The sequence below is a fragment of the Schistocerca nitens genome, chromosome 2, assembly GCF_023898315.1.
Source record: "Schistocerca nitens isolate TAMUIC-IGC-003100 chromosome 2, iqSchNite1.1, whole genome shotgun sequence".
Lineage (NCBI taxonomy): Eukaryota > Metazoa > Arthropoda > Insecta > Orthoptera > Acrididae > Schistocerca > Schistocerca nitens.
The window spans coordinates 782,196,676-782,340,854 of record NC_064615.1 but is presented as its reverse complement, the minus strand read 5'-3'; the positions used below and the strand labels follow the sequence as shown (position 1 = coordinate 782,340,854).

Below are 144,179 nucleotides of genomic sequence, written 5' to 3'. Positions count from 1 at the left end.
ATTACTCAAATTAAAACAACATATGCGACAAAGCTGTTGTTTGTATGGCTGAGGAATTATGGTAATTCGAAAAAGTAACTGATAACGAAGAGTATCCTCAAAGAAATTGCCCTGTGGAATGATTTGTGTTACACAGGGTGTGCCATAATTAATGGCGTAAACGCTTACAGTTAAAAGTATACCATACTAGAAGCAAAAAAGTCTCGGTAAACATAGGATCAAAAATGCATACCTTAAGAGCTTCGAGCAATTTTTCATCTTCGATACTGTGAAGCAAATCTCTTCTACTGCAAGATCTTTGCTTTCCACATTTTGGGAAGTAGTAGTAAGGACCAAAACAAGAAAGAACGTCCAGTAAACATTTGCTCTAAAGTACATACCTGAAACATACCTGAAACGTTATGAGCAATTGTTCATTAGAAGCGTTGTGTTTCCAAGTAGCGAAGATGATCACGTGGTCATAGCTCTTAAGGTATGCATTTTAGAGCACATTACTGGAAATTTTTACTTGTTTTGGTCCACATTACCATTTCCCAAAATATGGGAAGCAAAGAACTGGCAGTAGAAGAGATTTGCTTCACAGTATCTAAGATGAAAAGTTGCTCGTAGGTATGCATTTTCGACCCTATGTTTACTGAGACTTTTTTGCTTCTAATGTTGTGTATGCCTTTACGCCATTAATTATGATTCACCCCGTATATGAAGAATGTGACTAATCGTAATTCTCGTTAATGCTCTTTTGTTTGGCAAGATATTTTGCTTACTGCAAAATATGTTATACTGTGACTTTTATGTCTTCGCCGTGTCCACTTATCAAAAAATGTTTGGCTTTAGTAAATAAACACGTAGCAGAAAACTGAGTGTGGGAGAGTAAATCCACAGCTGCTTCGTCTGTGTGTTATGGGCGACTGTATTTAACGATCACTTTTACTGTTAATATGACTCTTTGGTGCTTATTATAATCGTTTATAGCACCAGCGTTTCAAAATACATGCCGATTGACCCATTAGTCAGTTAACGTATGAAAACTTAATACTTAACGCAATAATGAAGATAGAGAGCTAAAAATTGACATACGCTCTTGAGATGAGAGAGGATTCTATTGAAACCAAAAACAGTGCACAAAATGATCGAAAGGTGCCGCTCCATATGATACAGAAGCAATAATTAGCATAACAGTTGATTTTTAGCACAGTTGATGTTCTTTTTATCGAATGATTAATAACAAATGTTGGCCGTTATTCATTAACAATACTTGTAGTCAAAGGACAATGTTGTGAACAACACTCTTCAGCGTATCAATAAGGTATGGTCAGAAACGGGTGTTGTCTTTTAGCATGTCTAATGAGGTCGGACGAAAACGGTAAACTTACGACTTCGGGTAACCCCACAGTCAATAATCACACAGACTGAGATATGGGGACGTGAGGGAGGGGGAGGGGGGGAGCAAGCAAGGGGTCTTTCACACGTGTAGTAATATGAGGAGGAGCGCCATCCTGCATAAAAGTCGCTCCTTCCAGCAAGTGTTCATCTGCCAGGCTAGGGGTTGTATGAATCTGTAACGTATCTGCCTACCTCGCACCCGTCAATATGACAGTTTGGAAAGCAGCACCCTTCTTAGAGAGATAGGATCGTAAAGCTGCCGTAGCGGATTCTCCACTTTGGTAGCAAAGCTTCACAAACAGTGCCTTTTCGGGTAAAGTCAACATGCCGTGAATGCTGGCGCATCTGACTCCTGCTCTAACAACAGTTTATTTTATACACGATTCTCATGTGCGTCAGTGACATATTGCAGTCCAACGCCATCTGTTGTACCCCGTAAGGAGCCTCCCGGCCAATGACGCCAAACGCTCATTTCCATTTTGTTGACACGGTTTTGCGCTCCTTTTTGGTTTCAATAAGACCACATGTAATTTCATACGTGTGTGTCAAGTTTTACCTCTCTACCTACACAATTCCGCGAATTAGAGGATTTTCAACTGTTAACAGACGCTTGTGTTACGCGCTGTGTATAACGATCACGGTCTGGTAAGAACGCCTGTGGACTTTTCTAAATTGTACATCCAATAAATTTCATTCTCGACCTTCGGTCTATTTACATGACTGCCGGCGAGGCCTCGTGGTTAGCATCATCCAGCCAGTGACGCGGTCATCTCGGGTTCGATTCCCTGTGACTGTTTGGGGTGTTTTTCATTACTGCGGTAACAGCTGTAGTAAAATTCACTCAGCCTCGTTATGCTAAATCAGAAGCTGACTGAATAAACAATAAGCTGGAGTGGCATCATTTCTAAGATTTGCCCCAGATTAGGAGGCTCAAAAAAATGGTTCAAATGGCTCTGAGCACTATGGGACTTAACATCTGAGGTCATCAGTCCCCTAGAACTACTTAAATCTAACTAACCTAAGAACATCACACACGTCCATGCTCGAGGCAGGATTCGAACCTGCGACCGTAGCAGTCGCGCGGTTCCGGACTGAAGCGCCTAGAACCGTTCGGTCACACAGGCCGGCTATTAGGATGCACACATTTTTTCCTTATGTATTACAATAAATACATAATAAAGGAGGGTCCTTTTGTAGCAACACAAAATACTATAGCAGCACTTAAATGGAAGTTGATTACGCCTTTTGTTTTCATTATTACGTTAGTTCTTAGTCCTACTGCTACAGAAACCTTACGGGCTTCTACACCTAGATTACTGTGTACCGTGTTTAACAAACAAATCATAAACTAGGAAATATAACAGTTGCTTGCCCCATCCTCGGTTAATTGCTGAAGCCACAAGCAATAAATTTCGTGTGATAGTAAATTCTTATCACCTTTACCATTCCAGTTCATATGGTCTCTGTTGTAGATATTACTAGGTATGTGAAGTCATTCTCAGATTCAACGGATGTAGCCTCCACTAGGCCATGCAGAACTTGCTACAACTCAGAATTTCATATTGTGTTATTAAATGACATGCTGATAATAGTTTCTGTCGCAGTTCCCCTCCGTAGCTAAGTGGTCACCTTATCTGACTACTATACGGAGGACACAGGTTCAAATGGTTCAAATGGCTCTGAGCACTATGGGACTTAACTTCTGAGGTCATCACTCCCCTAGAACTTAGAACTACTTAAACCTAACTAACCTAAGAACATCACACACATCCTTGCCCGAGGCAGGATTCGAGCCTGCGACCGTAGCGGTCGTGCGGATCCAGACCGTAGCGCCTAGAACCGCTCGGTCACGCAGGGCGGCACACAGGTTCAATTCTGGTCACTGTCAAGGATTTTTCCTTGGTTGGAGGACTGGAACGGGGTGTACTCATCCTCATGATGCTAACTGAGGTGCTACTTGAATGAGAAGTAGCGGCTCCAAGGTCTGGGAAGCTGACAACATTCGGGAGAACGGTGTGCTGACCCCCTCTCCCCCCGTAACGCATCCTTACGACGCTAGGATGATGCGGTGATTGGTCAGTACTGAATGGTGCATCAGAGCCAATACGCGAAGCTGATTTACACCAGTATGGGAAGTTGACCAGGTTATGGCGGACTATTTGCTTTAATCTGGCGACGAAAAGCAGAATCTGCTGAGGACTACGAACGATGAGCCGCTGTAATAAGCTACCTCCAGGAGGCTGGAAAAAAAAAATAGTAGGCTGACAGCTTCATCAAAGCTCCTTGTCCTCCTAGAGGTACAGTTCACTTTTCAGGTCACACAAGGATGACTGCATGTTAGATACGCCGTCTGAGTATTGTGTGCGACATGTCGTACGCACTGGCGAAGTTAATAGAAGGGACAGTAAGATTAGGAATTCAAAGCCCCGTTGACGATGAGGTCATTAGAAATGGAGTACATGCTTGGATTGCTCAAGAATGGGTAAGGAAATTAGCTGTGTACTTTTCAAAGGAATGATTGCAGCATTGACCAAAAATCGCTTAAGAAAACCACGGAATACCTAAATGTGGATAGCCGGCGGAGACTTGAAGCACTGCCCTCCTTCATAGGATTTCAGTGGCTAAGCAACGTGCCGTCGCGTCGGCAAGTGAGTAAAAATGAGACTTTTGGTGCATATTTTGCTAACTGCTGTGATAGCTAAATGAAGCGATTTATCATTTGCGAAAGAGGGATGAGCATTTCTAAAATAACGGAGTTTGTGAACAGTTCGCCTGCCCGTGTCATATAAATATGCCGCGTGTGTACTAATGACATTGCGAATAATGGTGTGGAAACAGCAAAGGAAGACTACCAGGGTGCGTGAAGACCAACAGGTTGCTACGGTGATAAGGTTAACAGTCCAAATACATAACGGGGGGACCACAATCGTTTCCGCCACGAAAGACAGCTAGTTTTACAGTGCGTAGGGCTCTTACGGAGGTGGACAGTGCTTGCATCAGTGCTAACGACGATTGGAACTATATCTCTCTGTAGTATCAAAATTGAAATCTTGCTGACAGACGATGGACAACATTCTCCGACGAGAGACGTTGTGTGCTTCATAGAGCAGATAGGCATCAGCGTTTCCAAAAGGAGATGTGCTTTATGGGCAGACTTGCAGCACGAGAGAATTTCTGTGGCTTTCTTTGGCACCACCGGTTCCCGTGAGATCACCGAAGTTAAGCGCTGTCGGGCGTGGCCGGCATTTGGATGGGTGACCATCCAGGCCTCCATGCGCCGTTGCCATTTTTCGGGGTGCACTCAGCCTCGTGATGCCAATTGCGGAGCTACTCGACCGAATAGTAGCGGCTTCGGTCAAGAATACCATCATAACGACCGGGAGAGCGGTGTGCTGACCCCACGCCCCTCCTATCCGCATCCTCCACTGAGGATGACACGGCCGTCGGATGGTCCCGGTAGGCCACTCGTGGCCTGAAGACGGAGAGCAAAGACGGAGTTTCTTTGGCACCACGAATACACTTTGAAAGCATTCGTGACTGCAATATTCCAGAAGTCTACATGTGATTTAACAGACCCTCTACCGTACGTTTCGAGTGCTGCTCTCTGCCTGACTAGAATTTTTCCTTCTTTTCCATTCAGTGGCGATGTGCAACAAGGTCTGAGATGTAACTCGACCTACTGTACATGGCACAGCGTTGATCCGTGGATGTCAAAATACAGGACCATAAGAAAAACGAATATGAAAGAGAAAGTATGGGTTTGATAGCAAATACCCCAAGGAAGTGTGATAGGACCGTTACTGTTTACAGTGTATATAAATGATCTAGTACTAGTAGAATGCGAGGAAGGTCGTTACGGCTCTTCGCAGATGATGCGGTTGTCCTTAAGAACGTCGAGCTCCAGAAGATAGTAACAATTTGCAGTAGGCTCTATAGAGGATTGATGAATGATGCAGGCTCTGGCAGTTGGCCCTGAACGTAAATAAATGTAACATATTGCGCATACATAGGAAAAGAAGTCCACTACTGTACAACTACACTGTTGATGACAAATTTCTGGATATAGTGACTACCGTAAAATATCTAGAAATATCTATCCTGAGCGATCTGAAGTGGAATGACCGAAGAAAACAAATATTAGGAAAATCAGACGCCAGACTGAGATTCATAGGAAGAATTGCAAGGAAATGTAATACATCCATGAAAGAAGTGGCTTACAGAGCGCTTTTTCAACCGATTCTGGAGCACTGTTGATCACTCTGGGGTCCTTACCAGATAGGACCGATAGAAAGAGATGGAGCAGATCCAAAAAAGCGGCGCGTTTCGTCACGAGATCGTTTTGTCGGCGCGAGAGCATTACAGAGATGCTCAACAAACGCCTGTGGAAGACGATACAAGACAGGTGTTGTGCATCACTGTGAGGTTTTGAAATTGCGAGAGAATACTTTCCGTACAACGTCAGGTTCGTATTACTTCCTCCCTTAAATGTCTCGCGAAATGACCGCAACGAGAAAAGTTGAGAAATCAGAGGTAATAGAGAGGTTTACTGTCAGTCTTCTTCCCACGCGCCATTCGCGAATGGAACAGGGAAGGGAAGTTCAGTTAGTGGTACCAGAAGTACCCTTCGCCGCACACCGTGAGGTGGCTTGTGGAGTATTGATGGAGGTGTAGCAGTCACCAATAAATTTAAATAAAATACTTATTAGGTTGGTGTGGAAAATCTTAAGCTGCTGAGGTACGAGAATAACTGAATTTACGTTTAGATTGTTTTTGCAAGAAAGTTACGTAAACATCTCCTCAGGAACAAAGCCAGTTTTTCTTCAAATCCAATCGAAACGAAAGTAGTCAGTGAACCGTTTATGACAAAAATCGGACTCCAAAGCGAATTTACGTTGAGTTATTCTCTTGCATCCTGTTTGCTATTCTGATTTGCCTCGTTTCGCAGTGTTGTATAATAGCATCAGCATGTTCATTTTCTCATTAGAACATGACTGTAAACTAATACCCATGATAAGATACGATATTGCGGCGCCTGTGTTGTTAAGAAGAACGATACAGTGTTCCTTCGGACAGGCGTGCATCGTTCTTCTTAACAGTATCGTATTTATACCGGCCAACGAATTTCAATTTAAATGCCTTTCTCTGTACGGGAATTACGTAATGTGTGTACGAGCGAAAGTAGTGACGCAGGAACGACGATACGTTGAAGTTCGGGCCTGCCCGTGAGTCGTGCACGGATAGTCGAAGCGGGTAAGGCGACCGCTCGCGTGAAGCGGGAAAGCCGGGTTCGAGTTCCCGTCTGGCACAAATTTTCACTGTCGTCGTACCCTTATGTAGGTGATGGTTGTCCGCAATCGCAACTGCGAATACATTTTGTATATAAACTCCATGAGTTGAGCCATTTCTTCACAAGGAGAGACTACGCGTACTGATCAAGAAACTTTCTTCCAGTGTGCGCTCATACTGTATTAGCTTTTTCTGCACTGCGCAGCCCTACCCTGCGTCTCCGGCGTCACAATGTGTGCCTAGCTAGCTCTAGGGCAAAAACCGCCCTTCGTCGCGTTACGGGTGGAAGTCGACTTCTTGGCCCTCCCTTGGCTCAAGGAAGTGCCTCACAAAACCCGTGGAAGCGCTCCACAGGTGTTGAGGCGGAAAGCAACCAAGCGAGCGAATTCTTCGTCAATGCGAGTCACTTGCTAAGAAAGAAGAATTCTCCTCCGAACACTGATAGACATGTTCCCAAACTGCTGAACGAGCGCCATAAAGACTTCACTGAACCGCCTTCAAGCTGTTTTTCTACGTTCCACTCTCGAACAGCGCGCGGAAAAAAACGAATACTTAAATCTTCTTGTTGCATCTTCTGGGTGTTCTGCGAATAAATCAAAGCCTTTGGTTTGCCTTCCCCTCAACATTACCTATGTGATCGATCCTATTTAAGATATTCGTATTTGTAATCCCTAATTATTTAGTTGAGTTCACAACCCTAGATTTGTTTGATTTATCGTATAACCGAAATTAAGCTGATTCTTTTTAGTGTTCATGTGGACGGCTTCACACTTTTCATTATTTGCAGTCAATTGTCACTTTTCACACCAAACATATCTTGTCCAAATCATTTTGCAGTTGGCTTTTATCATCGGATGACTTACCTAACAAGACGGAAAATGCAGCATCGGAGAGCACCGCCCAGCTTGTCTCCTAAATCGTTTCTGTAGATCAGGAACAGCAAAGGACCTATAACACTTCCTTGGGGAACGCCAGATATTACTTCTCTTTTACTCAGTGACTTTCTATCAGTTACTACGAACTGTGACCTTTCTGACAAGAGCTCATGAATCCAGTCTCACAACGGAGGCAATATTCCATAAGCACGTGATTTGATTAGATGCCGTTCGTGGGGAACAGTGTCAAAAGCTTTTTGGAAAGCTAAAAATACGGAATCCGTTTGACATCCCTGTCGATAGCGCTCATTACTTCGTAGTATAAAGAGCTAAAAATTTCGTGATCTCGACCGGTTCGCCAGCGAACCTGGAACAGCAGTGTGGACGGTATCAGAATACGCACGGAGATCTGTCAGTGCTAGTCTGTCACATCCAGCTACTTTAGATGAAGCTAAGTAATTTTCATGAATCGAGAGTTTGGATGCCAGCGGAAGTGTTCCTGGAGCCACTCTTTAGCAAACCTCAACGTGTGATGTGTCGCGTTATCCTGCTGGACTTGTTCAAGACCGTCGGAATTCACAGTGGACATGAATGGATGCAGGTGATCAGACAGGATGCTTACGAACGCATCACCTACCAGAGTCGTATCTAGACGTATCTCGGGTCCCATATCACTCAAACTGTACACGCCCCACACCATTACAGAGCCTCCACCAGCTTCAACAGCCCCCTACTGACATGCAGGGTCCATGGATTCACGAGGTGGTCTCCGTACCTGTACGCTTCCATCCACTCGATACAATCTGAAACGAGACTCGTCCGACCAGACAACATGTTTCCAGTCATCAACAGTCCATTGTCGGCGTTGACGGGCGCAGAGGAGGCGTAACGTCTTGTGTCGTGCAGTCATCAAGGGTACAGGAGTCGAACTTCGGCTGCGAAAGCCCATATTGATGATGTTTCGTTGAGTGGTTCGCACGCTGACACTTGTTGATGGCGCAGCACTGAAATCTGCAGCAGTTTGCGGAATGGTTCCACTTCTGCCACGTTGTACGATTCTATTCAGTCGTCGTTGGTCCCGTTCTTGCAGGATCTTTTTACGACCGCAGTGATGTCGGAGATTTGATGTTTTACCGGATTCCTGATATTCACGGTACACTCGTGAAATGGTCGTACGGGAAAATCCCCACATTGCTACCTCGGAGATGCTGTTTCCCATCGCTCATGCGCCGACAGTAACACCACTTTCAGACGCCGGCCGGTGTGGCCGAGCGGTTCTGGGCGCTACAGTCTGGAACCGCGCGACCGCTACGGTCGCAGGTTCGAATCCTGCCTCGGGCATGGATGTGTGTGAGGTCCTTAGGTTAGTTAGGTTTAAGTATTTCTAAGTTCTAGGGGACTGATAACCTCAGATGTTAAGTCCCATAGTGCTCAGAGCCATTTGAACCACTTTCAGACGCCCTTAAATCTTGATAACATGCCATTGTAGTAGCAGTAACCGATCTAACAACTGCGCCAGACACTTGCCTTGTATAGGCTTTACCGACCGCAGCCTCGTATTCTGCCTGTTTGCATACCTGTATATTTGAATACGCCTGCCTATACCAGTTTCTTTGGCGGTTCAGTGTATAACATGGCCCTAATAATGAGGCAGGTCAAAGTATTCCTGCCTGCTGATCAGCATGTTTTAACGTGCGAAGAACGAGCCCACGATCGGTTGCACTGTTAAAATGACTGCGCGCGCCGCCGAGCGAGTACGTCAGCTGCCGCCGAAGACGACGGCGGCGGCGGCAGTGCACGGGTGGTAATGTAACGCCAAGGACGTCAGCAGTCTGTGCAAGAGAGCAGCCGCCGCGGTGGAGTAAGGCGCCGGCTTCCTCGTCGCGAAGTGTCGTACTTTACCGTCACGTGACGGCGTTATCGCCTGATTGACCGGCCTAGCTATTGACGGCGAGACACTGCGCTGGCGGGCAGACCTTGAGGAGCGACCGCCTTCTCGTCTGGGCGGCCGTGCTTCCGCCCGTCCCCTGCCACCGCCGGTTTCTCAATCTTCGAAGTCGCTAACGCACGTTAGCGCGGTTGGCGCTCTGTTCGGTTCCGGTTCGGGCGGCGGAAGAAATTTTCTTCACCTGTTTTTCATTAGAAGAGGGCCTTTAAAGAGTTCAACGTCCCATCGACGACAAGGTCATTAGAAACGGCCAGAAGAGGAAGCGGACTTGTTTGTTGTCTTCACTTTGATCAACAGGCTATACGCCATTCTCACGTGTTAAATTCCAAACCTTTCTGCAGGGCCTCGCGTCGTTACGTCCTGCCCGAAAGAACTGACGCACTGACCAGTAGCGATTATAAATCAAAACACAGAGGGATTAATGACATTAGCTGTTAGTGTGCATTGATTTTAAGCTGGACCGGGATTCGAACCCAGGTCTCCTCCTTACTACGCAGATGCGCTGACCACTATGCCACCCGGTCACAGTAATCATCGCAACTGCTCCGACTTTCCTAGCATACCTCCCGTCAGATCCAAATTCTCAACTTATCTACACACTACCGATGTAGTGGCCCTTACCCATTATCCTCATTATTAGCTGCGTTACACAGTTTCCCATAAGAGTTCAGACATGTCCGAAAGAGCAGACACCACAGAAATACACTCCTGGAAATTGAAATAAGAACACGGTGAATTCATTGTCCCAGGAAGGGGAAACTTTATTGACACATTCCTGGGGTCAGATACATCACATGATCACACTGACAGAACCACAGGCACATAGACACAGGCAACAGAGCATGCACAATGTCGGCACTAGTACAGTGTATATCCACCTTTCGCAGCAATGCATGCTGCTATTCTCCCATGGAGACGATCGTAGAGATGCTGGATGTAGTCCTGTGGAACGGCTTGCCATGCCATTTCCACCTGGCGCCTCAGTTGGACCAGCGTTCGTGCTGGACGTGCAGACCGCGTGAGACGACGCTTCATCCAGTCCCAAACATGCTCAATGGGGAACAGATCCGGAGATCTTGCTGGCCAGGGTAGTTGACTTGCACCTTCTAGAGCACGTTGGGTGGCACGGGATACATGCGGACGTGCATTGTCCTGTTGAAACAGCAAGTTCACTTGCCGGTCTAGGAATGGTAGAACGATGGGTTCGATGACGGTTTGGATGTACCGTGCACTATTCAGTGTCCCCTCGACAATCACCAGTGGTGTACGGCCAGTGTAGGAGATCGCTCCCCACTCCATGATGCCGGGTGTTGGCCCTGTGTGCCTCGGTCGTATGCAGTCCTGATTGTGGCGCTCACCTGCACGGCGCCAAACACGCATACGACCATCATTGGCACCAAGGCAGAAGCGACTCTCATCGCTGAAGACCACACGTCTCCATTCGTCCCTCCATTCACGCCTGTCGCGACACCACTGGAGGCGGGCTGCACGATGTTGGGGCGTGAGCGGAAGACGGCCTAACGGTGTGCGGGACCGTAGCCCAGCTTCATGGAGACGGTTGCGAATGGTCCTCGCCGATACCCCAGGAGCAACAGTGTCCCTAATTTGCTGGGAAGTGGCGGTGCGGTCCCCTACGGCACTGCGTAGGATCCTACGGTCTTGGCGTGCATCCGTGCGTCGCTGCGGTCCGGTCCCAGGTCGACGGGCACGTGCACCTTCCGCCGACCACTGGCGACAACATCGATGCACTGTGGAGACATCACGCCCCACGTGTTGAGCAATTCGGCGGTACGTCCACCCGGCCTCCCGCATGCCCACTATACGCCCTCGCTCAAAGTCCGTCAACTGCACATACGGTTCACGTCCACGCTGTCGCGGCATGCTACCAGTGTTAAAGACTGCGATGGAGCTCCGTATGCCACGGCAAACTGGCTGACACTGACGGCGGCGGTGCACAAATGCTGCGCAGCTAGCGCCATTCGACGGCCAACACCGCTGTTCCTGGTGTGTCCGCTGTGCCGTGCGTGTGATCATTGCTTGTACAGCCCTCTCGCAGTGTCCGGAGCAAGTATGGTGGGTCTGACACACCGGTGTCAATGTGTTCTTTTTTCCATTTCCAGGAGTGTATATAATTAAGATAACTAAATAACAGACATCACGTATAATTAAGATGAAGACAACCAATTAATTACTTCAGTGCAGATACACAACGCGCTCGAACTCTTAACGGCTAAGGCGCTGCAGTCATGGACTGTGTGGCTGGTCCCGGCGGAGATTCGAGTCCTCCCTTGGGCATGGGTGTGTGTGTGTTTGTCCTTAGGATAATTTAGTTGGGTTGGGTTGTTTTGGGGAAGACCAGACAGCGAGGTCATCGGTCTAGGGAAGGACGGGGAAGGAAGTCGGCCGTGCCCTTTGAAAGGAACCATCCCGGCATTTGCCTGGAGCGATTTAGGGAAATCACGGAAAACCTAAATCAGGATCGCCGGACGCGGGATTGAACCGTCGTCCTCCCGAATGCGAGTCCAGTGTGAGGATAATTTAGGTTAAGTAGTGTGTAAGCTTAGGGACTGATGACCTTAGCAGTTAAGTCCCATAAGATTTCACACACATTTGAACATTTGAACTCTTACGGGATTGGGCGAAATGCCACAATTAACGAGGATAATGAGCAAGGGGCACTAAATCAGTAATGTATGGATAAGTTGAGTATTTGCGTCTGACGGGAGGCGTGCTATGGCAGTCCGCGCAATTTCGATGACCACTGTGTCCGGATGGCGCAGTGGTCAGCGCACCTGCGTAGTGAGCAGGAGCCCGCGTTCGAATTCCGGCCCGGCACAATTTTTCAACTTTCCCCACTGATTTAAATCAATGCCCATTAGCAGCTAATGTCATTAATTCCTTTGTCTTGAGACAGCAAATTGCCATGACATGTTCTACATGCTTGGATGTGCAAATGATTAGCGTTTCAACGCAACTAAGCGAGTTAAGTGGGGGTAAAGTCTTCTGTATATAACGAAAGATTACGAAGCCGGCCCCTCATTCAGAAACCGCATATGATGAATTTTGCTGCAATGAGATGTTGTCATGTTTCGTGCAAGTGGGATAAACGTCCACCAGAGAGTGCTGTTTATCGTTCCACGGTATTACTGATTGCGTTTATGGGGACCCCACGACTGTCAAACAAATTGGGACTAGCGCCCGAGAGGACAGTCTTATTGCCGGCCGGAATGGCCGTGCGGTTCTAGGCGCTACTATCTGGAACCGAGCGACCGCTACGGTCACAGGTTCGAATCCTGCCTCGGGCATGGATGTCTGTAGTGTCCTTAGGTTAGTTAGGTTTAATTAGTTCTAAGTTCTAGGCGACTGATGACCTCCGAAGTTAAGTCGCATAGTGCTCAGAGCCATTTGAACCATTTTTTGACAGTCTTATTTTTCGCTCGGCCAGGCCGGATCGTACAGCCATGTCACACACCTTTCGTCAGGAAAAGGCTTACCACGACTTTGGAAGACACTGGCGGAATTAAAGCTGTGAGGGTGGGTAGTGAATCGTGTTCGGATAGCTCGCTCGGTAGAGCACTCGCCCGTGAAAGACAAAGGTCCCGGGTTCGAGTCTCGGACAGCATGCTGTTTCAGTCTGCCGGAGAGAGTCAGCAAATGAACTTGTTTACAGGAAGATAAGAATTCACACGGACAGTGCGATGACTATGGAGCACCAAGGACTGTCAGTACGCCGTCCATAACTTCGACTGCTCTTTGGCGCAGCAGTAGACAGAGGCGAGACGAGTGTTACGCCTAACAACAGTGGACACACGGGCAGCACCTTGTCGTCTTCTCAGCAAGTTCTTGTTCTATGTACGGCATCACGTTGGACGTATTCGCTTGTGGAGGCTGCAAGGAGAAGGAACGTTGCCAGGTATCACCAGTATTGTCACATGGGGTCATCACCCGGCGTCGAGGTACGACATGCCATTGCGTCGACGGGAATTTCCACAGCAGGAGTTAAATTTCTGGCATGTTAAGACGTGTTGTTGTGCCCTATCTACGAGACAAGATAACGTAAAACAGAATGTTGCCCGTGCTGTCCGGCTGTTGACCTGGAAAGCGTGTTCTCCACCTCTGTCACTCACTGAAAACATCTGGTCATTGTTTCCTGAGAGAATGACGTGGCACCACTAGTCAGTCACTACGATTGATGAATTCTGGTTCAAATGGCTCTAGGCACTATGGGAATTAATTTCTGAGGTCATCAATCCCCTAGACTTAGAACTACCAAACCTAACTAACCTAAGGACATCACACACATCCATGCCCGAGGCTGGATTCGAACCTGCGACCGTAGCAGCAGCGCGGTTCCGGACTGAGGCCCCTAGAACCGCTCGGCCACGCGGCCGGCTGATGAATTCTGGCTCAAAGCTGAAAAAGCCTGGAATGATGTACCCGTATCTGTCATCTAAGTTCAGTTTCGTGTTTTCCCTACTGTACTGTACACGGTCAATAAGTAAAATCTTGTTTTTATCCTATTTGGAATTGCAGTTTCAATGGATACCAGTGCATTTAATTTCGTTATATCATTATGGCTCACAGCACGGGAAATTATTTCTGTTGGACGACACTTCGCAAATTGGTGTGATTGGTATGTCGGATATGTGCCGATATAGTGTAAAGTGAGTAGTGCTTGTGTTATTTAATGTTACGTTTTTGTAAGTGTGGATAACCTGAAATAATGTGAAAGGGAGAAATTTGGTGCGAGCATACAGCCTACTCCCCTCGAATTGTACCAAGGAGGCATCCAGAGATTAGTATCTTCATACGGCGGTACCATCAACAGTGTCACATACTCTTATGCAATTTAAACTATATAGGTGGCGCAGGGTCTGATGATACACTCCTCCCATTACAGTCAAATTTCTTCCATTACCAGGGTTCGAACTAGCTACTTCGGACTGAACGTAACTAGCGTGCGTTAGCGACCTCGGCGAGTCTCATGAAGTGTAGACATGCAACAGTGATTATTATGATCTTGTCGCTGTCATTAGCACTATTCTAGAGTAGAAAGCTGCGATCCATGTCGTGCTTCCCTTGCTTCCCATTGTCATCAACATTTGAAACCCACGATTCTACCGTCAACATGAATTCATCTCACTCATCTACACTGAACACATGAACTTAAACAACAAAAATGACACTTCACGAAAGAAACGCGTGAAGATAAATACAGAAGGTAATTCCTTCCTAAGGTTGGTTGAATTTATTGCACAAGGTCACACAGTCAACAATCCATACGACTTAATCTCATTGTGGTTTCTATGTCCTCCTAGTTTTATTCAACCGCAAAGCAATTATGACGCTATCGTTGAAAAGACAAAAGACATTTCGTTTTAACCAGACGTAGCTATAGGGAGAACATATACAGATGCGCAAATTCTCCCAGAATGCTCATAACAAACCCATATCCTCGGGTACTGTACTAGCCTTTGGAATTTCAAATCAAACTGAAGCGAGGCAAGATATGGAACGCCCTGTTATGATTTCGGTTCGTCTGAGTTATTACAGCATGCTAGGGTCAACGTCCGGTCTGCTTAAAAGAGTTGTGGTTGACTGCGTCAGAAACGGACCATTAGGCCGTTTATGCTCAGTAAATGGAGAGAAAGTCGGCGCAACATTACTGGAAGAACCATCAAGACAATAATATTAATTGATCTAAGACGAATACTTGTCTGCCGCTGTCGCTGCTTATAGATACTCGATTGAAGGTTAAATAAAACAAACTACCTCACGTCTTATTCGTGTTCAACTGGTACTGGTTCATTAGAGATATTTTTTTATGACGCAAGATTCTTATGTGATGTTTGGTACCATTTCTTTCTTAACCGATAAAGGTTGCATACTTTTCTGTGTGGATTGAAGGAAGCCCTCGGTCGTTTGAAATCCCTCCTACCTCTCATAATACCAGTGAGTTGACACTTGCTGATCATTATTTCCTTCCTCATTATTTCATGTGAGGTTTGAACAGCTACTGTAGTGACTGTTGCATTAAACTCATTACAGATAAGAAACGATATGTGAGCCAAAGTACGGAGAATTTTCTGCTTTATTTTCTTTAAGACTCACCTGAAGGGCATTATGTGACTCTTTTCTTTTTTGCCTGACGGAATAAACTGTCATCCTCTTTTGCCAGCAAATATTCTGCCGACTGGTGGAAAAGCTAAAGCAACCGAACACGTTGTGGCAGAGTTATTGCTTTAATTCGGCAGTAACATTTCGACGCGACACCGACATGTAGTCAGTAATGTAACGTTGCTGCACATACAGAGTAATGTCCGGCAAGTAGTGGCTAAGTAATCGTTCCTGAATCGCGGCGGTAGAGCAGTCAGCTAACAACTGTTGTTGCCTCTGGTGAGCGCAGTTCTGTACGAGGCATATCGCTCCACATCATTCAGTCAGTGCGCCAGAGGTTTTCTTTTTTCCCCAACCTGTCGCAAGACAGCAACTTATCTCAAGCCATAGTAAGTTGTGTTACCGCTGCGTCAGTCAGTATGTGGCGTTAAGATCTCTTAACAGTACTGAAAGTAACGTTTGCTGAAAAGAGGCCGAAACTGTTACATGCGTTTAATAGCAAACCTTCTCTTTGCAAAAAGCCTTCTGTGATTTGTATTCCATTTTCCCGACACAAAGTAATTAGATTTCAGGTACTGTATGGTGTCTTGGAAAGAGGTTTAATTAAATCAGACGAAGCTGAGAGAATTAGATTAGGAAATTAGACTCTGAAAGCAGTGTTCGAGTCTTGCTACTTGGACAGAAAAATAACAGCTGATGGCCGAAGTGGAAAGGATGACAACAGAAAAAATCTGAAAATGAGAAATTTGCTAACATTGAATTTAAATTATAGTGTTAGGAAAGCTTAAATTTATCTACTCGGACTTTCCTTTTCTGGGAATTACGATGTGTGCTACGATTAATCTTCTGTTTATTTGGCGTCTGTTCCCGCCCGATGTCAGGGTCTTTTGAGTGTATGCGTTGACTCCATTTTCTTTGGTCATAGGCCGTGACAGAATGGAGATTTAGAGCCTCCGTGTCATTGTGCAGTGTGTATCGGCCCATCGTTGCCGCGGTCGCCCCTTGCGGCTCCTTCCGGTGACTTCCATTGTATGGGCTGCCTTCGGCGTTGTATGACCCCTGCGCGCAGCACTTGCCCAGACCATCGAAGACTGTTTTCACTCTCTCTCTCTCTGTCTCTTGGATCAGCATAACTCCGAAACGTTCCCCACTCTCACCATTCCAGGTAGATAAGGTCTTGCCGACTGTCCACTTACTAATCTTCGCCTCCTCGACGTCCAGCTGTCGTTCTGCATCTCTTGCGGCTGGCCAAAACTCGGTGACGTACGCGCGTAGAATGTGGTACGACGTGGTCGGTGCTAAGCGATGCTCGATGTGGTTTAAAGAGCGACGTCATTGCATGGTGGACGACTGAAAACGAGTGATTTGGAGTGATGAATCACGCTGCGGCCTGTGACAGTATGATGTGGGTTTGGATGTGGTGAACGCTTGACATCTTATTTACTGCCAACGGTGAACTACGGAGCAGGTAGTGTTAGGGGGTATTTTTCGTGGGTAGACTATGGTCCCCTTAAATCTGCGCTTAAGAAACCGCTAAATGAGGGTGGGTATAAGCATTTTTTTACAGCATTGTTTACTGTATACAGCAAAGGAACAGTTCGGGGGCAATGACTGTTTGAATCAGCATGAAGTGCATTGTATCGTACAGTAGCATCTATGAGACAATTGTTTTTGGACAGTAACATTCCTGAAATGGAGTAGCCTGCCCAGAGTCCCGACATGAACCCAATGGAACACCTTTGAGATGGGTTAGAAGTCGACTTTGCGCCAGGCCCCAGCGTCCACCATCACTACATTCTCTGGTTTTGTCTCTTTTGGAAGAACTGGCTGTTATTTCTCCATAGTCAATCAGACACCTCATTGAAAGTGTCCTTAGCGGGGTTGAAGCCGTCATAAAGGCGAAGGATGGACACACCCCATGTTAATGTCCATTAATAGACAGATAGCCTACATAACACTCTGTGGGTAACAGTGCGGTAGATGTTTCAGGTTACATTTCATCCACTCTGTACAAGTTTCATTTCCCTTACACTCGCCATTCAATGGATTGTCGACAGCGATAACGGTCATTGGAGGTAGTATAAATAACGGCGCATAATTGGCAAACTGTTTACAGTACTGTCTCGATCACTTGATACAAGTATCACAGACGAAGACATTGTAGACAGTCGTGGTTACGCTTAAGAAGTACCAAATTGTGGCATCACTAGTGTTCATAAGAACCAGACAAAAAATTAGCTTCTCCCCTCTCCCAGGAGACATCACGCGAATACCGTTTAACACAGACTCTATTCGGCGAAGAAGAGTGTCCTCAAGTTTCTTCAAGTATAACATAACGTATGGAAGCCATTCTTCGATGATTGGACCCTGTAGAACTACCAACTTTCGGGGATTTTGATCGCTAAGTTTCACCTGCTGTCCCAAGTAGTCCCAGACATTTTCTGTTGGCTTAAGATTGTGTGATACAGTGCGCCAGTCGAGATGTGGGGTGGGATACCCAAGTATTTGTCAACCCTGGAATGAATGCGTGCAACCCTGTGAACACGGTTGTTGTCGTCTTGGAAGACGGTTGTGTTCACAGAATACACATCATGAACATGTGAAGAAAGGAAAACATGTGGTCACCGAGACTACTGAAATAAACTCCCTGTTTCATGTTCACCGTATCGGAGATGATTGGTCCCAAGTTGTGGTACGAAACACATCCCCAAAACATCTTAGAACCAAACCGTCCGCACACTCCGGGCTACACGCCTCATTAGGTCAATGGTGCACTCGACGCTTGCATAATTTGAGAAGTGGCAACATAGCGGCTCGCCCGAGCACACAACACCCTTCCAGTCAGCTACTGTACCGTTATCGTAGTGTTTGGCCCCTGAAGAAGTGTAGCTTCTTGTGGCACCGTGAACGACGGCCTTTTGCTGGATACCCGACTCCGAATGTCCACCACGCAGTGTCCACTCAGAAATTGCTTGAGACGGACGTGCATTCACCGACAACAGCGATTTCTGTCGGGTTTTAACAGACAAGTCGTCTCCGGACCCTGTCGGTTAGGATCGTTTCACGATCACAGTTCTTAGCCGTATAGCATGAGTGCGAATGGTACACCATTCCTTATAGGCACATTGGACAATCAGTATTGACAAACCAGCAAATCGATGTTGTTGAGGTCATCACAAACTCGATAGCTTCTTTCTGTCACTTGTCCACGCCGACCTGTGTTACCGCACTGGTCCACACAATCGACTGGCACATACATATCACTTCACTGCCATGGTGGGTGCATGATCCCTCCCATAACCCCCGCCCTACATCAGTTATACGACGTCTACAGCGTTCCAAAGCTGGCAGTGTGCTCTTTTAAACGGGTGACTAATATTTTGTTTGTTGACCTTACTATTGACTTGGCTTACCCTGGACCCAAATATAATGGTCTGAGAAAGATTAAGGTTGTCTCTTCATGGAGGAAAAACGCAGTTCACAAAGCACCTCGCAAATTAATTTTGCGAAAATATCCGGTTTTCTTGCTACAGAATGTATGGTTCAAATGGCACTGAGCGCTATGGGACTTAACATCTGAAGTCATCAGTCGCCTAGACTTAAAACTACTTAAACCTAACTAACCTAAGGACATCACACACATCCACGCCCGAGGTAGGATTCGAACCTGCGACTGTAGCAGCAGCGCGGTGCCGTACTGAAGCACCTAGAACCGCTCGGCCACAACGGCCGGCACAGAATGTATGGCTTGCCTGATGGAGTAAACAAACACGATGTGAAAGGGTATTTTTGTGGCATTGGAACAGAGTGCTGTGATTTAACTACGTTAGCATTCCCTGTCTAAAAATAAATACACCTTCAATTACTTTACGTTTGACCGTGCTATTCCGTTAGGGAAACACCTCTGTTAAGAAATAAAGCTGCTAATCACTGCTGCATATATATGTGGCGCATCCTTGGGAAATTTTTCGGAACGGAAAGTTCGAGTGGTCATTGAGTTTTAAGACTGTCTCGGCAAAAGCTGTCCGGTTTCAAATCCCAGGCCTGAAGATGGATTCAAATGTGAAACTTTAGTCAGGAATCGGCCCAGATCTGGTGTTAAAAGTATCGCGAGGTAGGAGACGCAAACACTGTCAGAGGATGAGAAAAAACAAATCGGTACATCGAAGTTGTGAGTTTCATCGCGAGGTGTACTTTAATAGCCCGCAATCAGGTGTAAAGTATCAGCAGCGAACATCAGATGTACCTCTCACAAAGTACCATACGACCATTCGATATTAATCGGCCCCGGGTTTCACAGTGAAGTTTGTTTCTCCGAGGTTTGGGATGCCTCACTTTGTCGCTAACCGTAAACTCCACAAGAGACCTGCGTTTGACCAACGACAGACTAGAAACAGTTACCCAACACGTGATGTTTAAAAAATAAAGTATATTCTTGGGACTACCATTCACTTGAATATGCTTGGGAGATCTAGTTTCATAAGTTATACAAGCTGTCTCGTGTTACGTGAATTTCTCAGTATTTCATAAACGGTTCAGAATAACGAAACAGATTTTACGAAAAGTGACGATATGTAAGGACAAGTATTCTGCTATACTGATAATACTGATAATTATTGTTTTATACACTCATTTATAGACGATATCATGTTTCTGTTAATGTGTCGATTATTAAACAAGTATCGAACATTAAACATTCAGCAAAGTACTCGCATTTCTGCCGACTGTTATTTTCGATAATGTTCTTTTGAATTGTTTATAAAATACCAGACGGGCGTCATGTATATCGCTTTGCCATTTATTGTTCGTAAATTGTAGCAGGCGTGACCTGTCTCATCAGTTCATTTGATGTCACATCTGTTCAAAAAAATATGTAATTCCGCGTCAGTCATCAAATGAGTGGCCAAGAGGTCAGGCTACGACTTGTGCTGGTAATAATTAATTGAATGCGGCAAGAAATCGACAATAGTTGCCACTAAGAACAGCTCTGTAAAAGATACCTTCTCCTGATGATGGTAGTGGCGGAGGAGTCAAAACGCACAGTTGATTAAATAAAGACTTTGCGACTGGCGATGAATTGCATATTCTTTTTTTTTTTCATTTCAATTAACAGTCACAGTCACAAATATTCCGTAACGGATGAAATTGGCATATCAGTGTTTCAAAGAATATTGCGTTTCTCATTTGTTTCAATTTCTTTTGTAAAGGCATAATAGTCTGTCGACAGTAAAGCCAGTACAACGAAGGGGGGTAGAGGCGGCATATACCACTTTTCTAGGACCCGTCTGGACATTCGTCCAATCTGTTGTACAGTAACCACCTAAACACCTACAGGAGCATACGAGCTTCTCCCCTCCCAAGTGTGAGTGCAATGTGCAGCCTCGCTTCACTCTTTTCCTGAGAGATTTTGGTCCTCAGGCTAGTGTTCTATCAGATATAGTGACCAGCTTCTGCAAACACAGCCCCCCACTGGAGGGCTCCGATAAAGCGCCGGTCTATTGCTGCACACGCACAGGAACTGTTTCGTCAGGGCGACATCGCCTTGTCCCCACGGTTAAACCGTTGAGTAGTAATACACCACGTCGTACTTGCTAATCATAGCAAACGTACTTCTGTCCAAACATTAACCAGAATTGGATGAAAACGAAAAGGGGAACAAAATGGTGGACAGTCGAAGTAAATGACATGATTTCTTCGTGTCTCACAATTGTGCTATCTCTACGTAAAAGAGTATTTCCTGCGTTGAACTGGAACGTTACTCAGCGAGAAACTGACTGCATTAGACTCGTTATGTCTCAGTCGTGTTAGCACTTTCATTGTCTGTCTCTTGACCTCATCCTGGAGGGACGTTAAACTATTTTTTTTCCTTTCTTCTTTTCTGCTCTTCTATTGTTAACAGAATGAAATTCTGTTTTGTGGGATAGAATCATTGGACACCTTGAATCAGGTCAGAAAAAAGACACAAAATAATTGTCAGGCTGCAAATTCGATGTTTGGGATTCATACCTTGGGGCTATTTTAATCCGGCACTTCTCGCTTCTTTAACTTTTTTCAACGTACTACTGATCTCAAAACGGTAGCTTGCACAGTGATTCTGAGTTCGCATTCAAATGTAGGTACCCGTATACAGGCAGCTGGGTCAGTCAGCTCAGAAAGCATGGACATAAAAATGTTCAAATGTGTGTGAATTCCTAAGGGACTAAACTGCTGAGGTCATCGGTCTCTAGACTTACACACTACTTAAACTAACTTCTGCTAAGAACAACACATACAACCATGCCCGAGGTAGGACTCGGACCTCCGGCGGGAGGCATGGACATACCAAACCCAAGAAGACCATGTCTAGTACAACACTGCTGTGTTCAAACCAACCTTTGGGTTGAGAGCAACTGTAGTTTTAGCTTTTAGAGAGATGCCGATGCCTCAGTGCTACAGCACAAGATTCGAGTTGAAGTCCCTTTGTTTCTTGCTGGAGCTAGTACATTGCACCAGTCTCCACCTGACAAAAAATCTACAGTTATAAATTTCCGTTTGTGTGTAGTTATTATTATTATGGTGTTTTCATTCTCTTCAGTCGAGAAGGTATTTCTGTGGACTGTAGCCATGCATGGAAGTGAAACATGGACGATAAAAAGTTTAGACACGAAGAGAATGCTGAAATTAATTCGATGGATCACGCAACTAATCAGTAGGAACTAAAAAAGGAATTTGTGGCACAACTTGACTAAAAGAACTGATCGGTTGATAGGAGGCATTCTGAGACATCAAGGGATCACCAGTTCAATATTGGAGGGAGCATGAGGTAAAAATCGCAGAGGGAGACCAAGAAATGAATAAAGTAAGCAGATTCGGAATGATGTAAATTGTTTAGCAATTCGGAGATGAGGTTTGCACGGGATAGAGTAGCATGGACAGCTGCATCTAACCAGTCTTCGGACTGAAGACCACAACAATAGGAGCAGCAGCGGCAGCAATAACAACAATAACAACAACAACAACAACACCATACGTTTCCATATGAAAATTACAGTTTCAACATTTACACTGAAGAACCAAAGAAACTGGTACACCTGCCTAATATCGTGTAGGGCCCCGCAAGCATGCAGAAGTCCCGCAACACGACAGGGCATGGACTCGACTAATGTCTGAAGTAGTGCTGGAGGGAATTGACACCATGAATCCTGCAGGGCCGTCCATAAATCAGTACGAGTATGAGGGGGTGGAGATCTCTTCATAACAGCACGTTGCAAGGCATCCCAGGTATGCCCAATAATGTTAATGCATGGGGAGTTTGCTGGCCGGCTGAAGTGTTTAAACTTAGAAGAGTGCTTGTGGAGCCACTTTGTAGGAATTCAGGACGTGTGGGGTGTCGCATTCTCCTGCTGGAATTGCCAAAGTCCGTCGGAAAGCACAATGGTCATGAATGGATGAAGGTGATCAGACAGGATGCTTCCGTACGTGTACCCGTCAGAGTCGTATCTAGACGTATCAGGGGTCCCATATCACTCCAACTGCACACGCCCCACACTATTACAGAGTCTCCATCAGCTTGAACAGTCCCCTGCTGACATGCAGGGTCTTTGGATTCGCCAGGTTGTCTCCATACCCGTACACGTCCATCCGCTCGATACAATTTGAAACCAGACTCTTCTGACAAGGCGACATGGAAATTCCGTGTGGCTAGGTCCTCCCGGCGGGTAGACCGTTCGCCTGGTGAAACTCTTTCTAGTTGACGTCACTTCGGCGACTTGCGTGTCGATGGGGATGAAATGATGATAAGGACAACACCACACCCAGTCCCTGAGCGGAGAAAATCTCCGACCCAGCCGGGAATCGAATCCGGGCCGTTAGGTCTGAGGCAACATGTTTCCAATCACCAACAATTCCTGATATCGACGGTACACTCGTGAAATTGTCGTACAGGAAAATCCCCACGTCATTCCTACCTCGGATATGCTGTGTCCTATCGCTCATGCGCTGACAGTAACGCCACGTTCAAACTCACTTAAACCTTGATAAGCTGCCATTGTAGCCGCTCTATCAACTGCACCAGACACTTGTCTTATATAGGCGTTGCCGATCGCAGCGTCGTATTCTGCCTGTTTACATATCTCTGTATTGGAATACGCATGCCTATACCAGTTTCTTTGGCTTGGTATACCATGAACACAGTTTTTACTGTAGTTTTTTGACAATAAAGGGAAGAAAGCAGTTAAGGGATTCGTCTGTTACGGACTTTGGTATGCGCTCGCCCATGGGTGTCTCACCCCACTGCTCCGTGTCTTCCCGCCGCTACTGTCTGTCTGTGTTACGCATGCACGTGCGTGTGTGTGGCTGGGACCGGAGGAGGGACGGTGGTACTCATTTTGTAGCCGCACTTGGGTTGGGAAAAGAGTGAATGAAAGATTTCTTCAACTACATGTTTTACAATATTTATATTATCATTACTCTTGCTTGTGACATTTTGTCACTGGGAAGGAAACTTTAAAAAAATTAAATAGGTTTTGGCTAAATCATGCGTATAACACGTATTAATCACAATTAAACAGATTTTATACATACACCGATATACGCACATGCCAGTAACTGACTACAACACAGTACAGAATGGATGATAAGGATAATAAGTTACAAAGGCACATTAAACGCTTATCAGTTCTTAGAGTAGCTTAACATGGAGAATCGAATTACATGTCGCTTGGGTTTTCCATTTACGGATGTAAGAGTATTTTTATAAAGACATTACCAAACTGTCTATGCAACACGTTATTTCTAGAGATGAAGCAAAATAAATCCAACGAGTGGACTGTCACTGTAACAAATCTTAGCGAATTTTAACGTGTTTCTCGATCTCAATACGTTTTGATTACTGCAATAGTACAGCAACGCTGCAAGAACGTGGAATTTGTAAAATGTATTTCTAATGGTCGCTAGTAGAAAGAACTGAAACACATCTTTCTATGCGTGTGAAATGTGGGGAAGACCGAAACGAAACGATCAGAACCATGATGAATGTGCTGCTGTGGGAAACTGTTGAAGATCATTCCTCACTCGATCAGTCTATCTGAAGACGTCCTGCCAACGAGTCAACGGAGAAAAAAGTTTAATAAAGAACAATATGAAATCACGGAAAGATTGTTTGGGCACATATTACGAAGAACTACCTCAAATGTTCAAATGTGCGTGAATTCCTAAGGGACCAAACTGCTGAGGTCATCGGTCCCTAGACTTACACACTACTTAAACTAACTTATGCTATTAACAACCAACACATCCATGCACGAGGGAGGACTCGAACCTCTGGCGGGAGGGGCCGCGCGATTCCTGACATGGCGCCTCTAAACGCGCGGCCACTCGGCGCGGCGAACTACCTCAAACCGACCTGAGGAGTGAAACTTCCTGGTAGATTAAAACTGTATATCAGACAGTGGCTCGAACCTATGACTTTGCTTTTTGCGGTCGAGCCGGCTGCGTTGACCGAGCGGTTCTAGGCGCCCAGTCCGGAACCGCGCAACTGCTACGGTCGCAGGTTCGAATCCTGCCTCGGGGATGGATGTGTGTTATGTCCTTAGGTTAGTTAGGTGTAAGTAGTTCTAAGTTCTAGGGGACTGATGACCACACCTGTTAAGTCCCATAGTGCTCAGAGCCATTTGAACCTTTTTTTTTTGCGGTCGAGTGGTAGGACAAGAGGTACTGGCGGAAGTAAAGATGTGAGGGTGGTTCGTGAGTCGTACTTGGATATTTCAGTCGGTTGAGCAGTTTCCTGCGACAGAGAACATCACAGATTCGAGTCCTGATCCGGCACACAGTTTGAATCTGCCAGGAAGTTTCAAATCAGTCCGCTGCAGGATTCATTCTGAATCCTTTGGTGTGATGACCAAAACAACAGCATCAACAATACAACACTACTTGCGCCTTTTCGTAATCAGTAGCCGAAATCCTTGTTTTTTACTGTCATCAACCGTTCGGGAAATATTCGAAGTTAACTGATTAGATCGTCACGATTGTTACAGTTCCTCTCATCGCAAATAAGATATTTATTAACGTTCAATTTGCATTGGCTATAGTATTACGACCCTTAACAGCTTTACACGCGTCGAAGTATGCAGCGCACTGTCAGTCTTGTACGATGAGCGGATAAAAAAACTTCTTTCGAAACAGAACCGTCGGTCACGGAGACAAGCGAGGCCGCTATCTGCTGATAAGAGCTCTAGGAAGGTGAAAGCAGTGGGGCCTCGGCGGCTCCTCCAGCTGCCACGCCAGATCAGTGGGAGCAGCAGAGTCTGCGGTGACGCACTGGACTTCCTGGTTCCTGTCTGCGGGCGGCGGAGGAGGGAACGCTGCTGACGTGTCGATGGCTGCGCTCGCTATCTGGAGCCGGCCGCTCTGCCTATCTTATCCTTCGTGTGGATCTTTCCAAGTAATTAGCCGTCTCTGTGTGTGGCAACTGAAATATGTCGGCTTTTGTTACTCAGAGAGCCCTTGTCAGGACATGCCGGGCATCTTCAGGAGTTTCTGCAACTAAGGGGAAAGAAGAGCTACGAACGTATATTTGTATATCTGGCAGTAATACAGTGGCACGGGTCCTTTAGTAGCAAACAAGTTAGGATCTGCTGACTTTGAAGCTGTTTAATAATATATTACTAACGTTAACACGTCGGGCATGGCGATCTTGGTATAAAACGCATGCCTGGAAAACGAGAGGTCGTGCAATAGAATTCCCGTCGAACCACGGAATATTTTCAGCTTACCTTTAACTTAATCCTCACTCTCTCAATGATGTGAACATACAACACAAACGACACGTGATTCCGATTGTACTTTAAGCTCTTGGTCCCCTTTTCCCGATAAATTTGCTGGGGTAGCTTAGGAACACGCGTATCACCGAAATGGCGTTCAGTTTAAAGACCTGCGCCGGGCGTTGAATCAAGCGAAATTGTTATTATTGTTATTGTTATAAGATCATCATTTTTAATAGGTGTTACAGTGGTGGTGGTGGTGGTTAGTGTTTAACGTCCCGTCGACAACGAGGCCATTAGAGACGGAGCGCAAGCTCGGGTTGGGGAAGGATTGGAAAGGAAATCGGCCGTGCCCTTTCAAAGGAACCATCCCGGCATTTGCCTGAAACGATTTAGGGAAATCACGGAAAACCTAAATCAGGATGGCCGGAGACGGGATTGAACCGCCGTCCTCCCGAATGCGAGTCCAGTGGTGTTACAGTGACTTTATAAAAGATAGTTTTCGTCCAAACGAATTCGTGGTTTAAATGGTTCAAATGGCTCTAAGCACTATGGGACTTAACATCTGAGGTCATCAGTCCCCTAGAACTTAGAACTACTTAAACCTAACCAACCTAAGCACACCACACACATCCATGTCAGAGGCAGGACTCGAACCTGCTACCGTAGCAACGAATTCCTGTGGAAGTCATCTCGTACCCTCTAGATTCTCTACATCGTGTGACATGTCGTCAATTTCGGAGTTTGTTGACATGGCTTCTGGAGTGCTTCACTTGATTCTTTTGTCTCTCATTGTGGGGGAATTTAGTAAGTGAAATTTGATAGTGGGGTAGGCATTTATGAGAACTTTAGCCCCAGAAAAATGTTTCTGTTTGTTAGATTGGTGCGATTTTGTTTGTTTGTTCATCTCTCTCCCTCTCTGCGCGCGTGCACATGTTTGTCTTTGTGTCTCTCTCTCTCTCTCTCTCTCTCTCTCTCTCTCTCTCTGTGTCTGTGTGTGTGTGTGTGTGTGTGTGTGTGGTATAAAACAATCTGTTCGTACTTAAAAGTTCCATTACTATCGAACGTAGCAGCCCACTGCAGATGCTACTCAAATAATGTTACGGTAACATAACTCAGCACGTAAATTAATTTTAGGAATCTGGTAAAACTGTTACTGTGTACAATATATATAAATTATGTAGTGGATAACGTCAGGAGCTCCACGAGGCTATTTGCAGTTGTCCATAAGAAGGTAGCAACACCAGAAAATTGTAGCGAACTGCGGGAAGACCGGCAGAGGATGGAGTAGGGTGCGGAGATTGCAACTCACACTCAACGCAAATAACTGCAGCATATGGCACATCCGTAGGAGAACAAATACACTAGTGCACAATTTGACTATTAGTGATAGATCACTGGAAATAGAAACTACCATAAAATACCAAGGAGTAACCACATAAAAGAAATATTTAAAGAAAAAATGCCAGCCTGAGAATCACAAAAGAATCTAAAGAAAATTTAACTCATGCACGGAAGAAGTTGCTTACAAAGCGCTTACTCGACCGACTTTTGAGTACTGATCATCAGTCTGGGATCTTTACCAGGTTCTATTAATCAACGAGATAGACAAGATCCAGCGAATAGCGGAACGTTTCGTGACGAAGTCATTTACGCGGCGCGACGGCGTGCGGAGATGCTCAACAACCTCTGGTGGCAGACGGTACAAGAGAGGCGTATTGCGTTGCAGAGAGGTTTACTATTGAAATTTCGACAGAGTACGTTCCGGGAAGAGTCGGTAAACGAATTGCTTTCCCCCACATACGTCTCGCAAAGTGACCACAACGAAAAATCAAGGAGATTATACCTAACACTGAGTTTCACTGTAGTCATTCTTCCCACGCGGCACTTGAAAATGCAAGAGGGAAGGGGGATCAAATCCGTCGCATACACTGTAAGGTGGCTTCCGAAACACAGGCGTGGCGCAGGTGTAGATAAGAACCAGAAACTTTTGTTGCTAAAACGTGGCAAATTATTTCAAAAACTTGAACGAGGTTCAGTGAACCTTCTGTCAGCCACTTAATTGTTAGTCACATAGAAATAGAGGTAGATATTCTTAAAGGAAAAAAGGAGACGAAAGACTTGCTAAAAAAAAAAAAGATGATTGTAGGATTTAAATTTGTTGATTCAGCGGCGTTTCGTCCACGTTTCCAAAAGCATGTAAGTGGTAGGGTAGTTGAAACACCGATGTTACATTCGGGAGGGACGGTATTCAGTTAGCTGTCGGGCCATCTTGTTGTACATTTTCCGTGGTTTGCGAAAATAATGCCACGCGAATGGTGGGATCGTTTGTACCGACAAGGCCACGGCCAAGCCCTTCTTCAGTCCGTTATCTGCTCAGCCAGTGCACCGTCTCTTAACGACTTCGACGCAGACGCAAAGCTCGAAACTTTCTCCCTTCTTTCCTGCATCTGCTCTGCACTAGTAGCCACTGTTGCGTACCCAGGGCAACGAGAAAGATGAAAGATAGATGCGGAAAACGTCAGCTTTGCTTTAGGATGTGGTGGTCATTGTGGACCTGTCAATGTCCCGTGGCGCGGGTACAGACGGGTAAGGAAGTAATGTCTAATACCATCTCAGAAACACGCTGTACCTTTTTTACTTCGTATCCATCCTTATGTGTTCGTTAACTCTGTAGCTTCTTGTGCCTCTTAGCCGCGATTGTGCACTGAGTCCAGTAATTCCGGATCCGAAACTGCAGCATATCTCCGTATAAACTTCATTGCGAACCTCTGAAGGATTACGCTGGCGCTAGAAGGAAAGCTCCTGCACTGACTGGTCAGTCTGATGACTCGTCAGCGGTGTCACATGATTCCTATAAAAAAAAAGGGGCTGGTTCGAAGTAGGAAAAGACTTGTTGGTACAACAAGGAAGAAAACTTCTGATGATTCGAGGTCTTTAGATACGCAGCTCTCCCTCTGTTGGATGAAGAATCTATCCCAGAATTAAGCTGAAACAGTAACAAGATACCACAGAAATATAAATCTCAGTGTTAGGATGCAAATTTCATCTCCACGCCTTTGGATACCCTATCCAGAACTTTGTTAATCGTGTTGCTAATGCTAGTATCTGCATCTAAAAGACAGGGCATTTGACAACGATTTATCCGCTTTCAAAACACTATATTTTGTACATGAAATGAGATAACTTACACACAGGACAAGAAAGTGTTTATTTTCGAAAGAACCTTCTGATTTTACTTGGTTATCTCTTTTTACATTTAGATTTAGGATAAAAGTTTTCATTTACAGTTCACAGTGTTAAATGTGCCATCCACTGGACGCACGACAAACTTCTACAGGGTAGATGATAATCAAATTCGTCCTATACTTTTGCAAGCATTTGTGGAGTTTAGCATTCACTTCATGCAGATGTATTGCAAGGAGAGGCACCATAGACGGACCATTTCACAACTTCCAACTACAAAATATCACATGCCACGAGATCAGTTCTGCATTGCGATACCCTTACGCCCTTAACGTCCGGTCCATCGTAGAGGCAACTAATTGCTGTGATCTTAGATGCAGCTGCCAGTACGACGGCGCTTCGTCGTGTTGAGAAATGAAATTTTGACACGTTCTCACAATTGTAGACAATCCAGATGCAACAAATCCAGGTACAGGATGAGAAGCCATGTCGTCTCGGAACACGGCATCGCCATTTGGGGACAAACGTCGTACCACGGGAAGGACCTGGTCAGCCAAAAGGGTCACATAATCCTTGCAGAATAAGCATAGGGTCCATGGACTATCACGATATGACTGGCCAAATTATCAAAACCGCCATGTTTCGCTCCTGGGACGTAAAGTCGTCCAGAAGTTGGAAACTGTGTGCAACAAAACTCATTCCGACCAAATGACTTTCTCCCGATGCTCCGTAAGTCGAGTTTTATGGCACTGGCATCACGTTTCCCCGCCTTGGGAATTTGCGTCACTGGTGTGGTTTTGGAATTCCAGCTCGCCCTCCAGTTGCTTGTTTCTGGAGCTCCCTTCGTGTTGTTTTGCTGTTGCCTGGATTCGCGAGAGCGACATTCAGTTCTGTAGTGACTTTTGTAGTTGTCATCTTCTTATTTTTCGTCATATTTTTCGTCACAATCCTTTTCAATGATCGTCTGTTACAATCACTCAATACATACTTTCTTCCGTGTTGTGACCTAGCGAATAATATCTCTCCATTTCCCCTGTATTCGGTATAAATCTTGTATATGGTGCCTCTCGAAGCAGCAAACACTTCGGCTACCTCGGTTACAGAAACGTCCACCATACGACCACCAACAACTTGCTCAAATTCGAATTCACTTATCTCCGACATAATGCAGCAGCAACTACACACAACACTAAGCTGACCACGACTGATCCGTTCCACAGGTGCCGTTCGTGGTCAGATACAACAGTACGAACCTTCAGGCTTGCCTAGCATCTGCGTTTATGTTCAAGCGTGCATTTCTCGCGGCATTTCCATATTTTTGACGAACCCTTGTATGCGATTCGTGTAACCGAGCGAGCGATCTAGTTGCTTCAGTATGACCGCTATCGGCAGCCGTTGACCAGGCGACTTGCAACTTAAACTTATAGTTTTGACATATACACTACTGGCCATTAAAACTGCTACACCAAGAAGAAATGCAGATGATAAACGGGTATTCATTGGACAAATATACTAGAACTGACATGTGATTACATTTTCACGCAATTTGGGTGCATGGATCCTGAGAAATCAGTACCCAGAACAACCACCTCTGGCCTTAATAACGGCCTCGATACGCCTGGGCATTGAGTCAAACAGAGCTTGGATGGCGTGTACATGTACAGCTGCCCATGTAGCTTCAACACGATACCACAGTTCATCAAGAGTAGTGACTGGCGTATTGTGACGAGCCAGTTGCTCGGCCACCATGGACCAGACGTTTTCAATTGGTGAGAGATCTGGAGAATGTGATGGCCAGGGCAGCAGTCGAACATTTCCTGTATCCAGAAAGGCCCGTACAGGAACTGCAACATGCGGTTGTGTATTATCCTGCTGAAATATGGGGTTTCGCAGGGATCGAATGAAAGTTAGAGCCACGGGTCGTAACACATCTGAAATGTAACGTCCACTGTACAAAGTGCCGTCAATGCGAACAAGAGGTGATCGAGACGTGTAACCAATGGCACCACATACCGTCACGCCGGGTGATACGCCAGTATGGCGATGACGAATACATGCTTCCAATGTGCGTTCACCGCGATGTCGCCAAACACGGATGCGACCATCATGATGCTGTAAACAGAACCTAGATTCATCCGAAAAAATGACGTTTTGCCATTCGTGTAGCCAGGTTCGTCGTCGAGTACACCATCGCAGGCGCTCCTGTCTGTGATGCAGCGTCAAGGGTAACCGCAGCCATGGTCTCCGAGCTGATAGTCCATGCTGCAAACGTCCCCATCTGTTGACTCAGGGATCGAGACGTGGCTGCACGATCCGTTACAGGCATGCGGATAGGCTACAATCCGACCTTTATCAAAGTCGGAAACGTGATGGTACGCATTTCTCCTCGTTACACGAGGCATCACAACAACGTTTCACCAGGCAACGCCGGTCAACTGCTGTTTGTGTATGAGAAATCTGTTGGAAACTTTCCGCATGTCAGCCCGTTGTATGTGTCGCCACCTGCGCCAACCTTGTGTGAATACTCTGAAAAGCTAAACATTTGCATATCACAGCATCTTCTTCCTGTCGGTGAAATTTCGCGTCTGTAGCACGTCATCTTCGTGGTGTAGTAATTTTAATGGCCAGTAGTGTAAGTTGAACCCTACACAGTGTTTCTGTCTTCATTCATACAGTGGGCATGGCTTTCTGAAATCGAATTAATCTTTTTGAAACACCTAGTACTTTGTTACTGTTGATACTGGGGGGGGGGGGGGGGAATATTGTGTGATTCGTATGAAAGTGAATGCGTACTTCTTGCTATGGGCGATGAATGATTAAGCGTACATGTATGTGGTACTCTTCTTAGAAACAGTGAGACTGGAAGTGAAGATGTATGTGACGGATGTAGCAGAGGTGTTTTTCTCGCAGTGCTCGGTTCTCGGCTGCAGACATGTCATCAGCGGGCCCAAGCGGTCGCAGCCTCCGCTGACGTAACAGCTTCCGTCGGTGTCCGCAATTTCTCGGTGCGGGCTTATGTCGCCCGAGACTTTAGTCTGCTGCTTCTGTTTCCGCGGTAACTCGAATTGCCTGTCACGCTATCTTACCATTCCCTCGAGACTTACACCACTATGACAACATGTTTCTACTTATGAAAAGTTTCCGAAAATGGGTGGCAGTATTGTGTAATTATTTTTAGTCATTTTCCGTTAATTTTTTTTTATCTCCAAGGAACCTTGTAGAATTTTTTGTTGCCAGTACTAGTTACCCTTGGAGCATAACTGCTGAAAGTTTGTTGTCTGTGCTCTAACGAACGTAACGTGTTTGTCAAATTTGTTGATGCATATTGAGATATTCATGCTGAAGACGCACCAACATGTCAACGTGCTCTTCATTATCATCATCATCATTCTTTCAAGGATTAGGCTGTTGTCTGTGCCGAACTACCGTACGATGCAAGTTTTACAAGGCTAACACAAGGGAAGTTCTCCCTTGGCACCCCACTCCTATTTAGTGGTACGGTGGCCAGGTGGATAGTCCGTCAAAAACTGAACACAGGTCAGTCATGATAACAGGAAGTAGGTGTTCTGAACTGTGAAAAAGGAAACAAAGTGTACGGCCCAAGCTCAAGTTATGCAACATGAGGCGAATGCGAATAAACAACGAGTAGTCGTTAAGTAGTGACCGTGCTGGACTACGAAGGGGGAGGCCAGTGTTCCAATCTCTCTCGTGTCCCAATTTTTTTTTCCTAAAATTATGAACTTTCCGTCCGGTCATTGAAGTGTTTGTTCACTGTATTCAGAATTGTGATTGTGTCGTGGTGTCACGTCCGTTTGCAACAGCAAAGTATAAGAAAAAGATCTCCAAACGTAAATACCTTCTGTTTGTTCTACACAAGGACCACATGTTGCGACTCTTACGTTCCGATTTGGAAATTTTGACTCTTGATTTCTTTTGTTGTAACATAGTTCACATCTGTTTATTTGTCGTTTTCATTTCTCTGAGAGATGTATGCGGGGTTTTTTCTGCTCTCACTATTCATCAGATTTATTTGCGACGGTAAATACACGACTCATACTCTATAACCAGTGTATAGTATGACAGTTGCCAAGACTACGGAAGAAGAACAGACACGTCAGTGACCGGACGGAGAGTTCAATCGGACGGAGAGTTCACAATTTTGTGAAAAAATTGGGGCATGAGGAAGATTTGACACGAATCTCCCACTGTGCAGTCCAGCACTGTGACCACACAACCACGACGCCACGATTCGTGCAATTTGCTCGATGTTGCACTTCTTGAGCTCAGACCGTTCACTGTTACTATTTTTTTTTTTTTTTACAGTTCAAATACAACTTCTTCCTGCTTTCATGCTTGATCTGGATCCAGTTTTTGACCGGCTGTCCGTTGGGCCATTTTAGCATTGAACCTGAGGGGGGGGGGGGGGTGGATGGGGAGTTTCCCTTGTAAGCTAGCCTGGAGTGTCGAAAAGATGGCGCTGACCGGAGGACGAGGTGCTACTGAAGAACATGTCCAGCGCATTCGATGACCAGAGAAATCTATCACCCACAATAGTATTCAAATAAAATGTACAGTTTTTTGAGAAGGAGAATGTATGCAAAATGAAACTGCGCCCAAAGCAACACGTTCTTATGCCTGAACGATTTTGCAATGTGGGAAGAATTTCATTTTGGTGGGAGCGAAAAATTTCTTCTGTCATGAGGATTCGGAGCAGCTGCTTCAGAGTCGTTCGTCACCGTATCAAAGGTGCTTCAGCGATTCTGACTGAGGAGGAAGATTGTATTACCTGATTTAAGAGCGGCCTCCATCGCTCTTTATTTCGATTATTTTTATTTTGTTGTGTAGCGTTTAATCATTCTTACTGAAAGAGAACACTTTGTTACATTTATTAAAGGACTAGGAAGAGAAGTATACTTTGAAACTTCCTGGCAGATTAAAACTGTGTGCCCGACCGAGACTCAAACTCGGGACCTTTGCCTTCCGCGGGCAAGTGCTCTACCATCTGAGCTACCGAAGCACGACTCATGCCCGGCAAAGGTCCCGAGTTCGAGTCTCGGTCGGGCACACAGTTTTAATCTGCCAGGAAGTTTCATATCAGCGCACACTCCGCTGCAGAGTGAAAATCTCATTCTGGAAGTATACTTTGTTCTGCAGAAGAGTTCGGTGACATAAGATATTTTTCATACCCACTGAAACGAACTATTTCCTTACCTGGTGAAATAACACACTACAAAATCATCAGAAGCTGTGACTTCAGGTATCGTTTAATTGTGCACACCGAATCATTCTCAAAATATTGTACAAAATAAAGTTCAAATGTGTGTGAAATCTTATGGGACTTAACTGCTAAGGTCATCATTTCCTAAGCTTACACACTACTTAACCTAAATTATCCTAAGGACAAACACACACACCCATGCCCGAGGGAGGACTCGAACCTCCGCCGGGACCAGCCGCACAGTCCATGACTGCAGCGCCCCAGACCGCTCGACTAATCCCGCGCGGCAAAATATTGTACAGTTTTGTTTGCAAGCTACGGTGGGTGATAGATTCCTCTGGTCATCGAACGGGCCAACGTTCTTTTTTCGATGCTCCAGGCAACCTTGCACTGAAATTTCCTGGCAGATTAAAACTGTGTGCCGGACCGAGACTCGAACTCGGGACCTTTGCCTTTCGCGGACAAGCTGTGAGGACGGGTCGTGAGTCGTGCTTGGATAGCTCAGTAGGTAGAGCACTTGCCCGCGAGAGTCAAAGGTCCCGAGTTCGAATCTCGGTCCGGCACACAGTTTTAATCTACCAGGAAGTTTCATATCAGCGCACACTCCGCTGTAGAGTGAAAATTTCATTCTAGAAATATCCCCCAGGCTGTGGCTAAGCCATGTCTCCGCAATATTCTTTCTTCCAGGAGTGCTAGTTCTGCAAGGTTCGCAGGAGAGCTTCTGTGAAGTTTGGAAGGTAGGAGACGAGGTACTGGCGGAATTAAAGCTGTGAGGACGGGTCGTGAGTCGTGCTTGGGTAGCTCAGTTGGTACAGCACTTGTTCGCGAAAGGCAAAGCTCCCGAGTTCGAGTCTCGGTCCGGCACACAGTTTTAATCTTCCAGGAAGTTTCATATCAGCGCACACTCCGCTGTAGTGTGAAAATTTCATTCTATAAACCTTGCACCCTGTGGTCGTGGAGCTGGCAACAGCCCAATCCTTGATAAGAAGATGGTGATGAAGAGTAAAGCTTAAGCCTAGGTACTGGGTGTCCCTCCTGATGTTTCTGTCGATTTTGCAATCTCGTTTTTGCAATGTGGAGCTGGAGTCATCGCAAACAAATACGCACACCACGTCTTTCACACGACTCCCAGTGTAGATGGATAGCTTCGGTTTGTTTCCCGTTAAAAATAAAATTGTTTTTAAAGAGGAATTTTACGTTCGATAGAAAGGTCCTAGAGTTGTCAAATGAGATCTTTGTTTCATCGATATGTATAAAAGGACAGCACAACACGGAAAGTAGCCACCCAGTACTCCTGTATGGCGGCAGCAGTCAGCTCGGGCAAGGGCAATGCTGCCGCTGGTGGAGCACTGGTTATTCTTTCTGTTTTACTGTTCCTGTTAACACATATCCATAAAACAGACACCGCACTAGACTAATTTGGGACCGCTCTATCGAAAGGACACGTAAAATTCCGCTTTAAAAATTATTTTGTTTGCGACAGGAAACAGACCGATACTGTTCGTCGATACAGGACGTCGCACGAAAGACCTGATGACCAGTGTTTGTTTGGACTGGCTTCTGCTATACATTCCATGAACGAAAAGGCAAATATCTGCCGAAACACATGTCATATACCTGAATATTCGTCATTCCTCCTCGGACACCCTATACAGGGTGTTACAAAAAGGTACGGCCAAACTTTCAGGAAACATTTCTCACACACAAATAAAGAAAAGATGTTATGTGGACATGTGTCCGGAAACGCTTAATTTCCATGTTAGAGCTCATTTTAGTTTCGTCAGTATGTACTGTACTTCCTCTATTCACCGCCAGTTGGCCCAGTTGAAGGAAGGTAATGTTGACTTCGGTGCTTGTGTTGACGTGCGACTCATTGCTCTACACTACTAGCATCAAGCACATCAGTACGTAGCATCAACAGGTTAGTGTTCATCACGAACGTGGTTTTGCAGTCAGTGCAATGTTTACAAATGTGGAGTTGGCAGATGCCCATTTGATGTATGGATTAGCACGGTGCAATAGTCGTGGCGCGGTACGTTTGTATCGAGACAGATTTCCAAAAACGAAGGTGTCCCGACAGGAAGATGTTCGAAGCAATTGATCGGCGTCTTAGGGAGCACGGAACATTCCAGCCTGTGACTCGCGTCTGGGGAAGACCTAGAACGACGAGGACACCTGCAGTGGACGAGGCAATTCTTCGTGCAGTTGGCGATAACCCTAATGTCAGCGTCAGAGAAGTTGCTGCTGTACAAGGTAACGTTGACCACGTCACTGTATGGAGAGTGCTTCGGGAGAACGAGTTGTTTCCGTACCATGTACTGCGTGTGCAGGCACTATCAGCAGCTGATTGGCCTCCACGGGTTCACTTCTGCGAATGGTTCATCCAACAATGTGTCAATCCTCATTTCAGTGCAAATGTTCTCTTTACGGATGAGGCTTCAGTCCAACGTGATCAAATTGTAAATTTTCACAATCAACATGTGTGGGCTGACGAGAATCCGTACGCAATTGTGCAATCACGTCATCAACACAGATTTTCTATGAAGGTTTGGGCAGGTATTGTTGGTGATGTCTTGATTGGGCCCCATGTTCTTCCACCTACGCTCAATGGAGCACGTTATCATGATTTCATACGGGATACTCTACCTGTGCTGCTAGAACATGTGCCTTTACAAGTACGACACAACATGTAGTTCATGCACGATGGAGCTCCTGCACATTTCAGTCGACGTGTTCGTACGCTTCTCAACAACAGATTCGGTGACCGATTGATTGGTAGAGGCGGACCAATTCCATGGCCTCCACGCTCACCTGACCTCAACCCTCTTGACTTTCATTTATGGGGGCATTTGAAAGCTCTTGTCTACGCAACCCCGGTACCAAATGTAGAGACTCTTCGTGCTCGTATTGTGGACGGCTGTGATACAATACGTCATTCTCCAGGGCTGCATCAGCGCATCAGGGATTCCATGCGACGGAGGGTGGATGCATGTATTCTCGCTAACGGAGGACATTTTGAACATTTCCTGTAACAAAGTGTTTGAAGTCACGCTGGTACGTTGTGTTGCTGTGCGTTTCCATTCCATGATTAATGTGATTTGAAGAGAAGTAATAAAATGAGCTCTAACATGGAAAGTAAGCGTTTCCGGACACATTTCCACATGACATATTTTCTTTCTTTGTGTGTGAGGAATGTTTCCTGAACGTTTGGCCGTACCTCTTTGTAGCACCCAGTATATAAGTGTTCTACTGAACTCACCATGAAGTAAACCAGGCTGACTGCCTTACAATTTGGAAACACCAACGTGAGATACGAGCGTTACGTATCACTATGGCAGTTCTGAAGCCTCTTCTTCCGTTCTCGGAACTGATTCCAGAACTGCAGGTAAATGATGGAAGCCATTACACTGTCGGGCGACTGATTCTATTGCCTTAACTTAACCGAAGGGAAATTTAATATCATATGCCTGTATTCGGTTTATACTGTAACGCATATTCCTACTTCGGTTTTCTGATTCCAGAAAAGTAATATACACTGAAGCGCAAAAGAAACTGGCATAGGCATGCGTATTCAAATATACAGGTATGTAAACAGGCAGAATACGGCGCTGCGGTCGGCAACGCCTATACAGGGTGTTACAAAAAAGTACGGCCAAACTTTCGGGAAACATTCCTCACACACAAAGAAAGGAAATATGTTATGTGGACATGTGTCCGGAAACGCTTACTTTCCATGTTAGAGCTCATTTTATTACTTCTCTTCAAATCACATTAAACATGGAATGGAAACACACAGCAACAGAACGTACCAGCGTGACTTCAAACACTTTGTTACAGGAAATGTTCAAAATGTCCTCCGTTAGCGAGGATACATGCATCCACCCTCCGTCGCATGGAATCCCTGATGCGCTGATGCAGCCGTGGAGAATTGCGTATTGTATCACAGCCGTCCACAATACGAGCACGAAGAGTCTCTACATTTGGTACCGGGGTTGTGTAGACAAGAGCTTTCAAATGCCCCCATAAATGAACGTCAAGAGGGTTGAGGTCAGGAGAGCGTGGAGGCCATGGAATTGGTCCGCCTCAACCAACCATCGGTATCCGAATCTGTTGTTGAGAAGCGTACGAACACTTCGACTGAAATGTGCAGGAGTTCCATCGCGCATGAACCAGATGTTGTGTCGTACTTGTAAAGGCACATGTTCTAACAGCACAGGTAGAGTATCCCGTATGAAATCATGATAACGTGCTCCATCTAGCGTAGGTGAACGAAACTAAAATGAGCTCTAACATGGAAATTAAGCGTTTCCGGACACATGTTCCCATAACATCTTTTCTTTATTTGTGTGTGAGGAATGTTTCCTGAAAGTTTGGCCCTACCTTTTTTTAACACCCTGTATAAGACGACAAGCGTCTGGCGCAGTTGTTAGATCCGTTACTACTACTACTACTACAATGGCAGGTTATCAAAGTTTAAGTGAGTTTGAACGTGGTGCTATAGTCGGCGCACGAGCGATGGAACACAGCATCTCCGAGGTAGCGATGAAGTGGGGATTTTGTCGTACGACAATTTCACGAGTGTACCATGAACATCAGGACTCTAGTAAAACATCAAATCTCCGACATCGCTGCGACCGGAAAAACACCCTGCAAGAACGGGACCAAGGACGACTGAAGGGAATCGTTCAACGTGAAAGAGGTGCAACCCTTCTGCAAATTGCTACAGATTTCAGTGCTGGGCCATCAAAAAGTGTCAGCATGCGAACGATTCAACGAAACATCATCGATACGGGCTTTCGGAGCCGAAGGCGCACTCGTACACCCTTGATGACTGCACAGCACATAGCTTTACGACACCAAAATTGGACTGTTGATGACTGGAAACATGTTGCCTGGTCGGACGACTCTTGTTTCAGGTTGTATCGAGCAGATGGACGCGTATGGGTATGGAGACAACCTCATGAATCCATGGACCTGCACCTGCATGTCAGCAGGGGACTGTTCAAGCTGGTGGAGGCTCTGTAATGGTATGGATCGTGTGCAGTTGGGGTGATATAGCACCCCTGATACGTCTAGATACGACGCTGATAGGTGACGCGTACGTAAGCACCCTGTCTGTTCACCTGATTGTGCATTTCGACGGACTTGTGCAATTCCAGCAGGACAATACGACACACCGTACGTTCTTAATTGCTACAGAGTGGCTCCAGGAACACTGTTCTGAGTTTAAACACTTCCGCTGGCCACTGAACTCCCCAGATATGAACATTATTGAGCATATCTGGGATGCCTTGCAATGTGCTGTTCAGAAGAGATCTCGACCCCCTCGTGGTCTTATGGATTTATTGACAGCCCTGCAGGATCCACGGTGTCAGCTCGCTCCAGCACTGCTTCAGACATTAGTCGAGTACATGCCATGTCGTGCTGCAGTACTTCTGCGTGCTCGCGGGAGCCCTACATGATATTAGGCAGGTGCACAAGTTTCTTTGGCTCGTCAGTGTAAGTTTAGAAAAAGGATTTCAGTTATTCATTATGGTGAAGAGTGGCGAAAACGGAGTAGGATTGTTGATAGGGCAAAAGTTGAAATATGAGGTAATGAAGGTACAATATATTGATGGAAGACTGATGATGATGCGACTCAAGGGTAGTTCAAAAGATCTGGTGTTAATACAGGTATATATGCCAACCAGCCAGCGTAGAGATGAGGAGGTGGAAGAATATTATGAGAAAATACAAGAACTCATAAAGAAAGAAAACAGAAATGCCTGCGTTATCATCATGGCGGGCTGGAATGCAGTGGTAGATAAAGGAAGAGATGAAGATACAGTAGGAAAATTTGGATTAGGAATAAGAAATGAGAGAAGTGAACGACTAATTAGTTTCTATAAAGAAAATTCATTAGCAGTGGGTAACACATTATTTGAACACCACAAAAGGACACATTACACATGGATATCAAATTTGAATAGGGAAAGATATCAGTTAGACTACATCCTGATACAAAAAAGGCTTAGGAACTGTTTGAAGAATGCCAAAGCTTATCCAGCAGCGGATATAAATTCAGACCAGAACCTAGTAGTGGGAGAAATACGAGTGAAGTTGAAAAAAGTCTGGAGAGGTAAAGCAAAGGATAGACTAAACATAGAACGGCTCAAAGGGTTAGGAAAGGCATCAGATTTGGAGAACATATTTATGGAAAAATGGGAAAGGGGTAGTGTTGATGAAAGTGTTAATGACAAATGGATAAAAATGAGGGAAGGACTCATGGACTCTGCCAAAGAAGTACTAAGAATTAGAGTATCCCAAAATATCAGGAAAGAATGAATAACAGAAAACATGTTGAAAAAGAAGGAAGAGCGGAGAAAGTGGAAAAATGTAAAAACTGAAGAAGGCAAAAAGAGGTACAGGAAACTGAATAATGAATTAAGGAGAGCAACTGAATAAGCAAGGGAAAATGGATGAAACAGAAATGCGACGAAATAGAGAAAATGGAGGAAGAGGGAAAGTATGAAATGATGTATAGACTGGCTAGTGAGATAGTTTTTGAACGTAAAAGAAGGAAACAGAAAGAGCGGATGGTACTCCAGCAGAAGAACCACGGGAGGTTTTGAACAGATGGCAAGAATATATTGAATGTCCGTGTAAGGGGGATGAAATACAAAGCGAAATTAAGGTTGAAGAGGAGCAATATGTTCCGGGAGATGGAAAGGGATTCACCATCTTGGAAGCAGTAGAAAAGGCGCTGAAGGAGATGAAGAATAGGAAGGCATGTGGAATTGATGATTTGCCAGCAGAACTGTTGAAGAGTCTGGGAAGCAAGTCAAGAAAAGAAATAGTCTACCTCTGTAACGAGAAATATGACAAGGGGAATGGCCTGAGGACGTCCTTGCAACAGTTATGATACAAATAGAGAAAAAGAGAAACACTGAAAAATGTGAAGAGCATAGGACCATCAGTCTAATATCTCATGCAGCTAAACTTTTGCTGAGAGTGTTGAATAGAAGGCTATATGCCAAGCTGGATAGAGGGATTGCAGAGGAGCAGTTCGGATTTAGAAGAGAAAAAGGAACAAGAGGTACTATTGGCCTGTTAAGAACTATAGGGGAAAGATATATGGAAAAAGTTTGCTGTTTTTATAAATTTAGAAAAGGCTTTTGACAGAGTTAAGTGGAACAAGCTGATGGATATTTTAGAGGAAAGGAGTAGATTGGAAAGAGAGACGACTGATACAGAATCTATATTTACACCGGAAAGTAAGGATAAGGATTGGAAATGAAATGTCAGAAGGAAGCAGCATTGGACGAGGTGCTAGACAAGGTTGTTGGCTTTCCCCATAGTTGTTTAACGCATACCTTGAAGAGATTATTGCGAAAGGCTTAGATGGGAAAAGAGGAATATGTATTGGTGGAAAGAGAATAGAATGTATAAGGCTTGCTCATGACATGGTATTAGTGGCAGAAAGTGAGCGGGCAATGAATAACACACTGAAAGATCTGAATGAAGCTTGTGTGGAATATGGGATGCAAATAAACACAGCAAAAACAAAGAGTATGATCTCAGTACAAGACGCAGACTGTCCAATATTAAAATAGGACAATCTACCATTAGCCAAGTAAGTACATTTAAATATCTTGGAAGCACAATAACTGAAGACTTGAGATGTCACCAGAAGGTGAAAATTCGAATTGCCATAGCGAAGGAGGCATTCAACAGAAAGAGGAGACTCTTATGTGGCAAATTAGATAAAGGTCTAAGGAAAAGGCTTGGCAAATGTTTTGTCTGGAGTGTGGCACTATATGGGACAGAAACATGGACGCTGAGAGGAGAGGATGAAAAAAGTTTAGAAGCATTTGAGATGTGGATGTGGAGGAGACTGGAGAGAATAAGCTGGATGCAAAGGGTGAGCAACGAAAGAGTACTGGAAAGGGTTGGTGAGAGAAGATGTCTGCTGAAGGTTGTAAGAGAATGGGAAAAGAACTGGTTGGGACATTCATTGAGAAAGGGAGTGCTTGCTAGCAGATGCTTTGGAAGGATTGGTTTGTGGGAGAAGACTGAGAGGAAGAAGGAGATAGAAGATGATAGACGACATAAAGGGAAGAGGAAATTATGCAGACCTGAAGAGGATGGCAGAAGACCGTACAGCCTGGAGGACTACCATGTGAAAACCTGCCTTTTGGCAGAACACTGATGATGATGATGATTATTATTCATTATAAGTCCGTCCTTCAACTTCGAAAAGACAAAAAGACGGGACAATTACTGGCCCTCAAAGACTTTTGTTCCGCATTTACAATTATAGTTTCTTACACGGTCACGGTACCAAATGTCCTATGAGTTATTGTACTTGTAGTTGTGTTTGGCGAGCTAAAGCCTTCCGGTAGCGTAGCCTTCGCTTACTAAGAAATCGCAAACAGTCCTGCCGTCCATACAGTTGGCGGACGAAGCAAACGACGGAACCCGAAACAAAAGTGGGAGATGTGTTTTATTATCTGCCACGTGCTGCACGTCTGTTCACAGTCGTTTGACCGTAGCGTTTCGCAAGCTTGTTCACTGACTTCTTCACGTGGGTTTTGTTTGAACACAGCGGGGCTGTTGACTTCTTTACGATGCTCAGTTCCCTGATGGTTCTCACTGCCCTCACTCTGGTGTGTGTGTGTGTGTGTGTGTGAGCGCGTGAGTTTGTGAGTGTGCGCGCGCGGGTATGTGTATTCCTCGCCGCATTCGGCGTAGTTCCCGTTAAGATTAAAAGCCAGCTTTGTTTAAGGAGCTCCAGTACCATGGTGATATAGAAAGAGAGTGCAAAGGAGCGCATTTGTGTTGTACTGACTACGCGAAACCCTTTGACATAGTTGCAGAAACTCTACTACAGTTATATAATACAACGGTGGTACCATGCAAACCGCAGGGACACATGGACAGTTAAACTTAGAAATGAACACAGGATTTAAGTGCGGAGATGAGACTTTTAAGAAGAGTAGGTGGGTACAGGAAACGAAAAATTTTGCGAAAAATCTCTGGGACAGTGAGAGAGGAGATGGCTGGAGAGTAATGTACAACCACGAAATTAGCAAGTTATCCAGGAAAGATATAGTTAAATTTGGCGAATTTCAGAAAATATGCTGGTCGAAGTGCGGGGATTAAAAAGGATGTAACACAGAAACGTAATCTTTCGCCGCTACTGTTCAGTCTATATATCGAAGAAGGAATGATGAAAATAAAAGAAGGGTTGAAAAGTGGAATTAAAATTCAAGGTGAAAGGATATATCAGTCATAAGATTCGCTGATGACATTGCTATCCTCAGGACCTACTGACTGGAATGAACAATCTAATGAGTCCATAAGTTGTATTGAGAGTAAATCGAAGAAAGATGAAAGTAATGAGAAGCAGCAGAAATGAAAACAGCGTGAAATTTACTATCAGAATTGACGGGCATAAGGTAGATAAAATTAAGGAATTTTCCTAGACAGCAAAATAACCCAATGACGGACGGAGCAAGCATAAAAAGCAGACTGGCTCTGGTAAAAAGGGCGTTCCTGGCCAAGAGAGGTCTACTAGTATCAAACATAGGTCTTAATTTGAGGAAGAAGTTTCTGAGGATGTACGTTTGGAGCAGAGCATTGTATGCTAGTGAAACATGGACAGTAGGAAAACGAGAAAAGAAGATAATCGAAGCATTTGCGATGTGGTGCTACGGAAGTATGTTGAAAATTAGGTAGACTGACAAGGTGAGGAATTAGGAGGTTCTGTGCAGAATCGGAGAGGAAAGGAATATGTGGAAAACACTGATAAGGAGAAGAGACGAGTTAATAGGACATCTGTTAACACAACAGGGAATGACTTCCATGGCACTAGAAGGAGCTACAGAAGGTAAAAACTGTAGAGGAAGACAGAGTGGAATACATCCAGCAAATAATTGAGGACGTAGGTTGCAAGTGCTGCTCTGAGATGAAGAGGTTGGCACAGGAAAAGAATTCGTGGTGGGCCGCATCAAACAAGTCAGATGACTGATGAGTCAAAAAAATGCTGCTTAACAATAATGAAAGGAAGGTTGTAATAGCTTGAAGGGAGAGTCATCGAAGAGTGAGTTGGCCGGCCGGAGTGGCCGTGCGGTTCTAGGCGCTACAGTCTGGAACCTAGCGACCGCTACGGTCGCAGGTTCGAAACCTGCCTCGGGCATGGATGTGTGTGATGTCCTTAGGTTAGTTAGGTTTAATTAGTTCTAAGTTCTAGGCGACTGATGACCTCAGCAGTTAAGTCGCATGGTGCTCAGAGCCATTTTTGAAGAGTGAGTTGGATGGACAGTATGTTGAAAAAGGAGATCAAGAAGAAAAATTTCAGTATTAGAATGCATCTGACAGCTATAGGGACCATATATCGGGTTGTCTTAACTGGGATTAGAAGATAACCCTTAGAAATTTAAAAGATGTGATAGATACCATCCTATCCACGATCGAAGAAAGTCTCGCAAATGTTCACTAAATCAGAAAGAGGTTTTGAGTTTAGGATCTTGTCGACACTGAGTTCGTAAAACCCCAGCTTCCGACTGGATGCGACCTCATTCCGGTACTCGTCAGAATTAATGTAGGGAAACCATGGAAAATCTCGCCAGAATAAAGAAGTGGGAATTCGGTCCCTGCTCTTTCTAATCAAGAGTACGATTACTTATCCGCTGCGCCTCATCGCTCGGCTAGATGGTCTTTACCGGGAATATTTAAAACGTTATCTTCATTGCTCTCCTTCAGTGGCTTAACTGTTTGCAAATTTTCAGGTATGTTGAATATGCCTAATTAGTAAGTATGTGCATGGGTTGGAAATTTGTGGTAACGTCTTATGGGACCAAACTGTTGAGGTGATCGGTCCCTAAGCTAACACACTACTTAATCTAACTTAAACTAACTTACGCTAAGGATGACACAGACACCAATGCCCGAGAGAGAGAGGACTCGAACCTCCTAGCGGGCCTTTGGTTGCGAAAGCTCATATCGATGATATTTCGTTGAATCATTCGCACGCTGATACTTCTTCATGGCCCAGCATTGAAATCTGCAGCAATTTGCGGAAGGGTTGCGCTTCTGTCACGCTGAAAGATTCTCTTCAGTCGTCGTTGGGTCCATTCGTGCAGGATCTCTCTTCGGCTGCAGCGATGCCGGAGATCTGATGTTTTACGGATTCGTGATATTCACGGTACGCTCGTGAAATGGTCGTACGGGAAAATCCCCACTTCATCGCTACCTCGGAGATGCTGCGTCCCATCGTTCGTGCGCCGACTCTAATGCCACTTAAATCTTGATAAACTGCCATTGTAGCTGCAGTAACCGATCGAACAGCCAGACACTTGTTGTCTTATACGAGGTGCATTCAAGTTCTAAGGCCTCCGATTTTTTTTTCTAATTAACTACTCACCCGAAATCGATGAAACTGGCGTACTTCTCGACGTAATCGCCCTGCAGACGTACACATTTTTCACAACGCTGACGCCATGATTCCATGGCAGCGGCGAAGGCTTCTTAAGGAGTCTGTTTTGACCACTGGAAAATCGCTGAGGCAATAGCAGCACGGCTGGTGAATGTGCGGCCACGGAGAGTGTCTTTCATTGTTGGAAAAAGCCAAAAGTCACTAGGAGCCAGGTCAGGTGAGTAGGAAGCATGAGGAATCACTTCAAAGTTGTTATCACGAAGAAACTGTTGCGTAACGTTAGCTCGAGGTGCGGGTGCGTTGTCTTGGTGAAACAGCACACACACAGCCCTTCCCGGACGTTTTTGTTGCAGTGCGGGAAGGAATTTGTTCTTCAAAACATTTTCGTAGGATGCAGCTGTTACCGTAGTGCCCTTTGGAATGCAATGGGTAAGGATTACGCCCTCGCTGTCCCAGAACATGGACACCATCATTTTTGCAGCACTGGCGGTTACCCGAAATTATTTTGGTGGCGGTGAATCCGTGTGCTTCCATTGAGCTGACTGGCGCTTTGTTTCTGGATTGAAAAATGGCATCCACATCTCATCCATTGTCACAACCGACGAAAAGAAAGTCCCATTCATGCTGTCGTTGCGCATCAACATTGCTTGGCAACATGCCACACGGGCAGCCGTGTGGTCGTCCGTCAGCATTCGTGGCACCCACCTGGATGACACTTTTCGCATTTTCAGGTCGTCATGCAGGACTGTGTGCACAGAACCCACAGAAATGAAAACTCTGGAGGCGATCTGTTCAACAGTCATTCGGCGATCCCCCAAAACAATTCTCTCCACTTTCTCGATCATGTCGTTAGACCGGCTTGTGCGAGCCCGAGGTTGTTTCGGTATGTTGTCACATGATGTTCTGCCTTCATTAAACTGTCGCACCCACGAACACACTTTCGACACATCCATAACTCCATCACCACATGTCTCCTTCAACTGTCGATGAATTTCAGTTGGTTTCACACCACGCAAATTCAGAAAACGAATGATTGCACGCTGTTCAAGTAAGGAAAACGTCGCCATTTTAAGTATTTAAAACAGTTCTCATCCTCGCCGCTGGCAGTAAAATTCCATCTGCCGTACGGTGCTGCCATCTCTGGGACATATTGACAATGAACGCGGCCTCATTTTAAAACAATGCGCATGTTTCTATCTCTTTCCAGTCCGGAGAAAAAAAAATCGGAGGCCTTAGAACTTGTATGCACCTCGTATAGGCGTTGCCGACCGCAGCGCCATATTCTGCATGTTTACGTATCTCTGTATTTAATACGCATCCCTATACCAGTTTCTTTGGCGCTTCAGTGAATATTATTGGCTTGGGTTACCGAAGGCAGGTCCACATGGGTGCAGGTATGGAAGTATTTGTAAAAACTATTCTATCTTGGACTGTTGCTTCAATTCGGACTTCTGACTGATGAAGAGAGCAACAAAAAGGTATTGCGTCAAATGCAATACTTGTTTCTCTACTTGTTAAAGTACTTCGTCGGCAGGTTTGCTAGACGTATCTTTGCCTGCATACAGTCCGCTTATACGACCATATGAAGTTTCTTTCCGAACGATAGGTGGCGAAAATGAAGCTGCTTCCTGCGTACAGGCGACACGTGCTTCTGCTTAATGCGGTCACTGCTGAGGCAGCTTTGTTGCCGACATCCTCGTGAGGAGCCGTTGCTCAGTTTAAGAAACATCGCGTGGGCCTTTCAGCGGCTTCCCTGTGGAAAAGACGGAGCTACGACATTGGTTAAGACACTGGGCTCTCCGTCGGAACGACAGAGTTTTGTATTTGCGTCCGACTATCGCGTTGTGTCTTTGCCGGTTTCCTGAATCGTTTAAGGCGAATGCCGAGATGGTTCCGTCAGGTAGAGCACGCCACCGCCCGTAATGAGCGCGTGCTGCGTCTGTCAGTGCATTAAACTCGACGGGACCTTAAGTCCTCTACTTTCCTGTTGAAAAGATGGTTGTCTGAGACTTTTGTGTTTCCCTGTAATCAGTGTGAAACAAGTGACTGTTAACGCTGGACATGTTTGTAGCAGCCGGCCGAAGTGGCCGTGCGGTTAAAGGCGCTGCAGTCTGGAACCGCAAGACCGCTACGGTCGCAGGTTCGAATCCTGCCTCGGGCATGGATGTTTGTGATGTCCTTAGGTTAGTTAGGTTTAACTAGTTCTAAGTTCTAGGGGACTAATGACCTCAGCAGTTGAGTCCCATAGTGCTCAGAGCCATTTGAACCATTTTGTTTGTAGCATATAGGTCGGACACGTGAGTTCCTGCTCAAAAGTATTCGACAATTTCAGTATTGTAATGAATTCTGAATTTTGTTGTACGTGGATTTAAAGAAACGGCTTTTTAAAAACTGTATACTTACTGTAACTTATTCCATACGTGTTCAGTTGTTTGCTGTTTTTGTCGCACAGTGGAAGAAATTTTTGTTGTTTTCTTCGTAACCGATTCCCTCCTTCTTCGGCAAATTTAACTGGAAATAAGATACATATTTACTTAATTGAGTAGGGAAACTTGGAATTATTTCGACCTGTGGGACACTAACAGTGGTGTACGTATTTATTAAGAGACTGAAGAAAATAAATTGTATTAATACACGTGAGTCTTATGGCTCATCATAAATGTTTCAGTATAGCAAATTTCAACAGAGAGAGTTATTAAAAGAGGAGAAAAGTATCGTCGGTTTAACCGCAGCAGCTGCCAGCAACGGGAGCGAACTCTGTTGTGGGCTTAGCGGGACTCATCGTACGGTAGGGTTACGTAAACAATGGGTCAGTGAGTTAGTCTAAAACTGTCAGTAGTTGGCGCAGAGGGTTTCATTTACAGTACATAATGTAGTGACGTCTCGTCGTCAGCGATATCGTTAGAAACGTGCCACTCTCCTGGAAGGAATATTGGAAGGAATCGCCTGTTTCTTAATACAAGGGGCCATCACGGCATTCTCAAGAGATGATGTAGAGAAACAACGAAAAATTTAAATAATGATCTTGGATCTGGTTGTAGAACCGTTGTAGAGTGCGGGTTCCCAATCTTAACTAGTGCCTCCTTTCGTTCGACATTAGTATTATCACTGCATATAAATTTATAGTTGGAGTCACAAACTACGGCGGTCGGGTTTATAAAAAAATTTGTAGGCCTATTCTGCGCACCTACGTCACGCATACTCCGACAACCAATGAGCGTTCAGTCGTGTTTTGAGCTCTTTGCTCTGAATGCCGTAGCTAATGGGAGCATTAATGTGGTCGGAATTTCTGTTTCATTTGTTGCGAGCTGTCGTCGCTGATTATGGTAACCGATAAAGTCTGTATAAGGAAACGAGAGATATAATTTGCAGGATATGGTATATGCTTCCTTCACGCGGAAAGCACGCGCATGCGCGTAATGCAACTGTCGCTTGGAATCGTCAACAATTCTATTCCCGTCCGTGCTTGGACATGCGCTAACCGCCATCGTTTGTGGATCGGACTATAGTCACTCCGCCGGCCGCGGTGGTCTAGCGGTTCTGGCGCTGCAGTCCGGAACCGCGGGACTGCTCCGGTCGCAGGTTCGAATCCTGCCTCGGGCATGGGTGTGTGTGATGTCCTTAGGTTAGTTAGGTTTAAGTAGTTCTAAGTTCTAGGGGACTTATGACCTAAGATGTTGAGTCCCATAGTGCTCAGAGCCACTATAGTCACTCCCTTGAAAGGGCACACTGATAGCTTTAGAAATCTATAGATGGTAAAAACCGATACTAGGCGATCATTTGACCCTCCACTGCCACGGTGTGTGTGTGTGTGTGTGTGTGTGTGTGTGTGTGTGTGTGTGTGTGTGTGTGCGCGCGCGTGCGCGCGCCAGTCAGTTGTATCGAATCAGCGCAGTAACATAGATTGGTTGGTTGGTTTTGGGGAAGGAGACCAGACAGCGAGGTCATCGGTCTCATCGGATTAGGGAAGGACGGGGAAGGAAGTCGGCCATGCCCTTTGAAAGGAACCATCCCGGCATTTGCCTGGAGCGATTTAGGGAAATCACGGAAAACCTAAATCAGGATGGCCGGACGCGGGATTGAACCGTCGTCCTCCCGAATGCGAGTCCAGTGTCTAACCACTGCGCCACCTCTCAGAAAGAAGCTATCCTGTTGGATGTGCCCGTGACCACACCGTGAACGATGTTGCCCTATTTGATGGTGTATCAACGCGGTCTGTCCAACATGGCTATGAGGAATACGAGGGGCGTTTGAAAAGTCTGTGCCAAGTCCGAAAGATGGCCCGACTGGCTTGCATCGAGGTCTTGTTTAGTTAAGGTGTGTGAGATTTCTAGTGCTGTGGGCATCTCGAATGAACAGGTACATAATATTTTGCATGAGAAAGCTACCCGCAAGATGGGTTCCGCGAGATTGCTCACACTTGGCCAAAAACGGAATCGTGTGAAGTGTTGCAAGGATGGTCTGCAACTGCTCGGGAACAATCCGCAGGACTTTAAGCGTCGTTTCGTCACTGTGAATGAAACATGGATACATTACTATACTCCTGAGACCAAAGAACAATCTAAGCAATGGGTTACCAAGGGAGAATCTGCACCAAAAAAGGCGAAGACCATTCCTTCGGCTGGAAAGGTTATGGCGACTGTCTTTTGGGATTCGCAATGGAGAATCCTCATCGATTATCTGGAAAAGGGTAAAACTATTACAAGTGCATATTATTCATCGTTATTGGATCGTTTGAAAACCGAGCTGCAAGAAAAATGCCGGCGATTGGACCGGACAAAAGTCCTTTTCCATCACGACAATGCACCAGCACACACCTCAGCAGTTGTGGTCGCAAAATTAATGGAAATAGGAGTCCAACTCGTTTCACATCCCCCCTATTCTCCAGACTTGGCTCCCTCAGACTACTATTTGTTCCCTAATTTGAAGAGATGGCTGGTGGGACAAAGATTTTATTCAAACGAGGAGGTGGTTGCAGCATCTAATAGCTATTTTGCAGCACGGACTTTTCAAACGCCCCTCGTAATATACCACTGCCACCACGTAACACGGTGTAAAAACAGTGGTCCTAAAAGATCATAACTGACAGGGGCCGGAGACTAATGTGACGTCTTGTCAATGACGGTCGCTTTCAAAACCGACAGGAACTGCTGCTGTCAGTGAATGCAGTCCATCTCAACTATTTTCCGAGCGAACATTGCGAAGGAAACCTCGTGCAATGGACATACGGAGTCTGGTACCTCGCAAAGGGCACATAACGGCATGTAAAGAAGCACGTTTTCAGTTGGCCTAACAATACAGAAATCGGGCAGTATCTGACTGGAGACATGTAATACGGTCCGACGAGTCGCGATATTTTATCTTCTCGGATGATGGAAGATGAGTGCACGACGGCCCCATGCGCCTTTCAAACTCGCAGTGTGTGGAGCGTGTTGTTCAAGCCGGACACGGTTCTGTGTGTTTCGGGGTGTTTTATCCTCATGATCAATATGTTGTGGACGCAACAGTCTTCAAAGATGACGACAGCGGTGTACAGAGGACTGCACGCATATATTCCTGATTTGACCCTGTTACATCTCGACTGGCGCGCTGACTCATCCGATTTTGTAACCCCACATAAAAGTATATGAAGATGATATCTCTTCTTTCGGACATGTCCGAAAGAACAGATATCATCTTCATATAGTTAAGGCTAACCGGCCATTGACCTCCTTCTGTGCGGATGCACATGAATTACCCGAACTCTTACGGGTCTCGGTAAGATTGACTGCCGCGAGTAATGAGTGTAATGGGCAGGGGACAACGAATGTTGTGTGTGGACATTAAATGGGAATGTGGGTCTCACGTGGACCGTGTACCCTCGGTGGCTCAGATGGATAGAGCGTCTGCTATGTGAGCAGGAGATCCTGGGTTCGAGTCTCGGTCGGAGCCACACATTTTCAACTGCCCCCGTTGATGTATATCAACGCCTGTCGGCAGCTTAGGGTCTTGATTTAATTATCATTTCATCCACATAAAAGTGTCTGGAAATATTTGGAGCCGGCCGGTGTGGCCGTGCGGTTCTAGGCGCTTCAGTCTGGAACCACGTGACCGCTACGGTCGCAGGTTCGAATCTTGCCTGGTGCATGGATGTGTGTGATGTCTTTAGGTTAGTTAGGTTTAAGTAGTTCTGGGGGACTGATGACCTCAGATGTTAAGTCCCGTAGTGCTTAGAGCCATTTGAACCAAATATTTGGAACAGCACGTAAAGCATAACAATCGGCATCCTTTCAGTTAAGCAGCTCTGTGCGATCTAATCGCTACTGAGTGGATTCGACCTGCAAGGCTAGAGGCTTGTTACTCGATATTACCGTGTTGTTTTCTCCGCGCGCCTGATTTTTTTTTCCCGGTGAGCTTGTTTTCTCAGTGCCATCGTAGCGAAAAACTGCTTTTGCCAGAATATTCTAGGCGTTTAAGTCCTCGTAGGTGGAGGCGGCCTGACGTCGTTGGCACACTGGCCTTCATAGAACTTCTTATGGCATCCGGACAGCGGCGTACGTGATAAGACGGCCGATTTGTCGTACGCTGCACCTCAGTGCTTTGTCTGTAAGATGCTCGCGTGCATGCTATTAATTGATTTGGTAATTCAATCCAAGTTTTACTTGCACGCAAGATGTTGGCTCTCCGTACTAGAAACTTTCGGCTTGTTTGGTTTACGTCTCGTCGTTTATTTCACAGTTCTTGTTTAGAATGTAAGGGTCAAACAGTTGGTCACGTTATAATAGCTAGGCTAACACGGTCATAAAATTTACATAATAGCGATAGGGGAAAACATTTTTTTCGTGTCCAAGTTTTGGAAAATATTTCATAATAGAATCGATATCTGTATGCACACTATCAGTACCCACATGTGTCCCACAACAATATCTTCGGATATGTTGACTCACTATGGGGCGCCTTTTAAAAGGCTCCAACCTTTCGGCACAGTTCTGGTGCCGACAGATCTGCCGCAGTGATGGAACTGTTGCTGTTTCCACATTCCGCGCCTTTTGCTCAAACTATGTTCTCCGAGCTTCCGGAAACACTAGTGAATCGTTAACTTTTACTTGTCCAGAGTCTGTTAGTCGCAATAATGGTCAGGTATTGGAACGTCGCTTAAGCGAGTTTGTGTACCAGCAACCACAAGAATGTCTCTTGTCATCTACCGATCTTCCATTAGGTCGTCACTTCGGGTTTTCCTTATTTCTTGCAACCCGCAGAGAACTTCCTCGGCCCATCCACCGTCCGTCCGCCTTACTACATGTCTCGCCCACATTTATTTCATGTTCATTACAGTCGTAGTTATGTCATATATTTCAGTCTGTTTCCTGATCAGTTTGTTTGTTTTGTTGCCTCTGCTTACAATTTCTAACGTGCCACTTTCCATTCATCAACGAGCAATCCTCGATTTTTTATGGCCAGTGAGACAGTAGGAGAGTAAGATATATCCGTGAAGCACAAAAAATTGTATAAGTGAAATATATAAGGGGCGTTCAAAAAGAAACGAGCCGCAGGCATAATTACAGAAACCAATACCTACACTCCTGGAAATTGAAATAAGAACACCGTGAATTCATTGTCCCAGGAAGGGGAAACTTTATTGACACATTCCTGGGGTCAGATACATCACATGATCACACTGACAGAACCACAGGCACATAGACACAGGCAACAGAGCATGCACAATGTCGGCACTAGTAAAGTGTATATCCACCTTTCGCAGCAATGCAGGCTGCTATTCTCCCATGGAGACGATCTTAGAGATGCTGGATGTAGTCCTGTGGAACGGCTTGCCATGCCATTTCCACCTGGCGCCTCAGTTGGACCGGCGTTCGTGCTGGACGTGCAGACCGCGTGAGACGACGCTTCATCCAGTCCCAAACATGCTCAATGGGGGACAGATCCGGAGATCTTGCTGGCCAGGGTAGTTGACTTACACCTTCTAGAGCACGTTGGGTGGCACGGGATACATGCGGACGTGCATTGTCCTGTTGGAACAGCAAGTTCCCTTGCCGGTCTAGGAATGGTAGAACGATGGGTTCGATGACGGTTTGGATGTACCGTGCACTATTCAGTGTCCCCTCGACGATCACCAGTGGTGTACGGCCAGTGTAGGAGATCGCTCCCCACACCATGATGCCGGGTGTTGGCCCTGTGTGCCTCGGTCGTATGCAGTCCTGATTGTGGCGCTCACCTGCACGGCGCCAAACACGCATACGACCATCATTGGCACCAAGGCAGAAGCGACTCTCATCGCTGAAGACCACACGTCTCCATTCGTCCCTCCATTCACGCCTGTCGCGACACCACTGGAGGCGGGCTGCACGATGTTGGGGCGTGAGCGGAAGACGGCCTAACGGTGTGCGGGACCGTAGCCCAGCTTCATGGAGACGGTTGCGAATGGTCCTCGCCGATACCCCAGGAGCAACAGTGTCCCTAATTTGCTGGGAAGTGGCGGTGCGGTCCCCTACGGCACTGCGTAGGATCCTACGGTCTTGGCGTGCATCCGTGCGTCGCTGCGGTCCGGTCCCAGGTCGACGGGCACGTGCACCTTCCGCCGACCACTGGCGACAACATCGATGTACTGTGGAGACCTCACGCCCCACGTGTTGAGCAATTCGGCGGTACGTCCACCCGGCCTCCCGCATGCCCACTATACGCCCTCGCTCAAAGTCCGTCAACTGCACATACGGTTCACGTCCACGCTGTCGCGGCATGCTACCAGTGTTAAAGACTGCGATGGAGCTCCGTATGCCACGGCAAACTGGCTGACACTGACGGCGGCGGTGCACAAATGCTGCGCAGCTAGCGCCATTCGACGGCCAACACCGCGGTTCCTGGTGTGTCCGCTGTGCCGTGCGTGTGATCATTGCTTGTACAGCCCTCTCGCAGTGTCCGGAGCAAGTATGGTGGGTCTGACACACCGGTGTCAATGTGTTCTTTTTTCCATTTCCAGGAGTGTATATGTTAGAAGAACTGACCCTGGCTGTTGAGACACTTGTCCCACTGTGACACAAGGCGGTGAATGGCTGTCTCATAAAGTTCCCGGAGCCTAGGGTAGAGCGGTTGCTTGTCGGCACGGTAGATCAGCGTGTTTGGTCAGAGGGTTAGTCGCCCTCTGTAATAAAAGAACTGAATAAATGGATCAACGACGAACCAATGGGTGTCTTGGGACGTCCACGCCGAACAAATGCAACGAGCAAAATGAGATGAAAAAAAAAGTTGGTAGAGCACTCACCCGCGAAAGGCAAAGGTCTTAGGTTCGAGTCCCGATCTGGTACACAGTTTTAATCTGCCAGGAAGATTCATTTGATGTAACAAATATTTAAATAAAAATAAATTATTAGTATAACACGATTTTAAATTTGACTAAAACGTATAAAATAGTCTTTCCGAGCCGCACACAGATAGTACCGAAAGTTTGTGCTTGTAAATTTTGAATAGCTGTGGCAATATTTATAGGATTTGTGTAACAAAAAAAAAAAAACGGAGGGCATATGCAGTAGATAATAGTTAGGAATGAACTATTCGCGCATCAGTTACGTATTACGTGCGTCCCACGTTTTTCGTCATAAATCTTACAAGTATTGTTGTAGTTATTAAAAATTCACAATTACAAATTTTCAGGACTATCTTATGGGATTAGGAATCTGTATGGAACTAGGAGAAATTATTGTATACTTTTGAGTCCGTTTTAAAAAGTGTTATACCGGGTGATCAAAAAGTCAGTATAAATTTGAAAACTGAATAAATCACGGAATAATGTAGATAGACAGGTACAAATTGATACACATGCTTGGAATGACATGGGGTTTTATTAGAACCAAAAAGAATACAAAAGTTCAAAAAATGTCCGACAGATGGCGCTTCATCTGATCAGAATAGCAATAATTAGCATAACAAAGTAAGACAGAGCAAAGATGAAGTTCTTTACAGGAAATGCTCAGTATGTGCACCATCATTCCTCAACAATAGCTGTAGTCGAGGAATAATGAACAGCACTGTAAAGTATGTCCGGAGTTATGATGAGGCATTGGCGTCGGATGTTGTCTTTCAGCATCCGTAGAGATGTCGGTCGATCACGATACACTTGCGACTTCAGGTTACCCCAAAGCCAATAAACGCACGGACTGAGGTCTGGGGACCTGGGAGGCCAAGCATGACGAAAGTGGCGGCTGAGCACACACGATCATCACCAAACGACGCGCGCAAGAGATCTTTCACGCGTCTAGCAATATGGGGTGGAGCGCCATCCTTCATAAACATCGTACGTTCCAGCAGGTGTTTATCAGCCAGGCTGGGGATGATGCGATTCTGTAACATATCGGCGTACCTCTCACCCATCTCGGTAGCAGTTACAAAACCAGAATCATGCATTTCCTCGAAGAAAAAAGGCCCGATAACGGTAGATTTGGTAAATCCAACCCATACCGTGACTTTCTCGTCGTGCAATGGAGTTTCCACGACAGTTTTAGGATTTTCGGTAGCCCAAATTCTGCAGTTGCGGGCATTGACAGACCCTTGGAGCGTGAAATGAGCTTCGTCGGTCCACAACAAGTTACTCAACCAATCGTCATCTTCCGCCATCTTTTGATACGCCCACACCGCAAATGCCCTCCGCTTCACTAAATCGCCAGGTAACAGTTCATGATGCCGATGGGTTTTGTACTGATAGCATCGGAGGGTACGCCCAAGTGCCAACCAAACAGTAGTGTATGGAATGCCGGTGCGACGTGCGACTGCACGAGCGCTGACTTCCCCGTGCATAGGCGAACCCGCTGGTCTCCATTTCTTCCTGAACTGTCTCAGCAGCATTACGCTTTGCGCTCGGTCGGCCACTACGGGGTCTATCGTCTAAACAACCCGTGGCTTCGAACTTCGAAATCATTCTCGCCACAGCTGCATTTGTCAACGGACCTTTACCCGTTCTAATCTCCTTCCTATGGCGATAGGATCGTAACGCTGAACTAGCACGTTCCCCATTCTGATAATACAGCTTCACTAAAAGCGCATTTTCAGGTAACGTCAACATGCTACGACTGCTGGCGCATCTGATTCTCTCTCTCATTACAGCTCGTTTTATACACGACTGTCATGCGCAGTCACTGACGTTTTGCTGTCCAGCGCCATCTGTCGGACATTTTGTGAACTTTTTTTTTGTTCTAATAAAACCCCATGTCATTCCAAGCATGTGCGTCAATTTTTACCTCTCTATCTACATTATTCCGTGGTTTATTAAGTTTTCAAATTTATACTGACTTTTTGATCACCCGGTATATTTGCTTTTATTTGAATAGTTATTTTTAGTTTGTGGTTGTCAGAGGACGACCGTGGGGTAACTAAACCGCATAGCGTAACTGCGTGCATTGCACTCGTCCTCGACTACGTAGGCAAATTTGCGACGGTTTCGTCATCGGAAGAAAGAAAAGTTTTTCAGAGAGAAACTTCCTTTCCATATGATTGAGCGGACAGGAAAAACGGGCTGGGTCCCCCGACGGGACGAATCCATTATCGGCGTACAGGGAATTGTGTTGGCGATTGGGCGCGACTGGCATCAGCACGTAGTACAGCGAGCTATCTAATCGCGCTGCTGGCAGCGTGGTCGGCGGTTGGCGGCGTGGAGCGGCTGGGTCTGCAGCGCAGGGCGAGGCCTTGGCGGCCACGGCTGCCGGCCTCGGCACGAATAGCGCCAGCTGCGCCTGCGCTCCTCACCTGCTCCGCTCTTCCTATCTGATACCGCCGCCCGCCACACAGCTCCTATCGTCAAGCACAAAGAAGAGTCGCGCTCCAGGTATTTACTACCGTACAGAATGTGACACACTTCTTCCATTAGCGGATAAGCCGATGGGTATCCGGATTGTACAACTAATCCATCACTCCCGTCACTGCATTGACACCTGCGGCAGACCACCTAGCCTAGTGCTTAGCGTCTTTGGCTACTATTGCGGAGGTCTAGCGATCGATTCGCTTCTGTGGTGGGAGGCTCTGCAACGGGGTCCTCTCAGCCTAGTGTGACAAAATAATACAGCCGCTTAATGAAATAAGCAGCGAAATTGACACTCGAGCCGCCGAAGTGGCGTCAGGTAGGAAGCAACCACTGTGTGCCATTCACAGACACGATACAGATGTACTGCCGTCCCGTAAATGACTGCTAAGTAGGCCCTTCGTGTGACAAACTATGAATACATCAGTGGGTGTACTGTTGTGGTGGTCTTCAGTCCAGAGACTGGTTTGATGCAGCTCTCCATGCTGCTCTATCCTGTGCAAGCTTCATCATCTCCCAATACCTACTGCAACCTACATCCTTCTGAATGTGTTTAGTGTATTCATCTCTAGATCTCCCTCTACGATTTTTACCCTCCGTGCTGTCCTCCAATACTAAATTGTTGATCCCTTGATGCCTCAGAATATGCCCTACCAACCGATCACTTCTTCCAGTCAAGTTGTGCCACAAATGTCTCTTCTCTCCAATTCTATTCAAAATGGTTCAAATGGCTCTGAGCACTATCCGACTTAACTTCTGAGGTCATCAGTCGCCTAGAACTTAGAACTAATTAAACCTAACTAACCTAAGGACATCACACACATCCATGCCCGAGGCAGGATTCGAACCTGCGACCGTAGCGGTCGCTCGGTTCCAGACCGTAGCGCCTAGAACCGCTCGGCCACTCCGGCCGGCTCTCCAATTCTATTCAATACTTCCTCATTAGTTATGTGATCTACCCACCTAATCTTCAGCATTCTTTTGTAACACCACATTTCGAAAGCTTCTATTCTCTTTTTGTCTAAACTGTTTATCGTCCACGTTTCGCTTCCATACATGGCTACACTCCATACAAATACTTTCAGAAAAGACTTCCTGACACTTAAATCTGTACTCGATGTTAACAAATTTCTCTTCCTCAGAAACGCTTTCCTTGCCATTGCCAGTCTAAATTTTATATCCTCTCTGCCCATAATCAGTTATTTTGCTCCCCAAATAGCAAAACTCATTTACTACTTTAAGCGTCTCATTTCCTAATCTAATACCCTGAGCATCAAGCGATTTAATTCGACTACATTCCATTATCCTCGTTTTGCTTTTGTTGGTATTCATCTTATATCCTCCTTTTAAGACACTTTCCATTCCGTTCAGCTGCTTTTCCAGGTCCTTTGCTGTCTCTGACAGAATTACAATGTCATCGGCGAACCTCGAAGTTTTTATTTCTTCTCTATGGATTTTAATTCCTCCTCCGAATTTTTCTTTTGTTTCCTTTAGTGCTTGCTCAATATACAGATCGAATAATATCGGGCATAGGCTACAACCCTGTCTCACTCCCTTCCCAACCACTGCTTCCCTTTCATGCCCCCCCCCCCCCCCCGACTCATATAACTGCCATCTGGTTTCTGCACAAATTGTAAATAGACTTCCGCTCCCTGTATTTTCAAATGGTTCAAATGGCTCTGAGCACTATGGGACCTAACAGCTATGGTCATCAGTCCCCTAGAACCCAGAACTACTTAAATGTAACTAACCTAAGGACATCACACAACACCCAGCCATCACGAGGCAGAGAAAATCCCTGACCCCGCCGGGAATCGAACCCGGGCGTGGGAAGCGAGAACGCTACCGCACGACCACGAGATGCGGGCCCTGTATTTTACCCATGGGTGTATAGCCGTGTGAATAATGTAAAAGTTGCACACCAATGTGCCATATTTTACTTGACTGCGTTTTATATACTGATAAGTCAGCAACTTTTCTTGATAATAATTTTTCCAATGTTACTGAGGTGAGTGTTGAAAAGATTTTAAGATTTTTAGGCTTCCGTATTTCAGTCGATAAAAACGGAACACTTATAGTATCACTTTGTTGTCCGCCTGTCTCTCTGTCCGGCTGTTAAAAACCCTTTCTCTCAGCAACGGGTATATGTATCATGTTGACATTTATGTAACATACATAGGTCTACGGTTCCTTGGCGACGTAAATAAAGTTAAGATTCTAACTCAATCAAAAGATACTATCATTTATTTCAAATGTTTTGATATTCGCAAACTCACTCATCAAAACCTGTAGGATACTTCCCGTTGACCTGTTGTTGTTGTGGTCTTCAGTCCTGAGACTGGTTTGATGCAGCTCTCCATGCTACTCTATCCTGTGCAAGCTTCTTCATCTCCCATCTCCCGTTGACCTATAATAATGAAATTTGGCAAGAAGAAAGTTTTCACAGTACAGCCAACGGAAAAAATTCGAGCACAGCTTTGTAACCGCAAGGTCTATGGGCATCTTGCTACGGTTCGCGCGGCTCCCCCCGTCGGAGGTTAGAGTCCTCCCTCGGCCATGGGTGTGTGTGTTCTACTCAGCGTAAGTTGGTTTAGGTTAGATTAAGTAGGGACCGATGACATCGGCAGTTTGGCCCCATAGGAACTTAACACAAATTTTTTAAAAAATCGGAAATTGTGAATTTGTAATTATATCACACAAAAAAAAATTTGTCGTTTGTTATCAGACAGTCTGTCTGTCCGTCCGCCTGTTCAGAACCCTTTCTCTCAGGAAGGGGAATACAGATCAAACTGGGATTTATGTCACATACTACGAGTAACATCTATGGTGCCTTGGCTGTATAATAAACGTTAGCTTTTAAGTCAGTGCAGACAAAACATACGGCCATTTCTGTCACAAATTTTTTGATACTCGCAAAGTCACTCATTAAAAGTATACGCTACTTCCCGTTGATGTAAAATTATAAAATTTGGCAAGAAGAAGGGTTTCACGGTACAAGTGAAGGAAAAAATAAGAAAATTGACGTTTTTCAATTATATTACTGCAAAAAAATATTTCTTTTGTAATTTATTGTCCGACTTCAAACGTGAAATTAAAACTTCTTCGAAAGTCTAGGAGTCCCTGGAACGATATCTTTCCAGTATCAGTGTCGATAACAGGCAGAAGTCGTCCCGTGATGGATGAACTGTCTGTATACATAATTAACTTAGTACAGAACTCTCATTGCGTGAGTCCTACTCGCACATGGCCAATTTTTGTATTGTCAGAACGCTTGCTCAAATTGTTGGGTGGATTATTTTAACGTAACTCGCAGCGGCTGGTTCACCCTAATTGTAGGCCGTGGTCAACCCAGCCACAGTTTTCTTAATCAGTTCAGTTTTGACTACATGTCCATTTCTCTTTTAACATACATTTTTAAACTGAGACTCAGGATTTTATTTAAGTATTTTTAACGTCCATTTATTTGTTCTCACAGTGGCTAATTTTTCCGCCGTTTTTATTAGTTGTCAGACGGCCGCATGTAACAAGAAATAAGTTTTAGTCCTTCTACTGCTAATTACCGTTTTATTTAGTATTTATACTATTACTATGTTATAGTTTTATTTAAGCGCGAGGTAAGGGCGTGGACTTGTGTGAAGACTCGCACCCTTGAAAAGGAACCTCGGTACGTGAGTGGTCATTAACAGACAGTCTTTAAAGTCTCTAATAGATGTCAACGGGCCATTGTCCCAAGAAGTTTGCTTAAGACGAAAAGCGTTATCCTCAGTAAGCAGTTAGTTCATATTTTGAAAGGGCGCTGACGCTATGCTGTTGAGCGCCCTGAAACGAATATCATCGTCATCATAGATAATATAATGCTATCTTCACAGTGTGGAGGCTTTCCTGTCTGAAGATATCAATTCTGTGGACGTACGGCGCCAAGTCTATAAGTAAACGCAGTTTGTAACTAGTCTGTATGTGACAAAACAGCGGCATGCCGTAACGTGACTGTTCTTCTTCTGCGGTAGTTGCGTTGATTCATCTAGTCGTAGTGATTTCATAGCATTTTATTGTCAGTACCCCATTGTCTGTAGCACAAAAGGAAGAAACAAGCGGAGTGATTCCTTTTCTGTGCTCTGAGTAGACTAAAGCTGCGAAGATTATTCGCAGAATACTGCTACAGTATGGCGAGAACTTAGTGCCCGAAAAAATGTACGAGTGCATAAATCATTTTTAAAAGGGATGTGTATCTGTCTGCGATGAAGAGCCTTTGGGTAAACCTTCCATTTACAAAACGGACAGGCACATCGAGACAGCTGAGCGAATGATCTTACCAGAATTGATGATATTGACCAGAAGTTGAACATCAGACACGATTCAGCATTTACAGTCGTCTATGACTCTCTCAACTATCACATTTTTGTGCTCTTCTCGTGTACCTCGTCCACTGACAGACACAAACGGGGATATTCGTAAATTTCTAAATCACAGTTAAGGCGTTTTGAAAACGAAAGATTCATTACACTACTGAAGCTCAAATACTGTACTGTGACAACTGTTGTGAGCTACTGCGGGATCTGAAGCACAAAATAAAAATGAAGAGGAGATGATAAAATTGAACAGGAGTGATTTTGCGTCACATAATGCCTACTCTCATACAGGTGGCAGAACAATGTATTGTATTCAGAATCACCCGTCACACTGTCCTGACTTAGCTCCGCGTCGCTTTCATCTTTTTGATCCTAAGAAGGAGAATCTGCGCGTATATAAGCGTGCATATGCACGATGCCACAAAGCTTCTTCCGGGACGGAATTAGGATGCTTGTCAAAAGATGAATCACGTGCATATAGGTTCAGGGAAATATGTAAAGGAATTGTGTTACTTATAATTTTCTTTTCCCAATAAACAGTTTCTTTTTAAAAAATTATTTTCCTTTTGACATGCCCTTTTACCATATCAGATACTACTTTGTACAAGGATGCCACCACAACTTGAAAGTCTTGATACTTATGAATCCAAGCCCACAGACTTCGCTTACTCTTGTCTATTTCATCTCACAGCTGGATTCATCTTGCATCTCGCTAGACCTATTGTTTCTGCTAGTTACAATAAAATCTCCAACTCCTGCGAAATCTGTCTATCTACCCGCTCTAAGTTTCGTGTGTTGCTTATACTTTTCCTTCGTTTTCTTTCAATTCCCACTTCTTAATATCGCGATGAGTTCCTTCTTGGAACAAAAAAAATTGTTACGAATTCTCTAGCAGATAACAACATATAAGATTCTCACTATACATAATTGCTACCTGGTGTACGGCATATTGTAGCAATTTGTTTATTCGACACTGGTTTTTCTACGGGGGATTTCGAAGATTCGCCAAGTCTAAAAATGAAATAGAAATAATGCGGATTCCACACCCACCCTGCCACTTGACTTGCCGTTTTCGGTGACTGATGTACCCCTGACCTATTCAGGACGCTTTTACATGTCCCCATTCCGTAGCACAGGTTAAGGAATATAAAAACTGACTAAACCTTTGGTTTAATCCTCCCCGCGCGACTTCAGACCAGAGGATTCCAATCATTGCTCGGAACGATATTGCGAATCCACAGCTGTGCTACAAGGGAGTCTAACTGTCTTCGCCAAGTCCGGTAATCTCCGAGAAGATATTTGGGTCTTTCATATTTGGGTTTTTAGAATAATCTCTGAATTTCTCTAGCAGCATATCAAATTCTTCCGTTGTCCTAAGATATGCAAGAGCTACTTTTAGAGCCTCTACAGAATGTTACACTCCGGCTGCATTAAAATTTGGATTCTGTAGGGATCTGGCCAGTTACTCACGCAGTCCAAATACTTCAGTTGCTACTGTTACACAAAAAATAGTTTCAAACTTTTCAAGCCACTTTGCATAGCCCCCACAGGACTGACATTCTTTTGTCTCTATCTGAGCTCCGGCCACCATTTTCTGGACCTGCTTATAGTGTTACCTGAAACATGTCAAAGATTTTATTCTTACAGCCCATTGGGTGGGACACATTGGAATCAGTCATTGAGCTTTTGGGTTTGGATTTGTCTCATCGACACCAGATGTTAGCACAACATCTACATACACATTTTTCCTTTTTGCAGATCCTAGAGTTATATTTGAGATGTCTTTCACAGTTACCAGTACATTGCATAATGGATCACAGCTTCTTGAAACTTCCCACAATCCCAGATCCAAACAATGATTGCTGCAGTGGGTGCCCGGAACAGGGCTGACAACGTATGTTCTGCCTTGCTCCTATGTTGCGTTCTTCCACCTGGCAGACCTTTCCTGTCTCTATCTCACCGAGTGCATATTTGAGCGGCACTATCGTGCACGTAATGTTCGAACTACCTACAGTTAACAGCTCTCTTTCTTTTCCCCTGTGGCCACCAGGGCTCGGACAGAGGAGAGATTGCTGCCCGAGCAGGAGGGCGTTGGCACGCTGGCTCCGCGTCATTAAGGCAGTGTCTCAACTCTGCTCGTTAGAAATATACAGCTACATTTACAATATGCAACCTCTTCCATGGAACAGCTCCAGATCTAAGCCTGCTAGTTACTACCAGATGCCTGCTAAGCGCTAGATCGGGGTTCTTTGTGGGCCACGTTGGCAACAGGTGTAACTGACAAGCTCCGTGACGCGTTTATGTCAGGAGACCGTCCTGCCACTCCATCACCGGCCGTATAAAGCCGGTCGACAGCTGCCAACGAAGCTTTCAACCTTTCACGGACAGCAACCGACTCCTCCATCAAGATCCTTAGCTTATTTACTCACTAGCTGACAAACCTGGCATTGCCGAGGTATTCATTTTGCGAACTTTCTATTAGAAACTAAAACAAAAAATTAACTGTGTTTGTAGTGAATTATCGAAAAAATGTCGTGTCCATGTATTCGTGAAAACACCTTTGAAATTGCGAACAAATAAATATGTGTAAATACAAATGTGTAAGTACTGTATCCAATATAAGAAACAGGACGCCAGACAGTTCCTGTTCGTCGGGGAAAGCTGTTTCGAGTCTCTACATCGCGATTTTGTAAACGTATCTATCGCCTTGTCTCTTCTTGCCTCTGTAGACGAATATCGTTTTCGCCTACAGCCGTTTGCGCTTCGCAGTAGAAATCTGTCAAAAGCGCTGCCAAATGTCAGGGATTTCCTTAAGCAGACTGGACCATGTAGGAGTTTCTTTGTAGTAAAGAATAATGTATTAAAACTTCATGCATGATACGGCATTCTTTCATGGTATATTTCTGTAGGTACATTCAGCGGCGTTTGTGGATCCTGTCTGGGAAATATGTTGCGAATAGAGTTAGTCGCAAAGAAGTAATAAATTTAAACGTCATGCATGATGCGGCAGTTTTTCACGTATCTCAGTGTTTATGGAGCCATATCTCCTGAACTGTTTTTGGTAAAATGATATACTTTTGTAGCTAAATTTAGCAGCATCTGTGAATAATGTCTGCGAAATTATTGCGAATACAGTTGGTAGCACAGAAGTAATACACTAAACGCGAACCGGCCGGAGTGGCCGTGCGGTTCTAGGCGCTACAGTCTGGAGCCGAGCGACCGCTACGGTCGCAGGTTCGAATCCTGCCTCGGGCATGGATGTGTGTGATGTCCTTAGGTTAGTTAGGTTTAATTAGTTCTAAGTTCTAGGCGACTGATGACCTCAGAAGTTAAGTCGCATAGTGCTCAGAGCCATTTGAACTAAACGCGATGCAGAATGCGGTAGTTTTTCACTCATCCCATTGTTTGTGACGTCATATGTCCTGAACAATGGTAGGTAGGTGATTCTTACCCCGCAGCTGACACGAAGGGATATGTGTACATGGATTGGTTCAGTTCAGTAGAGCGGTTTAGGAGATGTGGAACATAAACACCAGCATATACACATACATACAACCATTTTTATAATCTACATCTACATATATACTCTGCTAGCCACCAAGCGGTGTGTGGCGGAGGGCACTGTTTGCACCAAAGTCATATTCCCCCCCTCCTCCTCCCCCCTCCCGCCTCCTCCTCCTCCTCCCCCCCTCCCCCTCCTTCTCCCCCCCTCCCCCCCTCCCCCCCCTGTTCCACTGGCGGATCGCACGAGGGAAAAACGACTGTCTGAACGCCTCAGTACGAGCTCTTATTTCCCTTATCTTTGAATGATGATCATTACGCGATTTGAAAGCTGGTGGTAATAATATATGCTCTACATCCTCGGTGAAGATTGGATTTCGGAATTTCGTGAGCAGCCCCTTCTGTTTAGCGCGTCGTCTATCTGCAAGTGTGTCCCACTTCAAACCTTCTATGAGATTTGTAACGCTATCGCGATGGCTAGAAGTACCAGTCACGAATCTTGCCGCTCTTCTTTGGACCTTCTCTATTTCTTGAATCAGATCCAACTGGTAAGGGTCCCATACAGACGAACAAGACTGGACGAACTAACGTATTGTAAGCTATTTCCTTTGTTGAAGGACTGCATCGCTTCAGGATTCTACCAATAAAACGCAATCTAGAGTTCGCCTTACCCGTTACTTCTGTAATCTGATCATTCCATTTGAGATCATTTCGAATAGTCACACCCAGATACTTGACTGATGCCCGCATCTCGTGGTCGTGCGGTAGCGTTCTCGCTTCCCACGCCCGGGTTCCCGGGTTCGATTCCCGGCGGGGTCAGGGATTTTCCCTGCCTCGTGATGGCTGGGTGTTGTGTGATGTCCATAGGTTCGTTAGGTTTAAGTAGTTCTAAGTTCTAGGGGACTGATGACCATAGATGTTAAGTCCCATAGTGCTCAGAGCCACTTGACTGATGTTACCGCTTCCAAAGACTGATCATTTATTTTGTACTCGTGCATTAATGGGAATTTTCGCCTTGTTATACGCAGTAGGTTACACTTACTAATATTGAGAGATAACTGCTAGTCATTACCTCACGCATTTATTTTCTGCAAATCGTCATTGATTTGTTCACAACTTTCGTGTGATACTACTTTCATGTAGACTACAGCATCGTCGACAAACAGTCTCAGGCCGCTGTCAATGCCATCAACCAGATCGTTTATGTAAATCGTAAAAAGCAGAGGACCTATTACGCTGCCCTGGGGCACACCTGAAGTTACTCTTGTTTCTGTTGAAGTTATCCCGTTCAGGACGACATACTGCTCCCTGTCTGTTGAAAACTTTCTATCCAACCGCATATGTCACTGGATAGACTGTAAGCGCGCTCTGTATAATATGTATAAATGAAAGAGATCACACACCTAGCTCTCGCAAAGGCGAAAAGAAGTACAGAAATTTAGTCGATACTAATGACTGCGCGTAAACATTAAACTAAGTCCAAGTTGCCGACTTTATTCCGCGGTTGCTGTAAGTGAGCCAAACTAGTGCCGATGCCTCGCTATTTGGCACACTTCTGGATGTTCTTTAACGGTCTTTGGTTCATACTGAACATGATAGCAGACTTAAGGTGTAGTAAAATTCAAACGACGACTGTTACCTAGACACGATGGCGCAGTCGGGGAATGAGGAAACGGGCAGACAAGTACGTGGGTGCCAAGTGTTTGGCGCCAGAGCTGCTGGGACGTCGGTTGCAGACGGAGGCCGTGGGGTCCTGCCACGGCTATTTCAGGCGGCGGCGGCGCGCAGGTACACTCTGGAAGCCGTCTGCCCATCCGCGCCGTCGCCGAAACATTCGAGAACACCGGCAATACTGTGTCCTCGTTCCGCAGACGCTACTCCTTGTCTTTGCAGCTGTAAGGCGCGTATTTTTGGCCTAGAACACATCTCCCCTTTCCTAATAGAGTGAATTGGATAAATTGTAACGAAATTAACCTTCCTGGGTCATTAACACCTTGCGCTGGCTCTAGTTCTACATCTACATGGATACTCTGCAAATCACATTTAAGTGCCTGGCAGAAGGTTCATCGAACCACCTTCACAATTCTCTATTATTCCAATCTCGTATAGCGCGCGAAAAGAACGAACACCTGTAACTTTCAGTACGAGCTCTGATTTTCCTTATTTTACCATGGTGATCGTTTCTCCGTATGTAGATCGGCGTCAAAAAAATATTTTCGTATTCAGAAAAGAACGCTGGTGATTGGAATTTCGCGACAATATTCCTCCGCAACAAAAAACACCTTTGTTTTAATGTTGTCCATCGCATATCCTGTATCATTTCAGTGGCACTCTCTCCCCTATTTTGCAGTAACACAAAACGTGCTGCCCTTCTTTGATCTTTTTCGATGTAGTCTGTCAATCCAATCTGGTAAGGATCCCACACCGTGCCGCAGTATTCTACAAGAGGACGGACAAGCGTAGTGTAGGCAGTCTCTTTAGTAGATCTGTTATATTTTCTAAGTGTCCTGCCAATAAAACGCAGTGTTTGGTTAGCCTTCCCCACAACATTTTCTATGTGTTCCTTCCAATTTAAGTTGTTCGTAATTATAATTCCTAGGTATTTAGTTGAATTTGCGGCCTTTAGGTTTGACTGATTTATCGTGTAACCGAAGTTTAACGGATTCCTTTTAGCATTCATGTGAACGACCGCCGGCCGGAGTGGCCGTGCGGTTCTAGGCGCTACAGTCTGGAGCCGAGCGACCGCTACGGCCGCAGGTTCGAATCCTGCCTCGGGCATGGATATGTGTGATGTCCTTAGGTTAGTTAGGTTTAATTAGTTCTAAGTTCTAGGCGACTGATGACCTCAGAAGTTAAGTCGCATAGTGCTCAGAGCCGTTTTTTTTTTTTTTTTTTTTTTTTTTTTGTGAACGACCTCACACTTTTCATTATTTAGGGTCAACAGCCAATTTTCGCACTGTACTGATATCTTTTCTAAACCGTTTTGCAATTTGTTCTGATCTTCTGAAGACCTGACTAGACAATAAACGACAGCATCATCTGCAAACAACCTAAGACGACTGCTCAGATTGTCTCCCAAATCGTTTATATAGATAAGGAACAGCATAGGGCCTTTAACACTACCTTGGAGAACGCCAGAAATCACTTCTGCTATACTCGAGGACTTTCCATCAATTACTACGAACTGTGACCTCTCTGACAGGAAATCACGAATTCAGGGACGATATTCCATAAGCAAGCAATTTCACCGCAAACTGTTTGCGTGGTACAGTGTTAAAAGCCGTCCGAAAATCCATCCCGGAGCATTATCTTTCACTGAAAACGATCGTAAATGTCCGAAAATCATTTTAATCTGTCAGGAACATTCATTTCGGCGGGACCGAGGAAGGTGGCGCAGTGGTTAGCGCACTGGACTCGCTTTTGTCCATCCAGATTTAGGTTTTCCGTAATTTCCGTAAATACCGGGATGGTTGCTTCGGAAAGGTCACGGCCGATTTCATTTCCTATCCTTTCGTAATCCGAGCCTGTGCCCTGTCCCTAACGACCGCGCTGTCGACGCGACGTTGAACTCTAATCTTCTTTCTTCTTCATTTGGCGGATGCCCCATTTCAGAATGACAGTTTAATTCTGGAAGCAACTACCCTGCTATATCTAAGTAATTTTGCAGGATAGGGCTTAATGAAACAAAATATATAATTCTGCGTCAGTCACGAAATTTTATACTATTCACTACGAGTTTAGATGCTTAATCGTCATCATCATCTACATCTACGTGATTACTCTGTTATTCACAATAAAGTGCCTGGCAGAGGGTTCAATGAACCACCTTCAAGCTGTCTCTCTGCCGTTCCACTCTCGAACGGCACGCGGGAAAAACGAGCACTTAGATTTGTCTGTACGAGCCCTGATTTCTCTTATTTTATCGTGACGGTCATTTCTCCCTATGTAAGTGGGTGGCAACAGAATGTTTTCGCAATCGGAGAAGAAAACTGGTGATTGAAATTTCACGAGAAGATCCCGTCGCAATGAAAAACGCATTTGTTTTAATGATTGCCACTCCAATTTACGTATCATGTCTGTGACACTGTCTCCCCTATTTCGCGATAATACAAAAAGAGCTGCGCTTCTTTGTACTTTTTCGATGTCATCCGTCAGGACCACCTGATGTGGATGCCACACCGCACAGCAATACTCCAGAATAGGGCGGACAAACGTGGTGTAAGCAGTCTCTTTAGTAGACCTGTTGCACCTTCTAAGTGTTCTACCAATGAATCGCAGTCTTTGGTTTGCTCTACCCACGATATTATCTATGTGATCGTTCCAATTTAGGTTATTTGTAATTGTAATCCCTAAGTATTTAGCTCAATTTACAGCCTTCAGATCTGTGTGACTTATCGCGTAATCGAAATTTAGCTGATTTCTTTTAGTACTCATGTGAATAACTTCATACTTTCCTTTATTCAGGGTCGATTGCCACTTTTAGCACCATACAGATATCTTATCTAAATAATTTTGCAAGTCGTTTTGATCATCTGATGACTTTACAAGACGGTAGATGACAGCATCATCTGCAAACAATCTAAGACGGCTATTCAGATTGCCTGCTATGTCGTTAATATAGATCAGGAACAAAAGAGGGCCTATAACACTTCCTTGGGGAACGCCGCATATTACTTCTGTTTCACTCGATGACTTTCCGTCTATTACTACGAACTGTGACCTTTCTGACAGGAAATCACGAATCCAGTCGCACATCTGAGGCGATACTACGTAGGCACGCAGTTTGGTTAGAAGACGCTTGTGAGGAACGGTGTCGAAAGCCATCTGGAAATCTAAAAATATGGAATCAGTTTGACATCCCCTGTCGATAGCATTCATTACTTCATGAGTATAAAGAGCTAGTTGTGTTTCAAAAGAACGATATTTTCTGAATCCGTGCTGGCTATATGTCAATAAATCGTTTTCTTCGAGGTACTTCACAATGTTCAAATACAGTATATGTTTCAAAACTCTACTGCACCATCAGATGTAAGACATATTTTACATGGTTGTTCTTACTGGTAAGCATTGGCGATTTCGTACAGCAGCATGTGAGACGATCAGGTAGTTTGATTATTACTTACACTGCTTATTATTAATTGGAAATTAGCCACATAGGCTATAGATGTGACGTAGCAGCTGGTTTGTTGAGACTAATGAGGATTTTTCAAGAATCGGTCGTACAGGTGCTTCGTAAGCCACTTCTTTCGTGGATGAATTACGTTTGCTTCAGTTCACCTAATGAATCTCATCCTGGCATGTGCTTTTCCTTCAGTTCGTTTTACCTGATCATTCCATTGTAGACTGCTTCAGACGATTACTCTGATATTTTACGGTTGTTTTGTTACGAGTATATCTAGTGATTTTTCGTCAACGGCATAATCGAACAGTAGCTAACGGATCTCCTCGGATGTTTATGCGCAACATCTTAACTTTTATTTACGTTCAATATTACTTGCTAGTCCGTGCACAATCAACGATTCTCCGCAGGTATTCCTGTGTTTCGTTACAGCCTTCTGACGTTGCAACCTACCTCTGGACAACACCATCGTCAGCGGACAGACTCATGGTGCTTCCAATGTTATGCACTAGATCATTTTTATATACTGTAAACAGTTACGGTTTATAACATTCCCTTGGGGTACTCCTGGAATTACCTATACATTCCACATCAGTGCTGTGTTCAACGCGTTTATACGTATTGGTAATTCCATTTTGTGCTATATCTTTGCTAAAGTGGCGCTAATAAGACGTCTCTGTTTGAAGTGAGGCGGGCGTTGGCTATACAGGGGAACGTTACTCAAGAATTGGTCGAACAAGGGTTTTGCATCCCCTTTGTGGGTTAATTATTCTTCCTCATCTTTGGTACAACTTCCAAGAAAAAAAAAATCTGGAGACCGGCTGCCATAGACAGTTAACAAGATCTTGCTCCACTCTCGATAAACCTGTTCACCCCATGTCTGAGTTTAATGCGGTTATGTTCAGCATCGGCCCTCCATCTCCGATCGGTCGATAGATGGTGCCCATGCGTGATTCAACCAAGTTACTTGCCTCCCGTTACTTTTACATCACCAACTACTGCTCTTTCTCAACTGTGCAGTTGTGTATTATGTACAGACTTCACCACCGTCTACTCTCATGTCGTTGTTTTGTGAATCAGTAATGTATAACAACGGGCGCAGTTGTTTTGATTATTGACACCCTTCCCAACTTAGTGTCAACGCAGGGGTCATTGGTCGCTGGAGATACCATCAGCTACAAGGAGAATAAATGGACGAATTAGATTTACTGGAAGAAACCAGGAAATATATTTCACAATTAATGGCTCATCGGTTTTCAGGACGCATAGATAGTACTTCTTGAGCTTTCTATAGTCACCGCACCCATCATCTTCACGAGTTAAAATTATTGGCTCTTGGAAACGATATCGTGCCTTAATATGCACGAATCACGAAGGAGAAGAGAGAGGGACAGAGGGAGAAGGGGGGGGGGATTGGGAGCGCCATATGCAGAAAATCACATACTGTCCTTTACTCTGTGAGTAATTTGACATATTTTTCTGCATTCAGGCACTTGATAACGACCAAGAAGTTCGATGGAATGAAAGAATTTCATGTGTACAGCGTATGGTGTTGATTTCCGGAATGTGTTTCGTTAAATTCATTAAGGTCGTCAGCGATTGCTATCGTCAAACATTCATTGTATTTCGGTTCTATCAGTTTGTCAGAGAGTTGGAAAATCTACTGCTAATGTAATGTGGAAATCAATTTCTTAGTTATAAATTAGTTTATTAAAATTCAGAAGTGGTTTCGGCTTTCCAGCCATAATCAGATCTGAAAATAAGCAATTAAAAACAAAAAACATGTCACTGAAGTTATAAAGCAAGAAACAAGCTTACTAAATGTGCGGAAAAAAGTGAACAGATTCACCGAGTACACGTAGGCGTGTAGTCAGGTACGTAAGAGCGGAGAGTGTATATTTAAAGAGAAAGTAAATGGTACTTGTTAGTTGTATTATAAAACTATTAATGTGTTTTTAATTACAAATAAACAAACATCGTCTGGATCAAAACTTCTTTTTCACCGACTATCGCTTACAATCTCGGTGCAGATCATGTTCAGGTCTGGCGCCGTAAAGTGCAGTTTGTCAACAGTGATGTAAGACTAACGTATTTGACGTTAGTTTTACGTTACTGCTGCAAACAAGATCACCGTTCCTAGTCATGGCGTCAGTTATGAGATATGTTTTTTGTTTAAATTTTCTCATTTTTACATTAGATGATGGCTTCAAAGCCGAAACGGCATGGGTTTTGTTTGAATAATATTTTCACCATTTAACTGTTCAAACGTCTTTATTTCATGTTACTATCACGATTTCGCCCATACACTGTTATGAAGTTCAACAATGTTGGATACAATTAGACTTTAAGTGAAGTCTTGGTCAGGATCTATTGAACTGTGTGTCGCAACGTGTAGATAAGTACATCAAAGAAATGTATGGAGACAGGCAGCAAACTTGTTTTCCAACCGTAGAACAAGTGAGCCATAAAATGAACATCAATACAATCGTTATATGTCCAGTGAATATGGTCTGAAAATAAACTATGGAAGTTACTAGTTGACTGGTGGTCAAAGATGAACACAGATGAGCATCTTTGACGACCAGTCAACCAATAATTTCCAGAGCATGTGTTCAGAATCACCGCACATGTAACGACAGTGTTGACGTCCATCTTGTGGCTCATTTGTTTTACGGCTGGAAAACAGGTTTGCTATCTGTCTACACACATTTCCTTGATTTTGTACTTATCTATACGTTGGGACATCCAGTTCAATGGATCTTGGCCGTGACTTCACTTAACAAAGTCTGATTATATCTAACAATATTGTACTTCATAATGGTTTCAGGCGGGAATTTGATATAAAATAAAGAAGTTTGTACAGTCAAACGGCGGAAATATCTTTTCAGGCATTATTACATAATTACGGTCCAAAAATACAGCGTGTTCATAGATTATCTTTACAACCTAAGACTTTAGTACCTTTAGAACTGAACTAGATATTAACAATTGGTTTTCAACATGTGATAAGATAGATCATAAAGTTTTGTTCCTCAGTTGTACACATCAATTTGTGCACCCCTAGTCGCACAGATAATGTCTAGTCGGAACGCCATTTCTCTCCACAAACGGCACAAGATCTTCACGGCGATATATTCAGACGCATTGCAAATGCGTGCCTTCGAATCCTGTAGGTCTCTAACCTTGGTTCTGTACACCAGATCCTTTACAAAACTCCACAGGGAGAAGTCGAGGGTGTGAGGTCAGGGGACTGTGACGGCCATTGGATTGGATCATCTCGTCCAATCCACCTATCCGGAAACTTTTCATCTAGAAATTGACGAACATTTACGGACAAGTGGGATGGAGCCTGATCGTGCTGGATTATCGTACCAGGTTACGCGTCTTCCAGTTGTGGCACGGCAAACTCTTGTAACATGTCGAGGTAAATACCACCGTTGACGGGAGACTCGATGGAAAAAAAGGACCAGTGATGCAATTGTGCTTCAGTCCGCACCGAACATTGACATTGGGACTGTTTCTTTCCATTTCACGTGTAACATGAAGATGCTGTGAACCCCATATACGAAGGTTATGACTGTTCAGTTTGCCGGATACATGAAACGTTGCCTCATCGGAGAAACAAATCTTTTCCAAAAAGTCTTTGTGTCAATCACGCCTAGCATAGCAACTGCAAACTGTTCGCGCTAAGGTTTGTCCATAGGATTTAATCCCTGTAGCAGCTGCTCGTCGTAGGAAAATAGCCATAACCTCTTACGCAGGACATTGTGCACTGTTGCTCGTGTCACTTCCATCTCTCTGGCCGTTGTACGCACCGATGTTGTCGGACTCCTTAAAAGCGCCTGCCGTACCTTGTCCACGTTGGCGTCCGAAACAAATGGCCGACTCTTGTCTCCTTTTTATGGAGAACACTACCTGTTTCTATAAATGACGTATGCCAAGGCCGAATAGTTGGTCGAGACGATGGTTGCCTTCCATACCGTGTTCGAAAGTTTCGTTGCACTTGGCTCTGAGCACTATGGGACTTAACTACTGAGGTCATCAGTCCCCTAGAACTTAGAACTACTTAAACTTAACTAACCTAAGGACACCACACACATTCATGCCCGAGGCAGGATTCGAACCTGCGACCGTAGCGGTCACGCGGTTCCAGACTGTAGCGCCCAGAACCGCTCGGCCACACCGGCCGGCTTCGTTGCACTTGGGTGTAGGACGTTATCTGTATGAATCAGGCTTTCTCATGTGGCGTCGACATTTTATCAGGTTTTCAAGTTCAATTTTGCATCAGAACTGCGTCACCTGGAAGATAAAAAAAAGCTTTTCGAGTTATCATATGTTGAAAAACATTTTTTATTATGTAGTAATATCTATTGTTAGATGCTCATTTTTCCATATGAGTTTATTTTAATTAGTGACTACGCAAATTGCATTTTAACTATTCAATTTACGATACTAGTTAGTAGTGTACCCTAACTACAATGCCCTCTGCTGACCTCAGTTATTTGTATAAATACTAGACGCATCCAGGCCGTCACTAGCACTTACTGTGTACCTGTATGTATAATTTTTGACGTTGATACCTACGTCAGAGCCGGCCGCGGTGACCGAGCGGTTCTAGGCGCTTCAGTCCGGAACCGCGTGACTGCTACGATCGCAGGTTCGAATCCTGCCTCTGGCATGGATGTGTGTGATGCCCTTACGTTAGATGGGTTTAAGTAGTTCTAAGTTCTAGGGGACTGATGACCTCAGAAGTTAAGTCCTATAGTGCTCAGAGCCATTTGAACCTACATCAGAATATTTTATCGTGCGTTTGGCTGGTATGCATGGCTGTTAAGCATGTAAATATTTTTTTTTATTTTTCTTAATTATCGGTAGGCCTGTTATAGATTTTGTTTCAGCCAATTGAACTTAGTTGATTACGACACTGTTTTTCTATTTGTAACAGATCTGAAGGCCGGCCGGTGTGGCCGTGCGGTTAAAGGCGCTTCAGTCTGGAACCGCGTGACCGCTACGGTCGCAGGTTCGAATCCTGCCTCGGGTATGGATGTGTGTGATGTCCTTAGGTTAGTTAGGTTTAATTAGTTCTAAGTTCTAGGCGACTGTTGACCTCAGAAGTTAAGTCGCATAGTGCTCAGAGCCATTTTGAACAGATCTGAAGATGGCAAGTAGCCGAAACCGGTAATTATTAACTGTAAAATCTGTATGATGAAGGGGGACTTTACAAATGAAATATCTAGTATAGAATAACACTATTACATGGCCCAAAAATACAGTGTGTCCATATATTATCTTCACTACTTAAATATCTTTAGAACTGTACTAGATATTGACAACTGGTTTTCAACATGTGGTAAGATAATTCATAAAGTTTTGTTCCTCAGTCGTACACATCAGTTCGCGCACTGTTAGTCGCACGTATACTGTCTAGTCGGAATGCCATTTCTCTCCACATACGATACAAGATCTTCACGATGACATGTTCAAAAGCATTGCAAATGCGTGCCTTCAAGTCCTGTAGGTCTCTAACCTCGGTTCTGTACACCAGATCCTTTACAAAACTCCACAGGGAGAAGTCTAGTATGTGAGGTCCAATCCACCTATCCGGAATAATCGACCGTGACTGTTTCAAAAATATGAAAAGGTTTTCAGATGCCGCTACTAGTCACATTTGACAGTCGGCAACAGAAACCAAAACATTGCATTGAAACAAGCGTTCAGTTCATAGTGCTGTGGAAGGTGGGAAAAAACCGCAAATTTGCATTCATAAGAAGAACACCACCAAAAATGCAACAGGAGCGTAATATGTAAGAAATTGTCCACGCAACCTGCCACTGATGATGCCTTGCAGAAAATAAAGGTGAAACGCGTATGGCACTAAAATTGTGTTTTATTCAGTTGCTGTCAGACGGTCCATAAGTAAAAATTATCAATATACCGTAATATTACGCGCAACTGAGGAAGACAGGACTACAGAAGTTTAAGATAACTAATCACAAAATTTGTTGCTCTTTCAATTATTTATTTAGCGACGTGTATCGAGATGATATCTCATCAGGCTATATTGGCATTACAAAAAGATTTAAAGTGTTTACAGATAGTAAAGATTCTTTACACGATTCTTGTGATCAACTGTGTTCTTGTGGCGTGGTATTCTTCTCGTGATTGCCAGTGACAGATTGCAAGATGTTCGGCGATGCTCGACCACCGGTTTGTGACGCAGCTGGCGCACTGTGGCACGCCTTCCAGAGCGGCCTGCGCTCTCTCCCGGAGGCGCAGAGGGCGTGGGCGCAGCGAGGCTGGCAGCCGCTCCGCGCGCCGAGGGATAAAATTGGAAGCAGCCCGTCGGATGTGGCGCGCCGCCGCTATCGATTGCCGGCGGCCGCTGGCGCTCGCTCGCCGCTGGCCGCTCACGGAGTCTTCTTTTGCAGGACGAGGTCACCGCCGACGCGGCCACTGACGCGCCGATGACGTCTCCCGAGGCCGCCGAAGCCCCGCCGGCGGGCGAAACCGCAGCCGCCCCCGCTGGCGACGCCCCCGCCGCGGACGCCTCCTCGGCGGACGCGGTCGGCGAGTCCACTACGAAAGAGGACTGCGACGGCCACGACAGCGCCGACTCCGGCGAGGTCGGCGAGCCGGGCGCGACGACGGCGGAGGAGGCGGAAGAGGACGCCAACCTGCCCGAGTGTAAGATAAAGCGCAACTACTCGTGCAGCCACTGCACCTACTTCACGCAGAACCCGCGCTCGTACCTGTACCACCTCAAGGACGAGCACAAGGAGAAGATCAGGGTGTACGAGTGCCCCAACTGCCTGTACGCGTCCAAGCACAGCCAGAAGCTGCAGCGGCACGTGCACATGGTGCACGTCATGGGCAGGGGCAAGCGGAAGAGCTCGGCGCGCTCGCCCAAGACGCCGTCGGCCAAGGCGAAGAAGGCGCCGCCGGACAGGGACAAGGGCGCGAAGGCGCCACCGCCTCTGCTGCCCTGCCCGGACGTAGTGGTGAAGCAGGAACCTGCCGGCTCCGAGGAGGAGGCGCTAGGGGACGGCTCCGCTCCGAAGGAGGGCGCCGAAGACGAGAAGTGTGAAAAGGCCGACGAAATAACCGAAGACGGCAGTAAGGACACGTACACGTGCTCGCAGTGCCCGTTCTCCGACCAGAACAAAGCGCTAGTGGCGCGGCACGAACAGGCGGTGCACCTCCGTAAGAAGTTCTTTCGCTGCAGCAAGTGCAATTACGTGACGCACATGCGCGCCAGGTTCACGAAGCACGTCAAGTACCACTCGATGCCGATGATCAAGTGCGACATGTGCGACTTCCGTACGCCGTACAAGTGGAACCTGGACCGGCACTACAAGAACCACACGGGCGACGGCGCGTTCCGCTGCTCGCTGTGCAACTTCACGGCGGACATCAAGCAGAGCCTGACGGTGCACGAGATGAACCACCACGTGCCGCCGGCGAGTGCGGGGGCGCCCGTGCCGCGCCGCCGCAACAAGGTGGGCGCCAGCGACTCGGCGCCCGCCCCCGCCCCCGCCCCCGCAGAGGCACTTCCGCCGCCGCCGCCGCCACCGCTCCAGGTGCCGCCCCCGCACCTACAGGCGTCGCCGGCCACGCCCACGCGCCTGCCGCCCCCACCGCCCTTGCAGCATATTCCGACTCTCGTGTCCGACTTCCGCTCCCAGCTGCACTCGTCTCAAGCTTCTTTCGAGGTAACATTGCACCTACACGTCCACAGGGGGAAACACTTGCCCCCTCACTGTAGAGAGCCTGTATAGGGAGACAGTGGCCGACCGGACGATACGGCGCCCATTTTTCTGCCAAACTGCGGGCGGGACTTTTGAATGGACAGTAGTGGAGTACACACTCACTGAATCAAAAGCACAAGACAATATGGCGAAATCATTCGTTAAATGCCTTTCTTTACAGCTATAATATACTCATAGTAGCCTGCTACGTACAGCACAGGAAAATTTGATACAGTGGCTGTAAAAATTATTCGTTACTTGAATTTTCCTCCTTTAAAGATCGTTTACTAGACGTATTGCAATGAAAGTAACGTAAATAAAAAAAATATAGTGTATAGCATTTGTTTTGTATCGGAAGTGCATAACGCTAAAGATTTAACGTACCTGTATTACGCCAGATGAATGAAAGTCATAAGCAGTTGTTTACTTGTGACATGCAAAAAGGGTGAGACGTATTACTACGTCTTCAAACTTTTTGCATGTCACAAGTAAGCAACTGCTTACGACTTTCTTTCATATATATATATGAATACCTCTCGTAGATAACAAACGAAAAAGATTACAAAAATCAGGTAATGTTAAATGTAGGCTACTGTAATAACGACCAAATATAACAAGAAAACTACCGTATCCCTTCTACCCCACAATAAGTAGGCCTATTAAAACCTGTCGTCAAGAGTACCTACAATTATTTACTACGAATAATGTTTCAGCAACCACAACTGCGGAAAACGTGCTTACAACTTGCCTGCGTCATCAGTCAGTCAATAATACTGAAACCAAAATAATGCCTAGAGTTGTGATTCGGAACGAAATTAAGTTTGACGCTATATAGTCGAATGAGCATGGCACAACAATTACAGGAACTTTCCGTTTCCAGCAAGGACTGTCAGATATTGGCTTCAGAAAAGCTTGTGATGCTACCAGTATGCACGAACTGTTAAAGAGCTTAAAAAACGGTATACAACTAAATCGAACATACATGCACAACGCATAACAAAATCTAAATAATTGAAATACCTTTTAATCGTTTCCAAAAGCCCTCTGAACTTCAATTCAACTCAAAAGCACGGCGAACATAGGAAGCGCGAGAGACGTTTGGCAAGAAAATGGCGCCAAAGCTAATCAACCAATCACGGGCAACTTCGGCTATGGCCACTCTCTCTGTATACAGGCTCTCTACTTCACTGAACCTTGTATACTGACTTTTCATTCCTTATAGAATTCTCAAATATTTCTAAAAGGGGCGTTTCGAAAGTAAGTTTCGTCATTGTTTTTCACACGGAAGCTTCATTGCAAAAAACACACACACCGTAGTATTGTGAACTATAGATCCTGCACTACGAGGGTGGTTTCATAAGTCGCCGCGCGGGATTAGCCGAGTGGTCTAAGGCGCTGCAGTCATGGACTGTGCGGCTGATCCCGGCTGAGGTTCGAGTCCTCCCTCGGGCATGGGTGTGTGTGTTTGTCCTTAGGATAATTTAGGTTAAGTGATGTGTAAGCTTAGGGACTGATGACCTTAGCAGTTAAGTCCCATAAGATTTCACACTCATTCACCCATTTGATAAGTCTGGTAATTTCCATGAAAGAATGGAATATTTTTGTTGCATCTTCGTGGTTAGTAAACTTGATTATTCCAAGGATCGTACAAAGAATTTCAATGTACAGCGCGCACTTCATTGTTGACAGAAAACCGAGTTTCCTGCTGTTATCAAACATTTTCATCTGAATGGTTGGACTCTCGCCCATATCAGAACAGACCCGGATGAAATTCACGCGGTCACTGCACCATCACTAAAGACCATTTTCTTTTGGATTAGTGAATTTAAATATTGTCGGACAAGCATCGAAGACGAAGCATACTCCAGCCGTCCAGCTTATGTCACCACAAAGAAAAATGCGTAATATTCTGCTTGGAGAAATGGTTACGAACAAGCTGCGTGATAGGTGAATGCCACGATTGCTCGTAGTCGACCAAAAGTGCATCCAGCACAACATTTCAACAAAATATCTGCCGATGTTTAATCGGAATCCTCGAGACGTTTTGCACCGGTTTGTAACTGTTGATGAAACTTGGATCCATCATCACACACCAGAGTCAAAACTGCAGTCAAAACAATGGACAAGTGCTGGTGATATTGCACCGAAGAAGGCAAAGGACCATATTTTAATTGGTAAGGTGATGGCCACCGTTTTTGAGATTCCCAAGGAAGGAGCCTTATAAATTACTTGGAAAAGGACAGAACCATAACTGGACCCTACTGTGCTTCATTGTTGGATCTTTTGATACTTACGTTGGCTGAAAAAAAACCAAGGTTGGCATGCAAAAATGTGCTCTTTCAACAGGATATTGCACCATGCCACACATCAGTGATAACACCAGCGGAAGTGCGTGAACTGGGCTTTGAATTGGTTCCTCATCCACCTTATTCACGAGACTTACCCACAAACGACTTTTCCCGCTTCCTAACGTGAAACTTTGACTTGGTGGGAAGAAATTTTCATCAAGTGAGGGAGCTATAGTTGCAGTCAAGTATGAGTGTTTTGGCCCTGCAAGGGTCTGACAAGTCCGGGAGTTTTGTGGCACCAGATGTCTATACACAGGTCAAGCAATTCTTGCAAAAAGGATGCAGGTGAAGATGTAAATTACGTGCCTGTGATTTCTCCCACAAGTATTCTGTAGGGTTCCGATCAGGCGAATTTGATGGCCAAGACATTCCAAGTTAGTGCACCATAACTGTCTACAAACAATTTACATCGTAATACTGAGCTTACAAGGTAGACTGTTATCCTGGGAAGATACCAAGTGTAAAAGGATGCAGATGGTCTGTAATAATATTCGTGTCGTCCACAGCAAGTGGTGCCTTCAATTACTGTCACAGGCCCAGTAGTATAATATTGCTCCCCCCGCCTTTGACTGTGTTGTGGTGAATCTTTTGAGCAGCAATTTGCCTGGATGGTTACATATTCAGACACGAGCATTGATCTCGTGTAATAAGGAACGTAATTTATCCGATACTTTTCCTTCGGTTCACTGCCCATTCTCAAAAATGGCTCTGAGCACTATGGGACTTAACATCTATGGTCATCAGTCCCCTAGAACTTAGAACTACTTAAACCTAACTAACCTAAGGACAGCACACAACACCCAGTCATCACGAGGCAGAGAAAATCCCTGACCCCGCCGGGAATCGAACCCGGGAACCCGGGCGTGGGAAGCGAGAACGCTACCGCACGACCACGAGCTGCGGACGCCCATTCTCAGTGATCCCGTGTCCGCTGCAGTCATAACTGAGGTTGCCGTTATGTCAGTTGTCACTTATCCTGGTTTACAGATTGGACAAGCTTTTGACGTCCACTTTCTGTCACGAGGCATCAACGTCAGACACATTGTCACCTACTAGTGCAGATGTGCAGGAAGAGTGTCAGTGAAGTTCTGAATGGTAGCGAGAGAGATGTGAAGCCATGCTGACTCCAGTGCCTCTGTGAGCTGTGCTAGGTTTCACGGTTGAGGCTCAGTGGTACGAACCGCCCGATTGAAGTGGTTCCATAGTTTCTCGACTGGGTTTAAATCCAGGGAGTTTGTTGGCCAGGGGATTATGGTAAACTCATCCTTGAGCTCTTTGTGCCACAAACTTATACTGTGAGCTGTGTGACATGTTGCATTGTCCTACTGGTAGCTGCCATCATATGGAGAAAAACAGACTGCACGTAGGAGTGGACATGGTCACCAGGGACGGATGCATTGTGCGTTTCAGAATGACACCTGCTGCGGAGGCCCGTACACAGCAGTGTTCACTGAATGGTCATCGACAGACGCTGTTGATAACCCCTTGTTTCATCTAGGGATCGGATGCTCAACAGTTGCATGTCTATTTACCCGTTCACGTCTCTGCAGGTTCTGTTCACCCCTATCATCTATGGCCTGTGTGAAGTTCACAGTTTTACATTTCTGTACATTTAAAGCTAACTGTACGTTTTTGCACCACTTTGAAATATTATCAAGATCTGAATGAAGACTTGTGCAGTTTTTTTTCAATCAGTACATCGTTACAGGTAACTGAGTCACCTGGAAAAAGTCTCAGGTTGCTATTAATATTGAGCGTCATGTGATTAACATACAAGATGAAAATCAAGGGTTCCAACACACTTCCATAGGACATGCCCGAAGTTACTTCTATATATGTTGCTGACTGTTCAAAATAACATGCTGTGTCCTCCCTAGCAATAAATTCTCAACCTAGTCACAAATTTCATTCAATACACCATACAATCGTAATTTCATTAATTAGCATTAGTGTGTTACAGAGGGAAAAGATTTTCCAAAGTCAGGAAATCCTGCAAGTACCTGACTGCTGTGTTCCTAGCCTCTCAGGCTCTCATGTGAGAAAAGCACAGGAAATTATGTCTTTTTTTCTTGGCCCGTTGATAGTTTTGGCTGAGTCCTGCAGTGAAGACAAATGTGTGGAGACCCATAACGTTGCCAAAGTAGAGTCTTCAGTCTTTCTCTCTCCCTTACTTGTACAGCCTTTGTCAAGCTGCAGGAGGGGACCATTCCAACGCACTGGCCTGCGGATTCTGGGTTCTGTTTCCAGCACAAGATAAATATTATTGCAGTTAATCTTGACAACACCAGTCCAAAGTTCCCACAAGGATACCCCTTCCTCCTGATACAGATCTTAACCACAACTGTACTTTACCATATCTCAGCAGTTCGAAGTAGTTCTGTCAAGGCTTGATGTGCCCACATTCACTTTTATAATTGCTAGTACCGGTACACTCTAAAGAACATGGTCTTGCTGTACTTTATCTGTGGTCTCAAAAGCTTCAATGGAAAAGAGAAATATATTTGTGCATTAGAAGAGAGGGAAAAAGTGTGAAACTTCAAGGTCAAAACGATCTCCACTCCAGGAATCAGGACCTTCTTGAACTCCATGCAGTGTACGATTGTGCAACGTGCATTCATATAATTATCGATTCAGCCACCCAATTGACATGGCTGCACAGTAATGCGTGAAACTAGGGAGATGAGGACTGCCTGGTTTCAGTCCTAGCCTAATAACTAGAGCTCAGATTTTCAAGCACTGTCAATTAATAAAAAGTGTATGCATTTGTGCAGTAGCATATTGCTAAACATCCACAATGAGGCAGAAAAACAAAAAAAATGTGCAGTATCAAGATTCAATTCTGTAATTCTATTTTCTTCTAAAACAGCACATGACAATCAATTTCTCCTAACTTTCTTGACTTATGCTCATGCGGTTATCTGATAAAACATTTTTGTACACATAAAATGATGTTTCCACAAGTGACAAGGGCATACATCAGGGAAGGAATTTCGGACAAAATCAGGAGTCATAGTTAAATTTCACAAATGTACAAGGTATCCTCATTCATTAGATCCCAAGCAGTATGGAGTTCAGCTGCTTTTCTTTGTCAGTGACAGTAAAAAGTGTTGTTTTGTCGACCAACTTCATAAAACAAATGTCGGAAGGGAATGATTTAATGACATGTCATTGCCGTACTTTGCGCACATTTCTACGAAGCAAGAACATCCAGCACACAATTTCTTTAATTTTCACATCCAAAATAATAATTGGCGTACAGTCTGTAAATATCATATTGTGCCAACCTTGGAGGTGACTGCGGTTGGAAGGTAAGGCGAGTCTGACATCTCATTCAGTGCTGACAGAATACTTCCACTGCATACCTTATGTACAGCAATTCCACAGCTCACGTACAATAACCTGTGCCACTCACCGTAGATCGCAAGGATTGGCAGCAGTGAGAGAAGGCACGAAGTAGCAATGGGCCAACTCGGGTTTACAGCAAACCGAGTTAACAGAGTTGCAAGTTTGTGTAAGCTGAGTTCAAACTGAGTTAAACTGGGTTGGGATGAAAAAACTGAGATAACATTCAATGCCATTCTCTCTTTCATGTCTGCATGGCTTACCATTGAGTTTAGGTAACCAACCCGAGTTTTGCAGTTACCTAATTAGTGATTATGTGTATAGTCACAAGTGTGATGGATACTACATAGGGCACAATTTCTGGTCTTTTGCCTTCAAATTTTGAAGATGTACTTGTGAAAAACTTGAAACGTGCGGTATAGCGGCTATTGGCAATCGTAACATAGCTAAATTCCTTTTCAGGAGCATGACTGTGAACTGTACTACAGACTACAATCTTGAGTCTTTGGACATGAAATTTTCAAGATGGTGATACTCCCGGAATTTGCTGTAGCGGTAAGGTAGCCAAATGTCTCATCACAAGATTAATGGATGCCACTTTACAGACTGAAATTTGAAAATATGCTCATGAGTCACTTTGAATTTGCTGTAAGATTTGGATGGAAATTGGGCATTTTTAAAGTAGCCAGATGTCTTGTCATGTGCATGACCAGTTGCTATGCTGTATGTCACAATTCAAAAATACACTAATGAGACACCCGGAATTTGCTGTAAGGGTTTTTATGTTGATCAGACGATCCTGAGTTAGCCAAATACAACTGCTTGGGAATGATTCATTAAAGTTACTGCTTTGTCATCATGTTTCTCTGTCACTTTGTACTCAAAATTTTAGTTGCCGAGTTGCCATGACGCTAATGTTCTGTAACAAGATAAATCGTAATAAGCTACTGCACTTTTAAAGATCACACTGAATGATGTTGTGTTCTGTAGTCATAGACTGAACTTGGTTCAACACATGTTCAGTCAGTGTAATGGCAGTAAACTCCATTGTCGTGTGAAAGCATCACTGATAGTGGTGGCCGCTGTACAGTGTGCAAACAAAACACAAGTTAGTAATAGTCTAGCTCGGGTTGACTTGAAATCCACTCAACCTGAGGTAATTGGTTTTGTAACTCAAGTTGACCTATCTCTGGCATGCAGTATGTTGACTTCAACCGACATCTACTGAGCCAAACTAGGGCGCTTGAGCTCAGTAACAAAATTCATGAAATTACTCAATTTACCAATTTTCAAATTGAGACCACTGTAAAGAAAATATTTTGATATGATGAAATTTTCCAAATATACTTTACACCAGTGAGTGTTTGAGAGTGAAATTACTTAATGTTAACATTGTAGGACTTTAATTAAAACCAAACAACACTTAAAACCTTTTAGCAGTGCATAAAATAATTTACATAAACTCACAGAACATCCAACTGAACCTTAACTTGGCACATCCAGTGGCATTTAAATCACTTTAAAGACTGTTCTAAGGAAAGATATATATGACAACTGTAATAAGAAATTTGAAGGTTAAACTTTTACAGAACACTCGGAGCAGTCTCCTGCTTTGCACACAGTTCACACTAGGTGGTAGAACCTGTGACACACCACAAGAGCACAGCCAATTGGCCCAAATTAACTGGTTCTAAAGCATATACAAAGCTTTTATTACAAACTCAACAAATTAACATGTGAATATAGCATGGCAACAAATAGCTGAATCTCACACTCTGGGGATTAGATTTAACGATTAGATACTCCCCCTTTCTTCAATACCACTCTCTTTTACAGTATAAGAAAGGACAAGTAAAACATTCCTGTTACCAGGTGACAGAACAGAGAACTACAATAAATTTACACAGTTTTGCTGCATTTGCAAGAAGCTTTATTTTTGGTTGCAAAACCCACACAACTGTACTTAATAAAACAATCCCATTAATAGCTTAGGGGCCCAAGGCTGGGCCAAATCTGTGAGGAGCGCCCACAAAGAACACTGGTGAAGCTTTAAAAGTCACATCAAAACTTTATGCTGTCCACATAGCAAAATTTGCTGAATGTAAGGTCATATGTTCTTATTCACTTTTCTTACCAAAGGACCAATGTAATAAACAGCAAACATGTAATTAAAAGGAAACCTTGCCACGGGAGGCTGAACCTTGTCAAACAGATCAAGTGATTTAAATAGTAAGATGATATTTAGCGGATATTGGATTCTCTCTGAGGGCCACCCAGTAGAGGAGTATTACCCAGGTTAGCACCCATTCGAGTCACTCGACTGGCATAATGTATCGTAATTGCACTTAGAACAGTGCTGCTGTGCTGCTAAATGAAAACAACCACTTCAGAAGCTTCTCACTGAATATTAATGGAGAGATATAAACATGCAGCTTACGGTCCCATGGCAGTCTGTGGAGTAGAACGTGGGCACAGACAGTGGTTTGCTGCATCACCAGTCCTTAGGCTGCAGTGGAAAAGACCCCTTTTCCTGCTATATCACCAGCTCCAGTGAAAGCGGCCTGCATGCCCGTAGTCGGAAGCACAGTTGCCAACTTGACACTCCCCGGTGTTCCGCAGGACCCCAAGTTTTTCTGTTAGGCACCACTTGCCTTGTTGGCGAACAGTCTGTGAGAGAACTAGCTCACCAGAGACCTCTTGTAAGCTACCCGTGGATGCTCTCTAGCCAAAGATAAATGCGCACGAAAGCCTGGCCCGATCGGTCGATTCACAGTATGACTTAGGAAGATTGAGGTCCTTTTGACAGTGATGGCATTATAGATGGAACATTAGTTCAACTGATTAAATATGCCTTACCCTGAGATCTAGGTATTCACCTTAAATAATCTGGCTAGAACAAGTAAAACCTAAATCAGGGTTCACAGGTGGTGTCTTGAATCTTGCTGCTCCCAGATATGACTACACTTCCTTGCTCACTGTTTTCCAATCTTGCGTACTTAAACAAGAATTTGTATGTATTTCTTCCTTTGCTGTAGATCCTTCAAACAATCATTGGAAGAAGACATAGGTCACACCTATCTACAAGAAGGTTAGCAGAAGTGATCCACAAAACTATCATTCAATATAATTGATGTCAGTTGCTATAGAACATAGTCTGAGCTGAAACGTAATGAGGTATCTTCAACAGAATGACCTTCTTCATGCAAATCAGCATAGATTCCAACAGTTGTGCCCCAGGGAAGTGTGTTGGGATCCTATTTTTATGACATGGCAGACAATCTTAGGATTAACCTCAGACATTTTTGCACATATTGCAGTTATCTATAATGAAGTAGTATCTGAAAGAGGCTTCACAAGTATCCAGACAGGTCTTAATAAGATTTCCAAGTGGTCCTAATATTGGCAATTTATTTTAAATGTTCGTAAATGTAAAATTGTGAACGTCACAAAACATGGAAGTGTCGTATCGTAAAACTTCAGTATCAGTGAGGTATAGTTGGAATCACTCAGTTCATTCAAATATCTGGCTGTGACAATTTGTAGGGATATGGAATGGAGTGATCACATAGGCGTAATCATAGGTATAGCTGTTGGCTATTAGTTCATTGACAAGAACTGATGCAATCTGTCTACAAAGGATATTGCCTACTCATAATTTTTGGAGAACCTGTATTAAGATAAGACTTCAGAAATATACTAAGGCCTCCTACATACTTTTCCAACAAAATCACAAGATTCGGCTAATGACAGCATGCGTTGGTACACATAAATAGTCCTTCTCCCCATGCTTCATATAATGTTGGAATGGAAAGAAACCCTAACTTCTGATACGGTGTTAAGTACCATGTGTTAAGCACTCCTCAGCAGCTTTCAGAGTACATATGTAGATATTAATCCTTGTAAGTCCATTGTTCCATTTCTTTTCAGTAATGTATAGTGATTAATATTACCAGCAGTTCTCAGGATGTGATCTGTTGTCACTTCAGAGTGTAGCTGTTCTACAGACCAGCAGAAAATAAATTGAAATAATATAATATAAATAATTTAAATAATAAAAAAATATCTTTCAGTATGCCTGGTCCATACACTTAGTTAATTGAAAATACTTTAGTTACAGTTTTTGGTCACAATTTTTTAAAAGTCTAGAGAATTAAATTTTTTCTTCAGCCCTTTGTAGTAACTTGTAGATGTCATAGTAACATGTAGATGTCACAGAGAAGCAGACAACTGAAGTACTGTGGTTGCTCTTTTGTGGCACAGTTGTCTGCTTGTTTATGACTACTTATAAGACAGGTTTGCTGGCCAGTACTTACCTCTAGTTTACTACTGCGAATAAACATATAAGACATGCACGAGTCATAAACACATCATCACTTTTACTTTTATTGCACAGGTTAAAAGAAATTCTTCACTAAACATATTTAATTATCTAGACTTTTAATACATTGTGACAAAAACTGGGAATAAAATAGTTTGAATGTTCTCAGATCACTGTTAACTTTTGGTGACAATGCTACAATTAGTTCACTAAGTTAATAATATCCTGGGCTTTTGCAGAGTTGCAGTTTAATTAACACTTAAGATCTTAATGGATAGTATTTGTCTGTAAATTGACACTGTGTGCTAGCTCTCTGGTAGTAAGTCTGTGCTGCCCAGTACATTAGCACCATCTGTTAACATCTGGGAAGATTGGAGCACCAAGGTCCACCTTACTTCAAAATTCATTGTTACCTTCAGATATTTTTAGATTCCTTTGAGTTTTGTTACAAAATTTATTTGCTGCATATTCTTGATAATTGTCATATACAGACTGAATGAAATTTGTTTCACCTTGTAAAGCTATTATGGACACAAATAAAAGTGGGTCTAATAAAAACTATGATGCCTTTACATAAGTTAATGCAACATAAAATTCAATTTTAATGAGAAAATGAGAATAAAAATAAATTAATAACCAATATTAAGTGTAGTTTTTAGGTGAACTGCTGAAAAATGTGATTTTTCAATCAGGTCAAAATAGCCTGACACAGTTATTAATTTGAACAGAATTTATTGGCCATTTTCCACATTGTTTGGATGAATACTGGAATTTATAGGGGCATCACCTTAGTTTTGGTTCTGTTTTGCTTTAGGTCGCAAAAAACAACTGGGGTCATACGCGCTCAAGTCAAAACTATAGAATACGAAGACAGGAGGAGTTAAAAAACGACTATACATCAATCCCAATTGACATAATAGAAGACAGCTAAAGACAGGCACATGGAAAAAGGGCTAAAAAAGACACCATACAGAAACGGAGATCCAAAACTAAAAATTAAATGACCTTCTCCATATTGCTTTGGTGGATAAAAAGTAAAATGTGCTCGACAGCCTGTGCTTCATTTGCTATAATGGCCAATAACTTATACAACAAACCCAAGCGGGAACGTAAATGGTTAAAAAAGGGGGCATTCCATCAGGAAGTGGCGGACAGTTAAAACTTGGGCGCAATGTGAACAAAGTGGTGGGGTAGCGCCACTTATCAAATGACAATGGCCAAATAGGCAGTGCCCAATACGCAGCCTAGTTAAAATGATCTCGTAGCGGCAGGAGGGCCAAGAGGAGATCGTCCAAGCCACTGGGAGAGGCTTAATAAGCCAGAGCTCATTCCCATGAAGGGAGGACCATTGGTGATGCCAAAGGGACACAACCTCCTGACAGATGGCAACACAGAGATCATCAGAGGGAATATAGGAACTAACGGGCAGAGGTACGAGGACTGCAGCCTTGGCAGCAGCATCAGCAGCCTTGTTTCCTGGCAGACCGACATGACCAGGAACCCACAGAAACATGACACTGTCTCCACCAAGAGTGAGCAAGTGACAGTTTTCCTGGACCCGCTGCACTACGGGATGGACAGTGTACAGCACACATAGACTTTGAATGGTGCTGAGTGAATCTGAGCAGAGGACACAATTGAAAAGACTGTGTCACTGGATTTACTGAAGGTGATAGAGCGAGGCTGGTGTAGTGTTCTTAGGAAGTGAATGAGGGCACCACTCTGACAGGTCCTGGGAGAAACTGAAAGGGGATGATGTGCATTAAAGTCGCTGAGCAGCAAAAATGGGGGAGTTAGCTGCCCAATAAGCTAAGGAAGTCTGCCCTGCTGACATCGGGGAAAAAGTCAGATGGGGAAGGAAAAGGTGAGCTGCAACAGCTTGAAGAAGGGTAACATCACCTTACTGTTTGTATTAATATTAGTTGCAATGAAAAAATTATATAAATAACCAAAAAAGCCAGAATCAAAATTTTACTATCTCACAATGTACATACATATATCATTGTTTTAAAATACCGGAGACTCATCAGTATAAATAATGTGACAGGCTTACATGCAATGTGACAAAAAATTAATCTTAATTTACAAAAATCATTACAAATTTGTTTCATTACTCTACAAAGAAATCTTCATCATCATTTGAAAATTCCTTGAGTGTATGACAAAATTTTTGCACTAGGATGGTGCATAATTTTGTCCCCAATAAACCTAGTTCCCTAATGTGAAAATTTTCATTTTAATATATTATTAATTTTTATTGCTGTGTATTGAGGATGTGGGAGTAGAGTTTCTATTCTATGAGATGGCAAAATGAAATTATCTTTGCTTCTTGTGTCATACATGTGTTGGAAATGGTTTTTGGAGTTACTGTGAGTGTCATTTACATTTATTTGGCTTTTTTGTGTTGTATGCTGTTAATTACTATCAGTGGTAATCACCTTTTGCCATATCCTCATATGATGGAGTGATACCATCCTATCTCATTTTCTTTATGCACTTAGTAGGCTAAGACATTTTTTAAATTTCACATACTTTACAAGTATTTGTTGTTGTGAAAATATTCTCTGCCATTAATCAAAATAACATTTTATTAGTCAGTCCAATTGTTAGTTAAATTCACTAGTTTATAATTTTAGGAGTAGACAGTTGTGTACATGTATAGTTATAATTTTATAATATAAAACTATTAAATTATTTTTACCATTATGTTCCTTCTACAGGTTTCACCATTCAACCCAGTCCTTGGTACGAGTACTCCAGAACTGCATTCATCTTTTGATCACAGTATCAGTGACAAATGCATAGGCAGCAGTAAAGTTCCCTCAAGTGGAATAATAAAAAGATCACCAAAAATTAAAGTTACCGCAAAGAAAAGTAAAGTCATATCAACCCAAGAACACAGTGAACGCCATGATTTTCAGACTGATTTTATACACCCAGATGATATAATTCATCATAAAAATGGCAATGTGTACATAAAAACATTGAAATGTAAGAGCTGTAATTTCAAAGCTGCCTGGGGCAGTGAAATGGCTCGCCATGAAAGCAAAGTCCATGGAGTTCTCACAAAATTGACACCACCCAAAAAGTTTCCTCGACCAATACCTAACTTGATACCCATACAGCCAAGGGCATCAGTGCCAAGTGCATCAAAGCCGGTACCCATTCTGAAAATACCAACTATCCGTGCTAGAGACTTTAGCACAAGCTTGAAACCTGGAGTGTCACCTTTATCAGAAAATTCACTGAGTGAAAAGGATTTAAATGAAATATGTGCAAAATCATGTGCAAATAGCTCTCTTAGAGATTTTGCATCTGTAATAGGTGATGAAAACGCATTCACAGTTTCAGGAGAAGAAAAAAGTAAGTCATGGATGGATGAATCACACAATACTATGTGGAGTGAACCACACAGTATAGAATTAAGAAATAATAACTGTTTTTCGGAGTCACTTAATGACCTCAAATATGAATCGTCACCTGTGGGTACAATGAAAAAGAAAAGTTCTTCATTTTTGGATCAAATTAAAGAGAAATTATTAATTGGTCCAGGTGATTCCTCTAGTTTAGTGTGCACATTCTGCAACTATGAATGCAAATGTCTTTCAGAATTTGTTAGACATGAGAAACAACACAACTTAGGAAGTAACAGAACATTGTGTGTGGGAGGCAATTCATCCACTATACTGAGTGGTACAGAGCTCTCGTCAACTAGATGCCAGCATTGCAGACAGCGCTGCAAAACAAGTGCTGACTTGGTCATTCATCTGCAATCATGTACAGAAGCAAACAGATACACAAAAGGGTCCAATGATATAAATCTTAAAACATCTGATGATGTGTGTGAAATGAACGGAGAACTTACGCTGAATGAACCGTACACTGACAAACAAGAAACAGCACATCCCATGGTAAACAAAGTATTTGTATGGAATGAATTTGGTCAAGATATGGAGAGTGACCAGAATGGTCAGCTCCCATCAGATGAAATGCAGGAACAAGAAAATATGTCAGTTGATAATGAAACTGAGAGCTGTCTACAACTTAATGGAGGCTGCAAACCATCTGACAATGAAGTAGGCCTCGTTGGGTTTGAGACCGCTCCTGGTTATGGGGCTGTAAGTAACACAAGTGATGATGGGACTCCAGCAAGCAACAGTGACTCAGCTGCGACTCCTGGTACATATACTGTTGTTAAAAGGGTATGTTGTTTATATGCTTTGTACTATTATTATGAATCATGTGGGTGTATGGTTTTAATTTGCCAAGATTTTCTGCATTTCAATTAAAATGTTTCTTTAAAGAATATGAAAATTCTCTCTCTCTCTCTCTCTCTCTCTCTCTCTCTCTCTCTCTCTCTCTCTCTCTCTCACACACACACACACACACACACACACACACATACAGAGAAAGAGACCTTGAAGTTTATTGTATTGTAATATTCATTTTGTGAATTTTACAGTCCTTAAACCTCCATATGCTATTAGTTATAATTTTACTGAACTGTTGAAAACTCCTCAAACTGTATAAACATTATATTATTTATGAAATTATTTCGTTAATCATATGAGAATGGCTTGAATAATGGTTTGAAAATGGGCAAATACATTAAAAGTTGGTCACTATTAACTCAAATGTGAGCACAACCAAGGCAGAAAACTATAAAGAAATAGTATATATCAAGTTACTAATGGTACAGGGTGTCCATAATTAAAGTCTCAGTTTCAAAACGCTATAGAAAGAGAATCACTGATCAGAATGACATGAAATTTGAACAAGCATGGCTGTGATTTGAGTTGTGCATTACGCCATCCATACTGTTCAGTGTGCATGACTGCATAAGTTTGGCAGGCAACAGGTGTAGCACTGTTGGTTTTTAATTGTACTGGGGCCAGAAACCACATACAAAGCAAAATGACATAATTTTCTAATTGTTGTGAGACTGGCACAAGGAATCTTCAGTATGCTATCCACCCTTCTGTGTCACAAGTTGAAATCAAGTAACAGCCTCTTCCACAAGAGATCTGAGTGTCTCGACGGTCATGTTCAGAGTATGTTGTGCAAATCATACCTTCGACTCAGCTACATTTGTAATTGGAGCATTGAAGACAACATCTTTCAGAAGCCCCGCAGCCAGAAGTCATACAGGTTAAGATCAGTAGCACAATGATGGCTGATAATTCTAGCCTTTCCATAATGCCTCTGTAGCATTGGCTGTGCCGTGTGTAGAGGAGCGCCATCTTGCATAAAAATGATCCCACCCACACATCGACACTGTGGAAGGGATGGAATGACATTGGTGTGCAAAGTGTGATGTTATCCACATGAGTGCTAAAAGGAATCCATTAATTTGCAGTTCCACAATAAATAAGTCAGATTTAAAGGCTGTAAATTCAACAAAATTCCTAAAAATTACAATTACAAACAACTTAAATTGGAAAGGACACATAGAAAGTGTTGTGGGGAAGGCCTACACTGCAAATGTCTGCGTGTTGTGGGATCCTTACCAGGTAGGATTAATGGGGTACAGGGAGAAAGTCCAAAGACGGGCAGCATGCTTTGTATGATTGAGAAATAGGGGAGAGAGTGTCACTGACATGATACAAGGTTTGGGTTGGAGATCATTAAAATAAAGGTGTTTTTTGTTTTGGTTGAATCTTTTCATGAAATTTCAATGACCAACTTTCTCCTTTGAATGCGAAAATATGTTGTTGATGCCGACCTACATGCGGGGAAGTGATCATCATAGCGAAATAAGAGAAATCTGAGCTTGCACGGAAAGCTATAGGTGTTCTTTTTTTTTTGCGTACTGTTGGAGATTGAAAGAATAGGGAATTATTGTGAAGCTGGTTCAATGAACCCTTTCCCAAGCACTTAAGTATCCATGCAGGTCTTGAAAAATATGCAGTCACCTTTCCAGAATGAAGTGGTACCAGTTGATGTGCATGCATATTTTCCGTTGGCCACATTCTGCAATTCTGTGTTTTGACTTGTCCTTTGAGATGGAAATGGGCTTTGTGTCTCCAGAGAATGTTCCATGGCCATTCATTCTTCACTCCCATGTAAGTAAGAAATTCAGAGTGAACATTTGTTTTGCTGTCAGGTCAGCAGGGAGAAACTCCTGAACATGAGTAATTTTGTATGGATAGCAATGCAGGATGTTACGTAGGATTTTACACACCGTACTTGCCGACATGTCCAATGTTCAAGCATTTCTCCATGCATGCATGCCACTGATCAGTCCTATCTGCAATGCTGTAGTCAGATCTTCAACAGACATCAGATCAACTGCTTTTCTCCCTCTACCTGATTGCACTTGAAAGGAACCTGTCTTTTTGAATTTTGTAATAATTTTCTCCAAACTGATAGCAGACATCAAACCAATGCCTTATTTTATACCCTTGACTGTCCAGAACTTTTGTAGGGCTACTGGCACACAGTCACCATTCTTTTAAAAGAACTTTACCAACAGTCTGCAATCCTTATAGAACAGTTTAGTTGGGCATCACGGACACAAACTGAGGAACAGTTGTGTGCCATGCATGTGTTTGTGCTCATATCCTAACACTTACAGCGGTATCTATTGGTCAAATTTATTTTAATTTTTTTCCCCATGACATTTCCCCCCAGCGTCAATAATATGCTGTTCAATTTTGACGTCATTCTGAACAGTGGTTCTCTTTCTACAGTGTTTTGAAATGAAACTTTGGTTTTGGACACCCTGTACTTCAGAACTACATTTATTTTCATAGCCATGAGATCCTTTTTACAAGAGAAATAAGGAGCTTAGTTTAAGGGTAACATAATTTTGTTATAAACACCCTTGTGGTTTTGTGGCCATTTTTAATCTAATGAAAAATCTCTCATAGCTTTTATAGTTGATTATGTGGTGGTACTAAAAATGTTTAGCTTCTAATTGACAATGATTTATATCTTCATTATATATTTATTCATATATTTGTTTCAGACCTATATTTGTAGGTGTGTGCATTTTATTTTGAGAAAAATATTTACATTAAATTTTGGAATAATGAAGTTGTTACTTAGGGTGGTATAGAATGGTATAGAAATATGGTACCTTGATTAGCTGTTCATCTGTAAGTTCGCTTGACAGGCACGACCAATTTCCTTCCCATTAATTCACTAATCTGAGCTTGTGCTCCATCTCTAATGACCTAATTGCCAATAGGATGTTAAACTGTAATACTCCTTCCTTCCGTTTCGAGGATTAAATCATGGAATCAAAATTTCCAATATCTCCATTTCAAAGGAACTGCAGAAATAACAGTGCTTGATTACAGTAGACAAAGAACCAGTGCAGCACTAGATCAAATGTTCTGTTCTTATTAGTGATCCAAATACTAATTGTAGTTTGTAAACTATTGGACAGAAATCAGTTCTGGAAATATACATTTTGTTGGTGTTCTGTGTTAAATTATATCTGTTCTTCTGTGGTAAATTATATCTGTTCTTGTAATATTTCAAAATGACAGGATATTTATATAATATCATACGTAAACCGATAATCTTTGATGATCTGAAAAATAATTTAGGATCAGAATCGTACTTATATTACAGCAACAAAAATGTAATTAAAGCCTTTGATTTCTCACACAGGTATTCAAGTGCCCACACTGCACTTTCTGGGCATCCACAGCATCTCGATTCCACGTTCATATTGTTGGACATCTGAACAAGAAACCATTTGAATGCTCACTGTGTGCTTATCGCTCAAACTGGAGATGGGATATTACAAAACATATTAGATTGAAAGTAGTCCGTGACAAGAATCATGCAGACGCGAAAGTCTTGATGACAGATGAAACAGGTCGACGGAATTATAGCAAGTATAACAAGTATCTAACAGCACTGAGAATGCGTGAATATCTTCCATCTACCACCGATCAACAAAGACTGCTGCCAACACCACCTCGTCTCACACGTGCTCCTACACCACCAGCAGATGGGGTATGTGGTGTCCCTCCTGGTCCACTTCGCCCACCTCCACCCCTCCGTGCTGCACATTCTATGATCTCGTCAGTACCATCACAAGTACAGTCTCAAGAACCAGTGGTACAGAAAACAATATCTGGCCAAAAAAGATCAGCATCTGATGCTGCTCTTACAGATAAGCCCCCAGTTGAGGTCAAGAGAACATTGTGGAAGTGCAAGAAATGCAATTTCCGGTAAGACTGCATTTTGTTATGAGCATGTTATAAAGCTGTAGACTTTGAATTACTGCTGGTGCAATAAAATGGATAAGTGTTCTGTGAAGCACCTCCGCATATCATGTTTTTTATTTATTTATTTATTTATTTTTTTTTTTTATTAGAAGGCCATTCCTCACGAAGTTTCAGTAACCAGTGAAGAGCCTGATAATTGTTAGAATTTCAGTCTACTTATGTTAACATAATGCTACAAGGGTCATTCAACAAGTCCTTAGAGAAAGATAGAAAAGCGAATTATTCCAGAAAAATTATTTTTACTTTCCAACGTAATCGCCTTTCAACTCCATATACTTTTTGAATTGTTGCTCCAAATTTTTAAGCCATTCAAAAAATAGAGTTCTGGGAGGTCTGTAAAATAGGCATCTATTGATGACGTCCTTGTTCGTTCAAATGTGAACCATCATCTGCCGAGCCTTTTTTTTTTTTTTTTTTTTTTTTTTTTCCAACTTTGGTGGAGGAAAAAAAGTCAATGGGCACCACATGTGGTGAATATGGTGGTTAGTGCAATAAGTTAACCTTTAATTTCATAATTTTGGCCATTGAAACTGTATGGGTGGTCACCGGTGTGTTGTTGTAATGAAAGATGATCTTTTTTACTTTCAAATGAGTATGTTTTTCCTGGATTTTGTCACCAACCGGAAAAATAATGATGCATAATACTCATTGGTTATTGTTTCTCCCTTTACTAAGTAACCAATGTGGGTGTGATTCTGCATGCATCCCAAAACACTATGTTCATCTTGGCCGTAAGTTTCACCTTCTTTTCTTTCTCTGGAGCCAATTTGACTTCAAAAACCCACTGTTTTGATTGTTCCTTAGTCTTTGGAGTGTAGTAGTGTAGCCACGTTTCACCGTTTTATGTGGCAATGCAGTAACCAGGCAAGACTTTGACAGAAAATGCCAATACAGCATCAACATTCACCACATTGTTTTCTTTATTCTCCTTTGAGAGAAAATGCAGCACCCATTTTTCTGAGATTTTGTCACACCCAATTTTTTGTGCAAAATTGAAAACAGTGGATCTTGTGATAACCCTATGGCCTCAATTATTTTGTTTACTTTGATTCATCAACCATGGATTTTGTCAATCATTTGGGGTGGTCAATTCCACCAGATGTCCTGAACACCTGCAACTTTATCTGCCTTCTAACAACAGATGACACTTATTGCCAGCAAACTATTTTGATACTACAAGCGCCATCTCTTGGATTTTCTAAGCACTTATTGAATGACCCTCATAGTTTCTTAAGTGCCTTCATCATAGTGTATTGAAGGATTTCATCTAAAATATTTATTTCTTACAGTGATGCAAGCCGTGAACTAGTGCTTAGTCATGTCAAGGGACACTACCAGGAACGTCTTCTTTCACAGGGTGGAGCTTCAGGTGATGTAAGTATTGAACTTTTGTATCTCAAATGTAGTATTTTTATTATTTTGTTATTTTCTAACCAGGCAGCATAAATTTTGCAGTTCGTTTCATTTTAGTAAACAGTCATGTGAAAAAGCTGTTCTGTGAATTTTTGGAGGATACAGATGTTTACAAAAATCTTGCGCTCACTCAGTCACCTGGGTTTACAAAATATTTAACAGTAGAAGTAATCATTACTTTTAGAGAAAAATGAGAGACAGTTTAAACTGGTAAATGTCTGTGACACAAAAAATCAGTAATTATTTCTGCAAATACATGTGGTGATCGGATTTTGCTGATTTCATCACATAGCATTGTAGAAGTCTTTTGAATCTTATTAGTCTTTACTTCACATGGCAGCCCTTCTGTTATAATCTGAGTTAATTAGTTTATCAAAACTAACATTCATTTGAGAAAACTATAAAATTTTGAAAGAGTGTAGTTGGCCAGAGCTTACCTTAAGGAGGTGAAATTCTTAGTACTGCCAATAGATACACATAAAAGTAAAAGAAACTATCCTAGCTTTTGGATCTATTATTCCTTCCCTGGGGGGGGGGGGGGGGGGGGGAGATAACTCTGGATAATATGTCATGGTGATCTCTGCAATAGCCCCCTATTCAGATCTTTGGGAGGGTACTGACTAGGGGGAGGTGATCATGATAAAAAGATTGAGTAACCAAGGAAAGTGTAATGTTCTGTGAGTCAGAGAGTGGAATAAATCCAAATGTGGTAAAGAAGCTTTGGTAGGAAGGTAGGGCAAGAGTAGATTACTGTGAACTGTTCAGTGACAATATTACTCTCATCAGAATCAACAGGAAACCAGCACCAACAAATACAGTTTAGATATACGTGCTGACATCACAAGCAGAATATGAAGCACATTGAATGTGTAATTCAGTAAGTAAAGGAAGAAGAAAATCTAGTAATCATAGGGGACTGAAATACTATAGAAGGGGAAGGAATAGAAGACAGAGTTAGGGGAGGATATGGACTCTGTAGTTGGAATGTGAGAAGAGAAAGACTAATCGAGTTTTGCAGTAAATTTCAGTTAGTAATAGTGAATACAGTGCTCAAAATTTAAAGAGGTTCAAGCATATTTGGAAAAGGCCTTGTGACAGGGGAAGATTCCAGCTGGATTCCAAAATCAGTGAGTGGATTGTAAGGTGTACCCAGGACCAGACAAAAATTTAGTAACTATGAAGACTGGATTGAAGTTTAAGAGAATTGCCTGGGACAATCAGTGAGGAAAGAAATGGGATACTGTAGTAGTGAGGAATGCTGAGATATATTTGAAGTTCTCTGGGGATGTAGATACCACAGTAATGAATTCCTGAATAGCCAGTTCAGTTGAAGAGGAATGGAAACATTTCAAAAGGGCAATTTCGTAAGCTGGATAGACAAATATTGGCACAAGGAAGGTAACTGTGAAGAAACCTTGGGTAATAGAAGAAATAATTTATATTGATCACCAGATGAAGGAAGTTAGGAAATGTTCAGGAGAAGACATATGTCACATAGAAATGAAATAAATAGAAAATGCGGGGAAGTCAAGGTAAAAGAGCCAAAGGAAAAATTCTAAGAAATCAATTAAGGAAAAGGTTGTTGGAAGGAATGCTTCAGCATGCATAAAAGTCCAAACAAGCTTTGGTGAAATTGAAAAAAAGACATCAGTATTAAGAGAATAACAGGAATTCTGTGTTAAATGCGAAGGAAAGAGAGCAGATGTTGAAAAAAGTATACTGAATGTCTCTGCAAGGAAAAAGAATTGTCTGATAGCATGATAGAAGAATGCAAGTCAATATGGAAGACATATGGGATCCAAGAGAGCTTTGGAAAGCAAACAGTCAGATGTGGTGCAAGGTGGGGATAACATTAATTCAGAATTTCTACATCATAGGGGGAAGTGACAACCAAATGACTGTTCAAGTTGATGTAAAGAATTTATGTACCTAGAGACACAGCATTAGATTTTCAGGAAAATAACAGCCACACATTCCTTGAGATAAAGTTAAGTCTGAGACTATTAGATTATCAGTTTGTCTTTTGAAAAGGCAGGGGCATTGGAGAGTCAGTTCTGATCTTGCTGTTGATGGTGGAAGCAAGACTTCAAAAGAAATCAAGAAGGGCTCATGTCACCTGGAAAAAGCATTTGACAATGTAAAATCATACAAGGTGTTCAAAATTCTGAGAAAAATGGAAGTAAATTATAGGGATAGACAGATAATATAGAATACAGACAAGAACCAAGATGGAACAATAAGAATGGAAGACTAGGATTGAAGTATTTGGGTTAAATAGGGTGTAAGAAATTGATGCAGTCTTTTGCTCCTACTGTTCAACCTATATATCAAAGGAGCAATGACAGAAATAAAAGAAAGGTCAAGGAGTGGGATTAAAATTCAGGGTGAAAAGATATCAGAGATAAGATTTGCTGATGACGTTGCCATCCTCAGCGATACTGAAAAAGAATTATAGGATGTGTTGAATGGAATAACATAAAGAGCAGGTTAGTACAGGCAAAGAGGGAATTTCTCACTGGAAGTATCAAATATAGGACGTAATTTTAGGAAGTAATTTCTGAGAATGAACATTTGGAACACATAATTGTATGGAAGTGAATTGGGGACTATGGGAAAACCAGAAAACAATAGAATTGAAGTATCACCTGAGATGTGGTGCTGTAGAAGGATGTTGAAGATTAAGTGGACTGATAAGAAATGTGGAAATTCTCATCAAAAGAGATACTCATGGAAAACATTGACAGGGACAGGATGATAGGACATGTGTTAAGACATCAAGGACTAACTTCCATTGTACTTGAGGGATTTGTAGTGGGTAAATGCTTTAGGGGAAGATAAGCACAAATAATTTAGGATGTTGGTTGCAAGTGCTATTCTAACATGAAGAGTCTGGCACAAGACAAGAATTCAATGCGGAACACATAAAACCAGTCATAGGACTCATTAAAAAATCCATCCTTTCATTTTCAAGAAAGATGCAAGACAGTTGCAGTCAGTGGAATCTATTGCTGCAAGTTTTAACAATGTGCAAAACCTCAGTTTTGGTGCAGTGTACAATTACTTTCAGCCTTTGAGATAGTTGGTTAGAGGAGGATCAGGTGAAGTGGCTCAGAGAGGAAGTATTGAGGTTGTGTAGGAATGCAATAAGGTGTCTTGGCCTTGGGTCCAGATCATGAAGGTATCATCAGTGAACCTGAACTAGACTAGGGGTTTGGAGTTAGAAAGGTTTCCCCCAGATGGCGCATAAACAGGTTGACATAGGAGGGTGCCACGCAGATGCTCATGGCTGTGCCACAGATTTGTTTGAATATCCCCCCTTCAAAGGAAAAGCACTGTGAGTCAGGATATAGCTGGTAAGGTGTATAAGGAATGAGATGGTGGGTTTGGAGTGTGAAGGTTGTTGGGAGAGGTAGTGTTCGATAGCAGTAAGACCATGGGCATGAGGGATATAGTTTATATGGAGGTAGCATCAGCAGTGATGAGTAGGGATCCAGGAGATAAAGCAGTGGGTGGAGAGTTAGAGAAAGAAGTGGTTCATATCTTTGATGTGGGAGACTAGGTTTCAGGCAATTGGTTGGAGGTGTTGGTCAACAAGATCAGAAATTCTTGACAATTCCTCCACAAGTACAACACGTCACCCAAACATTCACCTGGACATAACGTGCCGTTTTCCTGGACATTGATCTCAAGCTCTCTGATGGCTCCATCTGCATCTCTGTCCATATAAAAGCTGCTAACCACCAACAGTACCAACATTTTAACAGCTGCCGTCCCTTTCACACCAAAAAATTACTCCCATACTGCACAGTGACCCATCGATGACATGCAGTATGAGAACTCCCTTGAAAGGCCTTCACAGACAGGCAATACCTCCCAAATCTAGACCATGAAGAGATTTCCTGTGCCATATCCTCACATGCCCCTAATCATTTCACCACCCCCAAGAATCAAAAGGAGTGCCCTCTTGATACCCAGTATCACCCTGGATTGGGACAACAGAACCATATCCTTTGCAGGGCTGTGATTATCTTTCATAATGCCCTGAAATGAGGAACATCCTACCAAAGATCCTTCCCACCCCTCTTTAAGTGGTGTTCCATTGCCCATCCAACCTACACAACATCCTAGTCCATCCCTATGTCATTCCCACTCCCAACTCTTTGCCACAGGGATATGATCCCTGTGGCATACCATAGTGCAAAACCTGCCCAGTTCACTGAAACAGCACTTCCTTCTCAGGTCCTGTTATGGGCTTATTCTGCCCCACCAGAGGCTGGACTAACTGTGAAAGCAGCCATGTCATATACCATCTCCGCTGTAAACAATGCACAGCTTTTTATGTTGATGTGACTATCAACCAGCTGTTGACGAAGATGAATGGCCACTGCCAAACTTTTGCCAAGAATAAATTTGACCACCCAGTGGCACAACATGCAGCTGAGCAGAACATGCTCAATTTCAATGACTGCTTCACAAACCAGGGCCCCTGGATCCCTCCCTCCACCACCACCATCTTCTCTGAACTACACAGGCGAGACTCATCCTTACAATACAATACTCATCCTTACAACATATGTCCCCACATCACCTTTACCATGCACAGGTCCCCTCCGGCTCCTACAATTGTGCATCACTTGCAAATTATATATACTGCCACCATTCCCTCCCTACATTCCTGGCAAACCGGCCACGTCCTGTGCATGTGTGTGTGTTTGTGTGTGTGTGTGTGTGGGGGGGGGGGAGGCAGGCAGCGCATGTGTGCAAATGTGGGTGTGTGTTTTGCTGTAGCTTGTAAAAGGATTACTCTGAAAGCTATCAAGTTTTCATTCTTTTCGTGTTTGCCTATCGACAACTAAACACTTCTGCTTTTTGATGAGGGGCGTCCTTTAATCCAAAACTATTTACAAATACTGTTCTTAGATTTACTTGTGCTGACACTGCATGCCCCATAAAAAGGAATTAGTTTTAAAAACAGAGTCCATAAGGAGATAACAGAATACATCAGGGTGTTACAAGTTACTAATTCTGCTAGCAGAATATTAAATCTTGTGCTGACTTGATGGAATATTACCCATAAGTTATCTTCATAATCAAAATTGACTCAGGACATATTTCCTGTCTGACTTAAATATGCTGTAGCAGCACTCTATAAAACTGGTGACAAGCAAACCACCTCTAATTACACGTCTACATCACTTTTTCCTGCATTTTCAGAAATGTTTGAAAAAGTGGCCTATGATAGAATGCTGAGCAGTATTTGTTAAGTGCCTGTCTATCTGGATTTCACAAAGAAATGAATCAATATAAAAGAAGGAAGTACAAAGAAAACAATACAAGATCTTACTAATGTTGTTGTTGTTGTTGTTGTGGTCTTCAGTCCGGAGTCTGGTTTGATGCAGCTCTCCATGCTACTCTATCCTGTGCAAGCTTCTTCATCTCCCAGTACGTACTGCAGCCTACATCCTTCTGAATCAGCTAACTGTATTCATCTCTTGGTCTCCCTCTACGATTTTTTCCCTCCACGCTGCCCACCAATACTAAATTGGTAATCCCTTCATGCCTCAGAACATGTCCTAGCAACCGATCCCTTCTTCTAGTCAAGTTGTGCCACAAACTTCTCTTCTCCCCAATCCTATTCAGTACCTCCTCATTAGTTATGTGATCTACCCATCTAATCTTCAGCATTCTTCTGTAGCACCACATTTCGAAAGCTTCTATTCTCTTCTTGTCTAAACTATTTATCGTCCATGTTTCACTTCCATACATGGCTACACTCCATACAAATACTTTCAGGAACGACTTCCTGACACTTAAACCTATACTCAATGTTAACAAATTTCTCTTCTTCAGAAACGCTTTCCTTGCCATTGCCAGTCTACATTTTATATCCTCTCTACTTCAACCATCATCAGTTATTTTGCTCCCCAAATAGCAAAACTCATTTACTACTTTAAGTGTCTCATTTCCTAATCTAATTCCTTCAGCATCACCCGATTTAATTCGACTACATTCCATTATCCTCGTTTTGCTTTTGTTGATGTTCATATAATATCCTCCTTTCAAGACACTGTCCATTCCGTTCAACTGCTCTTCCAAGTCCTTTGCTGTCTTTGACAGAATTACAATGTCATCGGCGAACCTTAAAGTTTTTATTTCTTCTCCATGGATTTTAATACCTACTCCAAATTTTTCTTTTGTTTACTTTACTGCCTGCTCAATATAATTGAATAACATTGGGGAGAGGCTACAACCCTGTCTCACTCCCTTCCCAACCACTGCTTCCATTTCATGTCCCTCGACTCTTATAACTGCCATCTGGTTTCTGTACAAATTGTAAATAGCCTTTTGCTCCCTGTATTTTACCCCTGCCACCTTCAGAATTTGAAAGAGAGTATTCTAGTCAACATTGTCAAAAACTTTCTCTAAGTCTACAAATGCTAGAAATGTAGGTTTGCCTTTTCTTAATCTAGCTTCTAAAATAAGTCATAGGGTCAATTTTACCTCACGTGTTCCCATATTTCTACAGAATCCAAACTGATCTTCCCCGAGGTCGGCTTCTACTAGTTTTTCCATTCGTCTGTAAGGAATTTGCGTTAGTATTTGCAGCTGTGACTTATTAAACTGATAGTTCGGTAATTTTCACATCTGTCAACGCCTGCTTTCTTCGGGATTGGAATTATTATATTCTTCTTGAAGTCTGAGGGTATTTCACCTGTCTCATACATTTTGCTCACCAGATGGTAGAGTTTTGTCAGGACTGGCTCTCCCAAGGCTGTCAGTAGTTCTAATGGAATGTTATCTACTCCTGGGGCCTTGTTTCGACTTAGGTCTTTCAGTCCTCATCAAACTCTTCACGCAGTATCATATCTCCCATTTCATCTTCATCTACATCCTCTTCCATTTCTATAACATTGCCCTCAAGTACATCGCCCTTGTATAGACCCTCTATATACTCCTTCCACCTTTCTGCTTTCACAAAGACTACTAATGAAGTGCTAGCAAAGCGAAACAAGAATGGTTATCCTAATAATGACAAATAAACAACAGCTATATAGTGAAACTGAGGAGATTGTCACTTTTTTCATAGTAGCAGCTTCCTTACTAATTTACCCAATTAAATTTATATGACATCAGCATCGGTAGAATTAGGCAGTGTAATGATACTTTATTGTTAATACAACATACAGAATAAGTTTCTACAATGCCTGTGTCATATGTACATATACTGTGTCTTGTTCCACATCCCTGAAGGTTCTCCTTCTTGAACACAGAGTGTGAGTGTGAGTGTGAGTGTGTGTGTGCGTGTGTGTGTGTGTGTGTGTGTGTGTGTGTATGCGTGTGCGTGTGCGAGGGTGCGCATGCGTGCACTCGCATGTATTTTCTTATTTACTGAAATAATGGTTTTACTTTTAGACTCCAGTTTTGAAAAACAATAAAGACAACTCACAGTCACCTAGAAATGAAAGCACCCATCAAATAATAAAAAATGAAACACAAAATGAGGATGTCAATATGAGTATGACAGAAACAAGTCTAAGTGCTACAGGGGAAACTACAGTGAAGCAGGAAAAGGAAGGTAAGAAGGTATTTTTCTTGTGTCTGCTCCAATATTTAAAAGAATATGAAACAGTGCCCAAAAAACTGAGAAAATTGTTGATTATACACTCCTGGAAATGGAAAAAAGAACACATTGACACCGGTGTGTCAGACCCACCATACTTGCTCCGGACACTGCGAGAGGGCTGTACAAGCAATGATCACACGCACGGCACAGCGGACACACCAGGAACCGCGGTGTTGGCCGTCGAATGGCGCTAGCTGCGCAGCATTTGTGCACCGCCGCCGTCAGTGTCAGCCAGTTTGCCGTGGCATACGGAGCTCCATCGCAGTCTTTAACACTGGTAGCATGCCGCGACAGCGTGGACGTGAACCGTATGTGCAGTTGACGGACTTTGAGCGAGGGCGTATAGTGGGCATGCGGGAGGCCGGGTGGACGTACCGCCGAATTGCTCAACACGTGGGGCGTGAGGTCTCCACAGTACATCGATGTTGTCGCCAGTGGTCGGCGGAAGGTGCATGTGCCCGTCGACCTGGGACCGGACCACAGCGACGCACGGATGCACGCCAAGACCGTAGGATCCTACGCAGTGCCGTAGGGGACCGCACCGCCACTTCCCAGCAAATTAGGGACACTGTTGCTCCTGGGGTATCGGCGAGGACCATTCACAACCGTCTCCATGAAGCTGGGCTACGGTCCCGCACACCGTTAGGCCGTCTTCGCTCACGCCTCAACATCGTGCAGCCCGCCTCCAGTGGTGTCGCGACAGGCGTGAATGGAGGGACAAATGGAGATGTGTCGTCTTCAGCGATGAGAGTCGCTTCTGCCTTGGTGCCAATGATGGTCGTATGCGTGTTTGGCGCCGTGCAGGTGAGCGCCACAATCAGGACTGCATACGACCGAGGCACACAGGGCCAACACCCGGCATCATGGTGTGGGGAGCGATCTCCTACACTGGCCGTACACCACTGGTGATCGTCGAGGGGACACTGAATAGTGCACGGTACATCCAAACCGTCATCGAACCCATCGTTCTACCATTCCTAGACCGGCAAGGGAACTTGCTGTTCCAACAGGACAATGCACGTCCGCATGTATCCCGTGCCACCCAACGTGCTCTAGAAGGTGTAAGTCAACTACCCTGGCCAGCAAGATCTCCGGATCTGTCCCCCATTGAGCATGTTTGGGACTGGATGAAGCGTCGTCTCACGTGGTCTGCACGTCCAGCACGAACGCTGGTCCAACTGAGGCACCAGGTGGAAATGGCATGGCAAGCCATTCCACAGGACTACATCCAGCATCTCTACGATCGTCTCCATGGGAGAATAGCAGCCTGCATTGCTGCGAAAGGTGGATATACACTGTACTAGTGCCGACATTGTGCATGCTCTGTTGCCTGTGTCTATGTGCCTGTGGTTCTGTCAGTGTGATCATGTGATGTATCTGACCCCAGGAATGTGTCAATAAAGTTTCCCCTTCCTGGGACAATGAATTCACGGTGTTCTTATTTCAATTTCCAGGAGTGTATGTACTGACGAGGAGAGTTATGTTTCTCTTTTGTGGTCTTTGTATCTTTATAGGCTCACTCAACAAAACATTACTCACAAGTTGTATCAGAACTAAAATTAACTTTAGGCTTCTATTTATCATGTTAAGAAAGTAAAGTGGGTACAACTCTGTGGTGAGTGTAAACTAATATTTAGTGTAGTTAGAGTGACTGTTCCATCAATTATGTGCAGCTTGGGACACAATAACTATGTGATATTGTAAGGTTAAGTGATAGCTTCCAGGTATACTAGAGGTCATTCTGCAAAGTAGAGGATTTTGCAAGTTAACATTATGCACTACCTGCAATAGCAAACATCCTGTACTGTAACAGATCCACAGCAGAGCTACTTATTATTGTAATTTGATCATAAATAAAAAGTGGTTATGGTATGAAATTAAATAAAGTAATCTACCTGTCACGCAGAATGATGTAACACAGAACATGTGTAATATTCAACATGAACTATAACAAAACTGTAAAACACAAAGAAGATATACAAAAAAAGTGTCAAAAGCAACAACTCCAAAGATAATTTTCTAGTTGAAGCATGCATTTTAAATTATAACTTCCAGCACTGCTGAATGATGGTAATAACAGCAGTATATACACATGGCCACAGGAAAGCTGCTTTTATATGAGGCAGTGGTTGCTACTGGATGTCAGTGCTTATCCTTTATGATCTATTTTTGAATTAACACTTACATTTTAGGAATATTTGGATTGGTGTTGCATACAGGCAACTCTTGCTTCATTGTATCCATCCATGAAGTTGTCTACTGCAGTGAGTGAAGACACATTAGCAGTGTGTAGTGGGGGACTGGAAACATATGAACTGGCAGACAAATCACATTTTTCGCTTCCCTGAAGGACCTCTTGACTAATTACAGTCTTTGAACTTCTCTCCTTCTTTGATGTTGTCCCAGTTACATTCTCTGCAGTGTCGGACTTCACCATATCTTTGTACCTGAGATGTGATCCTTGTCGTGGTCTTTCATTTCTGAGTTTCAGATCATAGATTAGTCTTGATAGCCTGTTAGCATCTTACTGAGAGTCATTGTGATGTTATTTTGTTTTGTAATCTTACAACTTTTTCCTGTTTTTGATGTTCTCATTCCAGATTATATCCTGCTGTGTTTTTGCAACGGGGCTGTGAACAAACCTTATCGCATTTGCCTGAATTCTGCTGATGTCTTTACTTCTCATGGCCCATGCTTCACACACACCTATGCCTCTGCTTTCGTAGATGACTCTCTTACATTTTGTGGTGATTTTGTGTTCTCTAAGTGTTTGATAGAAGTTACTACTTGTTTGAATTCTGTGAGCAATTTCATTCTCTTTTCAACAAGTATCAGAGTCAACACCACCAAGATTTTTGAAATGATGGATCACCTGTAGCTGTTTCTGCTCCATTTTAACATGTCCCTTTGGTTGCCCCATCTTTTCATGATCATTGCCTCACTTTTATCCTGGCTGAAGATGAGACTATATACTTTGCAGCTGCCACCCAGTTTTTATTGGGTCTTTTTTTCCAGTTGCCTCATAGTCAGGTTTCATCACCAAACAACTTCATTTTCATTTATTCATCTCTAATGGTTTGGTACACTCTTCTGTGGATCTTATTCATTACAGTAATGAAAAGAAGAGGAGGCAGAACTTCACCTTGCCTTAACCCAAATCATATGCCAAAGTTGCAGCCATTCCTATGAGTGTTTTGTTTTTAGTTTTAGTTTATCTTCATACATATTGTTGGTCCTGTGCACCATGTCCTCCTGTTTTTGAATTTTCTTCGGTGTTTCCCCCACCTTATACCTGTTCGTAGTATCAAATGCTTCCTTTATATCCAGAAAGGATAACATGGGTCCTGGTTGTATTTATAGTATTTTTCCATTAATTGGTGGAGAGCAAAAATTTAATCAGTTGTTGAACTCCCTTTCCTGAATCTGTACCGCTATTCCAATATTCCAAGATGAAGGGTTTTATCTTATGCTCTATAATTCTTTCACAATGTTTACCCACTGGAGATATTCAGGTGATACCTCTGTATCCAGAATATCTCTTTCTTTCACTTGTCTTGAAAACTGTGATTATGTTGCCTATTTTCTGATCAGCCGGTACCTTCCTTTTTTTCCAGGTCTTACAAAAGAGTCCATAGATTGGCTGCTTCCCAGTAGCTCCTATGTCTTGGATCATATCTCCAGTAGTTTCATTAAAACTGGCGAATATTCCAGTTTTGATGTACCTCCAGGCATATCATACATCATTTCAAGTAATATCTGTCCAATTGTATGAGTCAACAACTATGAAAAAGATTGATTGCCACTCACTGTAAATATGATGTGGAGTTATAGACAGGCACAGTGAAAAGACAGTTACACACTGAGCATTCAGCCAAAGCCTTCTTCAGGAAAGAAAGGAAAACACACACACACATCCACTCGAGCAGGGAACATCTCACGCACATGTGACCGCTATCTCTAGGTTCTCAGGCCAGACTCAAACTGTTTCAGTGAATGAAAGCAGCAACCTGGAGAGGGGGAGGGATAACTGGATATGGGTGGGGGGAGAGAAGAGTGCTATCTGGTAGAGCATGCAGGGACTAGAAGGCAGCAGGACAGGGCTGCCAGGTGCAGCATCAGGAGGTTGTGAGGGAAGAGAGGCAGTAGGTGGAAAAACGCAAAGGAGAAGACAGAGGGAAAGAGTGATGGCTGTGTTGGCAGAGAGCTGTGCACAGTTAGGGTAAGAGGATGTGAGTTGGGAGGAGGTGATAGGACAGAGGGCTGGAAACTGTTGAACGGAGGGTGTGAGGACAGTAAGTTACGGTAGGTTGAGGTCGGGTTGGGTCGTTTGGCAGGAAGAGACCAAACTGTGAGGTCATCGGTCTCATCGGATTAGGGAAGGATGGAGAAGGAAGTCGGCCATGCCCTTTTAGAGGAACTATCCCAGCATTTGCCTGGAGCGATTTAGGGAAATCACAGAAAACCTAAATCAGGATGGCTGGACGGGATCGGAGGTTGAGGCCGGTATAGTTTCAGGGGCGAAGAATGTGTTGTAAGGATAACTCCCCTCTGCACAGTTCAGAAAAGCTATTGGTGGAGGGAAGGATCCAGATGATCTGAGTGGTGCAGCAGCCATTATGTTCAACTGCATGTTGTGCCACATGGTGGTTTGGTGGTAGCCATTCATCCTGCCTGAGTCAAATGGGTATCACACCCAGCACTGTCTTCTTGCATATGCTCTATAAAATTAACATTTAACAACTCATTAAAGTGAGATTTCCAAGTTTCAGTAATCATACTATCACCTGTGATGAGATTTCTATTATCATCTGTTAGTTAGTTGGTCTGTTGCTTATATCTTTTTCTATTTTTACTTATCCCGTGTAGCATTTTATTATCGCCATTAACATCTTTCAGTTCATTACTCCACTTGTTCAGCCACTTCCCTCTTTCTTCTGTGGCAACTAATCTTTCCTATTTTTTAGAGATTCAGTACATAAATGGTTTTATGGCATTATTGGCTGGGAGACTCTGGGGTTGTTCGGCTGCCTGGTGCAAGTCTTTCAATTTGTCACCACTTCAGTGACTTGCAAGTTGAATCAGTTCTGTATAGTTCCTTATTTTGGTTGGTACTGGCTTTGAAGTAGTTTCTAAATATGTTGTTCTTGTCCAGGATTGCAATTATTATTCTGTAATTCCATCATGGAGTTTTCTTCCATTTTCCTATGCCTCTGGTTCACCCACAGACCTCCTTGGTTATTGTAACAAGATTTTCTTTCAGATCCTTCTGTTGTTCCTCAATTATTTTTATATCTGTCCTTCAGAGTACAATCTTGAAGTTGTCTCGGAACTCTACTACCACTAATCTTTAGTTTCCACGTGTTGAGTTTCTTCTCCTGTTCCCTGCTTATGTAGAGTCTGTGATCAGTTTCCAAGGAAACAAAAGGAACAAAAGGGATCACTTTAACACCCAACAGTCGATTTTGCGGTTGTTTCTCATCAAAATATAGTCTCCATCCTATACAGTCCTCGTTATCTTATAGTCTTTCTTGTCTTTGATACCGAGAGTTCGCTATTACAAGCTTGTTCGTCATATAGAAATCGAGGAGTCTATTTTGTTCTAGGTTTTGCGGACATCATCCATGTGGCCTCAGAATACTTTCATATTCATCTAATGCGGTCACCACTTTGGCATTCATATCACTCTGATAATGTTCCTTCCCCTTTTACTCTTTCGTCAATACCTTTTTTAAAATAATCTTTTTCTTCTTATTCACAACCAGTCTGTGGTGCATAGCACTGAACATTATTGATGTTCTGGAAAGGATTTAATTTTAGTCCAATATGGAGAGGTTTTTTGCTTGGACTCCTCTTGACCAGAATAGGCGATATCCCTCTCTAAGTTCTTTTGATCTTTGCCCCTTCCTTGTGGTTTTGCTGAATCCAAGTATGTTGATTTTCATAATTTTCATCAAATCTAGGCATTCTTTGTTTTGCCTTTTAGTGTCAGAATATTAAGTGTGAAAGATCTGATCTTAGTCTCATATGGAGTTTTGTGTGTTCTCCTCTTTGGTTGTGATGTAGTATCAGGTGTTGCACCATCATTAGTATCATTGCCAGAGGGAGTGCTAGAATCATTATTTTGAAAATTAGTGTTTCCATCCAAGGCCCCGTTGAGGTGTGAAACCCCTTTCATTTGTTCTGAAGTCCACTTACTAGGCCTATCACTTCTGAAGATTTATGTGTCAGGATTATCTCCCTTAGCCTTTGGAGTTCCCATTCCACCACAGGGCAGTGGTTCCATTCTCATTTCATACCCAGAAAGGAGGGTCGCCTCATCTTCCAGCTTTGGTGTACTGAAGTTTCCTTCACGGCCACTGCTACCATTGAGATCATCATCCATAACCCTGGACATGGGTTCTGTGCTATACCCCATGAGATTGGGTCTCTGTGTGAACTCAGCTGTCCAAACACTCTGGTCTATGGAACTGTAATCCTGTCCCACACAAATATTATGTATTCAGAAATTTATCTATTGAGAAGGAGTTTTTAAGGAAAATGTTTTCAGTTTGGTTTTAAAACTGTTTTCATTGTCTACAAGCACCCCTTGTTAGGGTGTATACTTTGCTGTTTTGTGCACACAAGTGGGGCTAAGAAGTTCATATTGCAGGCTATTTTATTTTCCTAGTGTTATTTTTATGATCACTTTCATCATTTTCAAATTATGACTGATTCTTACAGTAAATTTTATAAGAGAGTAATTGTGTAATAATGCTGTTGTTAGTAAGGTCTAGCTTTTGAACAATTACCTGTATGTAGATGAAGGATGGATACCAGATAATATGAATAATTTATGTCTAGTTATGGAATTTCCCCAGAGAATTATTGCATATGGTATTACAGAATAGAAGTGTGTGAAGTAGTCCTACTTTTTAATGTTTTTCTCTCCAAAATCAGCACATACACACAAAAAATTTTGCTGAACTTAAGCTTTTGAGAAAATCATTAATTGTGATTTCCAATCCAATTTTGATCAGTGTGGTTATGGAAGCATCCAATGTATCATCACCACTATTTGCCCACATTCAAAGTCACTTGGCTACAACATAATCATTCACAACTACACAGAACACCATTCTGAACATGACTGACACTTGAAACATATTGAGGACATAGCACAGGAGCCATTCATGGTCATATACAACAGCACAATCTACAGGCTTGGATCAGAAAGGTCAAACTGTAATTTATTGATGTTAGATTTTTTGTATAATGTTTCTTTTTGTTTGTGGATTACATACAAGAGAAGAGGCTAAAACATTTCCTTCTTCTTGTGCACAGCAGTTTGATTTACCACTTGTTATTTTAAAAAATAAGACACTAGATGTTCTAAATTATCATATATATATATATATATATATATATATATATATATATATATATATATATATATATGTGTGTGTGTGTGTGTGTGTGTGTGTGTGTATATATATATATATATATATATATGTGCCAGCCTATTTACATACCAAGAAAATACATTTTTAATGCTTTTCAAAACATTTTAGTGGCTGACAATAAAAGCCTGAGGAAGTTTGGGGAAATCCATTGAGATACACACGCTGGCAGATGTTGTTCACCAGGCATTCATCATACCCACTCCCTGCGATTGGATTGCCACACTAGTACCATGATTCATCACTCCACACAATGTTTTTCCACTGTTCAATCATCCAATGTTTATGCTCCTTACGCCAAGCAGGGCATCGTTTGGCATTTACCGGCGTGATGCGTGGCTTGGGAGCAGCCACTCAACTGTGAAATCCAAGTTTTCTCACCTCCTGCCTAACTGTCACAGTACTTGCAGTGGAACCTGATGCAGTTTGGAATTCCTATATGATGGCCTATTACACATTACAGCCCTCTTCAACTTTCGGCAGTCTGTCAGTTAACAGACAAGGTCGGCCTGTACGCTTTTGTGTTGTGTGTGTCCCTTCACGATTCCACTTCACTATCACATCAGAAAAAGTGGACCTAGTGATGTTTAGGAGTGTGGAAATCTTGCTTACAGACATATGACACAAGTGGCACCCAATCATCTAAGTGACACCCAATCACCTGACCACGTTCAAAGTCCATGAGTTCCGCAGAGCGCCCCATTCTGCTCTCTCACGATATCTAGTGATTACTGAGGCCGCTGATATGGAGTGCCTGGCAGTAGTAGGTGGCAGCACAATGCACCTAATATGAAAAACGTATGTTTCTGGGGGTGCCCGGATACTTTTGATCACATAGTGTAAATCCCATGGAACCCATCTGACTCACTATCAGATGCCATCACCACGTATGCAAATCAACGGTCCATTAGTTACATGAGCTACATGACCTCTGCGTAGACGTCTAATGCCACATACCTCCGTAGAGCTACTAACTGTTGGATCCCTGATATGCAGAATTAGTAATATATTTCATTCCAAAGACAGACAAACAAGCTATTAAGCAGGTAGTCATAACCTGTTTTGTCGTAGCCAACCTATCATAGCCAACAACAGTGTTTTACAGATGCATCATAACATGGAGTTTGAGATCACAAAATTGTTATATGTATTATATGGATTTCATCACTTTTAATAACTGTAAAGCAATTATGAACACTGTGGCCATGTGAAATTACATCAAATCTACTTTGGACAGATGGAGGTAAAATTTACTAACATTGAATACATTACCAATGACTTCTTTTATTTTTGCCTGTGTTGAACATAATACATTCAATTACCTAAACATTACATACGGATTCACTCCAGGCTATCAGTTTCATTCAGACTGACACTAACACATTTGTCCATTCTGGACTGTTCTGATTCATGGCCACTCAAGTGAGCTGTGTGCACATTAATAATTATATCATTGATGGCAACTTCCATTATACCATTGTTTCTCCAGTACTCAGTTTCTAATTTTGACACTGTATTGCACTATGCTCTCAAGTTGTCTGCAGCGACACTTTGAAGAGATGCATGTGCAAGCTTTTATAGGGTTTTGCTGGATGTGTCCCCAGTTACCCTGTATTCTCTGAAATATCTTATAACATTTGCCAAGGCGAGTTAAACTGTATTTAGATTGCAGTTGTACAGCAGTAAGCAAATGAATTTATGACTTAGACTTAAAGGCGTTTCGTTGATGGCACAAATTTTATTTGCTGATTTGTGTAATTCAATCAGAGAGAAGAGAACTCGATTTCTCATTCTTCTTCTGCAGCCATTCCATCATTATCGCTTTCCTGTTGCTTCTCATTGGTGTCTTGTCAAGCTGTCTGTTACAATGTGATGCATTATCTATGACAATCACTGACTGCGGAGGAAGGTTCAGCAAAACTAATTCCTGAAACCATTTCTCAAAATTCATGGAATGTAAAGAAAATAAAGATGTACTGTAAAAACTTTGCAAGCATTTTACACTATATGAGGTAAAAGTATATCATATAATATATGTAATACATAGTTGTGATTTAGCAGTAATTGAATGCCATATTAAAATAATTGACTAGGACTAGGACTGTCAAGTAAAAGAATTACTGAAACTAACCTCTTCTTCTTTCCTGGAATTACTGGAGATTCACCAGAATAACTATTAGTAAACTTCAGGAGTCTCTTTAGGATGGACACACTTTTTCCAGTGCAGACAGCAGCTCACTTTCTAGCCTGAGCAAATAAGTGTAGCAGTTTGTTATGCTGTTTTTCCATGTCACAGAATTTTACATCATTCATCATCATTTTGTGAGCTTGGCTCTGAATCATGGCTTTGTTCCCACAAACAGGAGTGGAAGGAGTTGAAGGTATCAACCCCCGTGAAGCAGCATCAGACTAACTCACTTTGAAAGTAAAAAACTGAATTGCAAGTCGCAAATGGGTAAAATAAACCTGGAAATTATATGGCTATGAGAATATTAGACTAGTAGCTAAGGTTGGTAGTGACTGAAAACAAGTGAAAATCATTCCAAAGTCATATATGGTCTTTAGACTTATATCGAAATAACGACTCTCGACACACACTGAGCCAAAGCTGACTTTGTAGCATAGGCTGTGAATAAACTTTGGCTCTTTACAAAATGAACAGACGATATGTATGTATGTTTCATATCTCATCAACCACTGGGTTGTTTCCAAGCAAATGTGCTACACTCACTGCTAACTGTCTGGAAAGAAGTACCACCAATCTCTCATAGGGGTGGGGGTGGAGTGAAAAAAATGTTGGTAACCCCTGACATGTAGATTGCCCTGCACAACTGGTACATTGAGCGGATAGAATCGGAATGCGCTCCAGGGGGTATACGTGTGAATGGGCATGGGCAAGAGATAATAAAGAGTGGAGGGGAGGATGAGGTGGATAGAGAAAGGGTGAGGAGCAAATGGATAGAGAGAGAAGGAGGAGGAAATGAACAGAGAGAGGAGGAGGAGGAGATGTACAGAGAGAGGGGAAAGGAAGAGACAGAGAGAGAGGGGGGAAAGGAAGAGACAGAGAGGGGATGAGGACAATTTGGACAGAGAGAGAGGGAGATATAGGTGGCAATTGGAAGATGAAGAGGGCTAATAGGCAGATAGAAAAGGAAGAGGGAGAGGAGGAGATGGGCAGAAAGAGGACGGGCGAGGAGGTGAAAGAGAGGAAGGTGGACAGAGAGGGGAGGGAGGAGGAGGTGTGTGCAATATATGTACCATGCATGTATGTGGGCAAAGCCAGGGGATTAAAGGTTGGTTTTCTTTGAATCTCTAATTTTGTGGTGTAATTATATTGTTGTAAAAATAATCAATTATAAGTCTGAAGTGAAAAATAACGACTGCTAAAGGAAATTCAGATTTTTCACTTTCCAAGCTCTTATTAACATTATTTAAATGGACCTGAGGTTCATGTACTACTGCAACAGTAATTCTACAATAATAATAAGAGACATGAAAGCTCAAACATAATTTTCTGTACAAAATATGTACTCATTAGTAATTTTGTCATATGTTTGATGTACCATGCACAGTGTTTGGTGAAAGTTGATGCAATGAATTATTTCTTCTTCTGCAATCATATAACGCAGTTCAAAATGTTTGTGAACAAAAGAACTGTCCAGTATAGAGCCAGAGATGTTTTCTCAGCACATGGTATGCAGATTCTGCAGTTATATGGCAAAGACACATTTTTGTAACAGCTGTTAACCACTAAATAAATGACATTTTTAAATATTTTGTCAGTGTTCAGAAGGCTCCATCACACTTACATGATAAAACTACGCTGCCATGATTCTCTATAGGGAAAAACTTTTTTGAATTAATAAAGCTTCCAATTAGAAATTAAAATCAAAGATTGACTTAAATTAAAAACAGTAGGATAAATGTATTGCTCAAACACATAGAAATGTCACTGTTATTTTAAAAAATGCATTTTCCATGAAGAGCAAAATATATGATTGTTTACTTAACATGGTTATGTGTGTGGTTTCCAATGCTTTCCACTCTTGCAACTATCCTACTGACCAGGCCCACAGACAGATCTCCTCTATTAGTCCTAAAGCTGTAGCTTCTATTTCCAAAACACACCAGAAGGACACCACCATCCCCTTCTTATTACCAAGTACCATCTACGCTTGACTGCTTCAGTAATTTGGTCTTCAGGGCTATGGCCTTATCAAGTCATAGAATGAAACGAGATCGCTCATCTATTTCATCCTCCACACACTGTCCATTACTGAATGTCATTTTCACCCTGACCTACATTTTTCTCAAACAGTAAAGTATTCCCAGACTTTAAGCTGACTCTTCATAAAACCTGCTCCATGCAGCCATGCTCAACTGTGTACTATATCCCCTACTGCTGGCAACATGTGCAACATTTAAGACACAGCCATTCTCTCTGATATATTTTTCTTCATCTGGCTCCTGTTCCTGCATCCACCAATCAGTTTCTCTTTCCTGCCTGAACAGGGAACCTTAGATTCCAGGTGCTAGGATTGTTATCAATTTTTATGCTTCTGTCAATTTTGTTGCGAGTTGTATCTCATGGAGGCAAGTTCTGGCCATCTGTCACTGTGAATTTGACACTTTTATTAATTATATTTTCCTTTTTACACAGTTAACATTGTGTCATGATGTCTTATCCAGTATTTATTTTAAGTGGCTTTATTTTTCATAACAAGTTTAAAGGGGCCAACTAAGAAAAGTCAATCTGCTATCAATCACATGCTGTACTGTAACTCTCAAGTCACAGTTGTACATGTAAGGGGTGATCAAAAAGTTTTCGTTTGAAGGATGTACAGTCCAAAATTGGTATGCCAGTCAGGCAAAATCACCATGAGCATTGAGGAGTCCATCCCATAGACACACAAGGTGGAAGATAACCTCTTTCATAAAAAACTGTGTCCTCCTGCATGAAGAAGTGCATAACTAATTGTACCTGCTGCACATATTCATCCCACAGGAATCATTGACCCTTCAAGACTTTTTTTAAGGGACTGAAGGTGTGATAGTGATAGTCACATGGGGGAAGGGGAGGGGGAGGTGGGGGGAGGGGAAGATGACAACTACAGAGTGTCTCCCACTTCAGATGCTGCAACCTCCGCATTACGACATTTGCGGTATTGGGACGTGTGTTATCATGAAGCAGCAGCACACATTGTTGGGCACCATTTCACAATGGTGGTCTTCAACATACGTACTGCCCCATATATGTTCCTTATTCTCTAGTGGATGTCTACCAGTGTTTGTCCTTCAGCAGCTGAGAAAAAAAATAACAGCACATTGGTCCTGTTCAGACGAATTTGCTAATAATGTTGCTGTAGTTTATGTACCTGCATTTATCGCACACATGTTGGAAAGACATGAATGCCACATTGATCCCTTGCCTACTTGTCAGTGTCTCTATACCCAAATTGGAGTTATGCTGTATTGCATATGCACTGCAGCAATACAATTGAACAGAAACTATTTGACAGCCATTCATATGAAGATCTCTTCTCTCCACTCCCCCTATCCTCACATACAATTTTTATTCTTTCTAAGTATAGCAGATACCAGTTACTGAAATTAATAAAGCAAATTATTGTGATCTGGACTGCCTTTTTCTGTTGTTGTTGTTGTGGTCTTCAGTCCAGAGACTGGTTTGATGCAGCTCTCCATGCTACTCTATCCTGTGCAAGATTCTTCATCTCCCAGTACCTACTGCAACCTACATCCTTATGAATCTGCTTACTGTATTCATCTCTTGGTCTCCCTCTATGATTTTTACCCTCCACACTTCCCTCCAATACTAAATTGGTGATCCTTTGGTGCCTCAGATCATTTCCTACCAACCTATCCCTTCTTCTAGTCAGGCTGTGCCACAAATTTCTCTTCTTCACAATTCTATTCAATACCTCCTCATTAGCTATGTGATCTACCCATCTAATCTTCAGCATTCTTCTGTTGCACCACATTTTGAAAGCTTCTATTCTCTTCTTGTCCAAACTATTTATCATCCATGTTTCACTCCCATACATGGCTACACTCCATACAAATATTTTCAGAAACGACTTCCTGACACTTAAATCTATAGTCGATGTTAACAAATTTCTCTTCTACAGAAACGCTTTCCTTGCCATTGCCAGTCTACATTTTATATCCTCTCTACTTTGACCATGATCAGTTATTTTGCTCCCCAAATAGCAAAAATCATTTACTACTTTAAGTGTCTCATTTCCTAATCTAATTCCCTCAGCATCACCCAACTTACTCAACCACATTCCATTATCCTCGTTTTGTTTTTGTTGATGTTCATCTTACAGTCTCCTTTCAAGACACTGTCCATTCTGTTCAACTGCTCTTCCAAGTCCTTTGCTGTTTCTAACAGAATTACAATGTCATCGGCGAACCTCAAAGTTTTCATGGATTTTAATACCTACTACGAATTTTCTTTTGTTTCCTTTTGTGCTTGCTCAATATACAGATTGAATAACTTCAGGGATAGGCTACACTCCCTTTCCAACCACTGCTTCCCTTTCATGCCCCTCGACTCTTATAACTGCCATCTGGTTTCTGTACAAATTGTAAATAGCCTTTCGCTCCATGTATTTTACCCCTGCCGCCTTCAGAATTTGAAAGAGACTACTTCAGTCAACACTGTCGAAAGCTTTCTCTAAGTCTACAATTTCTAGAAATGTAGGTTTGCCTTTCCTTAATCTATCTTCTAAGGTAAGTCATAGGGTCAGTTTTACCTCACGTGTTCTAATATTTCTACAGAATCCAAACTGGTCTTCCCCAAGGTCAACTTCTACCAGTTTTTTCATTCGTCTGTAAATAATTCGTGTTAGTATTTTGCAGCCGTGACTTATTAAACTGATAGTTCGGTAATTCTCACATCTGTCAACACCTGCTTTCTTTGGGATAGGAATTATTGTATTCTTCTTGAAGTCTGAGGGTGTTTCCCCTGTCTCATACATCTTTCTCTCCAGATGGTAGAGTTTTGTCAGGGCTGGCTCTCTCAAGGCTGTCAGTGGTTCTAATGGAATGTTGTCTACTTCTGGGGCCTTGTTTCGACTTAGGTTTTCCAGTGCTCTGTCAAACTCTCCCATTTCTTCTTCATCCTCTTCCATTTCCATAATATTGTCTTCACGTACATCACCCTTGTGTAGACCCTCTATATACTCCTTCCACTTTCCTGCTTTCCCTTCTTAGCTTAGAACTGGGTTTCCATCTGAGCTCTTGATATTCATACAAGTGATTCTCTTCTCTCCAATGGTCTCTCTAATTTTTCTGTAGGCAGTATCTATCTTACCCCTTGTGAGATATACCTCTACATCCTTACATTTGTCCTCTAGCCATTCCTGCTTAGCCATTTTGCACTTCCTCTTGATCTCATTTTTGAAATGTTTGTATTCCTTTTTGCCTGTTTCATTTATTGCATTTTTATATTTTCTCCTTTCATCAATTAAATTCAATATTTCTTCTGTTACCCAAGGATTTCTACTAGCCCTCATCTTTTTACCTACTTGATCCTCTGCTGCCTTCACTATTTCATCCCTCAAAGCTATCCACTCTCCTTCTGCTGTTTCTCTTTCCCCCATTCCTATCAATCATTCCCTTTTGTTCTCCCTGAAACTCTCTACAACCTCTGGTTCTGTCAGTTTATCCAGGTCCCATCTCCTTAAATTCCCACCTTTTCATAGTTTCTTCAGTTTTAATCTACAGTTCATAACCACTAGATTGTGGTCAGAGTTCACATCTGCCCTTGGAAATGTCTTACAATTTATAACCTGGTTCCTAAATCTCTGTTCTACCATTACATAATCTATCTGAAACCTTCCAGTATCTCCAGGCCTCTTCCATGTATACAACCTTCTTTCATGATTCTTGAACCAAGTGTTAGCTATGATTAAGTTATGCTCCAAGCGGCTTCCTCTTTCATTTTTTACCCCCATTCCATATTCACCTACTATGTTTCCTTCTCTTCCTTTTCCTACTATCGAGTTCCAGTCACCCACGACTATTGAATTTTCATCTCCCTTCACTATCTGAATAATTTCTTTTATCTCATCATGCATTTCATCTGTATCTTCATCATCTGCAGAACTAGTTGGCATGTAAACTTGTACTACTGTGGTAGGCGGGGGCTTTGTGTCTACCTTGGCCACCATAATGAATTGACTGTGCTGCTTGTAGTAGCTTACCCACACTCCTATTTTTTTATTCATTATTAAACCTACTCCAGCATTACCCCTATTTGATTTTGTATTTATAACCCCCTTAATCTATCCATTTCCCTTTTTATATTTTCTAACCTACCAGCCCGATTAAGGGATCTGATATTCCACAATCCAATCCGTAGAATGCCAGTTTTCTTTCTGCTGATAACGATGTCCTCCTGAGTAGTCTCTGCCCGGAAGTCTGAATTGAGGGACTATTTTATATCTGGAATATTTTACCCAAGAGGATGCCATCATCATTTAACCATACAGTAAAGCTGCATGCCCTCGGGAAAAATTACGGCTGTAGTTTCCCCTTACTTTCAGCTTTTCGCAGTACCAGCACAGGAGGGCCATTTTGGTTAGTGTTACAAGGTCAGATCAATCAATCATCAAGACTCTTGCCCCTGCAACTGCTGAAAAGGCTGATGCCCCTCTTCAGGAACCACATGTTTGTCTGGCCTCTCAACAGATAACCCTCCACTGTGGTTGTACCTACGATACGGCTTTCTGTATCACTGAGGCACGCAAGCCTTCCCACCAACGGCAAGGTCCATGGTTCTGTTATAGTGTTAAAAACAATCTGTCATTCCACTATAACATCAACAATTGTTTTATTCTTTTATTCGTATAGTATTGTTATTGTTTACTCTCAACCTTAGCATATGAGGTATGATCAGAAAGTAAGTGAAATTTTGTTTTTCTTAAAGAATCATTACTTATCAACATCAACTTTGTCCACTTCAAAGTAGTCCCCTGCAAATATAATCACTTGCATAAGCACTTTTTCCAGTCTTGGAAGCTCTGGAACTATTTTTTTGGTATGGTGTTCAGCTCCTTCAGTTATTATATCCTTACCTCACCAGCGGTCGCAAAACAATGTCTTTTCATGGTTCTCTTCAGCCTCAGGAATAGAAAGTAGTCACAGGGGACCATGTCCGTTGAATATGGTGGCCGAGGCAACACAACAGTTTTGTTTTTTGTTGAAAAATCATGAAAAGGCATTGAGGTCTGAGAGGGAGCATTGTTGGGACTCGCCGATCATTCAAAGCGCCGCCGCGCAATTACGCGCGTCCTCTATGTGCGGCACTGTCTGCCAGCCATGCAGCAGCTGCGCCACCTAAGCGGCCAGCTGAGCAGCGGCCGCTAGACTGGGACTCAGTGCTCATTCGAATGCTAACGTGTTCACATGTCTTGCTTGTCAACTTACTCTGTGACTTATATGTGTTGTATTGTTCTGAAATATATTTGTTAAACTTGATGTTAAAACAATTGGCGACGAGGTAGTGGATTTTTCCTTTTCACCGTTGACCCAAAGGGTTCCATGGCTACTGTCGAGCAACTATTGCAAAATCTCCTTGAACAGCAAACGCTTCTAACAGTGGTGATTCGCGATTTCGTTGTGGCGTCAAATGCGGGGCGTTTCTCGTCATTGGCAGTACCTCCTTTTCCTCCTTACGACGAGACGGTGGAAGACTGGTCTGATGATGAAAAACGTCTTCGACAGCACTTCTTGGCATTTCATGTCACGGACAAACAACCATGTAAGTCTCTGTTCCTTTCCTGGATTTCACCTCAAATGTATCGGTTGTTGTCGCAATTGGCTCCTTTGAAGGATCCTGCATCTTTGTCCTTTGCTGAAATGTGCTCACTTCTGTCTATTTTCAAAAGCAAACGCATGTGGTAGCCTCTCGTGTTGCCTTTTATCGTTGTCAAAAACAACTGAATCAATCCTATCGCTTGGGCTGCTGAACTTCACGCCCTCAGTCGAAAGTGTCAATTTGTTACTGACGTTCACAAAGAATCCTATGCCGATTCCATGGTACGGGATGGTATTATCCGGTCGGCGCCCGACAAAGAAGTTCGGCAACGTGCTCTTCAGTTGGCGAATCCGACTCTTGATGAAGTTCTCTCCATTGCGCAGTCTTTTGAAATTTCTCGTGCTGCTGGGGCGCAAATAGAGGCATGGGGTGATGTCGGGGAAATACAACCTCTGTGCGCTGTTGACGACGCGTGCGGCGCGTCCCCGCCAGCCGACGTGGCCACAGTGCGCTCCCACGCGCAGCCTCCGCCTAGCCGTAAACAACCCGCTAAGAAACTGCAGCAAAACCCCCGGCAACTTCCTTCATGTCCGCAGTGTTTTACGAAACATTCATGCGAGGATTGTCCCCAACGTTGGGCTGTGTGTCACAATTGCAAAAAGAAAGGTCATGTGTCTTCCGTTTGCAAATCCGACCGCATACATGATGTTCATGAACATGACGCTGATTCTGATTCTGTGTTGTCTGTCAATTGCACTTCTTCTCTTTCAGGGAAGTTATTCCTCACTGTCCAAATCCTTGGTCGAGATGTTCGCATGCAAGTGGATACCGGTTCTGCTGCCATTATAATTAATTTTCAGACGAATCTTCAGTTGGGTTCTCCACTCCTGTCACCTGTCACTCGGCAATTACGGACGTACAATAAACAGAAGATTTCTCTCTTGGGACAGTTTAATGCTGAGGTATCTTACAAATCCGTCGTTCGCACTGTTCCCATATTTGTGGTCGACCAGAGCAACGCAGAAAATCTTTTTGGTTTCGATGCCTTTCGCGTTTTTGGGTTCTCCATAGATGACTCTGTCAATATTGTCTCTGATGCCTTTCCTTATGCTCAACTGGATTCCTTGTCGACGACATTTTCGTCCCTTTTTTCAGCTGGGTTAGGCCGTGCAAACGACTTTGAAGCTAATATCACGCTCAAACCCACTGCTCGGCCTAAGTTTTTTCGGGCTCGGCCCATTCCTGTGGCCCTTCGTGATCGGGTAAAACGGGAACTGGATCGTCTCACTACTTCAAGGGTCTTGCTTCCTGTCACTTCCAGTGAGTGGTCCTCTCCTGTCGTTGTCGTTGCTAAGCCAAATGGTGATATTCATCTCTGTGGCGATTTCAAAGCCACTGTAAATGCTCAATGCCTCGTAGACACTTACCCTATGCCCCGTCCTGAAGAACTGTTCACTAAACATGCTGGAGGCCAGTATTTTTCTAAAATTGACTTGTCAGAAGCTTATCATCAACTTCCTCTTGATGTTGCTTCCCGGCAGTTTCTGGTCCTTAACACGCCTTTCGGCCTCTATCAATACCAACGCTTGCCATTCGGGGTTGCTAGCACCCCTGCTCTCTTTCGGCGATTCTTGGAACAATTATTGCTCCCTGTCCTTGGGTGTATCAATTACATGGACGACATTGTTGTCACTGGCTCCACCACTAAAGAACGTCTTCAAAATCTCCGCACACTTTTTCATGTCTTACAGACTGCCGGTCTTAAGTGTAATCTTCAGAAATCACAATTTTTTCAGGCATCTATCACGTACTTGGGGTTCCAACTCTCTCGGGAGGTTATTCGTCCGCTTCAGCAAACTGTCGCTGCAATCGATGCCCTTCCTCGCCCTACATCTGTTAAGGAACTGCAGGCCTTCTTGGGGAAAATAGCATACTATCACAAGTTTTTACCGTCTGCGGCTTCGGTGGCTCAGCCGTTGCATCGCCTGTTGCATAAAAACATGCCTTTTCACTGGTCCACGTCATGCGATGCAGCTTTCCAGAAATTGAAGACTATGCTGAAACAGGCCCCTGCCTGGCTACTTATCGACCTGGCCAACATCTTGTTCTTGCCACAGACGCCTCTCAATACGGGGTCGGTTCAGTCCTTGTGCACCGTTTTTCTGACGGTTCGGAACAACCCATTGCTTATGCCTCCAAAACGCTCACGGATGCCCAACAAAAGTATTCTCAAATTGAAAAATAAGCTTTGGCCATTATTTATGCTCTTCATAAGTTTGGTGTTTTTCTCTATGGCTCAAAATTTCATCTTGTTACGGATCACAAACCACTTGTTTCCTTGTTTCATCCATCAACGTCACTTCCTGACAAGGCTGCACACCGCCTCCAGCGTTGGGCTCTTTACTTGTCTCGTTTCAATTATGAGATTCATTTCCGGCCAATCGCTCAACATGCAAATGCTGATGCTTTGTCTCGCCTTCCCATGGGTCCTGATCAGGCATTCGATAGGGACGAACTTTTGTGTTTCCACCTGGATGTTGCCGAGCAGCGGGTTGTGGACGGGTTCCCCATCACTGGGGACAGGCTGGCGGCTGCTACGAGTTCTGACCCTATCCTCTCCTGGGTTTTAAGCTGTATTCAGAAGGGTTGGCCAGATCGCCCGTCCGCTAAGACTTCTGATCCGTTGCGGAACTACTGCGCTTTGCGCTACTGCCTCACGGCTAAAGATGGTGTTATCCTCCTCTCCACTGACAATGCTTCACCACATGTCGTGGTACCTGTGTCTTTGCGTGCTTCGGTCTTGTGCCTCCTTCACCAAGGGCACTGGGGTGTGTCTCGCACAAAATCTCTGGCACGCCGTCATGTGTACTGGCCTGGCATCGACTCTGAAGTAGCACACATGGTCGCTGCCTGCGGCCCTTGTGCGTCACAGGCCGCTCCCCGAAGTCATCTTTGTAACCGTGGCCTTCACATGAGAAGCCCTGGGAGCGCATTCATGCTGACTTTGCGGGACCCTTTTTAGGTACTTATTGGCTCCTTGTAATTGACGCCTACTCTAACTTTCCTTTCATTGTCCGTTGCATGTCGCCTACCACCGCGGCAACCACCAGTGCTCTCGTCCGCATTTTTTCTTTGGAAGGCCTCCCCTCTACTCTTGTTACTGATAATGGTCCGCAATTTGCCTCTTCCGAATTTGCGGATTTTTGTGCTCGTCACGGCGTTATGCATGTCACAGCCCCGCCGTTCCATCCACAATCCAACGGTGAGGCTGAACAACTGGTCCGCACATTTAAGGCTCAGATGCAGAAACTTCCGACTTCTTCTGCTGCTGATGATGCGCTTCTCCAGTTTCTGGCATCTTACCGTTTCACCCCCATGGGCGACTACAGCCCGGCTGAGCTCTTACATGGCCGACAGCCCCGCACGCTTCTTCATCTTCTGCGGCCTTCCACCTCACGGCCGCGGGTGCCTTCACTTGGCCGGTTCACTGCCGACGACCTCGTCTGGGTACGGGGATATGGCAGGCGTCCAAAATGGAGCCCGGGCCGCATCTTAAGACACCGTGGCAGACACCTGTATGAAATCCAGACGGACACGGGTGTTGCAGTGCGTCATTCGGACCAGCTTCGGCCTCGTGTGCTGGCAACACCTGTTCCAAATGCCGCTACACCACCTTCGGCTCTACCTGATGCTCGGGATCTTGGCATCTCTCAATACTCACAACGCAGCCCTCTCACCGTCATCTCGGTGCCAGCACAAGAACGGACGCTACCAGGAGACATGCCCATGCAGGAACCGGATGACCATCCTCTGTCAGAGCAAATCTACTCGCCTCCTCCTCCAACGGACGCCGACACATCGCCCATGTCTCCTGTCATATCAACTGGACTTGCCGCAATGGGCAGATTGGTGCAGGGGGCCCCAGCAGATTCGCCCCCTACGTCTCCTGTCGTCTCGACCCGTTATCATCGGGGACACTTCCGTCTGTACGGGAAGCCTCCTCCTCGAGACTTTACGGCGAGTCAAACCAACGCCTATGGGCGTTAGCCATCTCCAGATACCTCCATCAAGACCAGTGCAACAATTTCAAAGTGGGGAAAAGTGTTGTGATTCGCCGATCATTCAAAGCACCGCCGCGCGATTACGCGCATCCTCTACATGCGGCGCTGTCTGCCAGCCATGCAGCAGCTGCGCCACCTAAGCGGCCAGCCGAGCAGCGGCCGCTAGACTGGGACTCAGTGCTCATTCGAGTGTTAACGTGTACACATGTCTTGCTTGTCAACTTACTCTGTGACTTATATGTGTTGTATCGTTCTGAAATACATTTGTTAAACTTGACGTTAAAACAAGCATTATTGTGATGCAATTTCCACATGTGGTTTTACCGCAATTCTAGTTGTTTTCTTCGGATTTCTTTCTGAAAACAGCGTATAACTTCCAGGTAGTATTCCTCATGGACCATATGACTATAAGGCAGGAACTCATGATGCACTATCCCACTGTAATCGAAGAAAACAGTGAGAAGAACCTTCGCATGTGGTTGAACTTGTTGAATTTGTTTTTCTCTCTTGACTCTTCAGGCAGTTTTCGTTGGAATGATTGGGCCTTGCTTTCAGTGTTATACCCGTATACCCAAGTTTTGTCACCTGTCATACTCTACTTTAGAAGTACTGGATTGTTGTCAATTTCATCCAACAATTCCGAAGTGATGTCTACATTAAATGAAACAACAAGTTTACTGTTACCAGTCACCGGTGACTGGTAACAGTAAACTTGTTGTTTCATTTAATGTCAGTAACAGTCATGGTAAAGCCTAACCTAAAAATGTTCGCATTTAAATGATGTCTACATGTCGTCGTTTTTGGTCGGAATTCAACAGTTTTGGAACAAACTTTGCTGATACATGTTTCATGACCAAAACATCTGAAAAAATTCCTTAGCATGATCCTAAGATATGCTGACATCATCAGCAACCCCTCTGATAATTATTCAGTAATTTTCCAGAACCATTTCCTTTACTTCTTCCACATTATCATCAGTGATTGATGTGCTAGGATGCCCAGGGCATTTGTCATCTTTAACATCTTCTCAACCCCCTTTGGAATGTTTATACTGCTCATAGACTCTTGTATAAATCCCATGAAATTAAAGAGTCTCAGTTACTTTTTGATCACACCTCGTACGTCAATATCAAAATTTTATGCAGTGTAAATTCTAGCGTAATCTGTATTAATATATTTATAATCATACTTGATTAGTTCTTTCTTTTTTAATTTCAGATGATTCATTCAGATGTACCATATGTCCTTTCATAACAAATCTCGAGAACGCTTTAGAAGAACACCTTGAGAACCATGCTTCCCAAAGTGTGAATGATCTCAAATGTACAATGTGTTCATACTCTGTTGTTGACAAAAGGTATAATTTACATTACATTGTGTTTTGAAATGGCAAAGCAATAATAAAAATTTCTTGATAACTGTTTATGTATTTAATGATGTACTGTTAATAACTACGTATCATAGAAACTAACCCTTTCACTCATTTTTCTAAAAGAAGTAATTGTACCTGGAATTAAAAAAAAAAACTGAAGTATTTTATTATTTCATGCTTTGAGTGGTCTAATAAAATATCATGTTTCAACGGGACCATGTGTGATAGCAACTCCAGGATTTCTTTAGGAATTCACAAAAATTGAGATTATCAGAGCTCTAAAAGCTTGATGTTCAATTTCAAAATTAAAGTTGTTGGTAACTACTTGGAAATTACGTCTGCATGTCAACATCCCAGTTTCGATATTTCTCTTCTTAAAAGGCTTTCCATTGTAATTTTTGATTTTCAAAAATTTAATTTAAAAAAAGGACCAGACTGAAAGTATGATGATGATTTTTGCAGTGAGTTATCAGAACATATGAAGCTACATGGTGTTATGGATGCAGAGCCAGGTGATGACAATTATCATCATGATATGTCTGTGGACAAAAACTCGGAGGAAGAAGAGAATGAGGTAAATACCCACTATTGAAACATGAGTCTGTTCTGGTACTGCGCACTGTTTTCTCTTCAGTTCTGAGAGAGAGAGGGAGAGAGAGAGAGAGAGAGAGAGAGAGAGAGAGAGAGAGAGAGATGACAGTCAATTATTGTAACTTCTGTAACTCTTAAATACATTTGTGTACTGTATTGCCTTTAAATACTTCCACCTCATGTAAATACTATTGACGCATTAGGTCATTGTGATTACATTACATTGCCTACATGATAAGCTAAAGGTTTTTTGAATCAGAGATTTACAACTTAAAAAGCAAACTGAAATTGTTTAAATGATTAATTTGCATAGGCAGTATCATTTCATAGCAATACTTATCACAGTATTAAGCGAGCAGAGAACCGTGTTGCTACTTTCACGGGAGCAGTAAACACCGTGCTTTTGCTTTGTTGGAAAGACTCCACTTCTTTCATTCACCTTATCTAATATGTGCTTAATATCAGATGGTGTTAATTCGGGACACCACAGATAATTGCCAGAGTGCCTGACATTACAGTGCAACACTATGTCTGTAACCCTAGTTTTAAGTAAACTTATTGGTTCCACATCATTTGATAAAAAAAGTTGTTCAAATGACCTATAGACCATGCAACTAACTAATTAAATAAGGTTCACTGTAGAATTCATCTTATGAACCTGTCACACTATGCACAGGACAGTCCATGTAGAATGCTCGCAGCTGGAACTATTCTGCTGTCTTCCACATCCCCTCACTATGCCTCTATGGAACAAACAGTTTAATCTAACATAATTTAACAAAATTAATTCAAATGTGGTGAGTTTTGTGTAGATCATCACTATTCTAAATAGGGGAGATAAATACATAAATACTTCAGTCTGTGGCAACCAACATGACAAGTACTATATGACTGGGTTTTGAGATGATAAATTTGTGGGTGTGAAACCTCTAGAGCAGGCCTGGCCAAACAGAGCTGTCACCTTGTCAGACGCCTGGCACTTTTCTGATACTACTGCTTCCATTAAATTAGATTTGCATTCTGCAAGAGGAATACTATGGCAACTGTGCTTTGTCCAAAAAGTATAAAATGGAGAAGCCATGGTGTTCCGTGCTCAATGGGAATTGCTCTACTTTTCATATCATTTAAAGTCCTTGCAAAATGCGTAATATGCCATCACATTATTGTGAGCTGAATAACACTTACTGGAACATCATTACAACGCCAGCCACACAGATGATAAGAGGCACTTGTCTTGTGCCGAACAACAGTGTATGCTGGCTCAACTGAAGGTGGCCATTAGGGAAAAAACTAAGTTCAGGGTAAGTAGAGTGGTGACAAATTCTTTTATGGTCAGCATCACCAGTTATTTGAAATCATTAGGTGTCTTAATGCAAGGGGAGAATCATTTGGAAACAGGTATGATGGACGACATTGATGCTGTCAAAAGAAAAATGATGCTATGAAAAAATCAGCTTCAAGATCATGACGTGCGACATTTCCTGTAACTCAAGGCAGTCATTTATGGACCAGACATGACTGACTACATTTCAGTAACTGAAACATTTCATCACAAGTTCTGAAAAAGATTACAAGACTCTGCACAGCTGGAGACTTGTTTAGATTTATTTGTCAGGTCATTCTCAGTTTTTTCTGCTGATGTACCTCATTACTTCAAACTTGAGCTGATACACCTACAGTGTGGCATCCAACTCAATGATGTGTTTTTCCAATACAGAAAGATACAAGACTTTTATGAAATGTTATTCCAAGAGCAATATCCTCGACTGCTGAAGTTGTTTCAATCTTTGGTTCAACAAATGTGAGTGACCGTTTTCTTTTGTGTTATGAAATTGACAAATTCCAGTCATTGTTCAGGTTTAACAGATTTTAATTTGCGTAACATCATCTGTTTGCCTGTATCACAAGCCATATTTACATATATATTGTGTATTCTAAAATCAAAATGTGTATAAATTTATAAACATCAAAACTTAATGTTAAATACCTATTTGTAAAGCTTTTTGTGTTATGTTCACTGTATATAATGTAATTATTTAATCTACTAGTAAAATTATTGCTTTGGCAGAAAAATAAAAAGTTGAAAATAAACACATGTAAAAAATTCCTGCTTATAAAAGCATGCTGCAATATTTGCCTTTTGCAAGTGGTTGCTCTGTATTGGAAACACATTTTCCTGAGTTTGTCATGTGTGCAGCTTTCAGCATATAACTGTCTCATTCACACACTGGCTCGGAATAGTGAAGTGCTGGGGGAAGCTGGAGTACCGAGCAGACTCGGCTGCACTCACGGAGCACAAGTGTGCTCCAGGAGTGCAAATCCTGATCAGGCATGCTCTAGAGTAACTGCCACAGAGTAACTGCCACATATTAGTTATATTAAACTCAGGTAGTGATGCAGGACTGCAGCCCTTTCTGGGTGTAAGATTGATTGTAAAGATTCTACTGTGGAAATTCCCAGTCATTTCAATTCATGTGGGCTATGAGCAAGCACAGAGACAAACACAACAACCTAAAGATTGCAAGGGGGTCCTCACTGAGAACTCCACTCAAAACTGTGACTCCATAAAAGGAATTACCATATCTGTACAGAAAAGAAGGAAATGCTTCAGATAAAAGTTACTATACAGATTTCACATACCAGGTAGGGAAAGCATATGATGCAGTAAAAAGTCCAAGGCTTAATTTGATTGAGCTTTGAGAAAAAGAAGAAGAAAGTGTAAAAGATCCCAGCCTCAGTGTGTAAATAAGGATGTGATCCTGGTGCAGCAGTTGCAAATACCACTTAAACAAGTGATGTACATTTGTCTTTTCCTACATCTGCAACACTGACCAGACTATTTTTATACTTTGGGTGTTGCAAAACCACTATCATCATATATTTATGAACATAAAAATACACGCATATAGTATATTAGGAAGATGAAAGCATCTGCAGTCAAATATGTACAGCAAAATATGTATCAGCCATCCAATCATCACATGTTTATAGGTCAACAAGTGAATAATGCTGTGGGTCACAAGTAGTCCAGTGAAGCTCATTGGTAAAAAAAAATAGCACCATTGCTTGTAGACACATTGGACAGTCCATGGCATCTGGACCATATCCAGACACAATAGCTCCTGTCAACCCAATCTGTCACGTCTCTGCATTGACCCATCTCACTGTGCTGATTACTTGCAACTGTCTGGCACTTACACACCAATTCACTGTCATGACTTACATCAGTGTTTGAGAGTCACCTGGCCATCTGGTACCAGTTACACACATCTACTGTATTCCAAAAGCAGTGACAAATATTTCGTCTGATGAGCTTATATCAGCATAGGTGAGTGCTGAGCATTAAATTGTGTTTATAATTGCTGAATATTCTTCCTCTGTTTATGTCACAAAATTAACATTATTCCTGGTATTATATCTGTTGGCATTATTTGCCTCTGTTTCACTGTAAAGGTAGTCTGACCTGTGATACAATGAAGATGAATGAACTGGTAAGAAACTGAATTTGAACAATGTTAAGTAACATATACTACTTCTCATTCAAAATGGAAGGAAAGTAGAAAAAGTATAAGAAGACTATGGAAAGAAAGGTCTCTTAAAGATAAAAGAACACCCTGAATGTAGTGAATTTCATGGGAGATCCACAGTCATTATGTAATCATGAGGAAAAAAGTTTGACTACCAAAACTTTGTCTATCTGAGAAGTAGATATTTTTTTGTGTTTGCAATTCCATGTACAAATCCTTTGTTGGAACATAACATTTTGTCTTCCTTATAACTTCTTTATCTGTCAGTTTTCATTTATTACTATATTGTTCAAATCTGATATTAGTTTCTGTTTATGGACATTTTAAGCATTTGAATGACATCTGTTAACGTATGTCATCCATTTTGTTGTGGGGAAAAAATGAAAGAATCATGTCTGTACATATTAACTACCTTGGGATTTACATGAAGTGATATTAATAAATCATAAAAATTCTACATCAAGAATGGCACACACAGTTTTAACTAAACTGCTTTGAAAATGAGTCCTTTCCTGAAAACTTATTTTTAGTAACAGACTGACCAATCTATTATTTTCTCACCAGTTGTGAAGTAGATGGAGGGTTGTACACACCTTCAGAAACACAATATATGAGGTCATGCTGAAAAGTAATGCCTCCGAATTTTATGTGAAAGCTCTGAAAGCTTTTTTTTTAAAAAAAAAAAAAAAAACATTATTAACATTCTACATCTTTATTCTTCATGTCTACGTATAATCTCTGTAAAATGTTTGATTTTGTTGACGGAACCACATTGCCACCTCTGCTTGTACCACTTCATCAGTATCAAAATTATGTCCCTGAAGATGCTCTTTTAAGTTTCTCAATTGATGCGCTCTTGTTTTTGGTGTCAGAATGGTGAACCCAGGTTTTATCACCTAACACAATGTTGTTAAGGAATCCATCCCCCTCACACTCAAAATGCGAAAGAAATTGTTGACATATGTGCTTATCATCTCTGTTTTGTGTCAGTAGTGAGCATTTGAGGCACCCAGCATACATACAGTTTTCTGTAACAGTTCTGTAGTGATGGTCTGTACATGCTCTAGCAACATGCCCCTCTTACCTAAGAGCTGTGTGTGCATTATACAGTGATTTTGTCTGATGAGTCCATCAACTCAATTCCTATGAGTCTTGTCAGTTGCTGTACACAGTTGTCCGCTCTGAGCTCTGTCACACCTGATGAGTTTAGCACGAGGCATTTCCTTCATTAAGAGCATTCAGAACCCAGCATTGCACATTACTGATGTCATTACAATCATCACTATACACAGCTTTTGTTCTTTGATGGATTTCAATTGGAGGCATGTTTTCTGTGGTGAGAAACTTGATTACAGTACACTGTTTGTTGACTGACAAAGTTAAGTTTCACACTGCCAAGTTACACACTACATTGCAGTGGTCTCTGGTGGAAGAGGGTTGCAATATGCAAAGTCAGCCAAGTAATATGCATGACATGTAATACCTCAACCGACATTGAGAACAGAATAAAAAATTCAGAGGCATTACTTTTCAGCATGCCCCGCAGTAATAATTATATCTACAGTTTGATGTAAGTGTTCAAAGTTCCAGTATAAGAAACTAACTTGTGAGTTAAGAAATACAATTGACAGGCTTTGGTTCATTGACAGGATGCTGAGAGTGACAGTTCTAATGCAAAATGTTTATATGGCTCACCCTGAAATAAGGCTCTAGTGTATGGCAGATAACTGATATGTACATAGTACATAACTGGATAAGTGATAATTTGGTCAGATTAAGTGCAGAACTATCAAAATTGACAGATGAAAAGACAAAATGACAAATTACCTCATGAGAAGTAAATTACCAAATTTCTGGTACAGTTTTGACTGAATAATTTATGAGTGTTATGGGACACATTACATTTTACTCACATGGGGGCTGTTGAGATACATTTGTTGCAGTATATTATGAGGCATATAAACAACCATTCTTCCAATAATCTCCAGTATTTGCACAGCAAAAATTCCTCTACACAGTCACTAAGGTCTAATGCAAAGAAAACTGGCAGTGAGATGGATGTGACATAAAGGGAAATTTGCTTTGAAAGCTGAAAATTCAATAGGCAGGTGATTAAGATACACTTCATGTTCAGGTAAAATTATATTTCTGAATATTTCTTTTTAAGTTGATGTAACTATTGTAGTAAAACAGTGAAATGTGCATTAAATATAATTGATAATGAGATGATTAAAAACGAAAACCATTTCAATTGATGAAACCATTCAGTTTTTAAATAAATTTGTGGAAAACAGGGGGAAGTAAATACAGAATGGAGCTGATACAAAGAAAAATTTTCTGGGAATAGGGCTACTAACAAACAGTTCCAGAGAAAATATATGGTTGATGTTAAACAAAGGAAAAATGTACAAGGGTCAGATCATAATTAAGAAACATAAAAAGGCAGAAGAGAAACTATTAATGGAATTTTAAATCATCTGCTTCTCTATTTCTGCTTACCAATATAAGTTTACCAAATAGAAGTCTCTCCACATTTTAATCTTCATTCTTTTTGTTATTATCCATTCATTTTGTCACTGCTACAATGCAAGGTCTTATTCTGATGGAGGCAAGTTCGAATTCTCCTGTGGGCACACTGATGTAGTTTCCTGTGATTTCCATAAATCCCCTCTTTGGAATCAGTCTATCCAGTTGAGCTAACAGTCCATCTCTAATGGTTTCATTGTTGACAGAGTGTTAAACCCTAGCTTGCTTTCTTCTGCTTCTTTTGCTAGCAGAATTTAGTTAAAACATTATTTAATACTTCCTGATGTGATTCTAGCCATGTTGTATCTCTTTGTGTACTGGTTAACATACATTAATGAGTTAACTTCAGGCTTCAGTTTTTTTTTTTTTTTTTTTTTCTTTTTGTCTTCTTACTAGTTGATGCGGCCCATCATGAAGTCCTCTCTTATGCCAACCTTTTCATCTCAGAGTTGCACTTGCACCATACAAATTATTTGTTGGATGTATTCTAATTTCTGTTTTCCACAGTTTTTACTCTCTACAACTCACTGTAGTACTATGGAAGTTGTTTCCTCATGTCTTAACACATGCCTGTCATTTCTTCCTGTCAATTTTTTTTCTTATGTTTCTTCCTGCACCAATTCTGTGGGAAACTTCTTCATTTCTTACCTTATCAGTCAACTTAATTTTCAAGACTTTTCTACAGTACCACATCTCCAACACTTCAGTTCTCTTCTTTTCCTGTTTCCCCGTAGGCCTTAATTCACTACTGTGCAATGTTGTGCTTCAGATGTAAAGTCCCAAAAATTTATTCCTCAGATTAAGGCCAGGATTCCCTCTTTCCCTGTGTTAACCTACTATTTATGTCATCTTTTCTTCATCTGTCATGAGCTATTTTGTTTCCAACGTAGCAGAATTCCTTTACTTAATTACCCAAGGTTATCACTAACCTTGTTTCTGCAACTCCTCAACCATTTTGTCCTCCTTCGATCACTCTAAATCCAAATTCTGTACTTATTACACAGTTCATTCCATTCAATGCATCCTGTAATTCTTTTTCACTTTCACTGAGAATAGCAATGTCATCAGCAAATATTATCATTGATATTCTTTCACTGTGAATTTTAATCCCATTCTTTGATATTTCTTTTATTTCCATCATTGCTCCTTCAATATGTGAGTGAACAGTAGGAGCAAACAACTGCATCCATTTCTTACACCTTGTTTAATCCAAGCACTTCATTCTTGTTCTTCCATTCCTATTGTTACCTCTAGGTTCTTGTCCATATGTATAGTATCTGTCTTTCCTTACAGCTTACTTCTATTTTTCTCAGAATTTTGAACATCTTGCTTGATTTTACGTTGTTGAATTCTTCTTCCAGGTGACAAATGCCAAGTATCTGTGTTGATTTTTTAAAAGTCTTGCTTCCATCATCAATAGGAATATCATAATTGCCTCTCTAATGCCCTTACCTTTTTAAAAGACAAACCGATCATCTAACAGACACTCTGCTTTATTTTCCATTCCTCTATATGCAACTTGAGTGCATGAGCCGTTAAACTGATTGTGCAATAGTTCTTGCACTTATCTGCCCTTTGTATTTTCAGGATTGTGTGGATTATATTTTTCCAAAAGTCTGATGGTATATCTCCAGATGCATAGATTCTACACACCAACTTGAATGGTCACTTGGCTGCCACAAACCACAATGATTTCAGAATTTTCAAAGCTCTATTAAACAATGACTACATCTGGATTCCTGTTTTCCATATAGATTCCCATTTCTTCCTCAGCTGCATCATCTGACAAACTCTACCCCTTGTAGAGGTCTTCAATGTACTCTTTCCACCTATGTAAACTCTTCTTTTTATTTAAAAGTGAAATTCCTATTGCAATACAAATAATGATGCCCTTGCTTTTAATTTTTAAAATTTATTAAAGGTGTGTAACAATTTTTCATTCTGACAGCGTATTAATTATGGAAATATTAGCAGTTCCAGTTCACTGTCATGCATTCACCTATTTTGACAATATCCTGACAAATGATCAGGGTAGTAGGTATTGTATTCAAATGTTTTATGTTTTTTACATTATTCTTTCTGACATGTTCCACACCCATGAGAATTATCACATTTTTGGGTCTATGGAACAAAAACTAAATCTGATCTAATCTTAATCTTTTCACCTAAGGTGGTTTGACCTTTCTGTACACTGAATCAGCATTTCCAATAACATTTCATTTTTGATTTCTTTTTCTCCAGCTGTTTTGCCTTGGCTTCCCTGAACTTGATTTTATTTCATTCCTAAGACACTTGTATTTCTGTATTTCTCAATTTCTCTGAACCTTTTCGTACTTCCTTCTTTTATCGTTCAGTTAAAGTATTTTGAAATTCTCCAATTTGCCCAATATTCTGCACAATCTTCAAGTACTCCTATGATAATTAGATATTCTCGTCTGTCCTGTTAATTCTGTCTGAGACATTACAGTTTCACAAACTGTGACACATTCATGGGTTAAAACCATGATCTAGGAAGTGTAGAATAAATTTATTTTATTTCTATCAGTGATTGGAAAACTTTTTGGTTCTTAGACTACCAATTTTGGTCATGATCACCATCTTCAGACTGATTTTAAAACATGTCCTAATACAAGGGGGGGATAGCCAAAAAAATAAAAAATAAAAGATTTACTTTTTAAAAGTTACTTATTTTCAAATTGTTTACAAAACAACCTTATTCTCTTCAAAATACTCTCTATTACAACTAATATAGTTGTCCCACTGGTGCTCCCACTGTTCAAAACAGATTTGTAGTCATCTTTAGAAATGGCTGACAGCTCCTCCCTTGTTTTTTTCCTTGACCTTTTCAGTGTTGTCAAATCGATGTTTCATTCTGCTTTCCATGTGAGGAAATAATAAAAAGTTGCACAGAGCCAGGTCAGGCAAGTAAGGCATGTGGGACAGCAAAACTGTGCCATTTTTAGCCAAAAACTGTCTAACAGAGATGGCTGTGTGTGCAGTTGCATTGTTGTGGTGGAAGAACCAGTCACCTGTCTGCCCAAATCTTCCGTTCAAATTTGCTGAATGGAGCTCCAAGATAACCTTCTAATCTCTGACAGTTGATCAGTTGTCTGTCGTCAGCCTGTGAGCATAAGCTCTCGAATATTTTTAGTATTTTTGTTGATTTGGCAGTTGATGGACATCCAGAATGAAGTTTATCATCAGTCAACATGTCACCACTTTTTAATCGAGCAAAGAACGTATATACTTGAGTTTTACAAATAGTGTCGTCTTGATAAGCTGTTTTCAACATTAAAACAGTTCAGCAGCATTTTTACCGAGTAGAAAACAAAATTTCACAGCTGCACATTGTTCACTTAAACTTGCCATCATAAAAAATGAAACAAGAACAAAGCAGTGCTAGAAAAAATGGTCACTGCAGATGAACAGAAAAAGCCATGTCAACAATAAAGGCAGCACTGAACTGGCAGCGAGTTGCACTATACATGCCTAGCGGCAGAAATACGTACTACACAAGCTCTGCCCACGCCAACGTTATTACCATTTTCTGTGGGTATTCCCTCCTATAATGAAGCCATAGTGGCATTGTCAAAAATACATACAAAATTAGCTTAGCTTTGTTGCACATGTTTAAAAGATGGTGTAAACTAGGTGACAGTACTGGCAGAGCCATACAGTGCTACAGTTCAAAGTAAACTGTTTATTTTGAAAAGTAGCCCTGTAAACAGAATGGCTTTGCCACCACTGTGGCCTAGTTTAAACCATATTTTAAATATGTGTGTCAAAGCTAAGCTGGTTTTGTGTGTATTTCTTGACATTGCCACTATGGCTTCATTATTAGGACGTAAAACAGATGGGAAGATGGTCATCACTGACCAGAATTGGTAGTCTAAGGACTAGAAAGTTTTGCGTTCATTGATGAAAAGGGAAGTAAGTTATGTTATTAACACTATGTGCTTTAGGTACAGTGTGTACAAATAGAGAGTGATTTTGAGGTGGAAGACACAGTTTTGCACTTCAAATGTGCCTTTTGAAGCTCAGTACTCTTACTAAGAGTTTACAGAAATAAAATTTAAATACGTACATTTCATTAGGGACCATAGGAAAAGATGATTCAGTTTTAAAAATGACAATAAACTGAAATAATTGAGTTGCTGATGCAGATATGGGAGACATCTGAGTCGATTCTAAGACAGCTTCAATATGCATCCATAATGATCTGTTGCATTCATATCATTTGTACAATTAATATTTGACCTTTTACTCAAATTGTGAATTTTTTCCCTGAAATTATGTATTAATATTATATCCATTGTAGATTTAACTAATGTCAAATCTCATAGAAAGATGATTTCTTTATAGTAACATATTTTTTTATGTTGATGATGTTCTGTGACTATGTTTTTCACATTATTTCTTTGTATGTGATGTGCTTAGCTTTATGTAAATGTGAGGTTAATTTCTACATGGATTTTTTTTATACTTGTAGTTCTATTTTCAGTGGCTGTCACACTGTGTTAATTTGTATTAATAGTAGACATTAATTTTCAGTGGTAATATTTCCATGTGTATTTAATGTTCAAATTTTTTGACAGAATTGTCTAGACAGATGGAATATAGTACACTTTCTGTGCTCATTTTGTTTCAGAGTTCACCGCAACAGACTGGCACAGATGGAAGTATGTGCAAACGCTACAGATGTGCAAATTGTCCATATCTCAGTAACAGCAAGAGCCAGTTTCTTTACCACAAGCAGTTTCACAGGCCACGTGGAGCACCTTTCAAATGTGGTATCTGTTCATATAATGTTAGCAAACGCCACCTACTTCATCAGCATCTGCGTGTGCATGGCATTCTTATTCCACCCCAGAAAAGTCCCACCAAGTCTGGAAAAGAGAGCCAGGATGAAAGTGCTGATGAACTAGTTCAAACATCAGTGTCTGGGGACATTAAGAGGCCAACATCAATGGTAGACCATCGACTAACATCTCTAGATACTAGTGGTTTATCACAGGTGCCATTAGTTTGGGTTTCTCGAGAGAGTAAATTTTTTAAAATGTACAAATGCCGATACTGCCCACATGTAAATTTTCGTAAAGCTAATATCCTGGAACATGAGAAAATGCATACTGACAGAACCAAAGATGTTAACAGTCATAATGATAGTGGAGGGAAAGCTCAGTCAAGCAATAATCTAGTTCAGCACCATTGTCCAGAATGTAATTACATTTGTAATAATGCTGGAGTACTATCATCACATGCTAAAGTTCATCAAGGATTCTATGGTCAGATTCATGCCCTGGTAGACCCTTCTAGAACAGATGAAGCGCAGCTTGAAGAGCTCTCTGCAATGGTGACTATTGAGAGTGATTGTACAGGTACTAAGCAACCTATAAATAATATTAAAAATGAACAAACAGGAAGTTCTGATTCAAATAAAGACATCTCATTAGCTGCTGATGGCACAGAAACTTCTAAAAAAGATGAAAATCAAAAATGTGACCCTTCAGTTTTGGAGGAATCTGTGTCTATAAGTGACAGTACCAAGAGAAGTCTTTACTTTTGCCCTCGCTGTCCTGCAAGATTCTTGTGTGAAAAGGAATTGAAAATTCACCGTAGGTACCATATTTTCCATTTGTCACATGTATGTGAGTTTTGCTCCTACACTGCTAAGCAGCGATCCTACCTTCTTGCTCATATGAAAGTCCATACAGATGAATACCAGAAAAAAACAGACATGCTTCTTGAAATGTATGGATCGTGTCAGGAATATCCTCGGCCACAGATAGCTGTTGACAATTCTGAGGCTGCTAATGTCATGTGGGTAGTTATTGACAAGTCAGGAAAAAAGGACAGCAGAATGGATCCACGTGGAACTGACAAGCATTATACCTGCGATCGTTGTCCTGCGAAATTCCTTAAAAGTGATTCTTTACATTATCACATATCAATGCATGGAGGTCAAGGACAGTACAAGTGTAAATACTGTGACTACACTGCTAAAACATTTGGTCACTTAATTAAACATGAAAATGTTCACCAAGATAGAATATTTCCTCTAGACTCTTCTCTTCTATCCACAACAAACAAAGTATCACCTGAGAGTGTTTCTGACAGCAAAACTTGGCCACAGTCTGATGCAACTGAACAAAAGACCATTTCACAAAAGGTTTCACCAGAAAGAAGTGGCATATTACAATCTGTCTCAAAAGAGCGTCCACAGCTGCATGTAGATCCACAGTTTGGAATTCTTATGCACGGAAATCCCGACTTCATTTATCCCACTTACTTAAAAAATGGTAGACTGAAAGAAAAACGTTATAAATGTCACAAATGTCCTTCAGCATTTGAGAAACGTGAGCAATACAGGACACACCTTTCACTTCATGGTGCGAAGCAGAGATACAGATGTGAAAAATGTGATTACTCTGTAAAGTACTATGCCAACTACATACAGCATATGCGTAAACACAAGGATAATGATGACGCCCAAGCAGCACGGTTGATAGAAAAAAAAAAGTCTGATCATGAGTTACTTGATATAAAAGAAGAAATTACAGAAACAGAAGCAGACGCAGAAACAGAACCAGCATCAGTACCAGAGTCAGAAGTGGAACTACAATCACAGCAGCAGAAAGAACCAGGGCCAGTGCCAGAGCCAGAGCCGGAGTCAGAGCAAGTACCAGTACCAGCACAAGTACCAGTACCAGTACCAGAACCACCACAAGTAACAGAACCAGAATCAGAACTAGTAGCAGTACCAGTACCAGTACCAGAACAAGAATCAGGACCAGTATCGATACCAGTACCAGAACCAGAATCAGGATCAGTAACGATACCAGTACCAGAACCAGAATCAGGATCAGTAACGATACCAGTACCAGAACCAGAGCCAGTGACAGTAACAGAGCCCGAGGTGCAGTTTCAGCCAGAAGAGACTAGTAAACCAGCAGGAATTCGTGCCAGGAAGAGTATTGGATCTACTTCTAAACCTGGCCCAGTTCAGATGACTGTAGCAGATCGGCAAATACTGTTATTGATGCAGATGAAACATGCGGAAAGTCTGAAAGCATCGCAAGAGACTTTCAAGGAGCAGTTGCAGAAAAGCTACTGGTGCCCCCATTGTCCCTATTCGACTCCTCAACATGATGACCTAGAAATCCATATTAGGAAGCACACATCAGCATCTGGTATACATTCAAATTACCTATGTGATTACTGTGATTACTCTGTGCCATCTGCTCATTTTTTACATGAACATCATAAGTTGCACTTTGCTCAGAAGAGGTTTGCAACAGAATGTTTCATGAAGAGTAGATGTATACAGATATGGAGACAAGAAACTGGTGAAACAGACAGTGTAGAAACTGGTAAAGACCAGCCCTCTGAGGACTGTGAAAGATCAGGAAAACATCTAGCATTTAAAGATAGGGGTACTTCTGTGGAAATTCAGGACAGATTTGAACCAATTTTACAAGAGGAAAGCGCTTGTGTAAACCTGGACATAAATGCAGAGAAGAAAGTCACAATTGATTTAGATACTGGTGACCCAATTGACATGGAAGCCAATTACCAGGAAAGTGGTGATACAAATGATAGTTCTGCAGACAAAGAGAAATTTTTAGAGGAACTCGACTTAGAAACCAAAGAAGCTGAAATGGAAGAAGCTGAAATGGAAGAAGCTGAAATGGAAGAAGCTGAAATGGAAGAAGCTGAAATGGATACTGAGATACCTCATGAGTTGAGGTGTGTGATTAAGCAGGAACTACCAGACAGCGAATATGCTGAGGATGATAGTTCGAGCATTGTTGATGGTACAATAGAATCCACAGAGTACTTGAAAACTGTTGAAGATGTGTGTATTTCATGACATTAGTTTAAAAATAACAATTAGTCTAGACATTTGCAGAACAGGAAAAGACTGGCCAGATTTACAGATTTTACAAGTTAATTTGTGTATGTAATTAGCCGCTGTTTGAAGTGGTAACACCATTAATATGCCACTGAATAATGTAGTTTACAGAGAGTGAGTCTGTGAATTAGAAAAAGCCAAAGCAAAGATTTTAATATTTTCATAAGTGTATATATGTAGAGTTTTGTGCATAAGTTAAGTTAGTAAGACTTTTTTCCAGTTCAGAGGGATATACATCTCTCGTAAGTCCAAGGGACCATCTATTTGACCAACAAAGACTGTTTAGAAAGCACTATAGCTATTTTTCCTTCATGTTATGAGCTGATTTTGCAGAACAATTCAGCAATTTTCGTAGTTACCTCCTTTTGCATTGTTATGTGATGTGCTATTCTGCTCATGATTGTGTGTGTCAGAAATAAGCATTAATTGGCAGTTTTTGTCTTCCCTCTAAGAAGTATGAAGGATTATGTTATCATAAATAAATGACTTTACAACTGTGAGACTATATGTATGAATGTAAATGCTGTTATTAAAAAATACATACACAAAAATAATTTACACCCATCATAGAGTACAAAAAAACTGTAAACGTGTTAAACAGAATCCTTCTTTCTTTGAGGGAAAAGAGAATTATTCACATTCTGACTGCTCTTTTTCTGTGCCTCTCGTACTGTAATTTTCTTAATACCTGTGCAAATATTTGTTGTTTAAGTTTATAAGCTTCGTGAAGTTATTTCAAATGTTTTCTAGACTGGATATCTAGTCATATCCAAATTAGAATAATAATTTATAATAAATTATATTTTATGAATAATTTTAATTTGTACATTATTTAAATAATCACCCAACTCCTGTATCTGCTCCTCATTTGATTTTATGTCATGAATCAGTTTAAGAAATTAGCTCATCTGAATGTAGTTACCATAATGGCATGAAATATTGTAATTGGAGTAAATGAAATAAAAAAACTACTTTATTTCATTCATGATGTACAAGGTAGGTAGAGCATTAATATTTT

At 42.8% G+C, this 144,179-nt stretch overlaps 1 protein-coding gene across 1 annotated transcript; it reads left to right on the top strand.

Annotated features, from left to right (window-relative positions):
- Nucleotides 1-77,383: 77,383 nt before the first annotated feature.
- On the top strand, nucleotides 77,384-143,870 carry LOC126235329 (uncharacterized). The gene is made up of 10 exons (XM_049944052.1): nucleotides 77,384-78,477; nucleotides 91,548-91,811; nucleotides 91,881-92,054; nucleotides 92,163-92,874; nucleotides 96,290-96,858; nucleotides 98,205-98,289; nucleotides 105,742-105,904; nucleotides 128,452-128,590; nucleotides 129,068-129,179; nucleotides 139,898-143,870. Exons 1-10 carry the CDS (start codon nucleotides 77,384-77,386, stop codon nucleotides 143,117-143,119), a joined length of 6,534 nt encoding a protein of 2,177 aa, XP_049800009.1. The 3' UTR covers nucleotides 143,120-143,870.
- The last annotated feature ends 309 nt before the right edge of the window (nucleotides 143,871-144,179 follow it).

Excerpts from the sequence above, each read along its gene's own strand:
- LOC126235329 (XM_049944052.1), top strand. The coding sequence starts at position 77,384 with ATGACGTCTCCCGAGGCCGCCGAAGCCCCGCCGGCGGGCGAAACCGCA. Across the intron at positions 91,812-91,880 it reads ATACAGCCAAGGGCATCAGT|CTTGAAACCTGGAGTGTCAC; the intron begins GCCAAGTGCATC and ends CTTTAGCACAAG. Across the intron at positions 96,859-98,204 it reads TGCAAGAAATGCAATTTCCG|TGATGCAAGCCGTGAACTAG; the intron begins GTAAGACTGCAT and ends TATTTCTTACAG.